This window comes from Hyperolius riggenbachi, chromosome 7 (assembly GCF_040937935.1).
Source record: "Hyperolius riggenbachi isolate aHypRig1 chromosome 7, aHypRig1.pri, whole genome shotgun sequence".
Lineage (NCBI taxonomy): Eukaryota > Metazoa > Chordata > Amphibia > Anura > Hyperoliidae > Hyperolius > Hyperolius riggenbachi.
In genome coordinates, this window is record NC_090652.1 from 218,949,419 (window position 1) to 219,093,597 (window position 144,179).

The 144,179-nt window shown below is 46.5% G+C and overlaps 1 protein-coding gene across 2 annotated transcripts; it reads left to right on the forward strand.

Annotated features, from left to right (window-relative positions):
• Window positions 1–1,723: 1,723 nt before the first annotated feature.
• Window positions 1,724–80,300, forward strand: FTCD (formimidoyltransferase cyclodeaminase). 2 transcript variants are annotated; one of them, XM_068245249.1, is made up of 14 exons: window positions 1,724–1,888; window positions 14,298–14,481; window positions 21,988–22,116; window positions 26,243–26,331; window positions 30,947–31,126; window positions 49,326–49,463; window positions 53,451–53,582; window positions 54,661–54,722; window positions 58,021–58,147; window positions 61,547–61,708; window positions 64,129–64,172; window positions 65,335–65,473; window positions 67,562–67,657; window positions 80,100–80,300. In XM_068245249.1, exons 1-14 carry the CDS (start codon window positions 1,835–1,837, stop codon window positions 80,181–80,183), a joined length of 1,620 nt encoding a protein of 539 aa, XP_068101350.1. In that variant the 5' UTR covers window positions 1,724–1,834; the 3' UTR covers window positions 80,184–80,300. The 2 variants fall into 2 exon arrangements, with proteins under 2 accessions (XP_068101350.1, XP_068101351.1); XM_068245250.1 differs by lacking the exons at window positions 1,724–1,888; window positions 14,298–14,481 and adding an exon at window positions 20,732–20,832.
• Window positions 80,301–144,179: the final 63,879 nt, after the last annotated feature.

Below are 144,179 nucleotides of genomic sequence, written 5' to 3' on the forward strand. Positions count from 1 at the left end.
AAAATCGATCCTGTTATTGATCTGGCGACAATCGGACATGTTGGAAATAATCGGTTTGATCTCATTGGCAGGAAGTTGTATCGTGTGTACCCAGAATTACATTGGGTCCCCCAAGCATCCTATTCATAAAAATTCATATGGTGCAACAAAACCTGCCAAGGACAACCACAGTGTCAGAGGAGTTAGCAGAGGAGAGGAAGAGTTTATCGATTATTACCACTATTCAAACTATTTATAAAAGTGAACATTATCAGCATAGTACCACTGAAGAGCTAATACTGCGGTTGGTAGGGCCTAGTGGGCACCTCTGGTCCAAGGGCCCCAGTATGGTCACAACCTCTGCATCCCCTTTTGCTGTGGCACTGCCCTGAAGTATGATCCCTGCCTCAGGGCTCAAACCCACTAGCAGCATATTCTATATATAGCGATTTTATAGCGATTCGAAAAAGCTCTAGCTAATTTAATGCTATGGGGGATTTTTATGGTATCACATCCATACCATTACATTACATTAGCAAAAGTTTTTTTTTAAATCACAAAGGGCTCTATTCTCAAAGACTTCCCGCATGCGGTAAAGTACATGCGGGAAGTTTGCACCCAAAATACCGTCAAGTTTGCATTCTCTAAATTTTCCGCATGTTTTTCCCGCATGCGGAAAAAGTGTGGTAAAAGTGCGGGATTCATGCGGAGAACTTTCCGCAAAAGTCGGTATTTTCCGCAATAAAAGATCAATTCTCAAAAATGTTCAGGCGCATCATTTCGTCGTTAATTACCGATTTTTTATCACCTACAAGTAGTAGGTGATATATTCCGAATCCCATTGACTTTAATGAAGTGTGGAGGCTTAAGGGCTGTGCTTGCTGGACTTTAACTTTTTTTTTTAAACACTTTTTCATGCGACCTTTTTACCGCATGATTCCCGCATGAATAATGGCTGTTTCAGCATCTTTTTTCCCGCATGCGGCAAACATGCGGAAATTGTTAGTGAATGCTAAAAAAATGTGGAGTTTACCGCTGGCGGGAATTTACCGGTAAAATTTTGCGGTACTTTTGGCTCTTTGGCCTAGTGCACACCGGAGCGTTTCCGCTGCGGTTTGCGATCTGCTTGCGGGTGCGGATCCGCTAGGGTAATGTATTTCAATGGGCTGGTGCACACCAGAGCGGGAGGCGTTTTGCAGAAACGCATACTCCCGGGCTGCTGCAGATTTTGGATTGCGGATGCGTTTCTGCCTCAATGTTAAGTATAGGAAAACCGCAAACCGCTCTGAAAAACGGCACTTCAGAGCGGTTTGCCAGGCGTTTTTTGTTACAGTAGCTGTTCAGTAACAGCTTTACTGTAACAATACATGAAATCTACTATACCAAAACCGCTACACAAAACCGCAAAACGCTAGCTAAAACGCTGCAGAAAAATAAGAAAAAGCGTTTCAAAATCTGCTAGCATTTTGCGGATCTGCTAGCGGTTTTTGGTGTGCACCAGCCCTTTGAGAATAGAGCCCAAAGCACTCAGAAAAGTGCTCCTTGTGGGTTTGAGACCTCAGTGAGCAGAAGCCTGCTTGGTGAATACAGTTTTTTCCCTGTTTGCTTTAGGGAATTTGCACAACAAGCTGTTAAAAATTAAAAGGACACACTCACTACCGATGTTTGTTTTCCCAAAACGCCCCCTGCCCCGCAGACAGTTATTGTTTTGCACACTTATTTCAGGCATCCTTCAGATCATCAGACACCACAGATAATTAGTTAATGTGTAACTCCTGAAATGAGCAGGATTTGTTGAGTTTAAGTAGAGTAGCTGCACAGAGGCAGCCAGCTGGATTGACAGAGGAGAGAAAATATGTCCAAACTGGTGGAGTGTGTGCCCAACTTCTCTGAAGGGAGAGACAAAAAGGTAAAGGAATCTGTCAGGCGTGTTCACATAAGGATTTCCCAAGCTTGATGAAATTGCCATCAAAACATTACCTTGCAATTACTGGTAGTACTGTCTGGTGTCTACTTGAATGATTGCATGCAGTACATCAGAGGCAGCAGAGGGTTCACCCTCACCATTGTGAGAAGCGTCAATTTTTTTTTTTAATTTTTTTTTTTTGCATTTGTTTAGTACATTAAAATGTGTTTTATATTTGCATTTTCCTGCATGTTTTACTGCAGCTAATGAAAGTCAATGGGAATTCACATGCAAATTTATGGTGGAAGATTTTTTTTTTTTTTTTTTTGTTTTTTTTTTCCACCCATGTGTAAACTTGAATGCACTTTTGTGAATTCTAGGAAAAGTGCAATTCTCCGAGGACTTTTATCAGATGTATGTTATTGTGTGACAACCCTGCCCTATGGCCACTTCCACTAGCTGCATTGTGATGCATACGCCAGTGGGTACTTCTGGTCACCATGTGATGCAGCTCAGTACTACTGAAATGGGAATCGGATGCATGCTGTGGAAAACTGCAGTATGCTATCCATAATGTTATTTGCAATGCATTGCAAATGTAAGCTTGTGTTTGATGTGCACTGACCACAGGGGGACACCGGAAGATTCAATAGCTTTTCCTGTGCCCCTATGTGGTCAATGTATGTCAATGGAAACTATTTCATTGAGGGCCTGTTTCCACCTGTGCTGCATGCGTCTGCAAACGCGCGGTGTCACTTCCTAGTGTGCGGAAACACAGACTAATCCCATCAGCGGTGCCATGCACGGCTATCGGATTCGCAGCCTCCCTCACCAAAAATGATGGAAATGTCGACCGAATCGCTAGTGCAAGCGGTTTGGCCGGTGGCGCCATTGTACCCTATGGCAGAGTTTCCCCACGCGATTTGCTTGCGGGAAAACTCTGCTGAAACTGCGCCAGTGGAAACGAGCCCTAAGGCCTGGAACCCACTGAAATCCGCAAACGCAACCGCTAGCGTTTTGTCTGAGCGGTTTACAAGCGGATTCATGCGCGTTTTTGGTCGTGTTTTGCAACATTGTATTTTTTTGCCCAGCGGGTGCGTAGCGTTTTGCGTTTTTATCCTGATTGGTCCTGTGAATTATTTTTCATTTTGTTAGTGTGCTGAACCGCAAAACGCTAGCAAAACCGCTCAGTTTAGGTTTTGCTGAGCGTTTCCGCTAGCGTTTCAATACTTTACATTGAAGCGCTAACACTCCCAAAATGCTGCACGTCCTGCGTTTGCGTTTCTGAGAAACGCAAACGCTCCTGTGGAAGTTGCCCCATCCATTAACATTAGCCCAGCATTTTGGCAAACTGCTAGCGTATCGCAGTGCTGCCAAAACGCTGCCAAAAGCGCTCCTGTGGGTTCCAGCCCTAACACTGGCTTCAGTTTGAATGTGGTGTGCTGTGGTAGTTGCATCGAGGCTAGTGAAAATGGGCTCTTAGGCTTCTTTTATGCTGCAAATCGCAGTACCAGTTGTCTGGCAGTCACCACACACCTGAAACCAGAATGTGGCATCAGATTTTTGTCAGAAACCCCTGATCTGCTGCATGCTTGTTCAGGATCCACTATTGCTAAAAGTATTAGAGGCAGAGGATCAGCAGGACAGCCAGGCAATGTGTAATGTAAGGGCTGGTGCACACTGATCGACTTTTTCAGCATTTCTGCAGCCGCTTGCGGCTGCGGATCTGCTTGGTCAATGTATCTCAATGGGGGGGTTCACACCAGAGCGGGAGGCGTTTTGTAGAACCGCATACTCCCGGGGTGAGGCATTTTTTGGATTGTGGATGCGTTTCTGCCTCAATGTTAAGTATAGGAAAAACGCAAACCACTCTGAAAAACGCCTGTTCAGAGCGGTTTTGCCGGCGTTTGTTACAGAAGCTGTTCAGTAACAGCTTTACTGTAACAATATATGAAATCTACTACACCAAAACCGCTACGCAAAACTCTAGCTGAAACGCTACAGAAAAATAAGAAAAAGCGTTTCAAAATCTGCTAGCATTTTGCGGATCTGCTAGCGGTTTTTGGTGTGCACCAGGCCTAAATTGGCGGTACTGGCTGAGTTGATACATTTTCTCCTGCAGAGACATCGTTAGTATAAAGAAGGCAGCCCCAGCATACCTTTACATGTGCATTTTTCTGCCTCTCCTCCTGAATGTGCGCTGAATCTGTCTATTAGTCTTCCTAATCAATCTATTTAATTGCTGCAGCTTAGAAGAAGTTCCAGAAATGTTACACACACAGGCTTTCTGATGTGAAATTTATCTGAAAACAGGTACCCAAGGGGTTAAAAAAACACAGCCTTGGTATTCCGGAATGCATTGTCTGCTCTCTTCTCACTGCAGCTGCCTGGGAGGTCTGTCCCCATTAGGGGTTAAAAAAACACAGCCTTGGTATTCCGGAATGCATTGTCTGCTCTCTTCTCACTGCAGCTGCCTGGGAGGTCTGTCCCCATTAGCTTGGCTGTTATTGCCGTCCTATTACCTTCTCTAAACAGCCGGGTTTCTCCTCACACATTCCGCCTGCTCTAATCTTTATGAATAAACCTTCAGTGACGTGTTGTGATAATCTCTGCACAAGGCGGTAATTTCCCCGCACTGCACAGGAATGTCAGATTTTCATGCGGAAACAGCCTTTATGAATGCCCACTTTGCTAAATGGTCGGAAAAGTCAGCTGTTTTGAGCGGAAAACTTGCGATAAAATTTTATGAATAGAGCCCTTTCTGTTTTCTTGTTCAGCAAGGGCTAAAAAATATTTAACCTCCTGTGTCGGGCAAGACCTTTTTGCAGAAAGCGGTATTCCCAGGTACAGGAGCCCCAGAGTAAAGGTTTTCTAGGTGTGGGGGCTCCTGTACACTGTAGGCAGCAATAAGGAAGTTAGTATAAGCATGCGCGTTCATCCCCCCCCTCCCCGCCTTGTTTGTTTCTGGCTGTACAACATTTATAGTAAAAATGTTGTACAGACAGGGTTTATGGTGTGAGCCACGGCCATAAAAAAAACCCACAATGGATGTGCATGTAGTCGATCAGTATTTTGGGGATATGACAAAAAGGAGGGGGGGTCCTTCTTAACCCCTCCACACCTTTTTAGTGATACCTGTGTAGGGTGTAACTATCCCCCTATGTCTCCCTAAAAACGCACATTAATCTCCTGAGCATTACGCCGCTTAGGAGTTGTTGTTTTTTGGCTGATTTTAAAATAATTGTGCCTAATTGCTATAAGCCCTTCAGCTAGCACTAGGCTATCTAGAAGAAGTCTCCGGCACCCCCCCCCCCCTCCAATCTCTCCCATTTATAAGTTACCCAGCCTGGATCCAGCTATCGGCGCAGCCTCCCCAGACAGCTCCAGTGTTCACTATGGGGAGAATTGCAGATGACGTCATGACGTCGCCGACATCATGCGCAAACCCGATCCTCCCCATAGAGAGACCAGAGCTGTGGCGGGAGGCTGCGCGATTGCTGGATCCAAGGAGGGTAACGTATAAACGAGGGGAACGGAGGGTGCCAGAGACTCTTACTAGCTAGCCTAGTGCTAGCTAGAGAATTTACAGCCATTTGCCACATTTATTTCATGAAGGACTCCTGGGGCCACAGAGCGGTATGCCCAACACCGTGTCGAGTGACAAAGCCTAGCGGGGAGTCAGATGTCTGGGCAGTATTTGTGCCTGTATGAAACTCTCTGACCTCTAGTGCCAACTCCTCGCATATGAAGGTCTGCTATAGGTCACTAGCCTGGGTAAAAGGCTGCAACTTCTATCTAAGAGGAGCTATATACATATATACAGTGACAATACATCCACAAACTCTACTTGTTTCAGGCTAAAGGCCATCGTCAGGAGTGAAATACACAGGTGCTATTTACAACATGTAGTACAATCACCCCCTCCAATATACATTAATTCCCCAGCATAAAGTTGCCCAAGACAGAACTCCTTGGGCTAAAAAGTATCGCAAAGGGAGGGAAAAAAATTGCATAGTGCGACGCATACAGTTCATGAAAGCTATGCTTCACTGTAATATGCGTATTTTCTGGTACTGCACAGCATGCCTCTCGTTATGCTAATGGATTCTGTCACTCTGCATTGCTACACACCGATGTGAATGTACCATTACGATATAACTGCAATGCGATATTGTCTAATGCAATGCCCCAGTAAGTATGAATGTAGCCTTACTTTTTTGCAGCTGAATGAAGCATATTTTATATCAAGACTGTTATGGCTGCTGAATTTTTCTTGGAAGTCTTAAAAAAATGAAGCCTTTAAACCAGGGGTGCTAAACTCAAAGTGGGCCAAAATTTAACACTGGTACCAAGTTGCGGGCCAACATCAATGTCTAGTGGCCACCTCCCTACCTTATAAGATTCCCTGGTGTGTAATGTCGCCCCCCCCAACCATACAATTCCTGCCATCTAGTGCTACCTCGCACCCCTAAATAGTTCCCTGGTGTCTAGGGCTTTCCTCCTCCCTCCACCATATGGCCACTCTCTGGTGATCAAGGGCTTCACCTCCAACATAGCTGGTGGTCTGATGTGGGGCAAACCTACTGTTAGACTAGCGGTAGCTCTTCCCCGAGAGGACCAGTCATCGCCGTGGGGAAGTCTAGTAGGGAATCATTTTGTGCACATATTTACAGGGCTGTGAAGTCGGAGTCGTGGAGTCGGGCAATTTTGGGTGCCTGGAGTCGGGAAAAAATGCACCGACTCCGACTCATAATGAATTTGTAACTGTAATTAAAATAGAAAATATGATAAAATGTTCTATTTCTCAGATAATAGTCATTAAAAATAATGTGTGTATATATACAGTAATAGCTGTGCTTAGTCCACACAAATTAAATAAACCAATCAAAATTAGTTACTTGTGCTGCTTCAATAAAGCAGTCCCCGTATTTTTAAGGTCAGATATACACATCTGATTGTGACTGTATATATGATGTGTACACAGGAAACTCTTATATATACTAAATAACATCTATGCTGTAAGAATAAAGCCTGATGTGTAGCTGTGTCACTAATAGAGATGGTCAATGAGATGGAAATAATTCTGCATTGATGCTGATTTATGCAAATGTATGCACTCCCTTTGCTGATGAAATGAAATAATTTGATATGTTGTTAAAATTTGGTTTAGTGACTGCAAATTAAAGGGTACCTGAGACAGATGAAAAGTAAAGTTTTATACATACCTGGGGCTTCCTCCAGCCCCCTTCAGGCTAATCAGTCCCTCGCTGTCCTCCACCACCCGGATCTTCTGCTATGAGTCCTGGTAATTCAGCCAGTCAGCGCTGTTCGGCCGCATGCCGCTCCCACAGCCAGGAACATTCTGCACCTGCGCAATAGTGCTGCACAGGTGTAGTATGCTCCTGGCGGTGGAGTGTGTGCATGCGTACTACGCCCGACTGGCTCAAGTACCTGGACTCATAGCAGAAGATCCAGGTGGTGGAGGAGGACAACGAGGGACGGATTATCCTGAAGGCGGCTGGAGGAAGCCCCAGGTATGTATAAAACTTTAATTTCATCAGTCTCAGGTTTACTTTGTTACACAGTAGTACTATACATATGCTCTCCCCACAGAGCTGCAGGGAATCCACTGAGAATGCTGTGCACATTGAACTCAGAGGTGTTGTCTGTTTACAATCTCCTTATTCCCCTGCAGAGTACCTGCACATCATTCTTACATGTACCCACACTTACATTGCCTAGGGTCTGATAGATGTTCTTTGTTCCGGTTTGTACCTTTTACAAGTACTCTTACTAAGGGCTAGTTTTAGTCTAAAGGGAATAAATATAGTAGTCTACATATCCTTCTCACTTCAGTTGTCTTGTAAAATTCCTAAGCGTTGGCAGTTAAGAGACGAATTTCACGTTACATACTTTTAATCAACAAAATTGTAATATGCAAATTAGAGGAGTCGGAGTCAAGTCGTCGGAGTCGGTGGAATCCTAAACTGAGGAGTCTGAGTTGGAGGATTTTTGGACCGACTCCACAGCCCTGCATATTTATACTGAAGCTAACGTCCTCCTTTGCTGTACCTGTTTTTGAATGCAAGTTGTGCATTTTAGTCCACTTTGTGGAGCTCTGCACATCTTTTGCAGGTAGTCAATTAGGGTGCAGCCTCTGTTTGGAAGTGCTGCCAATGTCTCCTGCTGTACAAACCTAATGCTAAGTGGGAAAACAACTTGCCGGCCAGTGCTGCTCATCAGGAACTTTTTTCAGTTATCCGACCGGATTCCAGATACCTGGGCCCAAATCTGGATAGCTATCTGCGGATATTTGGGCGCATAATGCAGATATCCGGATCTGTATACTGTAACTAAGGAGATTACATCATTGAGCCAATCAGAGGGCTCCCAGCAGAAGCCCTAGCAACCAATCACAGAAGGGACCTTGGCCATCCCCACCTGACCTCATTGAGCCAATCAGCGGCCTCCCAGCCTAAGCCCTGGCACCCAATCACAGAAAGGAACCCTGGCCAGCCCCCCTGTGGGTGCCATGATGAGAAATCTCATCCTGTGTGACTGCTCAGTCACTGAGAGACATGCTGCAGTGCTGCTGGCGGCATAGCAGTGCTGTATACAGTGATAAACCCAAAGCTGTTCATTGATTAACCCCTTCACTATCACTACACTATTGTTATATTGTTAATTAGCTTGATTTCATTGTGACAGTGTGCGCTGTGCTGCTGCAGCTATGTGTCTGTGTGCGTGTGTGCGCGTGTGCTGTGCAGACCAGGCCAGCTGCTGCCTGCTGGCCAGCTATTAGCCTTAGCTAGCTACAGTTTAGGTTAGGGATTATGGAATACGATTAATGTGTAATTTTGTGTAGCTAGTACTGTAGTAGTGCAGTCAGTTCTAGTAGTTGTTAGAGTCAGTGGCGGAGCTAAGGAGCTGTGGGCCCTGATGCAAGTTTTACAATGGGGCCCCCCCAAGCACTCCATACATAACAATTTATATGGCGCACCAAAATCTGCCAATGGCAACTACAGTGTCAGAGGTGCAAGAAGGGGATGGGGAACAGTTTGTTAATGATTACCACTATTCAAAGTATCTATAGAAGTGATTATTATAAGCACAGGACCAATACAGAGCTAATACTGTAGTTGAGGAAGGGCCCTTTGGGGCCCCTCTGGCCCAAGGGCCCCGATGCGGTCGCTACCTCTGCACCCCCTATTGCTACGCCCCTGGTTAGAGTAGTGGTACTACTGTGTTAGCTTTCTACAGAACTTCTGTGCTGTGAGCAGCGCCAGTGTGACAGTTAGTGTGCACTAGTGCAGAGGTCCCCAACCTGGGGGCCGCGGCCCCCTGGGGGTCCGTGGGCAGATTTTTGGGGGGCCGCGGCGGATCTGGCCTTTCTCTCCCCCCAGCGGCCGCCGTTCCTGATACCTTATGAGCGGGCGGCCGCTTTCTTCCTTATATTCCCCATAGCCCCTCTCCTCTTTGAAGCATCTCGTATTACAGCAGCGCTTGCTGTGGGACTGCTGTAAGGAGGGAAGGAGGCGGGGCAGCGTTCCCATGGTAACGGCGATCGCCGCTACAGGAAGCCGCTGCCCTATTTCCTACCCTTCCTTACAGCAGCCGCGCGGGAAGCGCTGCTGTAATACGAGGTGATGCAAGAGGAGAGGAGCTATGGGGAATATAAGGAAGCGACTGGCCGCTCGTCAGGTAACAAGAGCGGCCGGTGGGGGGGGGGGGGGGGGGGAGGGGGAGGGGGAGAGGAGAGGCTACATTGGGCTAACTGTACTGGCGACACTGGGGCAGCGATACTGGGCTTACTTGCTATAGTGTGGTAACTGTACTAGCTATACTAGGCTGACTGTACTTGCTATACTGGGCTGACTGTACTTGCTATACTGTGGTAACTGTACTAGCTATACTGGAGTAACTACTGGCTATACTGGGCTAACTATACTTCCTATACTGGGGTAACTACTAGTTATACTGGGCTAACTGTACTTGCTATACTGGGCTAACTGTACTTGCTATACTGGGCTAACTGTACTTGCTATACTGGGCTAACTATACTTGCTATACTGGGCTAACTATACTTGCTATACTGGGCTAACTATACTTGCTATACTGGGCTAACTATACTTGCTATACTGGGCTAACTATACTTGCTATACTGGGCTAACTATACTTGCTATACTGGGCTAACTATACTTGCTATACTGGGCTAACTATACTTGCTATACTGGGCTAACTATACTTGCTATTGTCACAAGAGCCCCACTGGCCGTGAACACGCAAAACCGTCCGATCCGATTCTAGCACACAGATTGAGAGCTATGGACGCAATCTGCGTAGAATTGGCGGAGTTTGAGCGTCACGACGCAGTAGGGAGCCTGTGAGGTTACGAAAATACACTTTTACTCCAACCCAGGGGTAGATTTGCCACCATCTCTGTTTTCTATCAGCCCAGAGATAACTGCTAACTGGCTATAGACCTGTGAAACAAACAACCGGTTAAAACTGTGCAATTCCTATCTATCTATCAAAACAGTAGCGTCCCTTCGGAAGTTTAGGTCTCGTCTGTGTATACTGAATAGAAGGTTTTACTGAGAGGTAAAGACCTTTTAAAAAGCCTTTATTTGTTACAATATAAATAATTAATATATACAGACAATCGTGAACAATTAAACGATGAGAGACAGTGATAACACAGTACATAAAAGAAAAAGGGATAAAAAGAACGAATACTTATGATTCTGTGGAAAGTCCGTTCGGGAAAAGACAAAGTTCCTTTGTTGCAGTTAGTTCGCAATATGGCCGAACCACATGGCCGTTGCTCCGCCTGCAAGATGGCCACTGCTATTTCCCCAAGCAGTGGCAGTCTTTTCGGTATGATGGAAAGTGGGGGAATTGGCTGGGGGTCCTCATGCAATCAGTTTTGAGCACTGACATTTCTGGGCGGAGTCTCAAGCTCAGCCCAGGGGCGTGTCAGGCAGTGAGTTCTCAGGGGAGGAACTTCCAGCCATCCACAAAATATGTCCAATTTCATACCCCGCCGGGGTTTTGTCGCACATGCAAACCGATTTCATATTCAGATTGGGCTGAGAATACACGTTCATAGGACATCAAACTTGCAATATTTGGGGCGCACGGGGACCCCATTATTCATATCTCAGCCCCTGCTCGGGTTACCTGGCTATGTCTAGTATCACCATATTCTACAGAATTAGGGAAACAAAATTATGTAATTTTCATATTCCTCCCATGGATGGTATTTGCAAAATGTGACAAAGTTATCAACACCATGCATTCCATACTCAGTTTAGTCGGTGCCGTCAAGACTGGGAGGAATGTAGGTGTCAATAGACCTCATGCTGTGCTAGCTTCCCCTGTTGAATAGACTCTGTTGGTATTTCAGCTCTGCCCAATTAGCACATTAGTGTCACCAGAGCTTTTCCGGGAGCCTTAACAGGATTTCTTGCTAAACCAGGTTGCTTTAGCCATATGCTAACGCAGGCCCATTCAGCCCTCATGGCAAAAGGGGGGGGGGGGGGGGAAGGCAGGAAGGAAAAACTTCTATTTTAAAAATAAAGAATGTCAGTTTTCCGATCACGGTTGCGATCGGACAATCGGCCGCGAATCCTCGGACGACTGGGCGTCGCCCGGCGTCACAGCTATACTGGGCTAACTATACTTGCTATACTGGGCTAACTATACTTGCTATACTGGGCTAACTATACTTGCTATACTGGGCTAACTATACTTGCTATACTGGGCTAACTATACTTGCTATACTGGGCTAACTGTACTTGCTATACTGGGCTAACTGTACTTGCTATACTGGGCTAACTATACTTGCTATACTGGGCTAACTGTACTTGCTATACTGGGCTAACTATACTTGCTATACTGGGCTAACTGTACTTGCTATACTGGGCTAACTGTACTTGCTATACTGGGCTAACTGTACTTGCTATACTGTGGTAACTGTACTTGCTATACTGTGGTAACTGTACTTGCTATACTGTGGAATCTGGGAAAAAAGGGGGGCTGCTGCCACCGACACTAGCCGCTCTCACTCACCCCCCCCCCCCCCCCCCCCCCCCCAGGGGGGCCCCGGAGAAAATTTTGGTCGGGATAGTGGACCCTGGGCTCAGAAAGGTTGGGGACCCCTGCACTAGTGTTTTCTCCTCTGCTGTCTGACTGGCACTTGGCACGTGTCACTTGGCACTTGCCAAGTGACATGTGCCACGTCCGGCATGCTCCTGGCACACGTTACACCTGCTGCTGCATTGCCCTGCTCCTGCTGCCTGTGCAGCTCCCACCGCCAGGGTGCCACAGGCCACTGATACCACCTATAGTTAATCCAAAACACAATTGCTGCGTAATTTTTTTTTTTTTTTTTTTTTTTTTTTTTTTTGGGAGGTGTCTTGGGCCTCTTGGCTGAAAACTGTCATGTCCCAGTTGTGCGGTTGGACTTTGGAGACAATGTGGGCTGCACGACCGCTGTCTGGAACCTAGGCCTGATGTTCATTGACGGCCTTTTTTTTTTTTTTTTTTTTTTTTTAGGGGGGGATTTTAAGTCCCCACATTATCAATTAGTGTTCCCCTTTAAAAAAATAATGATGCTACATGCCTTGTTTACCCCAACAAATGATTTAGAAGCAATTTAATGTGGACCCAAATTAAACATACAAGATTTCAGAAATAAAATCTATTTTCTAAATTATAATAATCAATAGCAGCCTTTTTTTAAGCTGCATGATGACAAATATAAAATATTTTACATTTATTGGAGAAACCCCTCCCTTCCTTTCAAATTGCTGGGATTTTTCTGGCAAACTGGTGGAGTAGATGGTGTCCGGCAATGGAGGAATTGCTAATGGCTGCCCCAGTATAACCCTAGCTATGAAAAGAGAAGGGTGAAAAGCATGCACTGAAATGATCATAGGTTTGAAGGAGTGTATGTGTCAGAGTGGTGCAACTAAATATTTTTAATTAAAAAAATGTTTGGTTTGGGTCCGCTTTAAAGGCCACTTCCGGTTTTCTATCCGGATATCTGAATCTGCCGGATACTGAGGTCGGATATCAGATTCGGATCGCAACATTTTGAAATCAGATATCTAGGTATCTGAAACTGATCCGGATTTTGAAAAGAGGTATCTGAGCAGCTCTGTTGCCGGCCAAATATGGTGGTTCTGTGAGATAGATTTAGCCCACGGGACAGAGTTTGACATGTATGGTTTAAACTTAAAATAAAAAATGAGACCTGGTACTGTTACCAATACTCTACTTACCATTTGTACTACACATAGAATAAGGCCTCTTTCACAGTGCGATGTTAAAGTCGCACATTAGAAAAAGTTTTAACGTGGACTAGTGCACAGCAATACTAAGTCTGTGCAACTTTCACAGTGCACACGTTGTGTTTGTAACGTGTAGCATTATTTGAAAGTGCTGCATGCTGTGCGTTATACACGTTAACTGCAGTGGACTGTTTGCATATGCTCAGTAATTACCTTTAAGCATACTTCTCATTGCCTGTATAGCTACTGTATGCGACGATAACAGGGCATAGTTGCGTTGTGACATTTTTGGGACGTTGCGTTGTTAGTTTGTGTTGCGACTTTAACGTCTCATCAAAACGCAACGTCCCACTGTGAAAGAAGCCTTAATCTCATTAGTATACTACACATGGGGCCTGATTCACAAAGCGGTGCTAACAGCTAGCACGCTGGTGAAAAGCCCTTTATCACGCCTAAACTCTGTTTAGACATGATACGTTTAGGTGTGATAAGTTTTTAGCGTGATAAGTTTAAGCACCAACTGGGTTAGCACCACAGTGCACAGCTGATCAAAAGTTTTGCGCTAGCAAAGTCTGGTGCACTTTGCATAGAGTTTAATGGCGCTGCTTTGCGTGCGGGACTTTGCGCGCGATCTAAACTTATCTAAACTTATCATGCCTAAACTGAGTTTAGGCATGATAAAAATGGTTATCATGCCTAAAGTCTTTAACTGGGTTATCACCGCTTTGTGAATCGAGCCCATAGAATTAATCTCATATCATCTCAAGTATATTTTCAGTTTAGGTCTGCTTTTAACATCACTGGTAAGCTTTAAATATCTGCCAAAGCAGGGAGGGGGAAAAAGCCCTCTCAATGCGCTCACTCTGGCATAGGCTGTTAATGGCTGGTTCATACCTGGGCTCTTTTGTGGAGCATTCCAGCACTTTTGTAATCACCAGCAATTTATTAGTGTTGTGACAAAGTGCAAAGGCCAAACATTCATGCCACAAAATTTCAATCCCTAGGCGATAGTGATTTGCGATCCAAGTGTGCACCATACCTAAGGATTTGTGAAGGGTAGATTGTTCTGGCTCTTTTTCGGTTGTATAATTCCACCTCCCTGAATATCCCCCACTCAGGTTATTGATGCACTGGCTGCAGCTATTTCACAGACTGAGGAATGTCGGCTGCTAGATGTGGACCCCGGAGCTTCTACTAACCGTACCGTATACACCTTTGTGGGTCCCCCAGAGAAAGTTGTTGAAGCGGCCCTGAATGCAGCCTGTATTTCTTTCAAGATGATAGACATGAGCAAGCACAAAGGTGAGTGAGGATCACCTCTTACCGACACCACTGGGCAGTAGTGAATAGTGACTGGGCAGTACTGCTTGTTGTCAGATTGAATTGGAAATTGGAATGTACTGTACATGCTTATTATTTGGTATAGCAGAGCGCTCAACAACTTTTTTTTTTTGTTTGTTTTTTTTGTTTTTTTTTATGTGCAAGTAACGTATACATAAACCACACTGAGTAAAAAAGGTTTCCACATAAAAAGTCCATACAAAAATGGCTAATAAACTCATAAAAATTCCAACATTCTTCTTCATATACAATTCATGGCAGTAACATTATACGCTCACTAGATCTCCTGGCCAACCACTAAGGATCAGCATTCACGTTTTTGGACCAAGCCAGTTCTCCAACTCGCCAATATCTCCCAGTTGAGACTTCTCAAACGTCAACGTGCATGGTGAAGAATAAGGGTACAGTAATAGTGTGATACCGTCTGGTTATGTATTAATCACTACCACCAGTGCTCCCAGTTCACTCCAGTATCACCCTACGTGCCTCCACCAGCTAAGCACTCAAGCCTCTCACCAGATAAGGTCACCGACCCATCAGACTTTCAACACTTTAAGTTTGTTAATAAATATCTCCCCTTCAACAAAATGGTCCTAGGACTCAAGCAAGGTGCAACATAGCGTAATTCCGTTTATTTATCATCAATATAAAAAGTAGTGCACTTACAAACAATCCATAAAATATGTGCATAAAAAGTTTCTCCTCAAGGTCTCTAAGCGTCTGACCGGCTCCTATAGCACTGGTGCTATAGTCCTATACTATACTATGGTCCTATAGCACATCTGCCAATGAGATGGAGCCACCCACACAGTCAGTCAATGGAATGCAGGTTCCAGCTAAAAATGATTTTACTCTGCTTCCTGAGTGAATCACTTCCTGGCTATTGATGATGCTGAGCGTCTGACATGCCCCTGTTGCTTGGCAACATTGGAGGAGGCCTGTCCATGCAAACTCGCAGGCACTTCAGAGATGCCATCCGCACACCAGCCACGCCATCATCCATGCTGGTAACTGACTCACTGCTGAAATGAGGAAGAGGCGAGATTGTGACAATCTTTTACGCCTTGGCATGATTTGATACATCTGCAAGTATCTCATTGGCTGGTTGCGAGAATATGTTCATGTCTCACTTCTGCTTTCTGTTTTAGCTACATTGGAATCAGGACTGAGAAGTGATTGTCATTAGAGATGTCACAAACATAGAATTTCAGTGAACGCGAACTTCCGCAAATGTTCGAACATGAGAACCGCCATAGACTTCAATGGACAGGCAAATTTTAAAAACTACAAAGTGTTTCTGGCCACAAAAGTGAAGGAAAAGTTGTTTTGAGGGGTCTAACACTTGGACTGGGGCATGCCAGAGGGGGGATCCATGCCAAAAGTCTCACCAAAAATTACGGAGTTGATGCAAAGTTGGGGTTTTAATCCCTAAAGGGCAGAAATCACATTATGCACAGCTCTGGGTGTCAGTGGGCTGTGTGGAGTGCCTCACACAGAGAAATGTTATAGTACTATCCAAATCCAGTGAAATAACAATGCACAGGAGTGGTACTGTGTCTGCAAGTTAATGTAGCAACAGCAGTAGTGTGCACACAGCTCTGGGTGTCTGTGGGCTGTGGAGTGTCGCGTGCACACACAAAAAAAAAAAAACATAGGAGACCGATTGTGCTGTTTAGGGTGCTTTCACAGCAAGTGAGGAACAAGAACACAGGCTTAGCTAATGCTTTCCCTACCGATCTGCAGAAAGTCCGCCCAGAATGCAAACAGCGGAAATTTACTGGGAACTGTCTGCTGGTGAACTGTTCAGGCCATCTCTAATTGTCATTAGGGATGGTCAATGAGCTGCAAATTCAAGTTGATGCCATATGTTATGCTAACTAGAGATGTCGCGAACCTCCGATTTTTGGTTCGCCAACCGGGTTCGCGAACTTACGCGGAAGGTTCGGTTCGCGTAAAAGTTCGCAAACTGCAATAGACTTCAATGGGGAGGCGAACTTTGAAAAAAAGAAAAAATTATGCTGGCCACAAAAGTGATGGAAAAGATGTTTTCAAGGGGTCTAACACCTGGAGGGGGGCATAGCGGAGTGGGATACATGCCCAAAGTCCCGGGGAAAAATCTGGATTTGACGCAAAGCAGCGTTTTAAGGGCAGAAATCACATTGAATGCTAAATTACAGGCCTAAAGTGCTTTCAAACATCTTGCATGGGTATACATCAATTAGGGAGTGTAATTAGAGTTCTGCTTCACACTAACACACCAAACTTACTCAGGGCCGGGCCGAGGCATAGGCTGGAGAGGCTCCAGCCTCAGGGCGCAGTATAGGAGGGGGCGCAGAATTCATTCAGCTGTCATTCCTAATTGTGTTTGAAGCAGAAAGAAATAAGAAAAGGGAATACATGGCAGTGACTGCAAGCCATATAACTAGATATTAACCACCCTGGCGTTCTGATTAAATCGCCAGGGTGGCTGCGGGAGGGTTTTTTTTAAATAAAAAAAAAACTATTTCATGCAGCCAACTGAAAGTTGGCTGCATGAAAGCCCACTAGAGGGCGCTCCGGAGGCGATCTTCCGATCGCCTCCGGCGCCCAGAATAAACAAGGAAGGCCGCAATGAGCGGCCTTCCTTGTTTTGCTTATATCGTCGCCATAGCGACGAGCGGAGTGACGTCATCGACGTCAGCCGACGTCCTGACGTCAGCCGCCTCCGATCCAGCCCTTAGCGCTGGCCGGAACTTTTTGTTCCGGCTACGCTGGGCTCAGGCGGCTGGGGGGACCCTCTTTCGCCGCTGCTCGCGGCGAATCGCCGCAGAGCGGCGGCGATCAGGCAGCACACGCGGCTGGCAAAGTGCTGGCTGCGTGTGCTGCTTTTTATTTCATTCAAATCGGCCCAGCAGGGCCTGAGCGGCAGCCGCTGGCGGTGTTGGACGAGCTGAGCTCGTCCAGACCGCTCAGCTGGTTAAGGTGTTAACACAACAGGTACTGGGGTATATGCAGTACTGGGTAGTACAATGTGCAGCTCCCTCACACACACACACACACACACACACACACACACACACACACACACACACACACACACACACACGCGCACGCGCACACACACACACCTAGCAGTGGCACGCACGCACACACACACACCTAGCAGTGGCACGCACGCACACACACACACCTAGCAGTGGCACACACACACACACACACCTAGCAGTGGCACACACACACACACACACACACCTAGCAGTGGCACACACACACACACACACACACACACACCTAGCAGTGGCACACACACACACACACACACACACACACACCTAGCAGTGGCACACACACACACACACACACCTAGCAGTGGCACACACACACACACACACACCTAGCAGTGGCACACACACACACACACACACACCTAGCAGTGGCACACACACACACACACACACACACCTAGCAGTGGCACACACACACACACACACACACACACACACACACACACACACACACACACACACACACCTAGCAGTGGCACACACACACACACACACACACACACACACACACACACACACACACACACACACACACACACCTAGCAGTGGCACACACACACACACACACACACACACACACACACACACACACACCTAGCAGTGGCACACACACACACACACCTAGCAGTGGCACACACACACACCTAGCAGTGGCACACACACACACACACACACACACACACACACACACACACACACACACACACACACACACACACACACACACACACACACACCTAGCAGTGGCACACACACACACACACACACACACACACACACACACACACACACACACACACACACACACACCTAGCAGTGGCACACACACACACACACACACACACCTAGCAGTGGCACACACACACACACACACACCTAGCAGTGGCACACACACACACACACACACACACCTAGCAGTGGCACACACACACACACACACACACACACACACACACACACACACACACACACACACACACACACACACACACACCTAGCAGTGGCACACACACACACACACACACACACACACACACACCTAGCAGTGGCACACACACACACACACACACACACACACACACACACACACACACACACACACACACACACACACCTAGCAGTGGCACACACACACACACACACACACCTAGCAGTGGCACACACACACACACACACACACACACACACCTAGCAGTGGCACACACACACACACACACACCTAGCAGTGGCACACACACACACCTAGCAGTGGCACACACACACACCTAGCAGTGGCACACACACACACCTAGCAGTGGCACACACAATATCAATTAGCAAGGCTGTGCATGCAACAAAAGTGTCAGTTTGACACACACACACAAAAAAATTATGTACAGGATGAGCTCTGAAAAGAGCTGTTGCTGGGTGCTTTAAAAGCAATAATAATCTGTCAGGACAGGAGCAAGCAAAGCAGCCTAGAACCTAACTAATCTGTCTCTAGGAGAAAATGTCTGCAGCAGCTGTCTCTTTCCTCTCTCTAGCAGGCACACGAGTGAGTGTAATGGCCGCCGGACCCTGCCTTATATAAGGGGGGGTGGGGCTCCAGGGCTTAGTGTAGCCTGAATGGCTACAATGTGCCTGCTGACTGTGATGCAGAGGGTCAAAGTTGACCCTCATAGTGCATTATGGGGCGACTCGAACTTCCGCAAAAGTTCGCCTGGTGCAGGCGAATGCGAACCCCCTAAATTCGCCTGGAACCGTTCGCCGGCGAACCGTTCGCTACATCTCTAATGCTAACCCCTCATCTGCCTCAAATCATCATGCTGTCCATCAATGACAACCGTAAACTACCCCCCGCCCCTTCTTTTTTTTTTTTTTTTAGAAATCCTCTGGGCGGAATCGCATATACGTCTTCCATAGCACATAATAGGCAGAATTGCATATGTATTTTCCACTGTGATCCTACCCGAACACTAACTAATCAAATGCTATGGCATTTGATTGGTCCATTTTCAAGCTATAAACAATTCGCTCATGTTTCTCATTAATCAAGTTTTTCCATGAATTCTTCTTAAGAACTTGTATAGAACAAAAGTATTATCTTGACTTGCCAAAGGATTCACGGTGTAGAATGAACTGTGCACATAAACATGAGGTACTTTTAGGTCACTGCCACAAATGTTGTGTTCCCACCACATTCTGCACAGGTTAACTCTGTGTACTGAGCTGTAATGTTCACTGACCCTGAACTTCTGCAAATGCCGTGTTTTTTTTTTATTTATTTTTTTTAGTAAATCCACTACATGGGTATGTATTGTGGTTAGTAAAAGGGGGAGGGAATATATAAATTAAACAGTGCACCATCATTGAATGTACCCTTCATTTAAATGAAAATCTAGTATAAAGGGATTTATATGCTAAAAAAAAAGTCAACCCTGCCAAAAGATATTTATGTTGCATTTATATTAAGTAAGCATAGGTATGCTACGGTCATAACCGACCATAAACCCTATATACAACATTGTTGGCACATAAATAAGGACTTGCAAAACAGTTTTGCAACTTAACAGCTGCAATGTATTAGCGGACTATTTGTATGAGCTAAAGAAGGAAGAAGAAAAATACTCTTACCAAGCTGTTAATCCATATAAAACCATTTCTTGTAGATGTGTTGAAATGTGTAGCGTATAAGAGGTGCACTACAGTATATCCCTTTTATACTGTGTATTGTGGTTGGCTAAGGCACCAAACTTTATTGGTGGCATCATAGGACAATAAAGTAAATTTTGCTTGCAGAAAATATAAATAAGCTTAAAGAGACACTGAAGCCTCCAAAAAACATTTTTATTTTAAAGGGGTACTACAACGAAAGACTGTAAAATTTTAAAATGGGTGCAAACATATACAAATAAGTAAAAATTTTTCCAGAGTAAAATGAGCCATAAATTTACTTTTCTCCTATGCTGCTGTCACTTACAGGAAGTAGTAGAAATCAGACAGAAGTGACAGGTTTTGGACTAGTCCATCTCTTTATAGGGGATTCTCAGGGATGGATAGATAGATAGATAGATAGATCGATAGATAGATTTTCAAAAGCACTTAGTGAATGGCAGTTGCTCTGTCCAACTGCCAAAAAAACTGTGGCGCGAGCAGGGAAGCTGGCATCATTGTTTAAATCCTTTTTAGGGAATATCTTTATAAAGAATAAAAGCTTTGCTGAGAATCCCCTATGAAGAGATGGACTAGTGCAAAACCTATCACTTCTCTCAGATTTCTACTACTTACTGTGAGTGACAGCAACATAGGAGAAAAGTAGATACTGTACTTATCCATTAGCTGGGCGCATCCGGCAGGTGGCGCTAATTACTAATCCCCTTTCAGGCCGCCATGGATAGTAGGGAAAGATGTAACTCTGGAGTTTTGTCGCCACCTGCCGGATGCGCCCGGCTAACGGATAAGTACCGAAAAGTAATGTATGGCTCATTTTACTCTGGAAGAAATGTACTTTTTATTTGTATATGTTTGCACATATTAATGTTACAGTTTTTTGCTGTAGTGCCCCTTTAATAAATGTTTAACATAATAGCCCTAACTAAAACGCCGCATTCCCACCACTATAAACTATATAAATCTCACCAAACTCTCCCTCCCTCTCATGGATTTTGCTGCCCTAAGCGCTTCCGTGTGAGGCAGAGCTATGAGCTGCAGCTCTGCCTCACACGCGTCTGTCAGCACAGATCGCCACCTCTCCCCCGCCCCTCTCAGTGAAGGAAGACTGAAAGGGGCGGAGGAGAAATCCGGGCTGACAGATGCGCTGAGGCAGAGCTGCGGCTCATAGCTCTGCCTCACACGGAAGCGCTGCCCAGATTGCCCCCCGGGGAGTTTGAGGGGGGGATTTAGTTAGATTAGAGCGGTGGGGATGCGGCGGTTTAGTTAGGGCAAAGATGTTAAACATATTAGTTAAAAGACGTTATTTTTGAGACTTCGGAGTCTCTTTTTAAGAGAGAGGAAACATAACTACTCAGAACCCAAACTCTCCAATCTGAAAGTGTGTACTGTGGTGCTAATTATTTCCTACAGAAACTAGCGTAAGGGTGCACACACATCCAATTATGATTGGCCAAATGTAACACATCCCTGTAGTATGAAGGCCTACCGACTGAATACTATGAAGAGATTGTGTAGGTAAGCTCTCATACTACATGAAAGTGGTAACATTGACCAATCAGAATTGGATATGCATACCCATCCTAAGATATGGAGAACTCTACCCCACAGTTATCTGTCACGCTAAAGCAGTGCTCTTGCTGTTAGCTGTGTGTGCTGGGGGATAGGCTGGCATGGATTTGCATGTTAGTCTGTCCCACAGGAAAATGGGACGGAGTGTTTGCTGGAATTTGTGGACTTTGAGGTACAATATTGTCTGATCTTGTGATTCCAGGGGAGCATCCTCGCATGGGGGCTCTGGACGTGTGTCCTTTTATCCCTGTCAGGAATGTGACCATGGCAGAATGTGTATCCTGTGCAAACCTCTTTGCTGAACGACTGGCCAAAGAACTACATGTTCCAGGTAAGCAAAATAGTATTTGTTACTGAATGCATAGAATGCCCTCCCCCTTCCTAGCTGATGTTGAGCAATGCAGCTTGCACTCGTCAGGCAGTTTGTGTCCCTTCTGCTTTTGACAGCAGCTGACCGTCGACAATAGAACTTGCAAATGGTGCGCTATATTATGCTGCAAGAATAGCTTTTTGTTTTGTTTTTCTCCCCTTCGCATATGTAAACCAGCCCATTAATATGGTTTGGTTCTGCATATGAGCAAACCATGTGCGAGACCTGCCTTTCACCTGGCTTGAGACCTTCTCCTCCGAGTTCTGCAGAAAGTGTTCTAAATATTTATAAAACCTAATGGATTCTGAACGCCTCAGTAAATGAAGCGCTGTATAAGTCTAAAGTATTTTACATGGCCTTCTATGGAAGGTTTCAGGTAAGTGAAAGGGCCCCACCCACAGTGTGTTGTGGTGGAACGTTGCAATGTGATGTTCACAGTGCGACTGATCAAAAAAAAACTGTGTACGGCATCCCAACACACTGCATGCAGTGTGTGACAGTGAAGCATACTTTTCACTGTATGCAGCACTCCGTGTTGTGGGGGTTATTTTATCATATGTAACTGTATTGTACTTGGTTTATATATGAAATAAACAGAAATCCTTGAGGGGACAGTTCCACTAGTGCGGTGTGGATTCCCCTCAGACGAATTCGCATGCAGGAGCGAAATCGCATGCGGTTGTATGCGAATTTTACTGCGAATTCGCATAAGATTTCGCATGGATGATGCTGTGTGCGAATTTAACCATGTCAGTGCCTGTGTGCTTTTTCATTGATTTCATGCGAAATCGTATGCGAATTTACATGAAAATTCGCATACAAAACCACCATGCGAATTCCCTATTAAATGCATTGTATGCGGTATGTGCGGTGTCCGAATTCGGATGGCTCTGCTGTGCAGATTTTTCCTGCACAAGAAAATTCTCTGTTTTCCTGACAAGTGGACACAGGCTTATTTACTTTTATTGGTTATGCGAATTTGCATGCGGGGAACGCGTTAGTGGAAACGCACCCTGAGGGCTGGAACCCACAGGAGCGCTTTTGGCAGCGTTTTTTGGCAGCACTGCGATACGCTAGCAGTTTGCCAAAACGCTGGGCTAATGTTAATGGATGGGGCAACTTCCACAGGAGCGTTTGCGTTTCCCAGAAACGCAAACGCAGGACCTGCAGCATTTTGGGAGCGTTAGCGCTTCAATGTAAAGTATTGAAACGCTAGCAGAAACGCTCAGCAAAACCTAAACTGAGCGGTTTTGCTAGCGTTTTGCGGTTAAGCACACTGTAACAAAATGAAAAATAATTCACAGGACCAATCAGGATAAAAACGCAAAACGCTAGGCACCCGCTGGGGAAAAAAATACAATGTTGCAAAACACGACCAAAAACGCGCATGAATCCGCTTGCAAACCGCTCAGACAAAACGCTAGCGGTTGCGTTTTGCGTTTGCGGTTTTTCAGTGGGTTCCAGGCCTGAGTGTTTGTAGTACAATTAAGTGTGTGTGTGTGTGTGTGTGTGTGTGTGTGTGTGTGTGTGTGTGTGTGTGTGTGTGTAATACAGCTGTAAGTAGCAATGTGCTATTCAGCGGTAATTGTAATGCTAAACAGAAATGGAAAATGTAGTTATATTAAAATGCAAAATGATCAAAAGTTGATTGAGTGAAACGTTTCCATGCCCCCCCCCCCCCCCAACATTAGAGGTAATCTTGAATGTGTGTGCGCAAATTCAATTTCTTCAAAACTTTCGATCAACTGCAAGGTTTGGATTGACTTAAATTAAAATTGAACCAAAATTGTAGTGTGTGTGGCCACCTTAAGAGCCCCGTCACACTACGGCAGCCAACCTTTAGGGCAATGTGGCCTTAGAGACGCGGCACGATGCAACAGAAGTGACATTTTCGCCACATCTCTGACGCCAGGGCAAACCTACTTTACCATGTGGCAGACCAGAAGTCATGCATGTCCATGGTGACACGTTTATCTTTTATTTTTTTATTTTTTTTATTCATACCTGCTGCAAGTTTTACATGTCGTGCATGTACAGAATTAACAATATGCTTCTGCGCACGTGATTGCTTTAGCCACAGAAAGTGAGCCATCACTTCCTGCTTTGCCGGTTGCCAGACAGGGATTACCGCCTACTAATGTGGTAATCCCCAAAGGCCTGTTTTTTGGCCATAGCCAATTTACAACGTGAAACCAGCCTAAGACCTGGAACCCACTACAAAGCGCTATCGCTAATCGGAATTGTTAGCGTTTTTAATTAGTGATTTCATGAGCGTTTTTCTGGTGATTTTGGTAGCCATTTTAAAAAGTCTAAGCTTTTTGCAAGCGATTGTGTAGCAATTTTAATTCACTGGTCCTTTCAATTTTGGCCTATCCATTAACATTAGCTGAACGTTTAGGGAAATGGCAAGCATTTTGAAAAGCTTCTTAAAATGCTCAAAATCACTCTAGTGCGTTCCAGCCCTTAGATTTTGCTCATTATAATAATGTTCAGAGGCACTGAAGCAGGATTGTAAAAGACTCAGATTTGTGCAGACTTCTGGAAAAAGCACTGGCCACATTACATGGACTACTAGGAGATGGATGTTTTATGATCTTTTTGTGACAACTGGAATGTGTTTTTTTTTTTTTTTTTTTTTTTTTAAATATGTAAAGGAAAGACAGAGAGCGCACACTCTATAAGGGCTGGAACCCATGAGCGGTTTTGTGAGCATTTCTGGAGCGATTCAAAACTCTAGCGTTTTGCCAAAACGCTTAGCTAATGTTGATGGATGGGGCAACTTCCACTAGAGCGTTTGTGATTCCTCAGCATTTTGGGAGCGTTAGCGCTTCAATGTAAAGTATACAAACGCTGGCGTAATCGCTCATCAAAACCTGCATGGAGAGATTTTGCTAGCGTTTTAACGTTGCCACACACTGTAACAGAATTAAAATTGAAAGGACCAATCAGACTTTAAAACGCTAATCGCTACACAACCGCTGGCAAATGGACACACTTTGTAAAATCACTGCCTAAAACGCTCATGAAACTGCTGACAAACTGCTCATACAAAATGCTAGCGCTTGCGATTAGCGATAGCGTTTTGCAGTGGGTTCCAGGCCTTACTCCATAATTGATCAAGCTAAAAAGCCACTCATGGACATGTCTTGCCACCTCTGATGGCTGGTGTGCCCATACAGGTGAATCAGCTGATGGGCTTTGTACCACTGTACCAGGCCCGGAAGCCACTGCAGAACCTCTTTGGCCCAGTGCACACCAAAACCGCTAGCAGATCATCAAAACGCTAGCGGTTTTGGGAGCAGAGAGACGATATTTGGCCGGGTGCACACCGTGCGGATTTTGTATGCGATCTGCCGGCCGCATCAGCCAGTGAAAACGCTTGGCTATTGTATTTCAATGTGTGGTGCACACCGGCGGTTTGAGGTTTTTAGCAAACCGCAAACGTGCAGCAGGAGGCACGTTTGCGGTTTGTAAAAACCTCAAACCGCCAGTGTGCACTAGGCCATTGAAATACATTAGCCAAGCGGATTTGCAGGCGGATCGCATCCAAATCCGCTCAGTGTGCCCCAGGCCTGACAGAGTGATTCTAGGCATGTTTAGAGAGGTTTTCTAAACATACCTAGAGGTTTCTGGAGCATTTTTGTGTAGCAAATTTCATATATTGTTACAGTAAAGCTGTTACTGAACAGCTTCTGTAACAAATTCCTGGAAAACCACTCTGATCTAGCGTTTTTCGGCAGAAACGCCTCAAATCTAAAAAATGCTGCAGCCCCCAAGTTTGCATTTGTGGAAAAAATGAACCTCTCTGGTGTGCACCAGCCCCTTGAAATACATTCCCCAAGCAGTTTTCAAACCACTAGTGTTTTTAAAAACGCTCCAGAACTGCTCTGGTGTGCACCAGACCTTTCTTTTAGTTCTTGGTCCTACTTGAGCAGCACTTCACCTGACCTTCCCGCAGCTCACCTACACTTTTTTTTTTTTTTTTTTTATCGCACTCTGACCGCTATTCTTTGGATCTTCCAAGTATGGCACCTACCATTCCTTTTTCAAATTTGGAGCGGTTACTGCACATTTATGTATTTTATAGTTTATCTGTATGGAGAGGCAGCTCGTAAAGAAAGCAGAAGATCGCTTCCAGCTGTGAGGGCCGGAGAGTATGAAGCACTTCCCACCAAGGTAGAGCTATTTAACGTGTGTGTGTGTGTAAAGGCATTTTACTGGAATAAATGTCAAGTTACCAAACCTGGTAGCTGAAAACAGACAGATTAAAGTGTTCAATATGCTGTCTAGCCTGCCTGACAAGTTTCCTTGGCTGTCCTGTCACTGTCTGGGTAACATTTGACAGAGCTGTGGGCCAGTCCAGCCTGAAATAAACTTTCTACAGCGAACAAAACTAGTATGGCAGCACTAGTCTCTCAAACAACCACATTTACACTTTCTGACCCTTTATATTCATCCCTCTTCCATATGGAACATCCATGTTCCTCCACAGGGCAGCAGCTCCCCTCTTCTGTGTGTTGCTTTCCTCCATATACAGCAACCCATTTTGCAGTAGCTGGCCTGGGCCTTTGTGGCCCTTCCAGCAATCCAGTCCTGTTTAAAATATATTTTGTAAGGGGAGTCATGGAAGCTGTCTTTCTCAAACACCTTTGCCAGAACTGGACCTTTTAATTTAGATATGATCTGCTCATCAAGACTAAAGCAAGTCAATAAGATGCACATTGGCTCAGTTGCATGCCACTTGCAAGCATACCCAGATTATGCAGTAATGCAGTATGCGCAGATTTTGTCTGTTCCACCTACATGTAAGCCCAGAATATTTGCATCTATGACAATCCTAGTCTGTCCTTAATCCTCACCCTACATTAAGATTTTTTTTTTTTATTTTTTTTTTTCCCTTGAGGCCCATTTCATACTTGCTCGCTGCATCACCCTGTGTTGCACTTCCCCCACCACAAGGGCCACGCAAGTCAATGAAGACTTGCACACTTAACGTGACGCGGTGTGCCAGAAGTATCCACACCGCCACATTCGCAATGCAAAGTCTGCAGCATGATCTGTGCCTACCACGGGGATTATGCAGCAAAGTAAGTCAATGGGTGGCGCAGTAAGTGTAAACAATGGGAGCCGAGTGTGGCAGACTGCTAGGAATCCTGACGTACTTCCTGCCCAGGATGAAGCTGAGCTGGGACCAGCGCTATGTACATGACCCTGTGGTTTCTGTGGTGCGAGACATGAAGTGTGAAACCGGCCTCAAAGTACTCTTGCTTGGAGAACAAGGGGAAACTTCACTGCTGACAAGGGAAATGCTCTTTATTTTGAGGTTTGTCTGCCATGCTGAGCTGACTGGGATTCTGAAGAGAAAATAAACTTCTGAGATAATGCATTGTATGTGTAGTACAGCTAAGAAAGGAAACATTAATAGCAAAGAAACAAGTGTGTGTATGTGTATGTGTAGGACGTGTATGTGTAGGACGTGTATGTGTAGGACGTGTATGTGTAGGACGTGTATGTGTAGGACGTGTATGTGTAGGACGTGTATGTGTAGGACGTGTATGTGTAGGACGTGTATGTGTAGGACGTGTATGTGTAGGACGTGTATGTGTAGGACGTGTATGTGTAGGACGTGTATGTGTAGGACGTGTATATGTATATGTATATGTATATGTGTATGTATATGTGTATGTATATATATATATATATATATATATATATATATATATATATATATATATATATATATATATATATATATATATATATATATATATATATATATATATATATATATATATATATATTCAGTACAGGAAGAGTTTCAGTTATCGATGTAAAAGAGCTTCTCGTAGCTCCATGACCCAAACTGGGATTTGTGTTCTGGAGCACTATACATCAAAGAAACATTTAGGGCTCTTTCACATCAGAGCTGGCGTTGGAGAACTTTCTACATTGTTCCTCTGTTGCATTCTGGGACTGATTGCCTGCATTGACGTTTTAAAAAACGCGCATAGCGTGCGTTTCACATTGACATTGTGAAACGCACAATACCTTCCATTATTGGCAAATCGCCCAGAAAATGGTAGACAGCACTTTTAGTGGGCGTATCGGAATCGAACCGCTCATATGTGAACACTCTCATAGGGAATCATTGCACAACTGCTTTTTAAGGTGATTGCTGAAATTGCCAGCGTTTAAAGGGAACCAGAGACGAAGCACCCTTGTGTATTTTACCATAGAAATCAGTGGGAACATTAGAGAAAACATTTACCATGCTCTCTGTTCCATCCTCACTGCTAAAAGTGTCTGTTATCTAGCTGAGATAAGAATCCCGGACTGAGCATTGATTCTGGCTTTGCTATAATGACTCAGCTATAATGATTCCTGAGCAAAGCCAGCAGGGGGCAGGCTTGGACTTGAAGACAGCAAAGAACACAGTCTCAGCTATAATTATTCTGTAGCAAAGCCAGACCGACTGCTTAGTCGGGATTCTTATCTTAGAGGTGATAACAGGCAAATTAAACAGAGAACAATGTAACAAAGAGCAGATTAGGTGTTTACTGTCATGTTCCCACTGATTTATAAGGTAAAATACATGAGGTTGCTTCATCTCTGGTTCTCTTTAATTTCCCCAGGTTTTCTGTGCAAAAAGTGATCCAATTTTTCAGAACTTCTTTTTTTTTTTTTTTTTCTGTAATTTGCCAAAATGTGTCAAGCAAGGATCTAGTATACAGTGCAGGAGAGTATTAACCTGTATGCACCTCAATACTGTTCACAGCTTGTTTTGTATTGATCTGTATAGCCAGCCCATCAATACCGTTAGGGAGTTTAAAAAACAAAAAAAAAAAAAACGCCATAGGTGTGAACAAGCCTTCGCAGACCGCTTCAGATGAGGTTTTTACTTCAGAGAAGTTCAAATGGTCTTTAGCTCTGCAAACCACACTATAACACAGAACAAACTGCAAATATGACAAAAAAGCTATAGAACTGAAAATAAAAATAAGATTGCTTACTTTGCTACTAATCTATTCCTTATCCCTACTACACATACAATTAATTCTATTATAAGGTGCGTTCGCTTTTTTTTAATGTTTTTTTTTTTTTTTTTTTTTTTTCCACTTCAGTGTCCCTTTAATACTCTAAATCTTCCATATTTCACATGGAACAATTTCTTCAGAGCAGCTGTTCTTGCCGTCCTGTGACTTTTGTGATCTGCAATGCTATCATTTTGGAAATCTGGAAATACAGAGGATCATGATTACAAGATGACCAGGAGAGATTTTTTTTTCAGATGGTGACTGGCAGGCCCGACCCTAGACTTTTTGCCGTCTGAGGCAATCTTTAAAGAAATCGCCGCCCCCCCCCAAGCCGTGGGTGTGGGGGACCGCCCGAGCTGAAGGGGGTATTGGGCCTAGCGGCGGGGAGGGGGGGTCAGACCCCCCCCCCCCCCCCTCCCTCACCTGGGTCCCCGTCTTCTGCTCCCCTCCAGCTTTAAAAAGTTACGTTGCTTCCTGCAGCTATTGTAAGAGGCAACGGGTGGGGATCACTCACCTCTTCCTCGTTCCAGCCTGCGCTCCACTGACGTCACTTCCTGCTACGCTGCCCAGGAAGTGACATCAGTGGAGCGCACAATGGAACGAGGAAGCGGTGAGTGATCCCCGCCCGTTGCCTCTTACAATAGCTGCAGGCAGCAACGTAACTTTTTAAAGCTGGAGGGGAGAGGAGGACGGGGGACCCGCCGCTAGGCCCAATACCTCCTTCCTGCCCGCTATCCCCTCCAGCTCGGGCGGCCCCCCACGGACGGGCGGGTGCCGCCCCCCAGAAGTGCCGCCTGAGGCAAAAAGTTTCACCCCGCCCATGGTGACTGGCAATGCCTGTTCACTTACGTAGATGGTGGTTGTTTTTTTTTTTTCTCTCCTTGCTTTCAAAGATGTAATGAGGTTTATAAATATTTGACAAGTTTTATTGCCTTCCTCAGGACTCCCCATACATTATTCTGATAAATTAATTTTGAATTGTCACTGCAAATGTTTCCCCAATCTGGTCCACTTTTGCTTTTGACAAAAGGAGGATGATTCATGAGGATGATATTCCCCAAATAGAGCTTCTTTTATTGATCGCTGTATCCAAATCCAATTTCATACCTGACGTGTTTTGAACAACACTAGTCATTAAAGTTCATACTTGTCTGTTAGGCCCAGTGCACACTGGGCGGATCCGCCGGCCGCATCCGCTTGAAAATCCGCGTGGCTAATGTATCTCTATGGGCTGGTGCACACCGGCGGTTTGAGGTTTTTAGCAAGCCGCAAACGTGCCTCTTGCTGCACGTTTGCAGTTTGCTTAAAACCTCAAACCGCTGGTGTGCACCAGCCCATAGAGATACATTAGCCACGCGGATGCGGCCGGCGGATCACATACAAAATCCGCTCGGTGTGCACCCGGAAAATATCGTCTCTCTGCTCCCAAAACCACTAGCGTTTTGGCGATCTGCTAGCGGTTTTGGTGTGCACTGGGCCTTAAGCCCCATACAACTTCTGTTGTGAAACAACTAAAAGTCGTTTGCTATTCAAACAGCTGATAAGTTAATCCAACAGTTGGATTGACTTCTTACCAGTCTTTTCAGCTTTTTGAACAATAGCAAAAAATTTTGTTGTTGTTTCAAAAGCTGTTTGACAATTGTGCTGCATAAATGGGGCTTAACAGACAAGTTTGGCAGATAGTTGGTAGGTGTGTAATGAACCTTTTAGTCAAAGCTTTTGTTATTGAGTTGTTGCATGTTTGTCTAATTTTGTAGTTAGAAAACCCAGAATGGTGCCCGGATTATGGGGATCCCATCTTTGTTCCAAGCTGGGGGGCCACAGTAACTGGTGCCCGTAAGTTTCTCATTGCGTATAACATCAATCTGCTGAGCACCAAAGAACTGGCTCACCGTATTGCTCTGAACATCCGAGAAGGAGGCCGTGGAAAAGGACAGGTGAGAAATGCTAATCTATGACACTTCTGAATACTTTACAACTTTAGTTCTGAGGCCCAGTGCACACCAAAACCGCTAGCAGATCTGCAAAATGCTAGCAGTTTTTGGAGCTGATTTCAGAGCAATTCTAGGCATGTTTAGAGACGTTTTCTAAACATGCCTAGAATTTTTGGGAGCGTTTTTGTGTAGCAGATTAATAATACTGTTACAGTAAAAGCTGTTACTGAACAGCTTCTGTAACCAAAAGCCTGGAAAACTGCTCTGATGTAGCGTTTCCAGAACGGTTTGCGTTTTTCCTATACTTAAAATTGAGGCAGGAACGCTTCTGCAAACCGCAAATGTGCAGCAGGAGGCACGTTTGCGGTTTGCTAAAAAACGCTGGTGTGCACCATCTTATTGAAATTGGCCAAGCGTTTTCACAGATGGATGCGGCTGGCGGATCGCTGCTAAAACTGCTCGTTGTGCACTGGGCCTGATTTTAGTTTTAAAGTAGGGCTATTTGGGGTCAGGAATCGCAGTAGATCTAAAAAATAAAAACCTTTAAAAGTGAACCAGATGTTCAGGAAAACTGCAGAATAAATGGTCACCGCATTTTGAAGCAGATCACTGCAAAACTAGCACATTTTAAACACAATCGCTGCATTTCAGTTTTGAGTTATTCATACCTGGAACCCACAAGAGCGGTTTTAGAGCACTTCTGGAGTGATTCAAAACGCTAGTGTTTTGGCAGAACGCTCAGCTAATGTTAATGGATGGGGCAACTTCCACTGGAGCGATTGCGCTTCCTGAAATCGCAAGTGCAGGACATGCAGCATTTTGGGAGCGTTAGGCGTAATCGCTCATCAAAACCTGCACGGAGCGATTTTGCTAGCATTTTAAAGTTACTGCACACTAACAAAAATTGAATTGAACGGACCAATCAGACTTTAAAACGCTAATCGCTACACAACCGCTGGCAAATTGCTACACTTTTTAAAAACGGTCCCTAAAAGACTCATGCAATCCCTTACAAACTGCTCATACAAAACGCTAGCGATTGCCATTTGCAGTGGGTTCCAGGCCTGGCAGTGTTACAAAAAATAAATAAATAAATAAAATAACCCTGCACTGCTTTTCCGCACAACACATGCATTTCCTCATACAATCACTGGCTACTGTTAGAGCAATAAATGAGTGTGTTTAAGATGCACACGAAAGGCTTGCGGGGAACAATCTGCGGTTCCCACAGATCCCTCTCTGATTGTTGAAAAGGTAAAATTACTTCACAATTAAAAAATGTATTTCAATTTTATCAATGTACTGTATATGCTCCTTGATTAGCTAATGTTTAAAAAGAACCTGATCAGGAGCCCCTTTTCTTCTTGCGTTGATCAGCATGAAGATGTTTAACCAAGTAAGGATGGTACCCACTAGCATGTTTTGGAACTGCTGACAATCGTTGGCAGTGGCGTTCCTACCATTGGGCACAGGGGGGCTTGGCGCCCCGGTTGACTGACAGCCGGGGGGGGTTTTGCCACGACCCCCATAGTTGCAGTCTTGCAGAGCAGGAGGGGAAGAACAGCGCTACAAGGAGGGGTGACAGGGACAGCAGCAGAGAGGGGGTACATATCCTCCCCTCCTCCTGCCTCTTTTTTCTAGTGATGTCGCGAACCTCCGATTTTCGGTTCGCGAACACAGTTTGCGAACTTCCGCAAAAGGTTCGGTTCGCAGAAAAGTTTGCGAACCGCAATAGACTTCAATGAGGAGGCGAACTTTGAAAAATGGAACAAATTATGCTGGCCACAAAAGTGATGGAAAACATGTTTTCAAGGGGTCTAACACCTGAAGGGTGGCATGGCGGAGTGGGATACATGCCCAAAGTTGCAGGGAAAAATCTGGATTTGACGCAAAGCAGTGTTTTTAAAGGGACACTTGAGTCAAACAAAAAAAATGCCTTTTACTCACCTAGGGCTTCCAATAGCGAGTGATTCTTCGTGTTCCTGGCCCCAATAGCGCCATCTATGCTGCTATAGCATATATCATATACCGTATAGCAGGGTGCTAATGTGTCTGGGAACGCAAAGAATCACTCGCGCCACCAGCCTGTCAGCTCCTGTCACGGAAACAGGAAGTGGCTGCCGGCGGGGCCAGGAGGATCGGAGGGAGACGGCAAGGGCACCGGACAGCTGCAGGGGGCTATTGGAAGCCCTAGGTGAGTAAAACTTTTTTTTTTTTTTTTTTTTTTTTTTTTTTTTTTTTTTGACTTGAGTGTCCCTTTTTAAGGGCAGAAATCACATTCAATGCTAAATTGCAGGCCTAAAGTGCTTTCAAACCTCTTGCATGTGTATACATCAATCAGGGAGTGTAATTAGAGTACTGCTTCACACTGACACACCAAACTCACTGTGTAACGCACCGCAAACAGCTGTTTGCGTAGTGACGGCCGTGCTGGACTGGTGCGCACCATGGCGAGAGTGTAGGCCGTGGTGGGTTTTCAAGCCCATATGGTCGCCGGGCTGTGGTAGCTCAATGATAGAACAACAGTGACTGTCCAGCTGATCAAATTTGGGTTGACCACAATGAAGCAACGACCTTATTATCTTTGGTGTGCCACCCCCACCTGAGACACTCAAATAGCTGGTGGTCATTGCTTCATTGTGATACGCAAGCCCCTTCACCGCGGCAAGGTAATGATCATGAAGGGGGATGGGCACATGTACATGCGGGTTTTTTTTTTGTGTGTGTTTTTTTTTTTTTGTTGTTGTTGTTGTTGTAGTTGTTGTTGCAGCCGCCTGCAGTGCAGCCAGAAAAATTAGGCAGGCATGTACACGCACCAGAAAAATTAGTATAGCGGCGGCCTTAAAAATTCAGGAATCCGCCTGGAGTCCTGGACCCTGTTGGTGGTGGCGCCGGCGGAGAAGGCAGTCAAGCGGCCTGCAGGCAGAGATGCTGTGTGTGGGGACTGACTTAGCCTTCGGTCGTGCAGTAGCCCTCCGGGATCCATGACTCCTTCATTTTGATAAAGGTCAGGTACTGAACACAGTCATCATGACTTCTCTTCTCAGTGACAATGCCTCCAGCTGCACTGAAGGTCCTTTCTGACAGGACGCTTGCGGCAGGGCAAGAGAGAAGTTGTATGGCAAATTGGGACAGCTCTGGCCACAGGTCAAGCCTGCGCAGCCAGTAGTCCAAAGGTTCATCGTCGCTGCTCGCAGTGTCTACATCCACACTCAAGGCCAGGTAGTCGGCTGCCGGTCCAGGCGTTGGTGGAGGGTGGATCCGGAAGGACTATGGCGATGCATTGGACTAAAGAATGTCCGCATGTCCGACCTCACCCTGAGATCACTGGAGCGTCCTGTCCGTGCCTGCGTGGACTTGGGAGGAGGAGGATTACTGCCAGTGGTACCTTGATTGCGTTGTGCTGTCACATCACCCTTAAACGCATTGTAAAGCATCATTGACAGCTTGTGCTGCATCCTTTCTGCCTTCTGTTGAGTTGGTAACAGGACCGCCACTTTGTGCCTATACCGAGGGTCTAGTAGTGTGGCCACCCAGTACAGGTCATTCGCCTTGAGTTTTCTGATACGGGGGTCCCTCAACAGGCTGAACAACATGAAAGAGGCCATCTGCACAAAGCTGGATGCAGACGTACTCTCCATCTCCTCTTGCTCTTCCCCAATGACGGCACGCAACTCCTCTTTAGAGTTGGGCCGAACCTCCGATTTTAGGTTCGCGAACCTGGTTCGCGAACTTCCGCGGAAGGTTCGGTTCGCGTTAAAGTTCGCGAACCGCAATAGACTTCAATGGGGATGCGAACTTTGAAAAAAAAAAATAATTATGCTGGCCACAAAAGTGATGGAAAAGAGGTTTCAAGGGGTCTAACACCTGGAGGGGGGCATGGCGGAGTGGGATACATGCCAAAAGTCCCGGGGAAAAATCTGGATTTGACGCAAAGCAGCGTTTTAAGGGCAGAAATCGCATTGAATGCTAAATGACAGGCCTAAAGTGCTTTCAAACATCTTGCATGTGTATACATCAATCAGGTAGTGTAATTAAGGTACTGCTTCACACTGACACACCAAACTCACCGAGTAACGCACCGCAAACAGCTGTTTGTGTAGTGATGGCTGTGCTGGACTGGTGCGCACCATGGCGAGAGTGCAGGTTTTGGTGGCTTTACAGCCCATATGGTCGCCTGGCTGATGTAGCTGAATGACAGAACAGTGACTGTCCAGCTGATCAAATTTGGTCTGACCACAATGAGGCAACGACCTTATTATCTTTTGTGTGCCCCCCGAGACACTCATCTAGGCGCCGGTCATTGCTTCATTGTGATACGCAAGCCCCTTCACCACGGCAAGGTAATGATCACGAAGGGGAATGGGCGCATGTACATGCCTTTTCTTTTGTTGTTGCAGCTGCCCGCAGTGCAGCCAGAAAAATTAGGCAGTCATGTACACGCACCAGAAAAATTATTACAGCGGCCGCTGCTAGCAGCGGCCTAAAAAATTCAGCAATCCGCCTGGAGTCCCGGACCCTGTTGGTGGTGGCGGAGAAGGTAGTCAAGCGGCCTGCAGGCAGACATGCTGTGTGGAGGGACTGGGAGCGACTTAGTCTTCTTGGGGCAGGCCAGGCAGCCAGTCACACGGCGTGCAGGCAGAGATGCTGTGTGTGCGGGGACTGACTTAGTCTTGGGGCGGGCAGCAGCCCTCCGGGATCCATGCCTCATTCATTTTGATAAAGGTGAGGTACTTAACACTTTTGTGACTTAGGCGACTTCTCTTCTCTGTGACAATGCCTCCAGCTGCGCTGAAGGTCCTTTCTGACAGGACGCTTGCGGCAGGGCAGGAGAGAAGTTGGATGGCAAATTGGGACAGCTCTGGCCACAGGTCAAGCCTGCGCACCCAGTAGTTCAAGGGTTCCTCATCGCTGTTCACAGCAGTGTCTACATCCACACTTAAGGCCAGGTAGTCGGCTACCTGCCGTTCCAGGCATTGGTGGAGGGTGGATCCGGAAGGGCTACGGCGAGGCGTTGGACTAAAGAACGTCCGCATGTCCGACATCACCATGAGATCGCTGGAGCGTCCTGTCTTTGACTGCGTGGACACGGGAGGAGGATTAGTGGCAGTGGTACCTTGCTGGCGTTGTGCCGTCACATCACCCTTAAAGGCATTGTAAAGCATAGTTGACAGCTGGTTCTGCATGTGCTGCATCCTATCCACCGTCCGGTGAGTTGGTAACAGGTCCGCCACTTTGTGCCTGTACCGAGGGTCTAGTAGTGTGGCCACCCAGTACAGCTCATTCCCCTTGAGGTTTTTTATACGGGGGTCCCTCAACAGGCAGGACAGCATAAAAGACGACATCTGCACAAAGTGGGATCCAGTACCCTCCATCTCCTCTTGCTCTTCCTCAGTGACGTCAGGTAAGTCAACCTCCTCCCCCCCCCCCCCCCCCCCCCCCCCCAGCCGCGAACAATACCACGGGAAGGTTGAGCAGCACAAGCCGCTTGCGATGCCTGCTGAGGTTGTTCTCCTGCCGCTGTCCCCTCCTCCTCCTCCTCCCCCAAAGAAACACCTTGCTCATCATCCTCTGAGTCTGACTCGTCTTCTGCACACGACTTCTCTTCTTCCTCCTCCTCCCCCCTCTGTGCTGCCGCAGGTGTTGAGGAAACAGCTAGGTCTGATGAAAATTGGTCCCATGCCTGTTCCTGCCGTAACGGTTCCTGGTCACGCTCATTCACAGCTTCATCCGCCACTCTACGCACAGCACGCTCCAAGAAGTAAGCGTAGGGAATTAAGTCGCTGATGGTGCCCTCACTGCGGCTCACCAGGTTGGTCACCTCCTTAAACGGCCGCATGAGCCTGCATGCATTTTCCATCAGTGTCCAGTTGTCGGGCCAGAACATCCCCATCTTCCCAGACTGTTTCATTCTACTGTAGTTGTAGAGGTAGTGGGTCACGGCTTTCTTCTGTTCTAGCAGGCGGAAGAACATGAGCAGGGTCGAGTTCCAGCGAGTCGGGCTATCGCAAATGAGGCGTCTCACCGGCATGTTGTTTTTGCGCTGAATTTCCGCAAAGCGTGCCATGGCTGTGTAAGACCGCCTCAAATGCCCACAGAACTTCCTGGCCTGCTTCAGGACATTCGCTAAGCCAGGGTACTTTGCCACAAATCTTTGAACCACTAGATTCATGACATGTGCCATGCAGGGTATGTGTGTCAGCTTCCCCATATGCAAAGCGGCAAGCAGATTGCTGCCGTTGTCGCACACCACGTTGCCTATCTCCAGGTGGTGCGGGGTCAGCCACTCATCCACCTGTTTCTTAAGAGCAGCCAGGAGAGCTGCTCCAGTGTGACTCTCCGCTTTGAGACAAGACATGTCTAAGATGGCGTGACACCGTCTTACCTGGCATGCAGCATAGGCCCTGCGGAGCTGGGGCTGTGTAGCTGGAGAGAACTGCCACTCAGCCAAGGAGGAGGAAGACAGCGAAGAGCATGTAGCAGGAGGAGAGGAGGTGGCAGGAGGCCTGCCTGCAAGCCATGGAGGTGTCACAATTTGGTCCGCTGCGCCCTGCTTGCCATCGTTCACCACCAGGTTCACCCAATGGGCTGTGTAGGTAATGTAGCGGCCCTGCCCGTGCTTGGCAGACCAGGCATCCGTGGTCAGGTGTACCCTTGACCCAACGCTCTTCGCAAGAGATGACACCACTTGCCTTTCAACTTCACGGTGCAGTTGGGGTATGGCCTTTCTCGAAAAATAAGTGCGGTCTGGCATCTTCCACTGCGGTGTTCCGATGGCCACAAATTTACGGAAGGCCTCAGAGTCCACCAGCCGGTATGGTAACAGCTGTCGAGCTAACAGTTCCGCCACGCCAGCTGTCAGACGCCGGGCAAGGGGGTGACTGGCCGAAATTGGCTTCTTCCGCTCAAACATTTCCTTCACGGACACCTGACTGCTGCTGTGGGCAGAGGAGCAGGAACCGCTCAAGGGCAGAGGCGGAGTGGAGGAGGGTGCCTGTGAAGGTGGAAGGGAGAAAGCGGCAGAAGCAGATAATGCACCTGATGGAGGAGGAAGAGGAGAAGGAGGGTGGCTTTGCTTTTGTGTGCTGCTGCTGCTTTTGCTCAGGTGGCCATCCCATTGCTGTTTATGCCTTTTCTCCAGGTGCCTTCGTAAGGCACTTGTCCCTACGTGAGTGTTGGCCTTTCCACGGCTCAATTTTTGTTGGCAGAGCGAACAGATGGCTTTGGTCCGATCTGAGGCACACACATTAAAAAATTTCCACACCGCTGAGCCACCCTGGGATGTGGGCACTATGGGGACCTCAGCAGCTGATGCTGAAGGGCAAGTTGGCTGGCTGTACATAGGTGGCGATACATGGTGCCGGACTCTGCCACCAGCTGTTTCTGACGAAGAGCTGCCCCAGCTTCTTTCAGCAACTTCTCTCCTCCTACTACTCTGACTCCCCCTCTGAACTGTCCCCCTCTTCATCTCCTCTATTGGGAACATACAGAGGATCCCTATCATCGTCATCATCGTAATCATCCTGCCCAGCTCCGCTTGCCTCAGACAAATCCAAACATGCACCATCAGTAGGTCCTTCATCCTCCTTACACGTTACATCCATAGTGTTGCCAGGTAACTCAAATATATGAGCTGGTGAAAATTCATCTGGCTGTAACAACAATGGCTGTGCATCAGTGATTTCAACACTAAATAATTCTTGCGAAGTGTCAAATGCAGCGGAAGTGGTGCTAGTAGTAGCGCTGGTGGCTGAGCAAGATGAGGTGTTGTGTCGCTAAATACTCAACCACGTCCTGACAATCTTGGGAGGTGATTGGACGTGCCTTCTTCCGAGCACTGTACTGTGGGCCAGGTCCACACGAAATTACATTTACACGACCTCGCGCAGATCTGCCGGGTGGCCTACCTCTGGCTCTGGCACTACCTCTTCCTCTACCTGTTTTGTCCATATCGGGTATGCACGGAGTGGTATATCACACTGCGTGCACTCACGTAGGTAGGTGGGTTCACTTAACTGCACAGGTATGCGCACTGATGCGGTGGGTTCACTGAACAGAACAGGTATACAGTGGCGGGTTCACAGAACAGGTATGCAGTGGCAGGTTCACTGAACACAACAGGTATGCAGTGGCAGGTTCACTGAACACAACAGGTATGCAGTGGCGGGTTCACTGAACAGGTATACAGTGGCGGGTCCACTGAACTGAACAGGTATGCAGTGCACTGGTGCACGGAAGGGGGTATTCCGGGTGTCTGGAACCCCCCCTGCACCGACCGGAAGTGGGGCTGCCGTTTATTCAGCCATCCATTGGGCATCACCTCCTGAGAATGAGCAGTAGCAGCAGCCACGGTTATAGCGCAGCTGGCTGCCGCCTGCTCATGTGTGTGCAGGCCGGCGAGGGACAGACTCTGACTGGCAGTATGAGAGTGGGCTGTGGTGGTGCACAGATACATTACCTCTCGGCGGCGGTGATGGCGTCCCAGGTCTCCATGGCTACCTTCATCCTGGCTCTGACGTGACATCACCACGCCATCCAGCCGCAGCAGTCGCTCTCCTCCCCCTGAAGGCCATTGGACAACACGTCAGAGTATGTGTCCATGTGGAGAGAGAGGAGTACTGCTGCTGGATGAATTCTCTCGAGTCACTGACTGGATAAGGGAAATGCAGCCAGGGCTCACTAGTTAGAGGCAGGGTGGGGGATGTTTGGAAGCCAGCCAGCCATTCCATATGTGAGAGGGAGAGAGGGGGGGTTGTGTTGCCCAGCCCCATCTACACCATACGATTTGTCATGCGATCGATATGCGATCACTGATCAAATTGATAAAATCCAACATGCCTCATCAGGTTTCAATTCGATTTGCATTGATAACGAACGCATATCGAATCAAACCCTGATCTAACATGTTGGATTTTATTGATTTGATCAGCGATCACATATCGATCACATGAAAAATCGTATGTGAGAGGGAGAGAGGGGGGGTTGTGTTGCCCACCGCACAGCAATGTAAAACCCCATCTACACCATACGATTTTTCATGCGATTCATATACGATCGCTAATCAAATTGATAAAATACAACATGGCCGATCCGGATTCCATTCGATTTGCATTGATAACAAAAGCAAATCGAATCGAATCCTGATCTAACATGTTGGACTTTATCGATTCGATCAGCGATCGCATATTGATCACATGAAAAATTATATGGTGTAAACCTTTCAGGAACCCCCCCCCCCCCCCTTAAAAATCATGGATTTGCCCCTGCAGTGGCGGGTTCACTGAACAGGTATACAGTGGCGGGTCCACTGAACAGAACAGGTATACAGTGGCGGGTTCACTAAACAGAACAGGTATACAGTGGCGGGTTCACTAAACAGAACAGGTATACAGTGGCGGGTTCACTAAACAGAACAGGTATACAGTGGCGGGTTCACTAAACAGAACAGGTATGCAGTGGTGGGTTCACAGCACAGGTATGCAGTGGTGGGTTCACAGCACAGGTATGCAGTGGTGGGTTCACAGAACAGGTATGCACTGGTGGGTTCACAGAACAGGTATGCAGTGGTGGGTTCACAGCACAGGTATGCAGTGGTGGGTTCAATGAACAGGTATACAGTGGCGGGTCCACTGAACAGAACAGGTATGCAGTGGCAGGTTCACTGAACAGGTATGCAGTGGTGGGTTCACAGCACAGGTATGCACTGGTGGGTTCACAGAACAGGTATGCAGTGGTGGGTTCACAGCACAGGTATGCAGTGGTGGGTTCAATGAACAGGTATACAGTGGCGGGTCCACTGAACAGAACAGGTATGCAGTGGCAGGTTCACTGAACAGGTATGCAGTGGCGGGTTCACTGAACAGGTATGCAGTGGTGGGTTCACAGCACAGGTATGCAGTGGTGGGTTCACAGCACAGGTATGCAGTGGTGGGTTCACAGCACAGGTATGCAGTGGTGGGTTCACAGCACAGGTATGCAGTGGTGGGTTCACAGCACAGGTATGCAGTGGTGGGTTCACTGAACAGGTATGCAGTGGTGGGTTCACTGAACAGGTATGCAGTGGTGGGTTCACTGAACAGGTATGCAGTGGTGGGTTCACAGCACAGGTATGCAGTGGTGGGTTCACAGCACAGGTATGCAGTGGTGGGTTCACAGAACAGGTATGCAGCCAGACAGGAACAAGTTAAGCCTAACTAATCTTTCCCTGAGACAGTCTGCAGCAGCTCGCCCTACTCTCACTAACGCAGGCAGCACACGAGTGACCGTAATGGCCGCCGCTGCCTGCCTTATATAAGGGGGGGTGGGGCTCCAGGGGCTAGTGTAGCCTAATTGGCTACACTGGGCCTGCTGACTGTGATGTAGAGGGTCAAAGTTGACCCTCCATGTGCATTATGGGGCGAACCGAACTTCCGCAAAGGTTCGCCTGCGGGACGCGAACGCGAACCACTGAAGTTCGCATGGAACCGTTCGCAGGCGAACAGTTCGGCCCAACTCTACTCCTCTTCCACCCCCCCAGCCACGAACAATACCACGGGCACGTGGAGCAGCAGAAGCCCCCTGTGACGGCTGCTGCGGCTGTTCTTCTTCCGCCGCCTCTTCCTCCTCCACAGAAACATCATCCTCCTTCATCCATTATCCTTCATCCTTCATCCATCATCATCCATCATCATCATCCTCATCATCATCCTTCATCATCATTCATCCTTCATCATCCTTCATTATCCGAGTCTGACATTTCTCCTTCCCCACACAACTCCCCTTCTTCCTCCTTCTCCCTATCTGTGCTGCCGCAGGTGTTGAGGAAGCACCTGGTTCGAATGAAAATTGCTCCCACGACTCCTCCTGCCGTAACTGTTCTCGTTCACGCTCCTCAACAGCTGTATCCACCACTCTACGCACGGCACGCTCCAGGAAGTAAGTGTAGGGGATCCAGTCACTGATGGTGCCCTCAGCGCGACTCACCAGTTTGGTCACCTCCTCAAACGGCTGCATGATCCTGCATGCATTTTGCATCAGTGTCCAGTTTTTGGGCCACAACATCCCCATCTTCCCAGATTGTGTCCTTGTACTGTAATTATACAGGTACTGGGTGACGGCTTTCTCCTGGTCTAGCAGGCGAGAGAACCTCAGCAGGGTGGAAATCCAGCAAGTCGGGCTATCGTAAATCAGGCGTCTCACCGGCAAGTTGTTTCTACGTTGAATGTCCGCAAAGCGTGCCATGGCCGTGTAAGACCGCCTGAAATGCCCACACAACTTCCTGGCCTGCTTCAGGACGTCCTCTAAGCCTGGGTACTTTGAGACAAATCTTTGCACGACCAGATTCAGCACATGTGCCATGCAGGGTACATGTGTCAGCTTTCCCAAATTCAAAGCGGAAAGGAGATTGCTGCCGTGGTCACACACCACGTTGCCGATCTCCAGCTTGTGCGGGGTCAGCCATTGCTCCACCTGTTTGTTAAGAGCAGCCACGAGAGCTGCTTCAGTGTGACTCTCCGCTTTGAGGCAAGACATGTCTAAGACGGCGTGACACCATCGTACCTGGCATGCAGCATAGGCCCTGGGGTGCGGGGGCTGTGTAGCCGGAGAGGAGATCGCGGCACCAGCCGAGGAGGATGACGACGGCGAAGAGGATGTAGCAGGCGTAGAGGAGGTGGCAGGAGGCCTGCCTGCAAGCCGTGGAGGTGTCACAAGTTGGTCGGCTGCACAGCCACGTACTCCCTGCTTGCTGCCATCTGTCACCAGGTTGACCCAATGTGCTGTGTACGTAATGTAGCGGCCCTGCCCGTGCTTGGCAGACCAGGCATCCGTAGTCAGGTGGACCCTTGACCCAACGCTCTTCGCAAGAGATGACACCACTTGCCTCTCAACTGCACAGTACAGTTTGGGTATGGCCTTTTGTGAAAAATAATTTAGGCCTGGTATCTTCCACTGCGGTGTCCCAATGGCTACAAATTTAAGGAAAGCCTCTGACTCCACCAGCTTGTATGGTAATAGCTGGCGAGCTAATAGTTCTGCCACGCCAGCTGTCAGACGCCGGGCAAGAGGGTGACTGGCAGACATTTGCTTCTTACGCTCAAATACTTCCTTTACGGACACCTGGCTACTGCTGTGGGCAGAGGAGAAGGAACCGCTCAAGGGCAGAGTCGGTGTGGAGGAGGGTGGCTGTGAAGGTGCAAGGGAGAAAGCGGATGAAGACGATGCACCTGAAGGAGGAAGAGGAGAAGGAGGGTGCCTTGCCTTTTTTAGGTGCTGCTTTTCCTCAGGTGTTTTCGCCATAGCGGTTTGTGCCTTTTTTTCCAGGTGCCTTCGTAAGGCACTTGTCCCTACGTGAGAGTTGGCCTTTCCACGGCTCAATTTTTGCTGGCAGAGACACAGATGGCTTTGCTCCGATCTGAGACACACACGTTAAAAAATTTCTAAACCGCTGAGCCCCCCTGGGGTGATGGCACTACGGTGGCATCAGCAGCTGACGTTGAAGGGCATGTTGGCTGGGTGTCCATAGCTGGCGATGCATGGCGCCGGACACTGCCCCCAGCTGTTTCTGAGGACAAGCTCCCTCTGCTTCTATCATGGACTCTTCTCCTCCTCCTACTCCTCTCCGACTCCCCCTCTGAACTGTCCCCCTGGTCATCTCCTCTATTGGGAACATGCGTCGCATCCGTATAATCGTAATCATAATCCTCCTGCCCAGCTTCGCTTTCCTCAGACACCTCCACAACTGCACCAACTTCAGGTGGTTCATCATCCCCCTCCTCACACGTTACGTCCATACTATCGCCACCTACCTCAGATGTATGAGGTGGTGTACCTGCGCCGCCTTCTTGTTGTTGCAGTAGTGGCTGTGAATCAGTGATTTCATTACCACCAAACAACTCCTGCAAACTGTCAAATGCAGCGGATGTGGTGCTTGTACTAGCGCTGGTGGCACTGGCTGCGGGAGATGAGGGGTTCTGTGTTAAATACTCAACCTTGTCCTCACAATTTTGGGAAGTGATGGCACGTGCCTTCTTCTGAGCACTGTACATTGGGCCAGGTCTGCACGAAATCACAGCAACACTACCTCGCACAGACCTGCCGTTGCCAGGTGGCCTTCCTCTGGGTCTGCCTCTACCTCTTCTTCTACCTGGTTTGTCCATGTTGTCCATCTCGGGGGAATGCTAGGTATATGCAGTGATGAAGTGGCTTAAGTAAACACAACAGGTACTGGGTATATGCAGTACTGGGTAGTACAATGTGCAGCTCCCTGTTACACGCACAGGTAGTCACTAAATGTGCTGGGCTGCTGGCAGTGGCGCACACACACTATGAATTAGCAAGGCTGTGCATGCAACAAAAGTGTCAGTTTGACACACAGAAAATAAAAAAAATACAGGATTAGCTCTGAAAAGAGCTGTTGAGGGGTGCTATAAAAGCAATAATGATCAGCCAGAAGCAGGCTAAGCAGCCAAAAACCTAACTAATCTTTCCCTAGGAGAACAATCTGCAGCAGCTCTCCCTAGTCTATTTGTAGCAGGCACGAGTGAGTGTAATGGCCCCTGGAGGCTGCCTTATATGAGGGGGGGTGGGGCTCCAGGGCTTAGTGTAGCCTGACTGTCTGCAATGTGCCTGCTGACTGTAATGCAGAGGGTCAAAGTTGACCCTCATAGTGCATTATGGGGCGAATCGAACTCCTGCAAAAGTTCGCCTAGTGTAGGCGAACACGAACCACCAAAGTTCGCCTGGAACCGTTCACCGGCGAACCGTTCGCTACATCTCTACTCTCTTCCCCCTCCAAAATGACAGCGGGGGCAGTGGGCAGCAAACAGGCAGGGTGGGCAGGCGCGCAGAGAATATTCAATTCACTTCCGCGTTCCAGCTGCTGACGCTGCGTTGCAGTCACGTGCCTCTTCTGCACCTCCAATGCTGACGGTGCAGAAAAGGCACGTGATGGCGACGCAGCATTCCAGTGGCTGATACGCAGAAGTGAAGTGAGCATTCTCCACCTGCCCGCCCTGCCTGTTTGCTGCCCGCTGCCCCCGATGTCATTTTGAAGGGGAAGAGAGGCAGAAGGAGGGGACCCAGGTGAGGGAGGGGGTGGGGTATGTCCCCCCCCCCCTCCCTGCCGCTGTCCCTGTCACCCCTCCTAACTATACTGGGGGGCCACTATACTACCTACACTGGGGGGATACTGGCTACACTGGGGGCCACTATACTACCTACACTGGGGGCCACTATACTAGCCACAATGGAGGCAGCTCTGCTGGGGGGCCGCTATACTAGCTCTGCTGGGGGGCCGCTATACTACCTATCTTGGGGGTAGATATACTGGGGTCCACTATGCTAGCTACACTGGGGGCAGCAGCTATGCTGCCTATCCTGGGGGCAACTATACTAGCTATACTGGGGGCAGCTATATTGGGGCAACTATACTACCTTCACTGGGGGCAACTAGCTACCTATACTGGGGGCAACTTTATTACATATACTTGGGCAACTATATTACTTATATAGGGGGCACCTATACCTGGCATTACCCGGCATGGCGAGCTTAGCATGCCACACTCGCTCCTTTACTTTTTTTTGGGGGGGGGTGTCTTTTTTTTATAATACCCAGCACCGGGTGTCAAATGCCCTAGGTACACCACTGATCGATAACGATCCCAAAAAACGCTTTGCCAATCAAAGTGAGTGGTGGGGAACCCAGTAGTATGATTGCAATTTGGGGTAATCTCATTCACAGGACATGTAACATTTTGAGCGCATTTGTGCTCAATGCTAGGTATATAAGTATATTTTTACGGAAGTGCTGCACAGCGTTTCTAAGCGTTGGGGCATCACAGTTGCACTAGGAATAACTGCACACAGTGCTACAGCGATTCCTAGTGGGTTCCAGGCCTTCCAGCCTCAACCACACAGCCTGAAGGTAATCTGTTGATTTGTCCTATAGGCCACAAGAACACACTTTTAAAAATCTATTTGAAGCCTGGTTGTACATTTGAGTAACTTGCTTAATGAGCCTTGAAGTGAACTCTAAAGTACACCTTGAAACACTGAAGTCTCCTAAAATACAGCAGCTTTTTTTTTTTTTTCGAAAAGCTGTTCAACATGATTGCCCTAACTAAAACGCTCCATCTCCACGTCTGAAATCTAACTAAATATCCCACAAACTCACCTCGCAAAATCCACGACTTTCTTGGTCGTGGCTTTTGCTGACCCGAGTGCTTCCATGGGAGGCAGTCAGGCAGAGCTTTCAGCTGCAGCTCTGCCTCCATGCGCGTCTATCAGCACGTATCTCCGCCTCTCCCCGGCCCCCTCTCAGTGAAGGAAGACTGAGAGGCGCGGGCGGAGATAAACGCTGACAGACGTGTGTAGAGGCAGAGCTGCAGCTGAAAACTCTGCCTCTCACAGAAGCACTCCCCGCAGTGTGTCCCGGGGAGTTTGGGGGATTTAGTTAGATTTCAGTCGCGGGGAAGCTGCGTTTTAGTTAGGGCAATAATGTTGAACAGCTTTTTGCAATAAAAAGCTGTATTTTAGGAGACTTCAGACTCTTTTTTTTTTTTTTTTTTTTAAGGGACACTTCAGGAGAACCAGAGACAAACTAAAGAAAAGATTTTATACATACCTGGGGCTTCCTCCAGCCCCACACGCACGGATCGCTCCCACGCCGCCGTCCTCCGCTGCCTGCAGCTACGGGAACAGACTCCCCGCTCTTCCATCAGTCAGAAGCCATTCTAGCATAGAAGTGCAGCCGCTGGAGAGATATGTAGAGGGCGCACTTCTCCTGCGTAGCTGGCTCTGACGTCAGTGATGATGGGAGCCGGTTCTCGTAGTTGCAGGCAGCGGTGGATGGCGGTGTGAGAGCGATCCATGCGTGTGGGGCTGGAGGAAGCCCCAGGTATGTATACAATCTTTTCTTTAGTTTGTCTCTGGTTCTCTTTAAGCCAGGAATAAAAAAAAATGTTTTACTTGCCTGGGGCTTTTACCAGCCTCCTCCAGCCGTCCTGTGACCTCAGTCACTCACGGAGCCTCCGGTCCCCCACCACCAGCTAATTACGTTTTCCATCACACAGGGCTGGGCAGAGGTAAGAGAGGCTCCAGCCTCAGGGCGCAGTGTAGGAGGGGGCGCACAACTCACTCAGCTATCATTCCCCTATTGTGTTTGAAGCAGAGAGAATACATAAAATGGATGCATGGCAGTGACGGCAAGCCAGATAACTAGAGATTAAGGTGTTGGGGGCCCTGAGGCGCCTCTTATGCTACGTACACACATGCGACAACGATCGTTCGTTGTCAACGACGAACGAACTTTTAATTGACGAAAGAACGACCTAAGTAAAGTTAGTTGTAAAAGGTGTGTAACGATCACATCGTTAGAACGAACGTTACACAACGTAAAAGCACCTATTGCGCCTGCGCATAAAAATGAAAATTTCCATGGAGAAATAGTGAAATGCGCATGTCAAGCCTAGTACGAACGATCGTTTCCAATGATGTACTACTTTTGCAAACGATCGTCGTTGGGAAAAATCTGCCAAGCTAGATCGTTCGTTTTGAACGATCTAGCTCGTCCGTCGTTCGACTTCATGGTCGTTGGCTGTTTGAAAAAAAAAAAAACGATCGTCGTTTGAAATGATCGGGGAACGATCGTTTCAAACGACTATAGTCGCATGTGTGTACGCACCTTTAGTCTAATCGCAAGCAGTGTGGGAGGGATGGGGGGTGCACTTTGGTGTCTCAGCCTTGGATGCTGGAGGACCTTGTCCCGACTCTGCACTAACGGGCCCAACAGGCCTGGCTACGAGTATTTTTCTTCGTGTTCCCGTCCGCAATAGTATCCTGTGCCTGTGCAGGACGCTATTGAGGACAGGAACATGAAGAGGGATACGCGTGGCCAGGCCTGTACAGAAAGCCCTCCGACTGTCAGCGAAAATGAAACTAGCTGGTGGTAAGGGCCCTTTCACACTAGAGGGCTTTTTCTGCTTTTTAACGCCACGGCCATAGTTGGCGTTTTCCAAGGCAAATTGACAGTCCATCGACTTTCATTTCACCTTTCACACTTAATGCTGTGTTTTGGAGCATTGCGTTTTTTGAAGCTCCCAGGAGCTTTTTTTAGGGCTGACCGCGGCATTTCTCATTACAATTGATAGTAATGTGTTGGAGTTAAAACGCCTTCAAAACGCCTGTAGCCAACGCGCAGCGGTTTAGCCTTTTTTACCGCTGCCTGTAGTGTAAGAGTCCTAAGGGACTGGAGGCTCCGTGAGTGCCTGCAGGGGGCTGCATAGGCAAACGCAGGGGGGGGGGGGGATTATAGCTGCCCAGAATCCCCTCCCTCAGACCATGGCCGGTGCAGTGTCTGGGGACAGGCACAAGTAGATACACCAGAATATCTGCAGGTATCCTGCAACTCACAACACCACCCCCTTTCTTTCCCTGCTACAGATGACTTTGGATGGAGCAGCAGCGTGTATACAGAGTATGGAGCAGCTCTGGGGAACTTAAAAGAGACAGGTGTCCTGTTGGGTGAATGCTTCACTTAGCAATGTTGGCTGTCCTCATTTTTATCTGTATCCAAACTGTTCCTGATCGAATTTGTGGTCGATCAGGAGCAGATCAGACATTTAGGAAATAAGTATCAGATCCTGTCAGTCAGACGGGGAAATTGCATTATGTGTACCCAGCATGATGTCCTACCATATTATACTGTATTGTGCGTGGCTGAGGGAGAGATTTCAGGAATCCCCCACTTGAAAAACCTGGGTTTGCCCCTGGGCTGGTAAAAGCCCCAGGCAAGTAAAACTGATTTCTTCACCTCTGGTGTATGGTTTTCTGTGAGGCTAGGTTCACAGTGATCAGCTGCATAACTCACGCATTGAGTGGGAGCTGCAATGGAGACTGGACATAAACTTTAATACAAAGCCTGCATGCAGTGTGATAGAATAACGTGATCAGTTACAACACAGTACTGTAAACAGCCCCATAGACTTGTATGGGCAGTGAGTTGACATGCAAAATTATTCTGCAATGCAACTGACCACTGTGAGCCTGACTGCTGAGGTGGTTAATGAGGGCCATTTGCATACTTTGTTCATTTGTGATTTCCCCCCCCCCCCCTTTCCGCTGTGACATTTGAGTGTTCTCTTACAGACAGCCGTCCTTAAAATACTGTCTACCATTAGGTTTCTAACTTTGATTTTTTTAATCTATTTTTTCCCCTAACGCACAGCCTGGTCGTCTGAAAAAAGTTCAGGCTATTGGTTGGTATCTACAGGAAGAAAACATGGCACAACTATCTGCAAACTTGATGGATTATGAAGTCACACCACTGCATGTAGTGTATGAGGAAACACGCAAAGATGCCAAGGTACAAATCTTCTTACAGTTCTTGGGTTCAGTCCCCTGTCACCAATGCTAGCTGTTCAGTACTTTTACACCAAAAGTAGGTGAAAAAGTAAAGGGCAGTAGTAGTGGTTTAAGATGGATCCGAGGCGAACTTTTACTCATTGCATAATTGTGTTCCTTTCCTATTGTTTATAGGGCATTTCTCAAGCCAAATATTTATTTTTTTGTTTTGTTTTAACCACTTCACCACTGAGGGGTTTTACCCCTTGAGCACCAGAGCAATTTTCACCTTTCAGCGCTCCTTCCATTCATTCGTCTAACTTTTTATTATTACTTATCACAATGAAATGAACTATATCTTGTTTTTTTTTTTCGCCACCAATTAGGCTTTCTTTAGGTGGGACAATATGTCAAGAATTATTTTATTCTAAATGTGTTTCAATGTGAAAATAGGAAAACATTTGGGAAAAAATCATTATTTTTCAGTTTTCGGCCATTATAGTTTTTAAATAATGCATGCTACTGTAAATAAAATCCATGAAATTTATTTGCCCATTTGTCCCGGTTATTACACCGTTTAAATCATGTCCCTATCACAATGTTTGGAGCCAATATTTTATTTGGAAATTGAGGTGCAATTTTTTTTTCAGTTTTGCATCCATCCCTAATTACAAGCCCATAGTTTATAAGGTAACAGTTATAACTTCTTGACATAAATATTTAAAGCGTTCAGTCCCTAAGGTAACTATTTATGTTTTTTATTGTAATTTTTTTTTTTTTATTTTTTTTTTACAAAAAATAAATAAATTGGGGAGTGTGGGAGGAAATGAGTTCATTTATAATGTATTTGTATATGAAAAATGCTTTTGGGTGTAGTTTTACTATTTGGCCACAAGATGGCCACAGTAACTTTTTGTAAATGCATCCTGCAAGCGTACAGGAAGTACGCTTGCAGGAAGTTCAGGGAGGCTGGGAAACTTTTTTTTTTTTTTTTTCTCACAATGATCGCGCTGCTTCTCATAGAAGCAGCCGATCATTGGGGGGGGGGGGGGGGGGGCAGAGATCAACTAACGGGAACGGTTTTTCCCGTTTATTGATCTCCGGGCGGCAGTGTGCAGGAACGCGGACAGTGGTGGAAGGTGCGGATATCTCCGTCCCTGGTGGTTGAAGGTTGTGCAAAGGGACGGAGATATCCGCACCTGCGGAGGTAAAGTGGTTAATACTCAAATTCCCTATAAACTAAATAAACCACGCCCACATGTTTTCAGAGAGCCTTGGCAGTAGCAAGCTCAATCTGGGCAGGAGGAGGAGGAGGTGTTACTAGCCATTGATTTCAGAGGCAGAGGGGAGGAGGGGGATTAGGTTTTTTTCACAGGCTTAGTGATCAAGATACAGATAAGCCTGCCTCTGTGTAATGTTTACAAACATGGCTGCTGTCATTGTATCACAGCAAGAAATAATCATGTTCTATTAAAGCTGAGATAAGATATATAGACACGTTACTTGTTATAGTTATTCATCTCGGATCGGCTTTAACATGCATTTTTCTAGAGAAGGTGGGAAAATATAACCGAGGAAACTTAGGAGAAAAGGAGATTTGCATACAGACCATGGAGTTTTCATTTAAAACACACTTTTTGTAAAATTTAACTGTACCATTAAGCCCTACTTTAGTTACTGCTCTTCTAACACTACCTGTGCTGGTGTATTGAGGAATGGAAATGCTAGAACACAGGGGCGTTGCTTGGATCCTAAGGCATCCGGGGCACTTTTGGGCACTCCAGGTGAAAAGTGGGTGTGGCCATGGGTGTGACCATCTGTACACAAACTTATTAGCGGTCTAAGTAGGCATGCTCAGCAAAATGTTGCATGAAGCCCCCTCCTCCAATAATACAGAAAAAAATTAAATTCAGCATATCGCATAAATAGGCAGTGTCACCTAACCATATGGGGCATGCTGGGTGCTGTGGTATCTATGTGGCATGCTGGGTGTTTTGGTGACATGCTGTGGAGCCTGGAGCCTCTGTAGGGAGCATGCATCATTGTGTGTGTCTTCACTGGGTTTCCCCCTGACTACCCCCCCCCCCCCCCATTCCCCTTCCCCAGCAGAATAGCACAGAAGGAGGAACTACTCATCTCCTCCATCGGCTCTCCAAGTCTGGAGACATGCACTGTAGCGGGCGGCAGTACTTACCTCCAAGTGGCCGGAGTTGAGTACTGCCCCCTGCTGCCTGGGGACATCTGGGTCACCCCAGAATAGATCCAGGGCACATGCCACTGACCCCAGAATAGATCCAGGGCTTGTGCCACTGATCTTTGGGGCTAGCAACGCCCCTGCTAGAACCTGAGGAGAATCTGGAGGTCAGATCTCAAGCTTTGTCTTATGTGGTGTCACGACGGCCGAAACTTAAGCAATGCAATCGTTGTCCTATGGGGCTACTACTTTGATCGTGGTGTGATGTGACGGGTTCTGTGTGGAACACTTTTTTTTTATTTTTTATTTTTTTTATGGAACTATACGGTCGCAAAGCACTGTTAACCTGTAATGTGACTCTTCTGAACTGTTGCGGTGAGACTGAAGAATAGTAGCATCGTAATGTTCTTTACATGGTGTGAAAGGCGCCTTAGGGCAAAAAATGCAATCTGAGTTGCAATTTAAAGTGCTCTTTTTGTAGCAATTTTTAGCAGAATTTTTCTGATCAGTTTTTGGTAGTTTTACAGTACCTTTTTGAATTTAATGCTAATAAATATATTTTCTCCTTTAGCGGTAACCTCGAGTCAGGCTCGTGGTGGAAATCTGCAGCACAGAGCGGTAACCCCAGCCTGACTCGTAGTAGCCACCAGGTGGTTAATGCAGAGTATAGTGTGCAGCAGGCATTTCAACTCTCCTCCTTCCGGGCCTCAAAATGGCTCTGAATCCCTCTGGTGAGATCGCCATTTGTCTTGACCTGTGGGATACCCTCTATTGACTTTAACCTAAGCTTTTGGAATTGCCAGCAACGGACAATAGGTTGTGTTTTAACAGTTTACCACTGAGGGGATTTTCTCTTTATGGACCAGCGCAATTTTCACCTTTCAGCGCTCCTCCCATGAATTTGCCAGTCAAATTATCACTACCTATCACAACAAAATGATCTCTTGAAATCAATTTCCCCAACGTGTCTGAACTAACTGTATATACTCTACTAGAAGTCTTGAGATTTAGGACTAACTCCCTAAATAAAAATATTAAGGTCGACTTATACCCGAGTCAAAGCCAACCCTGAGTAATGTGTGTACTACAGGTACTAATTGACATTCCCATTTGGAGCAATTTAGCCAGTGGTAAGTGACACTTTCTTGACAAAGGAAATGCCAAGAAAACACAGGTCTGAAAGTCCTGGCCACAACCATTAACAAGAGGCAGGGGAAAAGGGACTGAACTGCAGGAGGGGGGGTGAATAATTGCTGCACTTGGGGGACCTGGAAAAGTTATTGGCTGCATGTTGGGGACAGGAGGGGTTAATAGCTACAATACTTTATGCTGTGCAGTCATTAACCCCTCCTGGTCCCCAAGTGCAGCCATTAACTTTGCCGGGTAGACTTTTTTTTTTTTTTTTTTTTAATACTTGGGTCAATAAAAAAAATTCCAGCTTAAGAGGGTTAAATATTGGAGTCAACTTATACACGAGGTTGATAGAGCTATAGATATTATATATTTTTTGCGTGTCAAATTTGATATAACAGAAATTCTGTCCTGAGCAATTGGTTACTCCAATCGTGCCCCCTGTTATCAATCAATTCAATGGAGCATAGAATCGCATTAAACAGTGCGGGTTTTTGGCATATGTGTGGTCTGTGTTTTATTGACAGCAAGGGGGGGGGGGTGATTGTTTAATTTGCCTATTATGGTAATACATGGGCAACAATTAAAACACAAATGTGTCAATTCCCTTTCAATGAAATAAAATCTCACAATTTGACTTTACCATGTACAGTAGAAATAACAAGTACCTTTGTATGTTTGCAGGAGTTAAACCTTCCCATCCTTGGCTCACAGTTGGTGGGTTTGGTCCCCCTACAAGCTCTATTGATGTCTGCAGAATATTATATTAAGGAGGAAAATCTGTTTTTGCTGGAAGAGGAACATAAAATACGCCTGGTAAATAATTTGATTCGCAAACCCCCCCCCCCCCCCCCCCTTTGTACCAGCAGCACTGTCATAAATGTAACACCTGATTCTCTCGTAATGCAATGGAGGAAACCTTTTACTATTGCAGTGTAATCCTACCTGCTTCTTTAACTTTACAGAAGTAGTTTTGGCAAGGCTGTCATGAAGCCCAATTGAAATAAATGGATTGCCTATGGCAAATGAAGATCCAGCACTCCAATGCCTTGGCATCAGATGTTACTACTTCAACCTTGAAACAACCCCAGTATGCTTTTATATAAACTAGGCAAATGTGGCAAAGGAGTCCTGGTTTGATCATTTGCATTCACACTTAAGCTCCACATCTTCTTCTCCCAGGCGAGGGGTAGGGCCACACTTCCGTCTGCAAAAAAAAAACAAAAAACTGCAGCTTTAACTAAAGATAGTAAAACCTTAACCTACAGCTTAGGTAAAACCAGGCCTTGAATTTCCTCACAGGATCCTAAAGGCATGGATGTCTTGGCACCCAAGACTTCTCCCTCCATGAATCTACAAACCCCTGCCGACCCGCACCGCAAGTGTGATGGCTTGCGTAGCTGTCACTTCTCCCTTACTTCCCTCGCCTCTTAGTACAAGGTACCCTTAGTATTAAATAGCTAAAGTTTCCCCAAGTATTGGGTAGCTAGAGACACCTCTGACTGAAGGGAGATCTTGTCAGTGGAATGCTGAGAGAGAGCAGGGTGAGTAACCTCTCATTTACACTCTGCTTGGGACTTTTCATAGGGAGGGAGGAGCTTGGGTAGGGGAGTTGCCCACCTTTCCATCATCAGGCGCCTGTAGGCACGTGCCTTATGGTAAATTCGGCCCTGGGTAAAACCCTACTTTCAGCTTGGTAATGTTAATGATTGGTTAGATGTCATTTTACAGTTCATCTGGAGAGCAGACTACACTTAATACTCTGTGCTCTAACATTTCAAATAATGGATCTGCACATGGACTTTGCCTAGAGTTTCCAGGTGTGTAACATTGTCTGTAATTTAACAATGGTTAGTTCCATCTCCTCATATCTGACCTTTGTACTCTAATATAGGCAATTAACAGACTTGGATTAGACTCTCTGGCTCCCTTTGAACCCCGGAAAAGAATCATAGAGTGAGTAATACTTTGTATGACTGATTTGTGTTGAACTGAGTAAAGAAAAAAAAATTGTTCCAAAATATATCATGCTGTTCAAACCTGCAGGGGAAGAGTGAGCTATAGGGGAGTAGAGCTGGACAATTGCAATCTCTAGCTTGGAAGCAAATCTAGATGCAGATGGTTAGTGACACACAATTATTGTTTAACCCATTCAGGTTCCGTGGTTTTCACGAGAGAAATGTTCACCTCCCATTCATTAGCCTATAACTTTATCACTACTTATCACAATGAACTGATCTATATCTTGTTTTTTCCGCCACCAATTAGGCTTTTTTTGGGGGGTACATTTTGCTAAGAGCCACTTTACTGTAAACACATTTTAACAGGAAGAATAAGAAAAAAATGGAAAAACTCATTGTTTCTCAGTTTTCAGCCATTATAGTTTTAAAATACATGCCTCCATAATTAAAACTCACGTATTGTATATGCCCATATGTCCCGGTTATTACACCATTAAAATTATGTCCCTATCACAATGTATGGCGACAATATTTTATTTGGAAATAAAGGTGCATTTTTTCCATTTTGCATCTCACTATTAACAAGTTTTAAAATAAAAATATAACATCTTTACATTGATATTTAAAAAGTTTAGACCCTTAGGTAAATATTTACATTTTTTTTTTTTTTTTTTTATTGTAATGGGTTTTTTTTTTAATAGTAAACATTTTATTTGGGTAGTTTTGGGAGGGTGGGGGGTAAACAATAGATTTATAATGTAAATGTGTGCATTTTAATTTATTTTTATTTTCACTTGTAGTATTACTTTTTGGCCACAAGATGGCGGCCATGAGTTTGTTTACATGACGTCACTCTAAGCGTAACACATGCTTAGAGTAGCGCATCGGGGAGGGAACGGCCAGAAAAGGCGCAGCTTCCGAGAGAAGCTGTCGCTTTTTCAGCGGGTTAGAGGAATCAGTGCTCGGGCACCATAGCCCGATGCATTGATTCCCTGGCTACCGAATCCGCGGCCGGGAGTGCGCGTGCACACGCGCGATCGGCTGCGGGGGCGCGCGGTAGCGCACATGGTTCCTGGACGTAGTTTCTACGTCCAGGAACCAAAATAGGTTAAGTGAGAACTGAGAAGTAACCAGACAATCTTAAGATAACGCATTTAGGCAAATCCAGTATTTTGGTTACATGCATTTCACCTGCTTTAAAAGAGGTCGGAACCACCAAAAGTAAAAAAATTGTAACCCCCCTCCCCCATTTGTTTGTTCCGTGTTTTTTTTTTTTTACTTGGTCTGGTTGCCTTTGCTTAACTGCAGGAACTGTGCAGTGCTGATGGGATTGTGGAAAGTTTGTGTGTGTTCTACAGTAACAAGCTTATCTCGGCATGCACATAGCAGAAAGCTTCCTATTTGGGATAAGTACACTATAACCAGAAGGTAATTGTAAACCCTTCAAAAGGGAATGAGTATTCAAAGTGATGTAAGCCTTTTCTCTAGGTGATGTTTGCTGTGGTGGGGCAGAAAGCTGTGGCAGTAGGGATGGAAAATTTTAGCACCAAGCTGGGTTGACAAGAGAAAAAAAATACAGAAGATGTCACTTTTGGGATCCCAGAGAAACAGTACAGATGGAAACCAGCAGAAATATATTCCCCTCTTTATATCCCATTGCTCCTAAATATGACAGCGAACATTAAAAACAGAATGGGTGAGCTAAATAAGAAATCTCTAATTGGATGTGTTTTTGTTTTGTTCCCCCCCCCCCCAGCTACAATGGATTTTCATCACACCATTAAAGTAATCTTAAATTATGGGCCCTGTACAGTGGTCAGTTGTGTTGCAAAATAATTCTACATGACAACTAAAGGTGGCCACACACTAATAGATTTGCAGCAGATTCGACCATCAGATTTCTGTCAGATGCCTGCCAGGTCGAATCTGAAAGGAATCTCTCTATGTGCCACACACTGGGAACAGATTTCTAATAGATTTTAGAATGAATGAAATCTATTGAAAATCGATCTAAAGGCATTACTGCATTATTAGATCCAATGAACTCTATGGGCCATCGATCTGCTGCCAGCAGCAGATCAACCTACATCTTCCATCCTGTCAGATCAAATCGATCAAAATCGGCCGCAGATCGATCAGCAATCAATTTCCAATCAATCGATTTGATTGAATCGATCGAAGGCTGAAATCGACTAGTGTATGGGCCACTTAACTGTCCATACAATTCTTATGGCCTGTTCACAGTACTGCATTGTAACTGATAACATTATTCTACCTCGCTGTCCCCATTGCAGCTCAGTCAGTCATTATAACGTGTGCGTTATGCAACTGACCACTGTGAACCTAGCGTAAATTACTAGAACTGTTTAGACGACAGGTGCTAAACACCCGCTGAGCCCTAGTGAAACCAACTGACAACCACATGTGGCTTGCAAATATTTGATATGGTCCATAGTTTCCATATCTACTAACTAACTTGAAGTGCCTTCATGTCAAGTACCAAACTTAACAGGAAAACTGAAGTCAGAGGTATATGGAGGCTGCCAATTTATTTTCTTTTCCAGCAATAACTGTTGCCTGGCAGCCATGCTGGCCTATTTAGCTGCATTAGTGTCTTAATCGCACCAGACACAGACATGCAGCTAATCTTGTCAGATTTGACAAACATGTCAGACACCCCTATTCTGCTGCATTCTTGTTTAGGGTCTATGGTCAAAAGTATTACAGGCAGTGGATCAGCAGGATAACCAGGCAACTGGTATTGCGGACCTAAACTCAGAACTTGCACTCTGCTCTAAGATGCACAACAGCATAACCTTTATGGCTCATTTCCATGGGCAGTTGAACTGTGTGCTCAGCAAACCGTTGCCAGGCAGCAGCAACCAGTTGTGAGTTTGAGAGGCTTTCCACTGCATCAATTCTTGTCGAAAAAGGGCTTCAAAGAAAAACCTTTTCTTTATTACAGCTGATACAAATCCTGCAATAAATCTGCAGTGTCTACTTCCTGCTTTCATGGAAGCAGACATGGTGTTAACATCCTGTGTTTACAAATTAGCATCTCTGCCATGGCAGCAGAGATTCCTGAGCTGACACAGCTGATGAGATCAAATTGCAATGGTGACAGATGAGGAATTAGACAGGCTAAACTCTTTTAAAACATACAGGGTGCATTTCGCTGTTTTCCTTCTGTCCTGTGTAAGAGGTCAGGTCAGGTCCACTTCAAAAGGAAATAAATATTGCAACCTCCATATACCTCTCACTTCAGTTGTCCTTTAAATTGTTTTTTATTTTAGGTACCTTGTCCAGGATGATTCTTCTGGAGCACTCATCACACAGACACTGAAAGGGTTTGTGCATAGTGTGAGGGCACGGACTGCTACCCCTGGAGGAGGCTCGGTTTCTGCTGCAGTGTCTGCTATGGTAGGTGGTGGTTATTATTATTCCAATATTCAACCCTCTTAAAGGGAACCTTAACAAAGAGGGATATGGATGTTTCCTTTTAAACCATACCAGTTTGTCAGTCCTGCTGATCTCTTTGGCTGCAGTAGTGGCTGAATCCCACACCTGAAACAAGCATGCAGCTAATCCAGTCTGACTTCAGTCAGAGCACCTGATCTGCATGCTTGTTGAGGGGCTGGGGCTAAAATTATTAGACACCGGGTCAGCAGGAGAGTCAGGCAACTGGTAGTAAAGGGAACAATCCAGATCCTTCTGAGTTTGGGTTCCCTTTAAGATGAAATTTTTGATTGACTCAAATATGTCTGCCCAGCAAAGTTAATGGCTGCACTTGGCTCAGGAGGAGTTAATGACTGCACTGCATACAGTATTGCAGCCAATAACTCCTCCAGCCCCCCAAGTGCTGCAATTATTCACTCCCTTTTATGCAGCCCAGTATTTCTTATCTGCTCCTTTCCTTGTTAATTGTTGTGGCCAGGCCTTTCAGACCTGTGGTTTTTTTTTTTGGCAGTTCCTTTCCTCAAAGTATCAATTACCACGGGGAAAATTGAGTAATGTGTGAACTAATGACTTTCCCATTTGCAGCAGTGTGCTCAGTGTTGCTCTTGACTCGTGTACAAGTCGACCCCTATACTTTTATGAAGTGAATCAGACCTAAATTTCTAGACTTGTACTCGAGTTTATCAAGTAGTATCCTTGACCTGGGTCATATTGGACCATAATAGTTATGTAATGGTTAAGAGGATTTGTAATTGTGATACTTAATTTTATTGCAAGTAACAGGTTTAAAACAATCTGGAATAAAATGTCCTTCACTTGATCGCATCTCTATCCTACATACCTAAATTGGGTATTATCACAGGCCCCTTAGTGGCCGGACCGCTCAGTGCCTTCCTATGTATTTCAACTCAGACTGTCCAACCTCTTGGACCCAATCGATGAGCTGTAACCGTTGGAATTTGGCCGCAGACAGGCTAGGAGGGAGCTTGCAAGTTACAGTAACACAAATTGCACACCATTTCAGGATACAAAACTGCCACCACCTCTGTAGCAGGACAGAGGACCTATTCGAACTGATTCTAAGACCTGTGGATAAAAAAAAGGTTAAAATACACTCTATTTTATCTGGCTATATGAACAGTAGTAGCGATTCCTTCGGAAAGCTAGGATATGTTCTGTCTGGTTGAATAGTAGGTGTAGCTGAGAAAATAAATGACTTTTAGAAGTCTTTTCATGATTTTCTGTATATATTAATTATATTGAATTTATTATAAAAGTAACCCAGTGTAAAAATAAAAAGGAAAGAAATAAACAAATACTTAGGCTCCGATGAAATATGTTAGTTTTGGGAATGTTTCAGATCAGAGTTCAAACAAGAGGGCCACTAGCTCAGTCCTCAGGCTAGCAGCATGCTTCATGCGTTAATATGGAGGACTGCCCCTCCCTGTATGCATCTTGGTTTTATTGAAACTAGTTTTGAGGTAGGACAAAGCCTGCCCCCTCCAGTTTACAAACCAATCACAGTTTATCTCCTTGGAGAGAGATTTTTAGGTTTAACTGTGGAACACTGTAGGTCAGAAACGATAAATGCCATATTTGTGGTGCTGATGACAGATTCATAATCCTCAGAATATGACAATCTTATATCAAACCTGACTACCATAGTATGTCCAGCTCCTGAGAAGTTCAATAACTTGGTTGAGGTGTACCCCTTGCCCCTCAATCTGGTATCAAAATGTTCAGCAAGACACCACAAACCAAATACAACTCCCATAACTATCCTAGGTACGGTATTCCGTAAATAAGCAAAAATCATATCCTACATTTATTTTCCATCTGCTCCCAGTGGAGTCAACAAGTCTGATCTCCTACTGGACTTATCCTGTCTATAAAAGAAGCCAGCAACCTCTTTGCCATTTGGGGTTGCTGCTGGTGAAGGCTTTTCACACCTTGGTGTCATTGGTCCCTGGAGGAATTTCTTTTGAACCAGTTAAACAAAGCTTGGGACAGTCAAAGACAAAAGGGACTTCATGAAAAGAAAGCTCTGTTTATCAGCTGAAATGCCAGATTCCCAAAGGAAAACACCAAGGCTGCAGTCTGCTAGGACCTACACATACAATTTGGATTTGTCCCGTTAATGATTATCGGTGCAGAAAAACAATTGCAAGTGCTTTTCACGGCTCTTCCGTGACCGGGATGATCAATTGGATGCAAATTTCTAGTTGATTTTATGTATTTTTTTTTTTACGTAAATAGACCAAAAATGTTGTTGTTTCTTTTAACACTTACATATGTAAGTGTAAGGTAGCAATCTGCTGAACAGAATACTCTTATGGCCCAAATGTGTTTGGAACATAAGACAAGTACACTAATCCTATTTTTATTGGCCAGTTTTTCCATTTTCATGTGGTATACAGGTCATCAGATTTCTAATAGTTTGAACAGATTGTAGAGAAGTTGTATAACTGGCCAAACAGATTAGATGTGCACTTAGTCAGGTGGAACACATTTAGTAACCACTATTAGATGCCAGAATAAATTACAAGATTTCTTACAATATAGTCGAAACTATTTGTCATCATAAGGTAAGACCTTGCAGTGAGCTCAACTTTGGTAACAGGAAATGAGCAAGCGTGCACTTAAGCCTGCATGGTTAGGTGCACTACTATGCAAGATTTTTTATTTTTATTACAAAGGCAATTCTTATCATTTACATCATTGCTTTTTGAATTTGGCTTGTTCAATTGTGGACTTGGCTGGGCTTCAATATAAGCAAAAAATGTCACTGGCAGTTGGCTATGCAAAAATTGTATGTTGCCTGTAGTACAATAGAACAGCATTTGCTTGGATGGTTTAAAGTGAACCTCCAGACTAAAAATCTACTCAGCAGGACTGAAAAGGCTTGGGGTTTCTTTAACAGTTTCACAGCATCAGAACTTTGTTTTTGTTACCCAAGTCTCATTTTTAGCTGCACAAAAAAACTGCCCAGGCATTTTTCCCGATGCTGTGCAAAGCATGATGGGATTTCTGATGTTGTTCTCGTTCTGCTGTTTTAGTGCAATTTTTTTTAATTTATTTTTTTGAATTTAAGATTTGAAGCCTAGCGCACGCAGCTGGGAGGGGTGATCAGGACACAGGACAGTTGGAACTGTGTCTCATGCTGCTTGTCACCTCCTTTTAACCAAAAAGATGGCTGCCCCCATGAAATCACAAACATTTGCCTGTTCTTTTAAAACAGAGTAGGTAAGAGATTATATTACCGATCTATTTTAATTAACATAACTAATGTAACTTAATGACAGTATGTTTGTTTAGGTTGAAGTTCCCCTTTAAGTGTGTGTGTTTTATTCTCCTCCATTACAGGGGGCTGCCCTGGGCTGCATGGTGGGGCAGATGACTTATGGAAAGCGGCAATTTGAAAGCCTGGATTCTATAATGCGAGAACTGATACCTCCTTTCTATCAGGCGGTGGATGATTTGTTGGACCTTGTCGATGCAGATTCTAATGCATTTTCAAGCTATATGGTAACTGATCTTCCTACACCATTTTGGTACCCCAATTCTGTATAGCAAAGGTTTACATTTTTTAAAGGGTACCTGAAGTAAGATATATATATATATGTACTGCCACGCCGGTCGCCGTGATGACGCGAGGCGGCCGGCGTGTGGCGTCAGCCGCGTCATACACGGAAGGAACAGCCCGACACGCAGCAGAGTGTCGCCCGGGCTGCGGCCGGTCAGCCATTCCGGAGCGGGGACTAGGAGAGGAGCCAGGACGCCGTCGTGGGACCTCCCGACCAGCACTGGGCTGGAAAAAGCCCCGGGTGAGTACAACTTTCTTTTTTTACTTGAGCTCGGAGTCCCTTTAAAGCTTGGACACCTGAAATGGGAGGGATCTGGAGGCTGGCATATTTATTTCCTTTTTAAATACAGTTGCCTGGCAGCCCTGCCAATCTTTCCGGTTTGTAGTGTCTGAATCTCACACTTGAAACAAGCATGCAGCTAGCTGCTAAACTTGTCAGATTTTTATTTATTTTTGGTTAAACATCTGATCTGCATGATTGTTCAGGGTGTATGGCTAAAAGTATTAGACGCAGAGGATCAGTATAATGCAACCGGTATTATTTAACACAGAAGAATATGAAGGCTGCCAATATTTATTCACACTACAGCTGTCCTTAAAGTAATTCCTAACTGGGATTTTAAGCAGTTTATTTGGAGCTGTTCTTGAAAGTATGGGAAGGTGTGTTTTTTTTTTTTTTTTTTTTTTCCATCCAGCAATAAAGAGGTACAGACTAACCAGCTACCTCATGGTGAACCAGAACTCGTTGGGGTGTGTAAGGGGCTACAATGGTCCTAAAAGCCTCCTTACTAAAATGCTATGGAAAGCAAAAATTTGATTTCTTAAAACAAAGTATTTGCGATAATTCAGGTTGGAGTTAGGTCTGATATGTCTCCCAGTACATCCCCGCTAAAATATGCAAATTAACCATTGCAAGTTGTCTCTTCATTACCAACATCAAGTCACTCCTCCTGACTTATGCTACATACACACTTGAAAGATTAATGAAAGATCACAGGCCAATATTACCACCTTCCATGTAGTATGCGAATTGCGCAAAAGGTGGATCAGCGCATCACCAGGCTGCCTCCGAATGGCCTACAATCAGAGGTGCGCTGAGCCCCCCCAGAAACTGCAAACGCACCTTGAACCCAAACAGAAGCTCTGCATTTCCTTGTATTTAGTTTGAAACATATTGTATGGCTCTCACGGAATTACATTTTAAAATATGTCGTGCTTTTGGCTCTCTCAGCTAAAAAGGTTCCCTACCCCTGGTGTAGAGTATGGCTCTCATACTACATGGAAGGGGGTAAAATTGGTCTCATATCTTTCATTAATCTTTCAAGTGTGTACACTGCTTTAGTTGGTGATCATACTTCATTGTGCATTATGAACAGCAGCAAAATAATAGTGTTTGTAAATCTTTGTGGCTTGGTCCACGCTGCCTGTTGTATTACATACATGTTATGTGTACTGTAATGGAAACTGTGCGTTTAAAACGCACACATTTTATTTCAAAGCTTAGTCAATGTCTATGCAGTGTACGCCTATTCACGTTATCCAGAAATGCACTGCATATAGTGAATTTGTATAACAAGATCAGTTACAACGCAGAGATATGGACATGTTTTTACATGGGCATTCGGCAGTCAATTCACATGTAGAATTGCTACACAATACAACACTCATTGCAAGAACTCACCCTAAGGGCCTGGGCACACTGATTCATTGCATTGCTGAGTCATAGCTCCCAACTGTCCCTTTTTCGGGGGGACAGTCCCTCTTTGGGAGCCCTGTCCCTCTGTCCCTCTTTCTATGTAAATGTTTCTCTACTAAAAAGTGTGTTCCCATCCTTTAAATTGATATATTACTAATTTTAAAATGAAGGAAAATGAACCAGGATAGAGAGGACCAGTGTGGATTGAATTATAAAACATATTTTTCTAATGCAATTTTTATCGTATACATGCCTAGGGGTGTGATATGGGCGCGGCTTAAGTGTCGCTCTTTCTTATCTTAAAAATTTGGGTGGTACTACCAACCACAAAATTTACTTTGAAAGTAGAATTCTTAACTATCTATTTAACACATTTTAATAAAAATAAAAGTAGAATTTTATGCACATTCTGAACAAAATCCTGGAATAGTAACACAATTCCAGACCGGCTGATTAGCTGCACTAGACCCCAAATATTTTGGCAACATTTCTTTTACACAGGCTATAGTATAACCATTAATTTATCTTTAATTTGAAAGCCTTTTGTAAATCAATTGTTTTATTGTTTGGAAATGGGTAAAAGTACCTATTGCATGAATGCAACATTCACATTTGCTGTTTAACTATTTTGTGATGTCTCTCCCTCAATGCTTCTTCTGGTCTCAGGCAGCCCTAAAGCTTCCCAAAGAAACCGAGGAAGAACAACAAAAGTAAGTTTCATAACTGGCTTTATGAGTATATTTACATAGGCTGGCGTATGAGCAAAATAGGGACAAAGTGCTTCAGAATAATTTAAAAAAAGCCCCAGAGGAACACTTGCTCCTTAACATTCCTACCCTCAGGGCCGTTTCCACTACAGCGAATCTGCATGCGTTTCCTGCATGCAGATTCGCATAGACAATACAAGTGGGTGGGACTGTTTCCACTTGTCAGGATTTCTGAGCGTTTTTTTCTGTGCAGAAAAAATCTGCACGGCAGAGCCATCAGAATTTGCATACCGCTATAAGTTTCGCATACAATGTGTATTTAATAGGTAATTCACATGCGGTTTTGGTATGCGAATTTTCATGGAAAAGCACACAGGCCCTGCCATGGTTAAATTCGCATACATAGTCATCCATGCGACATCGTATGTGAATTCGCATGAGAATTCGCATACAACCACATGCGAAATTCGCATCCGCATGCAAATTTTTTCCACGGCGATTCCCACCGCACAGGTGGAGACGGGCCCTAAAGGATACCTGAGGTGAGTGGTATTTGGAGGCTGCCATACTTCCTTTTACACAATACTAGTTGCCTGACAGACCTCCTGATCCTGTGTCTCTAATACTTTTAGCCATAGACCCTGAACAAGCATGCAGCAGATCAGGGACTCTGACTCAGGTATTACAGTATTAGCCATATGCTTGTTCCAGGATTTTGACTCGCACTACTTATGCCAGAAGATCAACAGGGCTTCCAGGCAACTGGCTTTGTTTGCAAGGAAATAAATATGGCAGCCTCCATATCCCTCACTTCTGGTTCCCTTTAAATAAATGTTGGCTGCTGCACAGCTCCATCTTTCACTGTTGCTTGTGAAGCAGACAACCTCTAGCATTCAATTAATGTATAGAACTATATAGAATCTGCTGGTATATGTATTGTGTTGGCAGCAGTACTAGTTGTGCTCTTACAGGGAACCTAGTGAGATGGATATGTAGGCTGCCATATTTCAGTTAATGCGCAGGTACAGCAACTACTTTTGAAATATGTAAGCTGTTTTACAAATTAGGTCTCAGTCAGAGAGGATAGTGGTAGGTGATTGCACTTTTCAGATGTTTCCTAATTGGTATCTTTATTTAATACCTTGCTCTTGTCTTTTTTATAAAGGCGGAGTGCCGCTATGCAGGATGGACTGAAGGAAGCAGTGGGAGTTCCATTAAGCCTTGCTGAGAAAATCAACACTTTGTGGAAGCCCCTGCTGGAGCTCTCTAAACATGGCAATATGGCATGCAAGTCTGACCTGCAGGTACCTACATGGCGTTCTCATTTTTTCAATTTTTTTTATTTTTATTTATTTTTTTTTTCCTACAGACCTGCACATAAATTGTTGCTGTTTACATAGTATTACAATTGTTTCATAGCAACAAAAGTACACTAAGAAAGCTTTTATAGTACAACAAAGTTGAATTATAACACGGACATACTGTATAATCTATCTCCTAGGTTCTCAACGTGTGGTAGCGTACCCCAAGGGGTACTTCTGATGGTTCCAGGGGGTACTCTGCCTTGATATACTTAAAGGGAACCAGAGGCCCCAGAAAGATTTTATACATACCTGGGGCTTCCTCCAGCCCCATACGCACGGATCGCTCCCACGCCGCCCTCCTCCGCTTCCTGTATCCGGCAGTACCGGGTCCCGTAGTTTCGGCCAGTCGGCGGCAGCACGCGGACAATTGTCCGCATCACAGGGGCTCCCAGCATACCCGTACGCGTGCAGCTGCATACTGCGCATCCGCACGCGTAAGGGTATGGAGGTCCGCCGGTAGTGACGGGACCCAGTACCGGCGATCCAGGAAGCGGAGGATGGCGGCGTGGGAGCGATGCTGGCTTATGGGGCTGGAAGAAGCCCCGGTATGTATAAAATCATTTTTTTTTTCTTTTTACGATTCCGGCGTGTCTGGTTCCCTTTAATCAAGAATAACTAATTTTAGAGTTTTTAGAAAATTATAAATCCTATTTAAACACCAAATTAGTATTTTAGCTAATTTAAAAGCAATAGTAGATGCTTGAAATTTGTTTAGAACCAATTATCATGTACTACGATTTAAATATATATTTATCAAGGGGTACTTGTGATAATGTTTACTATGCTAGGGGGTATTTGGCGAGTGCAGGGCTTTAAAAGGGGTACATACCAATAAAAGTTGAGAAACACTGTATACATACGCATGCATGCTGGCATGCAATGGTAGGGGAAATTAATAATTATATTATGTGCATGCCCTAGTTCACCCCCCTCTCTAATAAAAATCAATTCAACATCCAGAGGTAGTGCCACACACAGGTGTCGTGCACAATCTGCATTAAAGCCCACTCTGAAATAAGTCTATATGTCAGCAGGTATAAGCTGCTCTACATTTAAGTCCTCCAGGCTTCAAATGGATTTTCCTTTTTCTTCAGATAGCAAAGCCTCCACCACACCCCTAAAACGGGACCGCCCTCCACGGAGACCCACTGGCGGGTCAGCTGCATCTTGGGAGTGTTATTGGGTTGTCCCCCACCTCCCAGGCAGCTTCCTGAGGTCTTCACCACAAATTTCCTCATTCAACACAAATCCCCATATCCTCAGTAAAGATACAGTACTCAATATAGTGTAAAAAGGTTTCACATTTATTCCTTATAAAATCATATTGCACTCACATTTTCAAGATTCAATCAGATCACATAGTTTTTCTTGGAACGGGCTCTCCCCATCTCGCTTGCCATGGGCAGGCTTAGCCTTGTTGTTCCATGTCGTCCACCGACATTGCGCGTACCTCCACCTGCTACTGCTCACGTGGGACACCAGCCTCTCCTGGACCTTTGTGTGCTCAGTCTTGCTTCCATGCTTAGGCTCCACCCGACATGTTTCGTCACTGTGACTTGTCCCTGATCCCCTCATCCCATGTCCCTGATGAGTCGCATAGTATAGTCAAGTAACATCTGCAAAACTGTCCCCCTGTTGCCTAACTCAGCCAGGTAACCAAAATAATAATTAAACAAAACTGCATTTCAGATTGATATATTCCGCACAATATGCAATAGACAACCTGAACCAGGGCTTTAACATAAAAGTATTAATGGTGTTCTTATTGTGGTGCTGGATTAGCTATGAGTGCAGCTGCCTGGGAATGGTAAATATGGGGTACATTGCTCCAGGTTAGCAGTGTAAAGTGAGCAGTGCTGTGTGAATACAATGAGCCAGGCTTGTATCCAATACTGTATCTGAGTGGCAAAAAATGGATGTCTTAAATGTATGGTAATTTTGGTTTTTACAGGTGGCTCTCAAATAGGTGTTTAACATTCATTAAACCTAGGCTGTAACACAAGCAGTAACTTGGCTATTATTTTATAGGTGGCAGCTAAAGCTTTGGAAACGGGTGTGTTTGGGGCCTATTTTAATGTTCTCATCAACCTCAAAGAGATAAAGGATGAAGAATTTAAAAGCCAGGTAAGACTAGATCTTGCCAAATTTTCTTTTAATCATTTTGAGTGCCATTTGAAAGTGCTACCCCCCCCCTTCTTCCGAGTTCTTAAAGTCCTTCCTCTAATTTGACCAGGTTTACTTAGTGATATGAAACTCAGCATTTCTTCTTTGGTCTAGAGATTAGTTACAACATAAAATCTACCACCATAAAAAATTGTGGTACAACAGGTCCTTCTACTCTGCCACTATTGAATATACCTTCTGCTTATCCAACATGGTCTGGTATGCTGGCACCTCCTTGAGCCACAGACACAGACTTTAGAGGGTGATCAAATAAGCAGAGTGGGAAACCCCTCCCCCCCCCCCCCCCCCCCCACGGACCTCCTTCACAATTGGTCTGTGCTCTAAAGCAATGAAGAATGCCAATGACCCCTCGATCCCAGGCTACCGTTTCTTCAGCTGGATACCATCAGACCGGGAGGTTTCGAGCCATTTCCTCCAGCACCTTAAGGCATAGAAACTCTTTCCCCACCACTGTCAGTCACTTGAACTCTAAACCCTCCCCTTGCATTTATTATCTCTTTTTTTCCCCTCCTTAGGCTATGCTCGCAGTTATTGCATCCTTGTTGTTGCTGCTGATATACCGTATAAACCGTCCCGACTATAAGCCGACCCCCAAAAATGTTGCCTTTTAATACCGGGGAAAAATGATTAACCCGTGTATAAGCCGAGGATATGAAATGCGGCACCTCTGGTCGCTTATTATAGCTCTAGTCTCTCATAACATCCCTGTTACTTTGGTCTGGGGGTGGCAAGTCCGCTATTCCTGATCTTTTTACTCATCCCCAAGGTAACCTCATACAGACATGAGACATGTCCTACAAATAACATAAGTAGGCAATATGAATCAGTGTGAACATAACTGAAAGCAAATACTACCTCAAACCAAATCAGTAGCAGAAAAAGTGGGTACTTGTGTATTATCCCGTCTAGCAGAACGGAGTCGGCAGTTAGACAGGCTGGAAAAGTGTGCACTGTGCTTCTTGAGCAGCTGATTCACCACAGATCAGCTTCCCCGTTCCACACAGCTTTCCTCACTGCGCTGTGTTGGCTTTTCCGTTAGCAATCAGACCGCAGAACAATAGAGGGCAATAATGAAAGAGGCATGAAGCCTTCCCAGCCTGGAGGAGGGGAATTACAAGTGATTCTAGTGGCATACCAACTCTGCCTAATCACATTACAGGGAAGAGGACTTGCTGAGCACCAGCACAAGGTGATCCACCTCACACCCCCTGCTATGTACAGCGCTGTGCCCTGCAGCAATCTGCCCGCTATCATACAGCTTGTCTATAAAAGGGTCTTGCCCCTAATCACAGCCCACCAGGGGAGAGCTTACCTAAGCGGGGATCAGCGGCTGCTGTCTGTGGAGCGGAGGTCAACTGCATTCAGTGTGCTGTACAGCCCCTCTACTCACATCTTACACAGACAAGTGCTGTGACTTCGGGATGGGATACAACACTGCGCAGTGAGGAAAGCTGAATGGAACGGAGCAGCTGATCTGTGGTGAATCGACTGCTCAAGAAGCACAGTGCACACTTTTCCAGCCTGTCTAACTGCCAAGCCTGTTCTGCTAGACGGGATAATACAAAAGTATCAAAAAGTGCATATAATATTCCCAGCCCCCACCCAGTATCAGTAGCAGTGTAATAAGCCCCCTCCCTCACTCAGAATTATTAATGACTTAATAACCGATGGCATAGTGCATCCTCTACCACCCAGAATTGGTGTCAGCGCATCTAGAATTGTGGAAGGGAAGAGGAGGAGGGGGGGGGGGGGGTCTCTCCACATGTGCCCCCTTGCCAGTGTGATATTTGTAGATGTCGCCCCATGTTCCTGCTCCTTCCCCTCTCTGCTGGAGCAGTATTTGTAGATGCCATCCCATCTCCCTGCATGTGTCCCCTGCAGGAGAAGCATGTTGCGCCCATGCGTGTCCTCCAGCATATGCAGAGCCTTGAAACGGTGTTTGTAGGTCCCGCCCCGTCTCCCCGCAGGTGTCCCCCGCTGGCGCGGTATTTGTACATACTATCCCATCTCCCATGATGGGTCTCGTGCTGGAGCGGTATGTCTGTGTCCCCCGGCATTTTCATAGTTGAGCGTTCACTCACGTGCGCACGAAAGCATTCATCTTGAGCTTGTCTTTAGTCTAGTCTCATCTCTGACTTTCTGCAGTGTCGCTTGTAATTAAGGCGCCACTAGAGGGCGTCATAGAAATGAGACTGAAAGACAAGCAAAAGGAGATAAATGCTGTCGCGCGGACGGGTGAGTGAACGCTCCACTATGCACATGCTGGGGGACACAGACATACCACTGCAGCAGGAGACCCATCACGGAAGACAGGACAGCGTGTACAAATACCGTGCCAGCGGGGGAAACATGCGGGGAGATGAAACAGCAAGTACGAATACTGTGCCAGCGAGGGACACATACTGGGGGACAGGACCCCAGACACCCTTTAAAAATAAAGCGCCAGCGGGGAACACATGCGGGGCGACAGCACAGGACTAACACACCATTTACAAGTACCGCGCGGGGGGGTGGGCGCACATAGCTGTGACTCAAGTATAAGCCGAGACCCCCCACTTTTGGGCCACTTTTTGGGACCCAAAAACTCTGCTTTTACTCGAGTATATACGGTACTATTCATGGACACTCAGGCCCATATGCTTTTGCTCCTGAGTTTTCTCCTAGGAGCTGTTTTGTATTTAAAATACATTCTCAAACTAATTTTCAGCACTTTTGCAGTTAAAGAAGGACCAAAAAGTTGTTTAAAAAGTACTATCAACATTGTTTCTGATTTATTTTCTTGCTAGTTGGTGGTTGTGAAAATATCACCTAGGAGAAAGCTCAGTGGAAAAAGTGAATTGCATATGGGTCCCTGTATGCTCTCTTAAAGATAACCTTAAGTCAAAAAAAAAAGAGATGAACTCACCTGGGGCTTCCCTCAGCCCCCTGCAGCCGATCGGTCCCTTGCAGCTCCGCTCTGATGCCTCTGGACCCGCCAGCGACGACATCCGGTTTCGCCGTCACCGGCCGACAGGCATGGGAACGCGAGTGATTGTTCGCGTTCCCAGCCTGTATATCGCTCCCTATGCTGCTATTGCGCCAGAAACTAACCTGGTTTGGGACATATTTGCGTGAGACACAATGGTCAAGTTCTGTGAGGCTGCCATGACAACCTGTGTTTTATTAGCTGTGTGAAAGGTATTCTGATGTATCCATGGAGTATGTGTAAATTCCCCAGATCTGTGCAGTAGTGATAGGCTGAACCTCCGATTTTAGGTTCGCGAACTTCCGCGGAAGGTTCGGTTCACGAACCGCAATAGACTTCAATGGGGAGGCGAACTTTGAAAAATAGAAAAAATCATGCTGGCCACAAAAGTGATGGAAAAGATGTTTCAAGGGGTCTAACACCTGGAGGGGGGCATGGCGGAGTGGGATACACGCCAAAAGTCCCGGGGAAAAATCTGGATGTGACGCAAAACAGCGTTTTTAAGGGCAGAAATCACATTGAATGCTAAATTGCAGGCCTAACGTGCTTTAAAACATCTTGCATGTGTATACATCAATCAGGTAGTGTAATTAGAGTACTGCTTCACACTGACGCACCAAACTAATTGTGTAACGCACCGCAAGTTACCAGCTGTTTGTGTAGTGACTGCCATGCTGGACTACTGCGCAACATGGCGAGATTGCTCTTCCTCACTCAGTGGTGTCAGCCAGGTAATGTGTGACTGCCTTCTCAACTTTCCATGGCATTGTTAAAAAGCTTACGTTTTTGTTTTTAAATTACATTTTCTACTTGCTGTGTACTTGTTCAGTACCGCTACAATGAGAATCCTATGGAGGCGGGCAGGAGGAGGACTTTCGAGGCCCTGCTGTGTATATGAAATGAATGTCTTTTAAATCCTTTAACGAGAACCAGTTATGGCGGGCAAAGATGACACCACATTCCTTTAACGAGAATCATATGGAGGCGGGCAAGTCTGCCATTTGTGACCCCAGGTAATGGCCGGGGAATGAGGGATGGAATCCGGTGTGGAGCCTGAGCAACAGCTACCACTACACATCCAAGGAGGGCAGCAGGCAGGCATGCACGCCCGCCCCGCGGTAGTGACCAAAAATAACAATACAGGACTTTTGAGGCCCTAATTGTAATGAATCAACTTTAAATCCTTTAATGGGAATCCGTTATGGAGGGCAAGTCTGCCATCCATTGAAGTGCAAGTTCTGCACTGACTGCCAGGTATAATACAATGTGCAGTCACAGATGCAGTGAAAGGTATGCAGTGACTGCAAACAGCCGTTTGTGTAGTGACGGCCGTGCTGGACTGGTGCGCACCTGGTCCTTCAGGAAGGAATTTTTCCCTTTTGGGGCTAATTGGACCATGCCTTGTGGGGGTTTTTTCGCCTTCCTCTGGATCAACAGGGGTATGTGGGGGACGGGCTGGAGTTGTACTTTGTACTGGTTGAACTCGATGGACGTATGTCTTTTTTTCAACCAAAATAACTATGTAACTATGTAATCATGACAGGTGATGGTGGCTTTTCAGCCCATATGGTCGCCCGGCTGATGTAGCTGAATGACAGAACAGTGACTGTCCAGCTGATCAAATTTGGTCTGACCACAATGAAACTACCTTATTATCTTTGGTGTGCCACCCCCACCCGAGACACTCATATAGCTGGCGGTCATTGCTTCATTGTGATATGCAAGCCCCTTCACCGCGGCAAGGTAATGATCACGAAGGGGGATGGACACATGTACATGCCTTTTTGTTTTTTTGTTGCAGCCGCCTGCAGTTCAGCCAGAAAAATTAGGCAGGCATGTGCACGCCCCAGAAAAATTAGTATAGCGGCCGCTGCTAGCAGCGGCCTTAAAAATTCTGGAATCCGCCTAGAGTCCTGGACCCTGGTGGTGGTGGCGGAGAAGGCAGTCAAGCGGCCTGCAGGCAGAGATGCTGTGTGTGGGGACTGACTTAGTCTTCGGTCGTGCAATAGCCCTCAGGGATCCATGCCTCATTAATTTTGATAAAGGTCAGGTACTGAACACTGTCATGACTTAGGCGACTTCTCTTCTCAGTGACCATGCCTCCAACTGCACTGAATGTCCTTTCTGACAGGACGCTTGCGGCAGGGCAAGAGAGAAGTTGTATGGCAAATTGGGACAGCTCTGGCCACAGGTCAAGCATGCGCAATCAGTAGAGCAAGGGTTCATCCTCGCTGCTCGCAGTCGCAGTGTGTACATCCACACTTAAGGCCAGGTAGTCTGCTACCTGCCGGTCCAGGCGTGGGTGGAGGGTGGATCCCGAAGGGCTACTGCGAGGCGTTGGACTAAAGAATGTCCGCATGTCCGACATCACCCCAAGATCGCTGGAGCGTCCTGTCCTTCCCTGCGTGGACTGGTGAGGAGGAGGAGGATTACTGCCAGTGGTACCTTTATTACGTTGTACTGTCACATCACCCTTAAATGCATTGTAAAGCATAATTGACAGCTTGTTCTGCAAGTGCTGCATCCTTTCCGCCTTGTGTTGAGTTGGTAACAGGTCTGCCACTTTGTGCCTGTACAGGTCATTCCCCTTGAGTTTTTTGATACGGGGGTCCATCAACAGGCTGGACAACATGAAAGAGGCCATCTGCACAAAGTCGGATCCAGACGTACTCTCCATCTCCTCTTGCTCTTCCACAGTGACGTCACGCAACTCCTCTTCCTTCCCCCAGCCACGAACAATACCCCTGGAACGTGGAGCAGCAGAAGCCCCCTGTGATGGCTGCTGCAGTTGTTCTTTCGCCGCCGCCTCTTCCTCCTCCACAGAAACACCTTTCTCCTAATCGTCATCCGAGTCTGACTCCTCTCCTTCCCCACACGACTCCTCTTCTTCCTCCTCCTCCCCCCTCTGTGGTGCCGCAGGTGTCGAGGAAACATGTGGTCGGATGTAATTCGCTCCCACGAATCCTCCTGCTGTAGCTGTTCCTGTTCCCGCTCCTCCACAGCTTCATCCACCACTCTACGCACGGCACGCTCCAGGAAGTAAGCGTAGGGGATCAAGTCGCTGATGGTGCCTTCAGCGCGACTCACCAGGTTGGTCACCTCCTCAAACGGCCGCATGGTCCTGCATGCATTTCGCATCAGTGTCCAGCTGTTGGGCCACAACATCCCCATCTTTCCAGATTGTGTCCTTCTACTGTAGTTGTACAGGTACTGGGTGACTGCTTTCTCCTGGTCTAGCAGGCGAGAGAACATGAGCAGGGTGGAATTCCAGCGAATTGGGCTATCGCAAATCAAGCATCTCACCGGCAAGTTGTTTTTTCGCTGAATGTCCGCAAAGCGTGCCATGGCCATATAAGACCGCCTGAAATGCCCACACAACTTCCTGGTCTGCTTCAGGACGTCCTCTAAGCCTGGGTACTTTGAGACAAATCTTTGCACGACCAGATTCAGCATATGTGCCATGCAGGGTACATGTGTCAGCTTTCCCAAATTCAAAGCGGAAAGGAGATTGCTGCCATTGTCACACACCACGCTGCCGATCTCCAGCTGGTGCGGGGTCAGCCATTGCTCCACCTGTTTGTTAAGAGCAGCCAGGAGAGCTGCTCCAGTGTGACTCTCCGCTTTGAGGCAAGACCTGTCTAAAATTGCGTGACACCGTCGTACCTGGCATGCAGCGTAGGCTCTGGGGAGATGGGGCTGTGTAGCTGGAGAGGAAGAGGAGATGGCAGCACCGCTAGAGTTCAACTGCCACTCAGCCAAAGAGGAGGAAGAGGAGGTTGACAGTGAAGAGTATGCAGCTGGAGGAGAAAGAGAGGAGGTGGCAGGAGGCCTGCCTGCAAGCCGTGGAGGTGTGACAAGTCTGTCCGCTGCGCAGCCACGTACTCCCTGCTTGCTGCCATCAGTCACCAGGTTGACCCAATGGGCTATGGACGTAATGTAGCGGCCCTGCCCGTGCTTGGCATACCAGGCATCCGTGGTCAGGTGGACCCTTGACCCAACGCTCTTCGCAATAGATGACACCACTTGCCTCTGAACTGCACGGTACAGTTTGGGTATGGCCTTTCGTGAAAAATAAGTGCGGCCTGGTATCTTCCACTGCGGTGTCCCAATGGCCACAAATTTACGGAAAGCCTCTGACTCCACCAGCTTGTATGGTAATAGCTGGCGAGCTAATAGTTCCGTCACACCAGCTGTCAGACGCCGGGCAAGAGGGTGACTGGTCGAAATTGGCTTCTTCCGCTCAAAGACTTCCTTTACGGACACCTGGCTACTGCTGTGGGCAGAGGAGCAGAAACCGCTCAAGGGCAGAGGCGGTGTGAAGGAGGGTGGCTGTGAAGGTTCAAGGGAGAAAGCGGATGAAGACGATGCACCTGAAGGAGGAAGAGGAGAAGGAGGGTGGCTTGTTGTTGAGGGGTGCTGCTTTTTCCTCAGGTGTTCTTCCCATAGCTGTTTGTGCCTTTTCTCCAGGTGCCTTCGTAAGGCACTTGTCCCTATGTGAGTGTTGGCCTTTCCACGGCTCAATTTTTGGAGGCAGAGAGAACAGATGGCTTTGCTCCTATCTGAGGCACACACGTTAAAATATTTCCAAACCGCTGAGCCCACCTGGTGTGATGGCACTACCGTGGCATCAACAGCTGACCTTGAAGGGCATGTTGGCTGGCTGGCCATAGCTGGCGATACATGGCGCCGGACACTGCCCCCAACTTTTTCTGAGGATGAGCTCCCTCTGCTTCTATCATGGAGTCGTCTCCTCCTACTCCTCTCTGGCTCTTCCTCTGAACTGTCCCCCTGGTCATCTCCTCTATTGGGAACATACGTGGCATCCGTATAATCGTCATCATAATCCTCCTGCCCAGCTTCGCTTTCCTCAGACAACTCCACAACTGCACCAACTTCAGGAGGTTCATCCATACTATCGCCACCTAACTCAGACGTATGAGGTGGTGTACCTTCTTGTTGTTGCAGTAGTGGCTGTGAATCAGTGATTTCAACACCACCACCAAATAACTCCTGCGAAGTGTCAAATGCAGCGCATGTGGTGCTTGTTGTAGCGCTGGTGGCTGCGGGAGATGAGGTGTTCTGTGTTAAATACTCAAGCACGTCCTCACAATTTTGGGAAGTGATGGCACGTGCCTTCTTCTGAGCACTGTACTCTGGGCCAGGTCCGCAAGAAATCACAGCAACACCACCTCGCACAGACCTGCCAGTGCCAGGTGGCCTTCCTCTTGGTCTGCCTCTACCTCTTCCTCTACCTGGTTTGTCCATTTTGTCCGTCTCTGGGGGAAGCTAGGTATATGCAGTGAGGTAAGTTCTCTCAACAGAAAAGGTAGCTATGTGCAGTGAGGTGAGTTCACTCATCCCAAAGGTAGTTATATATGCAGTGAGGTGAGTTCACTGAACACAACAGGTAGTTAGATGCAGTCAGCTGAGTCCACTCAACACAAAGGTAGTTATATGCAGTGAGGTGAGTTCACTGTACAGAAAAGGTAGATATGCAGTGAGGTGAGTTCACTCAACACAAAAGGTAGTTATGTGCAGCGAGGTGGGTTCACTAAACACAAACGTAGGTGTATGCAGTGATGAGGTGGGTTAACTAAACACAACAGGTCCTAGTAGTAGGTAAATGCAGTACTGGGTGGGTAGTACAATGTGCAGCTCCCTGTCACACACACAGGTAGTCACTGAATGTGCTGCTGAATGCTGGTGGGCTGCTGGCAGTGGGACACACGTTATGAATTAGCAATGCTGTCTAAGCAACACAAGTGTCTCACACACACAGGTAGTCACTGAATGTGCTGCTGCTGCTGGCAGTGGGACACACAGTATGAATTAGCAATGCTGTCTAAACACAAGTGTCAGTTTCAAACACAGAAAAAAAAATTAATCACATGAGCAGGATGAGCTCTGAAAAGAGTTGTTCTGGGGCGCTATTATAGCAATAAGATTCAGCTAGGAGCAAGCTAAGAAGGCAAGAGCCTGACTAATCTGTCCCTAGGAGAACAAGTCTGCAGCAGCTGTCCCTAGTCTGTCTCTAGCAGGCACACGAGTGAGGCTAATGGCCGCCGGAGCCTGCCTTATATAAGGGGGGGTGGGACTCCAGGGCTTAGTATAGCCGGATTGGCTACAATGCGCCTGCTGACTGTGATGCAGAGGGTCAAAGTTGACCCTCATAGAGCATTATGGGGCGAATTGAACTTCCGGGAAAGTTCGCCGGCGAAGGCGAACGACCCGAGGTTCGCCTGGAACCGTTCGCCGGTGAACCGTTCGGCCCATCTCTACTGTGCAGGCTTCTTCTTTTTTTCTCTTGTGTAAATTCCAGGAATGTGCATGATGAGTAAGGGCATTATCACATGAAAGTTTACTAGATACTGATTAATGGAAAAGTGTGGTGTACATGAGCCATTTTGCTAATTTGAGTATTTTACTGCTGACTTTGCTGTGCTGCTGAATCATGATTGTGGATGATGTCTGGTAATGCACTTATTTTATTTATTACAATGGATTATCATTGTTGGAGTTTTTTTTGTAGCCTTGTCCCCTATTTACCTTCCCTATTTTCATGTTTGATGCAGCTGTTCCAGAGAAATTCCCTTTGGAAAAGTCAATCATGTGAGATTAATGCACAAAGTATAGAACAGATTGTATTAACTCAAAATCAGTATCTCATTCACAGATTTAGGACTGGGGCCCATTAGGAGTGCTTTGTGATTTGAAAAGCTCTTGCTAATGTAATGCTATGGGTGTGATTCCACTTGAGTGATGTGATTTTATAGAAATCCCCCATAGCATAGCATTGCATTAAGGCTCATACACACATCAGACTATAGTCTGTGGAGAATAAAAGATCACAGACCAATCTTACCACCCTTCATGTAGTATGAGAGTCATACCTTCAAGGGACTCCGAGCTCACGAAAAAAAGAAAAGTTGTACTCACCAGGGGCTTTCTCCAGCCCAGTGCTGGTCGGGAGGTCCCACGCCGGTGTCCTGGCTCCTCTCCTTCTCCCCGCTCCGGTATAGCTGACAGGCCGCAGCCCGGGCGACACTCGGTGGAGTGTCGGGCTGCAGCTTCCGCGTATGACGCGGATTACGTCACACGCCGGCCGCCTCGCGTCATCACGGCGGCCGGCGTGAAAGTACTGCGCATGCGCGCTTTAATCGCGCATGCACAGTACTTTCACGCCGGCCGCCGTGATGACGCGAGGCGGCCGGCGTGTGACGTAATCCGCGTCATACGCGGAAGCTGCAGCCCGACACTCCACCGAGTGTCGCCCGGGCTGCGGCCTGTCAGCTATACCGGAGCGGGGAGAAGGAGAGGAGCCAGGACGCCGGCGTGGGACCTCCCGACCAGCACTGGGCTGGAGAAAGCCCCTGGCGAGTACAACTTTTCTTTTTTTCCTGAGCTCGGAGTCCCTTTCAGTCTTTTCTATGGAGCTGAACTCGCAATAAGAAAAAAAATCTTTGCAAGATGCTGCACACACAGATGCTGTACAGACACAAAAGATCAGTATCTGCAAAAGATCTGTTCCTGCAAATTGCATTCATAGTCTATGAGATCTACAGATCCTCATACACACCTTGTTTAACTGACATTCATCTGCAGATCAGACAATCGTCTGCAGATCTGAAAATCCATCCTGGTGGATCTGATCTGCAGATGAATGTCTGTTAAACAAGGTGTGCATGATGATCTGCAGATATCATAGACTATGAATGCATTTTGCAGGAACGGATCTTTTGCAGCAACGGATCTTTTGCAGATACTGATCTTTTGAATGTCCACAGCATCTTTGTGTGCAGCATCTTGCAAAGATTTCTGTCTCATGGGGAGTTCAGCTGCATAGAATAGACTGTGTAGGTATGGCTCTCATACTACATGGAAGGGGGAAAAATTGGTCTGTGATCTTTCATTTTCCTAAGACTATGGTCTGATGTGTGTGTATGAGCCTTTAGCAAGAACCTTTTTGAAATCACTAGCGCTTAAAAAAGGGCTGCCAGTGGTTTTGATCCCTTAAGGGTACCATATACTAGGCAACCAACTAATCGACCATCCAATTTGATTATTCTAATCGAATTGGCTGAAAATTGGTGCTGCCAAGTGCATGCCCGACCGACGAAGTGACCAATTTCGGGACAGAAATTGGCCGCACAGTCGCTCGTGCATGTTGGAAAATTTCGGGCCGAGGTTGGTTCGTCGGGTGCGCGGCAGTACGCCGGCCAATTTGCAAACTAGCGACAAGACGACGAAACCCCCGCCGCAATGTATAAATGTATGCAGTGTGTAGTGCATTTATACATTATGCGTCCGGCGTCAGCCTCCACGCAGTTTCCGTCCATCTCTGGGTTCCACATACACGCTAGCGTGTATGCGGCTGTTACCTGGTGAGATGGATGGACACTGTGCGGAAGCTGCTACAGGACATGTAATTTATATGCACTAGGTGGCTGGATAGTGTACTGGTTAAGGGCTCTGCCTTTGACATGGGAGACCAGGGTTCGCATCCTGGCTAGGTCAAGTACCTATTCAGTAAGGAGTTCAAGGCGAGACTTCCTAACACTGCAGGGTGGCCTCTTGAGCGCGTTCCAGTGGCTGCAGCTCTTGAGCGCTTTGAGTCCGACAGGAGAAAAGTGCTATACAAATGTTCAGATTATTATTATTATTATTATTACATTACATACATTTTGCAGGCGGGGCGGACAGCGGCAGCTCAGCCGATTCCCTGATGATTTCATGCTGGAATCGGACGGGAATCGGCCTGTAGTGTATGGGCAGATTCGATTAGAGACAAATTTTATCTCTAATCAGATTCGATTACAGATAAATTTGACTCTTGGTCGAATCTGCTCATACTCGTTCTAATGTATGGGCACCTTTTATGCAGCTTGGAATTGGACCAACTTAAAATTATTAGTATCTCACTGACCTTCTCTAATCTACAGTTCAGAGTAGGAGCTGCTCTCTCTGCAAACACCACATCTAACTCCTCCTTCTACTCTTGTGGATGTGGGTATGACCAGCTGTGTGGTCACAGGAAAAGCTAGCTGGCTGGTACCTCAGACTACGTCCTCTGGGTGGTGATAATAAAGGAGGAGGAGTTTGGACTACTGTTCAGTCCAGGCAAGCTGTATTTGATATGGAAAAGTAAGTCAGAATTGCAATCCTAGACAGCTGGGGAAATGAATAGTGCAAACAGGGATCATGTGCAATGCACCAAAGTTTCTGCATTAATTCTCAGCTATTCTACACAAAATAAAGATTTCTCTAGAAGGTTTCTAATGCATAGAGTCCTGGTCCATGCGCTTGTTTTTGTAAAGTGCCTTAAAAGCAAAATGGATGCCATTGAACACCGTCCTTACTGTTTTTTTTTTTGTTTTGTTTTGTTTTGTTTTGTTTATTGTTTTTGTTTTTTTTACCCAGACTCAAAAGAAGGTGACTCAGCTTTTGGATGAAGCGAAGAAGAATGCACAATCTGTTTTACAATCCTGTGAGGGCCGCAACTGAGATATATTCTAACTGCAAATGTATGAGCTACTGCATCCACAAAGCTGTCTTCATTAAAAACAAAAAACAAATTCTAAATAAAATGTCTTCCACTCTCTGCTGGTTGAGGGACTACTATGCAAATAGTTTTTGTGAGTTGTTTCAGTACAGGGCTGCCTTACATTTGCTGCACACAATGGTGTATTATGTGCCACCTTATGGGCTCTTCTCACGTTAGTCCAATTTCATTGCCATGATGTGCAAGCCCCACAGGAATATTGTTGCATCACAAGTGTGGTGTGGCGGGTTACTGGGCAACTTGTGCGTTTACAGTGGCAGTGATGCATATACTATACATATATTGTACTGTATGCTTCACTGTATAGTACTTGAGATGACTGATGCTCACAATGGAGGGAGGGGTCAGCATGCACCATCTTTCATAAATAGTAGTATGTGCTGTAACCATGTTGAGAATCCCTAAATGGAGACTGATCCTATTAATGCACTCTATAGCCTCATCTACACCATACATTTTTTTTTTTATTATTATTTATTTATTTATTTTTTTGTCTGATTTGATCCAATCCGACATGTCCGATCAGGATTCGATTCAATTTGCCATTGCAAAAAATGGCAAATTGAATCGAATCCCGAATGGATATGTCAGAAATATTTGCATCAATTTTTCTCTGATTCGATTAAATCTGAGTTGATGCAGGATTATGCAAATTTATGCCACTTGATAATTGACCAATTGAATCCCACCTTGGCTTAATTCGATTGGTCCACTTTTTTTAAATCAGACGTTAGAGCCAGATACTATAAGGCACACCTGGGCCGGTTGGGGCAGTTAAGCTGGGTACACAGGTGAGATAAAGCTTGGAATTGTATGTATTGCATTGACCATCCCTAAGGGCCCGTTTCCACTAGATGCATTGCAATGCGGAAACTGCTCCACATCGCAAGAAAACTACTCCAATGATGTTAATTGGTTGCAGTTTCCATCGACACAAATTTACATACGCGATGCGGCGCGGGGAAAATTATGGATAGCGTGCTGCAGTTTTCCGCAGCATGCATCTGATCCCCACAGGGAAGCCGCATGACGCTGCATCCGGTTGTCTGGAAGACCACTGGAAGTACCTGCGGAGGGATACGGTGATCGCCTCGCATCCTAATCGCCAGTGGAAAATGGGCCCAAACAGTTGTACCCTCTAACTCTCTAGGTGTGCTTTTATAGTTGCTGTCTCTGATTTGTGTTTTTCAGGGGCCATTCACACTAGAAGCGGTTTTATAAGAGTTTTGTGATTATTTTATTTATTTTTAAATCGCTCCCATTCACTTTCATAAAAATTGCACAAAAATTGCCGTGATTTTTGCGTACACTATTGTGAAATCGTGGCAATTTATACCGCAATTTTAATGAGTGGGAGCAATTTTAAAAGATGCAAAATGCTCAGAAAAGCGCTTCTAGTGTAAATGGGCCCTCAAGGTTGATGCAGCAAATACCCCCTCTATGAAAGCAGGGGTTTGCTTACCTATCCTCTTTATTCCCAATTTTTTTTTTTTTTTTTTTACGCTCATTAAACCCAAAAATTCATTTGTAAGTTTGCCTTGGACAGGTTCAGGTACTCAGAGCCCAACTCGGGGTTACTACTAGGCATACCTCCTAACATTTTAAAATTAGAAATCGGGACACAGGCCACCCCCCGAACCACACCCCTAAGTCACGCCTACCATAACGTTTTTAGAAGATTTTTTTTTTTCTTAATATTGATGCCCTTATATTTTTTTTTTTTTATAAATCTATCCCTCATATACCCTGCCCGTCGGTGGGGCTAACTGTAATGTAGTTATACCAGCTAATGTAAACTGCCACTTTTTCTGACCCCACTCCCAACTCAGATTACCAAATGGAGAAAGGGGGGGGGGGGGGGGGAAACTACTACCTTACTACTTAATTTATCTCTTTGTGTTTTTCATAAGATCTGTACATGAAAAGCCATTGACGGGCAGGACCGTTTAAAGAGACCCCGAGGTGGGCGGGTGGGACACAGCCATGTTCTCGGCCTCATGACATGCCTCTGTGTCACATCCACCTGAAGGATCGGCACTATACTCAGCCCCAGGGGCAAACGCAGGATTTTTAAGGGGGGGGGTTCCTGAAAGGTCCAGAAGCACGTATGTCCCGAGTGCTTCCGAATACAGGTGGCTCCATACTACCCATGCACAAAAGTGCGCTGGCATATTACGGAGCTGCCTATCTTTGGAAGTACTCAAGGACACAAGTGTTTCAGAGGGCTTCTGGTAGCAGCAAATGTGAACGGGGTACAGCGCTGGAACAACTCCCCAAGAGAGGAACAGGAGATAGACTTAGTTTGGACAATTCAGTGGAATATGCTACATAGTTTCACATAGCGCAAGCGATACCCATATGATGCAGGGATATATGCATCTGCGGAAGATGTCGGCGCTACATAAATACTAAATAATAATATTTTGCCTCACCAGGATTGCACTTTTATTTAGCTTTCCTGTATGACAAGAACACACAGCCAGCTCTAGGGGAAGAGGGAAACAAAGGTGAATGAGGGAGGGCTGGTGCACACCAAGAGGGCTTCTGAGCGTTTTTCAAATCAACAGTGATTTGAAAAGTGCTTGGCTAATGTTACCCTATGTGGGTGTTCCCACAGCAGCGTTGTGATTTTTTCAAAATCGCAGGTATACTGCATGTAGCATGTTTTTGAGCAATTCATTCAAAAATCGCTCTGAAAATCACTTCACAAAATCACACTCACAAATTGCTAGCGATTGCTATTGTCATTTTGGCGTTGCACTAGCCCAGAGAGAGGAGTGGAGAAATTGAGAATAGCCTGAGATGGAGCAGAGAACTTATCTGTATTGAAGTCCCACATCACACAGGCTACTTGCCTGTAATCAGACTCCTGTCCCTGTCAGTCTCCCACACAAGTCAGAAAGAAGCCCTCCTGGAGTCTAGGGACTGTCAAAAACTTTTCAGCTTGTTATCCACACCTTATCCACACATGCAGTCATTATAACAATGGGGAGAGACCAGACAGATGTTTGCCCACAGACCCTGAGTCCAGGCAAGCTCTGCATCATGCTGTGCATATTTACCAGCTTGCCTGCACTCTAATTTCATCATGTCTGACACTTCTGTGCTGTGGAGAGTCCAGGACTCCATAATCAACATTCTCTCACTGTAGGCTGCATCTTCTTGTGAGGGTTGTGAGGGAAGCTCGGCTGCCTCTCTCATTCTATTAGCTGGAGGGAGGCACCAGAAGTAAGAAGGGAGGGAGAATGAGGCTGTTTATATTATGCGGGCTTCCCTGGCTGAATACACAGCTCAGTGCAGGGGGGAGGTTCCAGACACCCGGAATAGCCCCCTGAGTTCGCCAGTGAGCCCCCCCGAATACAAATTAAAAAAAATCTATCTTTTTTATTTTTTTATTTTTATTTCTTATTTGATTATTAATTTAAAAAAAAAAAAAAGCTTGAAAAATGGCTCTGTTCTAGTGTTTTTAAGAGCGATTTTCCACTTTCCTATACTTAACATTGAGGCTGAATCGCTTCAGAAATGCTGCAGGACCTGCGTTTGGTAAAAAAAAATCACATCGCTTTGGTGTGATCCATTCAAATACCTTAGCAAAGCGCTTTTAAAACGCTAGTAGTTAGAAAATAGGGGCTGGTGCACACTTAGGCCTAGTGCACACCAGAGCGGTTCGGCTGCAGTTTGCGATCCGCTTGCGGGTGCGGATCCGCTAGGGTAATGTATCTCAATGGGCAGGTGCACACCAGAGCGGGAGGCGTTTTGCAGAAACGCATACTCCCGGGCTGCTGCAGATTTTGGATTGCGGATGCGTTTCTGCCTCAATGTTAAGTATAGGAAAAACGCAAACCGCTCTGAAAAACGGCACTTCAGAGCGGTTTGCCAGGCATTTTTTGTTACAGTAGCTGTTCAGTAACAGCTTTACTGTAACAATACATGAAATCTACTACACCAAAACCGCTACACAAAACCGCAAAACGCTAGCTGAAACGCTGCAGAAAAAGAAGAAAAGGCTTTTCAAAATCTGCTAGCGTTTTGCGGATCTGCTTGCGGTTTTTGGTGTGCACCAGCCCTTAGAGTGCTTCTGAGCATTTTTTAATGTCCTGAGGTCCACGGGTTCATTAAAAAAAACAAATACAGGTTGCTCTCTGCACAGCTGTTCTATTGACTCTACAATTGTTCAGTAGAGATGGCCTGAACCTCCGATTTTCGGTTCGTGAACCGCTATAGACTTCAATGGGGAGGCGAACTTTGAAAACTAGAAACCTTTATGCTGGCCACAAAAGTGATGGAAAAGATGTTTCAAGGGATCTAACATCTGGAGGGGGCATGGCGGAGTGGGATACACGCCAAAAGTCCCGGGGAAAAATCCGGATTTGACGCAAAGCAGCATTTTAAGGGCAGAAATCACATTGAATACTAAATTGCAGGCCTAAAGTGCTTTAAAACCTCTTGCATGTGTATACATCAATCAGGGAGTGTAATTAGAGTACTACTTTACACTGACACACCCAGGGCCGGCCCTAGACTTTTTGCCGCCTGAGGCAAAAAAATTATTGCTGCCTTCCCCCCCGCGGGCCGCAGGAAGTGTCGTCAGTGCAGCGCACGCTTAACAAGGAAGAGGTGAGTGACCCCGCCCGTTGCCTCTTAGAATTCAGCCAGCGACATAACTCCTTAAAGCAGGAGGGGAGTGGAGGATGGGGGACCCAGGCGAGGGAGGGGGGGGGTCCGACCCCCCTCCCCGCCGCTAGGCCCAATACCCCCGTCCTGCCCGCTATCCCCTCCAGCTCGGGCGGCTCCCCCACACCCACGGGGCGGGTGCCGCCTCCCCAGAAGTGCCGCCTGAGGCAAATGTTTCACCCCGCCTCATGGGCGGGCCGGCCCTGGACACACCAAACTCACCGTGTAACGCACTGCAAACAGCTATTTGCGTAGTGACGGCCGTGCTGGACTGGTGAGCACCGTGGCGAGATTGAGCTTCCTCACAGTGATGTCAGGTAATGTCTGACTGCCTTATCAACTTTCAATGGTTCTGTCTCTACCATTGTTAAAGTTTACATCTATTTTTTTTAAATACTTGTTCTGCTTGCTGTTCAGTACATGCAACGAGAATCTTTTATGGAGGGCAAGTCTGCCATTGTGAGTGACCACGGGTAATGGCTGGGGAATCCTGGTTCAATTTCAGTCTGGAGTAGGAGCCTAAAACTGCTACCACCACCACACATCCAAGAAAGGCAGCAGGCGCGCTGTGGGCAAAGGAGCAGGAACGGCTACCACACATCCAAGGAAGGCAGCAGGCATGGCATGCACGTCCCGGGGTAGTGACCAAAAGGAGAACTTTCGAGGCCCTGCTGTAGATGACACTGATAGACAGAATCTGTTACCCACTATCCCAAAACTTTTGTGGTAGTGTTCTGTGGACTGATTAAACAAAATTAGAACTGTTTGGGCCCATGGATCAACGCTATGTTTGGAGGAGGAAGAACACGGCCTATGAAGAAAATAACCTTACCTACTGTGAAGCAGGGCGGGGGGGTTAATTATGCTTTGGGGCTGTTTTGCTTCTGCAGGTACAGGGAAGCTTTAGCGTGTGCAAGGTACCATGAATTCTCTTCAGTACCAGGACAAATTGGATGAAAATGTAATGCAGTCCATCACAAACCTGAGGTTTGGGAGACGTTGGACCTTTCAACAGGACACTGATCCCAAGCATACCTCCAAATCCACTAGAGCATGGTTGCAGATTAAAGGCTGGAACATTTTGGAGTGGACATCGCAGTCACCAGACCTAAATCCGATTGAGAACCTCTGGTGGGACTTAAAGAAAGCAATTGCAGTGCGCAAGCCTAAGAATGTGACTGAAATGGAGGCTTTTGCCCATGAAGAATGGGCTAAGATAGCCGTAGATCGCTGCAAGACACTTGTGTCAAGCTATGCTTCACATTTAAATGCTGTTATAACTGGAAAAGCATGTTGTACTAAGTACTAAGAATGAATGTCACTTGGGGGTTGAATAAAACTGATAATGATGTAAGCACAGAAAAGAGATTTGTGGTTATTTTATTATAAATGTTGCTATATTTGTCTAACTTACAAGTGCCTCTTTGACATTGATCAAGATGACTGAAATGATCAAAATCAAACTGGCCAAAACACTCAATTTCAGTGGGGGTTGAATAATTTTGAACACAACTGTAGGTGGGTGCACTGTGAACAACAGGTAGGTACTGTATATGCAGTAATGGGTATTAAAATGAGCACCTGACACACACAGACAGGTAGCGGAAAGGTACAGCGACACTGCGTGCGCTTAACTCGCGTAGGTAGGTGGATGCACTGTGAACAGGTAGGTAGGTGTCAATGGAACAGCCGTGAGAAACGAGAATGGAAACTCAATCTGTTTATTGCACCGATTGCAGATGCTCCTACACAATCAATCCAGATATAGCAGGTCACTGGCAGTCTTTTCTCAGCAGAGAGATGGCATCAGCTTAACTGCAGGATGGCTCTTTTGATATGCTAATGAGCAGAAACAAACCCTTGTGTTCAGGAGGCTAGTGTTTACTTTTCATTACCTCAGATAGATGTCAATGGGCTCACCAAATGGTGACTCTAGTCAAAGCACTGCTTTCCCCCCAGACTGGCCGGAGCCATATAGACAGAATAAGAAAGCATGGAGTTTAGGATTTTGAGCATGTTTAAGCAATACCGTTCAGGTGAGAAATGTGAAAGTTATATCATTCTGCTGGTCCGGATCTTTTGAGTATTTTGATATTAAATTGGGGCCACTGGCATAACCAGAACTCGGGGGGATTCCTCCGGTTTTTAACCGGGCATGCAAACATGCCCAAGTTTGGTATCATATGAACTGGCCTAGTCTGAGAAATATGAATATGTGATGGTCATGTGTGTGCGGAAAGAGGAAGCCGAGATATGGCAAATGTCATATTTGTTGGGCATAGAGCACCCATCCAGGGAGCTCACCGCCCCTGTCCAACCCCTGGGCTATACTTGAGGCTCCACCCAAAGATGTGCATTGTTCAAAAGTGTTTGCGAGGGACCACTCCCTCAGTCCTCCACATTCCATCTATATGAGAACGGTCTGCTGCCAGTGCCAGCCAGAGGACACATGGTTGGTGGCCATCTTGCTGAACTTTGAACTTTGATCTGAAACAAAGGATTTTACCAAGGACTTTATGATTCTTCCCACAAAAAGGACATCTTTCCATGAAACTAAGTATTTTTCTCCCTTGCTTTTATTTTTCATACTGGCTATTACTGTTTTAATAATTGTTGATTTTAATAATTGTCTGTATATATTAATTATTTATATTGCCCGTGTGTGATGAAACGCGGAAAAGCCGCTGTCTCTCAAGGCGAGGCGGCTGTTTCCGCGTCCAGCATGGCGTCACAACGCAGAAAAAACGCTGCATGCCGCTTAGGCAGAGCGGCGGAATCCGCATCGGAGGCGGCTTCCGCACTCAGTTCACTGGATACATTGCAAGACAGTACTGGTGTGGCTGGGACTGATAGTCCACCAAGATTCAGACTTACACGCGCGCGAGCACAGAGGCAGAGTTTAAATAGCAGTTAGAAGGGTGTCGGCTGACCAGCTGGGTCAGCTGACAAATTCCACTGCTCTCATTGGACCAGCAATTAGGGAGGTCCTGGAAAGGTCCTAGAGTATATATACTGCTGGTTGTTCACTTGCTCTTTGTCTGGCGTGTGATCACATATGTGGAAGCACCCAGATCCGTAGTCAGATCCGCAAGTGTGCCGGGACCAGCTGGAGCTGTAATCCTACACTTAGCTAGATTTTGTTGATAGCTTAAAGTACTAGTTTGATTGTGATTATTTGTTATGACTTTTGCCTGCCTTGACTACCCTTCTGAACTCTGATCTTGTACCTTGATATTTCTGATACCCTGTTGCCGAACCCCGGCTCGTTTCTAGACTCTGTCTCAGCCTCCTGATTCTGTACCTCGATATTTCTGATACCCCGTTACTGAACCCTGCCTGTACTTAGACTCCGCCTTTGCCTCCTGATCTTGTACTTTATCTGTCCGTGTGTGTACGACCTGGCTTGTCCGACCTCGAGAACCGACCTTACCGTTAGAGGCGGTTCCTCGCTCTGTTAGCGACCTTTCCTCCTGAGGGTCACTTCCAGACATCCTTCCTACTGTCAGTCTGACTCCTCCCATCTTGGAGAGCTCAGGTCTGCAGAAGGAATCTGTGCAGTACTCCTTGCTGCACTGAGGCCTAGTCCTCAAAGTGTTACTGTTACACCAAACACTACACTCTACTCAGGTGAACAGAGGTTAGCTAGTATATCGGATTATCGGTGAGACTGCAGATCACTTATAATCTGGTATATATCTGTATTCCCAGTGATACTGCAGATCACCGGTAATCAGATCCTCTCTGTGCTTCACCGATCGTTACAGAACGCCAGACCAAATACAAAATGGACGCAAACACTGATTGTCTGGGTGTACTTGCCACTTCGGTGGACAACATCAATCAAGTACTGGGCGCCCACATAACTCTTATTGATGCCCTATCAGGGTCTGTACAAACCCTCCAGACATCAGTGGATCATGTGCGATCCTCTCCTAGCTCTGACATACGTATGCCTGTACCTGAAAGCTTTTCCGGCCACAGATCTGACTTCCGGAATTTTAGGAGTAGAGTATTGTCCTATTTTGAGTTGAGACCCCAATCTTCGGGTACTGAGACCCAGAGGGTCACGTTTATAAAGACTTTGTTGTCTGGCGACTCCCAGTCTTGGGCATATAGCCTGCCCGCCGGAGACAAAGCTCTTACCTCTGTAGAGGAATTCTTTAAAGCTATGGCAGTAATTTACGACGATTCGGACCTTGCTTCGACTTCTGAGCGGAAGCTCAAGCTTTTGCGTCAAGGCGAAGGTCCGGTCGAAGATTACGCGGCCGAGTTTAGGAGGTGGTCAGTTACGGCCAGGTGGGACACTTATGCCCTATTAGATCGTTTCTTGTCAGGGCTGTCCGATGAGGTCTCTGATTTGATGTTAAGCCAGCCCGAGCCCAGAACAGTCGATGAGGCCATCTCAGCGGCCATCCGAATCGACCGCAGGCTGCGCTACCAAAAACAGACCAGGGGTAGTTCCCGTGTCAGAGGGGTATCTTACACTACGGTCCCAGTAACTCCACCTCCTACTATTTCACCTTCTCCCGTCTTGCCTCCATCCGAGCCGATACAGATTGCTCGGTCAAAGTTGACCCAGGTAGAGCGAAGACGGAGAATGACCGAACAGCTGTGTCTGTACTGTGCTGAAGGGGGGCATATAGTACAGAACTGCCCTAACAAGCCGGGAAGATGCTACCGTCTAGGAGTGGTAGGGGGTAGCGCCCTAGGTGCCCGGCTCATACCCTTAAACGAAAAACGTTTGCTCCTTCCATGTATGATTACATGGGGGGACAAATCTGAAGCCACAGAAGCCTTTGTTGATTCTGGCTCCGCGGCTAACTTTATGAGTTCAGAGTTCGCAGAAAAGTTGGGCATTCCGCTCACCCCAGTAAAACCACCTATCCAGGTTACTGCTGTGGACGACTCCCCGCTGCAAAGGGACCGTCCGCTGTCTCAGACACCAGAGGTGGAAGTCACTATTGGGGTTCTGCATAACGAAAGTCTAAGTTTCTTTGTATTACACATGACCACCTCCACAATTGTTTTAGGAATGCCCTGGCTGCAGCTCCATTCGCCACAGATTAATTGGGCTACAGGACAATTAACTAGTTGGTCAGACTTCTGTTCCCAACAGTGTCTAGGGAAGGTGACTTTAGGTCAGACCAAGTTGCATGTGGAGGGGGTTCCCGAGCAATACTCCGAGTTCTCGGATGTATTCTGTCCCAAGGCTGCTGACAAATTACCTCCTCATCGCCCTTTCGATTGCCCCATCGATCTCCGTGCCGGTTGTATGCCCCCTAGGGGTCACCTGTATAATTTGTCTGGACCAGAGAAAATAGCGATGCAGGAGTACATTCGTGACAATTTAGCTAAAGGGTTCATTCGCCCCTCCCGGTCGCCTGCAGGGGCCGGATTCTTTTTTGTTAAGAAAAAAGACGGAGGGCTGCGACCATGCATCGACTACCGTGGCCTGAATAAAATCACGGTGAAGAATCGTTATCCGTTACCATTGATAGACGATTTATTTACGCAAGTCACCAACGCTAAGATCTTTTCAAAATTAGATCTGAGGGGTGCATACAACCTGGTCCGCATTAGAAAGGGTGATGAATGGAAGACGGCCTTCAACACTCCCGACGGGCATTACGAGTACTTAGTGATGCCCTTCGGGTTGTGCAATGCGCCAGCCGTCTTTCAAGAATTAATTAACGAGGTATTCAGGGAGGTGTTGGGTAGGTTTGTACTAGTATACCTTGACGATATACTAATCTATTCCAACAACCTCCCCGAGCACAGGGTCCACGTTAAATTCGTGTTGGACAAATTGAGGCAAAATATGCTGTATGCCAAGGTGGAGAAATGTATTTTCGAGGTGACCACTGTCACATTTTTAGGGTATGTGATCTCCACCTCAGGCCTGTCAATGGATCCTGCCAAGGTCACAACTGTCCTGGAATGGCCACAGCCAGTGGGGTTGAAGCCCCTGCAAAGATTTTTAGGTTTTGCGAATTACTATAGGAGGTTCATAAAGGGGTACTCCACGATGATTGCCCCTCTTACCAGTCTCACAAAAAAGGGGGCAGATACCAACCACTGGTCTCCTGAGGCTGTGGCAGCTTTTTCTCACTTGAAAAAATTGTTTTGCTCTGCACCCATATTGAGACACGTAGACACCTCTTACCCATTCATTGTGGAGGTTGATGCCTCAGAAGTTGGAGTAGGGGCTGTGCTGTCTCAACGCTCTGGGCTGCAGGGAAGGTTGCACCCGTGTGCCTATTTTTCTCGGAGGTTTTCACCGGCAGAGAAAAACTACGACATAGGCAACCGGGAACTTCTGGCCATTAAATTGGCATTTGAAGAATGGCGCCACTGGTTAGAAGGGGCAGAACACACAATCACGGTGTATACTGATCACAAGAATCTGGAATACATCGAGGGGGCTAAGAGACTAAGTCCCCGACAGGCCCGTTGGTCGTTATTTTTTACGAGGTTCAGATTTATTATCACATACACTCCAGGCAGCAAAAACATCAAGGCAGATGCCCTGTCCAGATGTTTCGAATTAGAGACAGCACAGCCCCCCGCTCCTGAGTCCATCATCCCGCAGAGGCTGGTGTTAGCAGCCACAGAGACCTGGGAGGATTGGACAAAGGTTTTGGGTCCCTTTCAGCAGGATGTCCCTGAGGGAAAACCGGAGGGGGTCATGTTTATCCCACTGTTTTTTCGTCTACAGGTCTTACAAATGTTTCACGCCCATAAGAGTGCTGGTCACCCTGGTGCTGCCAGAACGCAGGATCTGATTGCCAGGTGTGCTTGGTGGCCTTCTATGGCATCAGACTGCAAGGAATATGTCAGGGAATGTGCGGTATGTGCCAAAAGTAAACCCTCCCGGCAGGCACCTGTCGGTACCTTACAGCCTTTACCCGCCCCGAGTGAACCATGGACCCACTTGTCCATGGATTTTGTGGGTGAGCTCCCCAGGTCTGAAGGCATGTCGGTCATTTGGGTGGTAGTCGACCGCTTCAGCAAAATGGCCCATTTCGTGCCTTTGAAAGGACTCCCCTCGGCCCAAGAATTGGCTGACCTATTCATCGTCCACATTTTCCGGCTGCACGGCATTCCGGAGAACATTGTGTCCGATCGGGGAGTCCAATTTATCTCTAAATTCTGGAGGGCATTTTGCCACCAAATGGGCATGAAGCTGTCTTTCTCGTCAGGCTACCACCCACAGACGAATGGGCAGACTGAACGAATTAATCAGTCTTTAGAACAGTTTTTAAGATGTTACGTTGCGGAGGCACAGAATGACTGGGTGAAGTTTCTGGCTTTTGCAGAATTTGCGCAGAATAATTTAAAGAGTTCTTCTTCTGGTTTTTCCCCGTTCCAGATTGTGACAGGGAGGTCGCCCAAGTTCTCCCCTTTGCCAGTTGCCTCTTCTCCGTTCCCAGCACTGGAGGATTGGCAGAGGTCACTCAGGGACAATTGGGGAATTGTTAGAGATAATTTGCAGAAAGCGTTCCAAAGTCAAAAGGGTCAAGCGGACAAGAGACGTTCCATGGAATGGAAGTTTCAGCCAGGGGATTTAGTCTGGGTGTCCACACGTCACTTGACACTGAAGCAGCCTTCTGCCAAACTGGGCCCCAGGTTTGTGGGTCCGTTTTCTGTGACCAAAAAGATCAACAACGTCACTTATACCGTTGATCTCCCCGCCAGCATGCGTGGGGTGAGATCATTTCACGTATCCCTGCTCAAACCTGCAGTCCATGTGGGCCCTACTCCTCCTCCTCCTGTCCTGGTGGATAGTCATCCTGAGTTCGAAATAGAGAAAATTTTGGACTCTCGCATTGTCCAGAACTCGGTACAGTATCTGGTACACTGGAAGGGATATGGCATTGAGGAGAGACAGTGGGTACCGGGGACTCGCATGCATGCGGATGAGTTGAGGAAAGAGTTTCATGCCTTACACCCCGAGAAGCCTGGTAGGAGTTGTCCGGAGTCCACTCCTCGAGGGGGGGGTACTGTGATGAAACGCGGAAAAGCCGCTGTCTCTCAAGGCGAGGCGGCTGTTTCCGCGTCCAGCATGGCGTCACAACGCAGAAAAAACGCTGCATGCCGCTTAGGCAGAGCGGCGGAATCCGCATCGGAGGCGGCTTCCGCACTCAGTTCACTGGATACATTGCAAGACAGTACTGGTGTGGCTGGGACTGATAGTCCACCAAGATTCAGACTTACACGCGCGCGAGCACAGAGGCAGAGTTTAAATAGCAGTTAGAAGGGTGTCGGCTGACCAGCTGGGTCAGCTGACAAATTCCACTGCTCTCATTGGACCAGCAATTAGGGAGGTCCTGGAAAGGTCCTAGAGTATATATACTGCTGGTTGTTCACTTGCTCTTTGTCTGGCGTGCGATCACATATGTGGAAGCACCCAGATCCGTAGTCAGATCCGCAAGTGTGCCGGGACCAGCTGGAGCTGTAATCCTACACTTAGCTAGATTTTGTTGATAGCTTAAAGTAATAGTTTGATTGTGATTATTTGTTATGACTTTTGCCTGCCTTGACTACCCTTCTGAACTCTGATCTTGTACCTTGATATTTCTGATACCCTGTTGCCGAACCCCGGCTCGTTTCTAGACTCTGTCTCAGCCTCCTGATTCTGTACCTCGATATTTCTGATACCCCGTTACTGAACCCTGCCTGTACTTAGACTCCGCCTTTGCCTCCTGATCTTGTACTTTATCTGTCCGTGTGTGTACGACCTGGCTTGTCCGACCTCGAGAACCGACCTTACCGTTAGAGGCGGTTCCTCGCTCTGTTAGCGACCTTTCCTCCTGAGGGTCACTTCCAGACATCCTTCCTACTGTCAGTCTGACTCCTCCCATCTTGGAGAGCTCAGGTCTGCAGAAGGAATCTGTGCAGTACTCCTTGCTGCACTGAGGCCTAGTCCTCAAAGTGTTACTGTTACACCAAACACTACACTCTACTCAGGTGAACAGAGGTTAGCTAGTATATCGGATTATCGGTGAGACTGCAGATCACTTATAATCTGGTATATATCTGTATTCCCAGTGATACTGCAGATCACCGGTAATCAGATCCTCTCTGTGCTTCACCGATCGTTACACCGTGAATAAAAGACTTTACCAAAGTCATTCACTGTTCTACTACCCTATTACTCAGCATACACAGGAACTGAACTCAGACTTCTGAAGAGACGCTACTATTGTTGATATCTAGACAGAATAGAGTGTGTTTAACCGTTTTTATTCCCAGGACCAGTCAGTCAGCTGGGTCCACTGGCCCATACCAGTGGTGGTGGCAGATACCCTGAAATAGTGTGTAAAGTTGTAATTACCATACCTCACGGGCTCCCTTCTGGTCGGGCTGCTGCCCAAATTTCTGTCTGTTTCTGCGCAAAGATCGCGACCAAAGCTTGCATGGTCTGTGTGCTGAAACCGATTGGAAGGCAATTTGCGGTCTGACCACTAGGGCTCCTGTGACAGTAGGTATATGCAGTAATGTGTACCTGCCAGTCACACAGACAGGTAGCGGACAGGCACAGTGACACAACGCATTTTCGCAGGCCTATACCCGCTTAATTAGGCAGTAGGGGTAGGAGTACACAACAGCAAAATGTCAGGAACACACAGGCAAAGGCGCCAGGTGTGTTCCTGAAATTTTGCTGTTGTGTACTCTTACCCCTACTGCCTGATGAAGCGGGTATAGGCCTGCGAAATGCGTTGACTAACCCTTGGAGTGTACCAATAAATATATCTTTGTTGAATATACAGCTTGTTGTGTCTGCTTGAAGAAGGTAAGTCCACCACTGCCTCATAAGCATTTTTAAATATTAATCTTATTCTTTTGGTGCCTCTGTTCAATATAGAAAAAGAGTAAAGATGCTATACAGCTGATAAGATAGTAAGGAGCAGCTATGTGGAAGCTAGTAACAGTCCAGAGGAGCCAGGCAGGGTGTGCTTTTTTTCTTTTTTTTTTTTTCTTTTTTTTTTTTCTTTTAAGTTTCTGATGCTTCACAAGTGCTCCCCATTGCTATCTGTACATCAGCGACTTCTTTTGTGACAGGACAGGACATGAAAGTGGCTATTGCCAGACATTGTAGTGACCCAGGTTGTCTCTCACTGTCAGGCACGTGCAGAGGGGGGTGCGCTGGGTGCCCAGGCACCCCCTCTTTTTAAAAACCTTTAAAAAAGGCCCCTCTCTAGAGTTGGGCCAAACGGTTCGCCTGCGAACGGTTCCATGCGAACTTCAGTGGTTCGCGTTCGCGTCCCGCAGGCGAACCTTTGCGGAAGTTCGGTTTGCCCCATAATGCACATGGAGGGTCAACTTTGACCCTCTACATCACAGTCAGCAGGCCCAGTGTAGCCAATGAGGCTACACTAGCCCCTGGAGCCCCACCCCCCCTTATATAAGGCAGGCAGCGGCGGCCATTACGGTCACTCGTGTGCTGCCAGCGTTAGTGAGAGTAGGGCGAGCTGCTGCAGACTGTCTCTCAGGGAAAGATTAGTTAGGCTTAACTTGTTCCTGTCTGGCTGCATACCTGTGCTGTGAACCCACCACTGCATACCTGTGCTGTGAACCCACCACTGCATACCTGTGCTGTGAACCCACCACTGCATACCTGTGCTGTGAACCCACCACTGCATACCTGTGCTGTGAACCCACCACTGCATACCTGTGCTGTGAACCCACCAGTGCATACCTGTTCAGTGAACCCGCCACTGCATACCTGTTCAGTGAACCCGCCACTGCATACCTGTTCAGTGAACCCGCCACTGCATACCTGTGCTGTGAACCCGCCACTGCATACCTGTGCTGTGAACCCGCCACTGCATACCTGTTCAGTGAACCTGCCACTGCATACCTGTTCTGTGAACCCACCACTGCATACCTGTTCTGTGAACCCACCACTGCATACCTGTTCTGTGAACCCGCCACTGCATACCTGTTGTGTTCAGTGAACCCGCCACTGCATACCTGTTCTGTTCAGTGGACCCGCCACTGTATACCTGTACTGTTTAGTGAACCCGCCACTGCATACCTGTTCTGTTCAGTGAACCCGCCACTGCATACCTGTTCTGTTCAGTGGACCCGCCACTGTATACCTGTTTAGTGAACCCGCCACTGCATACCTGTTGTGTTCAGTGAACCCGCCACTGTATACCTGTACTGTTCAGTGAACCCGCCACTGCATACCTGTTGTGTTCAGTGAACCCGCCACTGTATACCTGTACTGTTCAGTGAACCCGCCACTGCATACCTGTTGTGTTCAGTGAACCCGCCACTGCATACCTGTTCTGTGAACCCACCACTGCATACCTGTCCAGTGAACCCACCACTGCATACCTGTTCTGTTCAGTGAACTTGCCACTGTATACCTGTTCAGTGAACCCGCCACTGCATACCTGTTCAGTGAACCTGCCACTGCATACCTGTTCTGTGAACCCACCACTGCATACCTGTTCTGTGAACCCACCACTGCATACCTGTTCTGTGAACCCGCCACTGCATACCTGTTGTGTTCAGTGAACCCGCCACTGCATACCTGTTCAGTGAACCTGCCACTGCATACCTGTTCTGTGAACCCACCACTGCATACCTGTTCTGTGAACCCACCACTGCATACCTGTTCTGTGAACCCGCCACTGCATACCTGTTGTGTTCAGTGAACCCGCAAATGCATACCTGTTCTGTTCAGTGGACTCGCCACTGTATACCTGTTTAGTGACCCCGCCACTGCATACCTGTTGTGTTCAGTGAACCTGCCACTGCATACCTGTTCTGTGAACCTGCCACTGTATACCTGTTCTGTTCAGTGAACCCGCCACTGCATACCTGTTCTGTTCAGTGAACCCGCCACTGCATACCTGTTCTGTTCAGTGGACCCGCCACTGTATACCTGTTCAGTGAACCCACCACTGCATACCTGTGCTGTGAACCCACCACTGCATACCTGTTCTGTGAACCCACTACTGCATACCTGTTCAGTGAACCCACCACTGCATACCTGTTGTGTTCAGTGAACCCGCCACTGCATACCTGTTGTGTTCAGTGGACCCGCCACTGTATACCTGTTTAGTGACCCCGCCACTGCATACCTGTTGTGTTCAGTGAACCCGCCACTGTATACCTGTACTGTTCAGTGAACCCGCCACTGCATACCTGTTCTGTGAACCCACCACTGCATACCTGTTCAGTGAACCCACCACTGCATACCTGTTCTGTTCAGTGAACCCGCCACTGTATACCTGTTCAGTGAACCCGCCACTGCATACCTGTTGTGTTCAGTGAACCCGCCACTGTATACCTGTACTGTTTAGTGAACCCGCCACTGCATACCTGTTCTGTTCAGTGAACCCGCCACTGCATACCTGTTCTGTTCAGTGGACCCGCCACTGTATACCTGTTTAGTGAACCCGCCACTGCATACCTGTTGTGTTCAGTGAACCCGCCACTGTATACCTGTACTGTTCAGTGAACCCGCCACTGCATACCTGTTGTGTTCAGTGAACCCGCCACTGTATACCTGTACTGTTCAGTGAACCCGCCACTGCATACCTGTTCTGTGAACCCACCACTGCATACCTGTCCAGTGAACCCACCACTGCATACCTGTTCTGTTCAGTGAACTCGCCACTGTATACCTGTTCAGTGAACCCACCACTGCATACCTGTTGTGTTCAGTGAACCCGCCACTGTATACCTGTACTGTTTAGTGAACCCGCCACTGCATACCTGTTGTGTTCAGTGTACCTGCCACTGCATACCTGTTCTGTGAACCCGCCACTGCATACCTGTTCTGTTCAGTGGACCCGCCACTGTATACCTGTTTAGTGAACCCGCCACTGCATACCTGTTGTGTTCAGTGAACCTGCCACTGCATACCTGTTCTGTGAACCCGCCACTGTATACCTGTTCTGTTCAGTGAACCCGCCACTGCATACCTGTTCTGTTCTGTGGACCCGCCACTGTATACCTGTTTAGTGACCCCGCCACTGCATACCTGTTGTGTTCAGTGAACCTGCCACTGTATACCTGTTCTGTTCAGTGAACTCGCCACTGTATACCTGTTCAGTGAACTCGCCACTGCATACCTGTTGTGTTCAGTGAACCTGCCACTGTATACCTGTACTGTTCAGTGAACCCGCAACTGCATACCTGTTCTGTGAACCCACCACTGCATACCTGTTCAGTCAACCCACCACTGCATACCTGTTCTGTTCAGTGAACCCGCCACTGTATACCTGTTCAGTGAACCCGCCACTGCATACCTGTTGTGTTCAGTGAACCCGCCACTGTATACCTGTACTGTTTAGTGAACTCGCCACTGCATACCTGTTCTGTTCAGTGAACCCGCCACTGCATACCTGTTCTGTTCAGTGAACCCGCCACTGTATACCTGTTTAGTGAACCCGCCACTGCATACCTGTTGTGTTCAGTGAACCCGCCACTGTATACCTGTACTGTTCAGTGAACCCGCCACTGCATACCTGTTCAGTGAACCCACCACTGCATACCTGTTCTGTTCAGTGAACCCGCCACTGTATACCTGTTGTGTTCAGTGAACCCGCCACTGTATACCTGTACTGTTTAGTGAACCCGCCACTGCATACCTTTTGTGTTCAGTGTACCTGCCACTGCATACCTGTTCTGTGAACCCGCCACTGCATACCTGTTGTGTTCAGTGAACCCGCCACTGCATACCTGTTCTGTTCAGTGGACCCGCCACTGTATACCTGTTTAGTGACCCAGCCACTGCATACCTGTTGTGTTCAGTGAACCTGCCACTGCATACCTGTTCTGTGAACCTGCCACTGCATACCTGTTCTGTGAACCCGCCACTGTATACCTGTTCTGTTCAGTGAACCCGCCACTGCATACCTGTTCTGTTCAGTGGACCCGCCACTGTATACCTGTTTAGTGACCCCGCCACTGCATACCTGTTGTGTTCAGTGAACCTGCCACTGTATACCTGTACTGTTCAGTGAACCCGCCACTGCATACCTGTTCTGTGAACCCACCACTGCATACCTGTGCAGTGAACCTACCACTGCATACCTGTTCTGTTCAGTGAACCCGCCACTGCATACCTGTTGTGTTCAGTGAACCCGCCACTGTATACCTGTACTGTTTAGTGAACCCGCCACTGCATACCTGTTCTGTTCAGTGAACCCGCCACTGCATACCGGTTCTGTTCAGTGGACCCGCCACTGTATACCTGTTTAGTGAACCCGCCACTGCATACCTGTTGTGTTCAGTGAACCCGCCACTGTATACCTGTACTGTTCAGTGAACCCACCGCATCAGTGCGCATACCTGTGCAGTTAAGTGAACCCACCTACCTACGTGAGTGCACGCAGTGTGATATACCACTCCGTGCATACCCGATATGGACAAAACAGGTAGAGGAAGAGGTAGTGCCAGAGCCAGAGGAAGGCCACCCGGCAGGTCTGCGCGAGGTCGTGTAAATGTAATTTCGTGTGGACCTGGCCCACAGTACAGTGCTCGGAAGAAGGCACGTCCCATCACGTCCCAAGATTGTCAGGACGTGGTTGAGTATTTAGCGACACAGAACACCTCATCTTGCTCAGCCACCAGTGCTACTACTAGCACCACTTCCGCTGCATTTGACACTTCGCAAGAATTATTTAGTGGTGAAATCACTGATGCACAGCCATTGTTGTTACAGCCAGATGAATTTTCACCAGCTCATATGTCTGCGTTACGCGGCAACACTATGGATGTAACGTGTAAGGAGGATGAAGGACCTACTGATGGTGCATGTTTGGATTTTTCTGAGTCAAGCGAAGCTGGGCAGGATGACTACGATGATGACGATGATAGGGATCCTCTGTATGTTCCCAATAGAGGAGATGAAGAGGGGGACAGTTCAGAGGGGGAGTCAGAGAGTAGTAGGAGGAGAGAAGTTGCTGAAAGAAGCTGGGGCAGCTCTTCGTCAGAAACAGCTGGTGGCAGAGTCCGGCACCATGTATCGCCACCTATGTACAGCCAGCCAACTTGCCCTTCAGCATCAGCTGCTGAGGTCCCCATAGTGCCCACATCCCAGGGTGGCTCAGCGGTGTGGAAATTTTTTAATGTGTGTGCCTCAGATCGGACCAAAGCCATCTGTTCGCTCTGCCAACAAAAATTGAGCCGTGGAAAGGCCAACACTCATGTAGGGACAAGTGCCTTACAAAGGCACCTGGAGAAAAGGCACAAACAGCAATGGGATGGCCACCTAAGCAAAAGCAGCAGCAGCACACAAAAGCAAAGCCACCCTCCTTCTCCTCTTCCTCCTCCATCAGGTGCATTATCTGCTTCTGCCGCTTTCTCCCTTCCACCTTCACAGGCACCCTCCTCCACTCCGCCTCTGCCCTTGAGCGGTTCCTGCTCCTCTGCCCACAGCAGCAGTCAGGTGTCCGTGAAGGAAATGTTTGAGCGGAAGAAGCCAATTTCGGCCAGTCACCCCCTTGCCCGGCGTCTGACAGCTGGCGTGGCGGAACTGTTAGCTCGGCAGCTGTTACCATACCGGTTGGTGGACTCTGAGGCCTTCCGTAAATTTGTGGCCATCGGAACACCGCAGTGGAAGATGCCAGGCCGCACTTATTTTTCGAGAAAGGCCATACCCCAACTGCACCGTGAAGTTGAGAGGCAAGTGGTGTCATCTCTTGCGAAGAGCGTTGGGTCAAGGGTACACCTGACCACGGATGCCTGGTCTGCCAAGCACGGGCAGGGCCGCTACATTACGTACACAGCCCATTGGGTGAACCTGGTGGTGAACGATGGCAAGCAGGGCGCAGCGGACCAAATTGTGACACCTCCACGGCTTGCAGGCAGGCCTCCTGCCACCTCCTCTCCTCCTGCTACATGCTCTTCGCTGTCCTCCTCCTCCTTGGCTGAGTGGCAGTTCTCCTCTCCAGCTACACAGCCCCAGCTCCGCAGGGCCTATGCTGCATGCCAGGTAAGACGGTGTCACGCCATCTTAGACATGTCTTGTCTCAAAGCGGAGAGTCACACTGGAGCAGCTCTCCTGGCTGCTCTTAAGAAACAGGTGGATGAGTGGCTGACCCCGCACCACCTGGAGATAGGCAACGTGGTGTGCGACAACGGCAGCTATCTGCTTGCCGCTTTGCATATGGGGAAGCTGACACACATACCCTGCATGGCACATGTCATGAATCTAGTGGTTCAAAGATTTGTGGCAAAGTACCCTGGCTTAGCGAATGTCCTGAAGCAGGCCAGGAAGTTCTGTGGGCATTTGAGGCGGTCTTACACAGCCATGGCACGCTTTGCGGAAATTCAGCGCAAAAACAACATGCCGGTGAGACGCCTCATTTGCGATAGCCCGACTCGCTGGAACTCGACCCTGCTCATGTTCTCCCGCCTGCTAGAACAGAAGAAAGCCGTGACCCACTACCTCTACAACTACAGTAGAATGAAACAGTCTGGGAAGATGGGGATGTTCTGGCCCGACAACTGGACACTGATGAAAAATGCATGCAGGCTCATGCGGCCGTTTGAGGAGGTGACCAACCTGGTGAGCCGCAGTGAGGGCACCATCAGCGACTTAATTCCCTACGCTTACTTCTTGGAGCGTGCTGTGCGTAGAGTGGCGGATGAAGCTGTGAATGAGCGTGACCAGGAACCGTTACGGCAGGTACAGGCATGGGACCAATTTTCATCAGACCCAGCTGTTTCCTCAACACCTGCGGCAGCACAGAGGGGGAGGAGGAGGAAGAAGAGAAGTCGTGTGCAGAAGACGAGTCAGACTCAGAGGATGATGAGCAAGGTGTTTCTTTGGGGGAGGAGGAGGAGGAGGAGGAGGAGGGGACAGCGGCAGGAGAACAACCGCAGCAGGCGTCGCAAGGGGCTTGTGCTGCTCAACCTTCCCGTGGTATTGTTCGCGGCTGGGGGGAGGAGGTTGACTTACCTGACGTCACTGAGGAAGAGCAAGAGGAGATGGAGGGTACTGGATCCGACTTTGTGCAGATGTCGTCTTTTATGCTGTCCTGCCTGTTGAGGGACCCCTGTATAAAAAACCTCAAGGGGAATGAGCTGTACTGGGTGGCCACACTACTAGACCCTCGGTACAGGCACAAAGTGGCGGACCTGTTACCAACTCACCGGAAGGTGGAAAGGATGCAGCACATGCAGAACCAGCTGTCAACTATGCTTTACAATGCCTTTAAGGGTGATGTGACAGCACAACGCCAGCAAGGTACCACTGCCACTAATCCTCCTCCCGTGTCCACGCAGTCAAAGACAGGACGCTCCAGCGATCTCATGGTGATGTCGGACATGCGGACGTTCTTTAGTCCAACGCCTCGCCGTAGCCCTTCCGGATCCACCCTCCACCAACGCCTGGAACGGCAGGTAGCCGACTACCTGGCCTTAAGTGTGGATGTAGACACTGCTGTGAACAGCGATGAGGAACCCTTGAACTACTGGGTGCGCAGGCTTGACCTGTGGCCAGAGCTGTCCGAATTTGCCATCCAACTTCTCTCCTGCCCTGCCGCAAGCGTCCTGTCAGAAAGGACCTTCAGCGCAGCTGGAGGCATTGTCACAGAGAAGAGAAGTCGCCTAAGTCACAAAAGTGTTAAGTACCTCACCTTTATCAAAATGAATGAGGCATGGATCCCGGAGGGCTGCTGCCCGCCCCAAGACTAAGTCAGTCCCCGCACACACAGCATCTCTGCCTGCACGCCGTGTGACTGGCTGCCTGGCCTGCCCCAAGAAGACTAAGTCGCTCCCAGTCCCTCCACACAGCATGTCTGCCTGCAGGCCGCTTGACTACCTTCTCCGCCACCACCAACAGGGTCCGGGACTCCAGGCGGATTGCTGAATTTGCGGCCGCTGTAATATTTTTTCTGGTGCGTGTACATGACTGCCTAATTTTTCTGGCTGCACTGCAGGCAGCTGCAACAACAAAAGAAAAGGCATGTACATGCGCCCATTCCCCTTCGTGATCATTACCTTGCCGTGGTGAAGGGGCTTGCGTATCACAATGAAGCAATGACCGGCGCCTAGATGAGTGTCTCGGGGGGCACACAAAAGATAATAAGGTCGTTGCTTCATTGTGGTCAGATCAAATTTGATCAGCTGGACAGTCACTGTTCTGTCATTCAGCTACATCAGCCAGGCGACCATATGGGCTGTAAAGCCACCAAAACCTGCACTCTCGCCATGGTGCGCACCAGTCCAGCATGGCCGTCACTACACAAACAGCTGTTTGCGGTGCGTTACACGGTGAGTTTGGTGTGTCAGTGTGAAGCAGTACCTTAATTACACTACCTAATTGATGTATACACATGCAAGATGTTTTAAAGCACTTTAGGCCTGTCATTTAGCATTCAATGTGATTTCTGCCGTTAAAACGCTGCTTTGCGTCAAATCCAGATTTTTCCCGGGGACTTTTGGCATGTATCCCACTCCGCCATGCCCCCCTCCAGGTGTTAGACCCCTTGAAACATCTTTTCCATCACTTTTGTGGCCAGCATAATTATTTTTTTTTTTTCAAAGTTCGCATCCCCATTGAAGTCTATTGCGGTTTGCGAACTTTAACGCGAACCGAACCTTCCGCGGAAGTTCGCGAACCTAAAATCGGAGGTTCGGCCCAACTCTACCCCTCTCGTGGGGCAAAATAAGCCCCGCCCCTGATCTGATAAGCCCCGCCCACCCACGGGAAGCTCCGCCCCCGCCTGGGACACTTTGAAGTGAAGAGCCCCAGACAGGAATCCTAGTGTGGCATACTGACCTCTCCCTCCACCTAGGACCCATACTAACTTCTACCTCCCCCAGCACCCATAGTGACCTCTCCCTCCACCTAGTACCCACAGTGACCACTCCCTCCCCTAGCACCCACAGTGACCTCTCCATCCACCTAGCACCCACGGTGACTTCTCCCTCCACCTAGGACCCATACTGACCTCTCCCTCCCTAGTACCCACAGTGATATCTCCCATCACCTAGCACCCACAGTGACCTCTCCCTCCACCTAGCACCCACAGTGACCTCTCCCTTACTCAGCACCCACAGTGACCTTTCCCTCCATCTAGCACCCACAGTGACCTCTCCCTCCACCTAGCACCCACAGTAACCTCTCCCTACCCCAGCACCTACAGTGATCTCTCCCATTTCAAGCACCCACAGGGGCCTCTCCCAACACCCAGCATCCACTCCCTCCTCCATTAACTACACTGACTATCCAGGCATCCACAGTCACCTCCCCTTCCTCCAGCACCCTTACTGATCTCTTCCTTCCACAGCACCCGCAGTGAATTACCCTTCCCCCAGCACCCACACTGACCTCTACCTCCCTTAGCAGCAACTAGCAAGCAACTATGCCATTCACAGCAGCACCCATAGTGACCTCCCCCTCTACCTCCCCCAAGACCCACAGTGACCTCCCCCAAAGGACCCACAGTGACCTCCCTTTCCTCCAGCACTCATACTGACCTCTACCTTCCTCAGCACCCACAGTTACTCCCCCCAGCACCCACAGTGACCTACCCTTCCCCCAGTACCCACACTGAGCTCTACCTCCCCCAGCAACCACACTAACCTCTACCTCCCCTAGCAGCAACTATGCCATTTATAGCAGTACCCACAGTGATCTCCCACCCCCTGCACCCACAACAATTCCACCAATGTTCAGCACCCACATTACACTCAACCAGCAACCCTCACTATAGCAAGCACCCAGTACTTGCACCCTGCACCAAATACTCACATCTGGCCTCAATATGACACTTTGTACTTTCATCAAACAGCCACATGACACCCAGTACCTGCACCCCTTCACCCTATAGCTGGCACCCAGTATTCACACCCACATGACACAGTACTTGAACCCAGCCCCAACATGGCACTCACTACTCACACCTGCACACCGCCTTCACATGGCACCCACTATCTGCACTCACATAACTAGTACTAGCACCCAAAGTACCTGCACTCAGAACCCACATAGCACACAATGCCCACCCATAGCTAGCACCCAGTGCAGGCATGGCACCAAGTATTCGCACCTATGATACCCAGTACCTGCACCCAACACCCACATGCTTCATCTGCAGTAGTTCCAGTTGCACTAAGCCTCCACTTAGTGCCCAGTACAAACACCAAGCACTCGCATATGACATCCAGTACTTGCACCCAGAACTCACAAGGGACTGAGTACCTGCAATCAACACCTACATGATAGTTGATACACACCCATACAGCCAGAATCCACATGACACCCTGTGTCAGCACCCAGTACCCACATGGCACCCGGCATTTGCCTTTAGCACCCACATGACAACAAATACCCCACTATCCAGCATCCATCACCCATATGTCACTATGTACTCACTCCCAGTACCCACTTGGCACTCAGTATTGGCACCTAAGACCCACATACCCCCATAATCAACACCCACATGGCACAGTACTCACACGTCACCAAGTTCCAAAGCCATTATATGCACCCAGTACCCATCTATGGCCAGCACCCAAATAGCACCCAGTACCCATCCTTGGTCCGAACCCATATGAGACTCAGTACTCTCCCATGGCACACATCCAGACCACACATGGCACTCCCTACTAACATGTCCAACACTCACATGTCTGCCTGTACCAATTACACTCACATGGCACCCACTATTGTTTATCACCATCTGCTACTCATTCAGCACCCAATACTGCATAGCACCCACTGCAAATAAACACCTAATACAAACTGGACCTTGGTGCCCACAGCAGCTTGACACAGACTGTACTTTGGCATCTCGACACCCACTGCAACTTAGCACAAAGTGAACCTTTGCATCTTACCACCCACTGTATCCGGGCACCCGCTGCACCTTGGCACTTACTGCAGTTTTGCATCTACTAATGCTTACCAACCACTGCGTATTGGTAACCCCTTCTTCTTTGCCTGAAAAGAGGCTTGGGTGCTGATCAAGAGGGACAGAGGTCCCAGTAATGAAAGGTGAGTCTGTGCCTCCACTGTGGGCTCCACTGTGCCCACTCTAACCTACTAACAGTGGACACCTACCACTGGTGATTTGAGGGTGGTGGCGCCAAAAGAGTTGGTTGAAAGGAGACACAAAGTCTGCCTGATACTGCTATAAAGGTGTGTGTGTGTGTGTGTACCTAAAGTACCTGCATTCAAAACCCATGTGATAACCAAAGCCCACCCATAGCCAGTACCCAGTACAGGCATGGCACCAAGTATTCGCACCCATGTCACATTCAGTACCTGTACCCAGCACCCACATGACTTCCAATACATGCACCCAGATCTTACATGGCACTAAGTACTTGCAATCAACACCCGCATCACACTCGATCTGTAGCCAGAACCCACATGACACTCTGTACTCACACTCAGAACCCACATCGCACCCAGTATCTGCATTCAGCACCCACATGACAACCAATACCCCCATAGCCACAAACAAGGAGGGGGGCATGCAGGGGAAGACGTTGCCAGGCCGCTTTTTTAAATTTGAGCACCCCCCACTTAAGGACCCTCTGCACGGCCCTGCTGGTGGATCTGATCTGCAGATGATCTGCAGATGAATGTCTGTTAAACAAGGTGTGTATGAGGATCTGCAGATAGACTATGAATGCATTTTGCAGGAACGGATCTTTTGCAGGAACAGATCTTTTGCAGATACTGATCTTTTTGAATGTGTACAGCATCTTTCTGTGCAGCATCTTGCAAAGATTTTTATCTGATGGCGAGTTCAGCTCAATAGAGTAGACTGTGTAGGTATGGCTCTCATACTACATGGAAGGGGGTAAAATTGGTCTGTGATCTTGCCTTTTCCAAAGACTTATCTCAAGTGTGTATGTAGCCTTGCGCCGCAGAGTGGCTCTCCCAGGCCGCCGAACGCCGATTGGTGTCAAGTCCTGGAGGGCGGAGATTTGCAGGAAATGCACGCGCGCATGCGCACGTGTTCCCTGCTCTTAAACAGAGCGGGGATCCGTGATCAGCCAGCCAGCCACGAATGGAGCGTGTAGTGATTGGATCTACATTATCTTACTCATGGATCTACGTTATCTTACTCAAATTATATTGTGGTTGGATCTCGGGGGGGGGGGCATATATGGCGGACGAGAGAAATTTTTTTTTAAAATGTATATCGCAGCAGCAATCAGATACCACCAACTGCAAGCTCTGTTGGTGGGAAGAGAAGGAGGCAATATTAATTTGGCTGCTAAGTTGTATGGCCGAGTAATAAACTGTTAAAGCTGCAGAGTGCTGAATTGTAAAAAAATAAAATCACCTGGTCACTAGGGGGATGTAAACCTGTGGTCCTCAAGTGGTTAATTTTCACCAGCAGAGGCAAAAGAGCACTCATATGGGGTACTGTGGGAGAACCCCATATGCAAATTTCAATCTAACCACTTTAACCCCCACATTTGCAGATATCTCTGCTCCTTTTTCCATCCTTTCACAACCAGGGACGGAGATATCCACCCCCTCCCGCAGCTACCGCCTCTGTCCGCACTCCAGCTCGCTCGTGCACACACTCCCGCACACCGCTGCCCGCACACCTGCAGATCAACGAACGGGAAAAAAAGGTCCCGTTTGTTGATCTTAGTCCCCCTGCAATGATCAGCTGCTTCTATGAGAAGCATCGCAATCATTGTGAGAAAAAAAAAAAGTTTCCCAGCCTCATTGACCTTCCTGTAAGCGTCCTTGTTCACAGGACCATTCACAAAAAATTACTGTGGCCATCTCGTGGCCAAATAGTAAAACTACACCCAAAAGCATTTTTCATATATAACTACAGTGATGTGAAAAACTATTTGCCCCCTTCCTGATTTCTTATTCTTTTGCAAAGAATAACATAATTGAACACAAAATGCAGTTTTAAATGATGGTTTTTATTATTTAGTGAGAAAAAAAACTCCAAATCTACATGGCCCTGTGTGAAAAAGTGATTGCCCCCCTTGTTTAAAAATAACTTAACTGTGGTTTATCACACCTGAGTTCACTTTCTGTAGTCACCCCTAGGCCTGATTACTGCCACACCTGTTTCAATCAAGAAATCACTTAAATAGGGGCTTATCTGACACAGAGAAGTAGACCAAAAGCACCTCAAAAGCTAGACATCATGCCAAGATCCAAAGAAATTCAGGAACAAATGAGAACAAAAGTAATTGAGATCTATCAGTCTGGTAAAGTTTATAAAGCCATTCCTAAAGCTTTGGGACTCCAGCGAACCACAGTGAGAGCCATTATCCACGAATGGCAAAAACATGGAACAGTGATGAACCTTCCCAGGAGTGGCCGGCCGACCAAAATTACCCCAAGAGCGCAGAGAAAACTCATCCGAAAGGCCACAAAAGACCCCAGGACAACATCTACCGACGAGACAAAAGTTGAACTTTTTGGAAGGTGCTAGTCCCGTTACATGTGGCGTAGAAGTAACACAGCATTTCAGCAAAAGAACATCATACCAACAGAAAAATATGGTGGTGGTAGTGTGATGGTCTGGGGTTGTTTTGCTGCTTCAGGACCTGGAAGGCTTGCTGTGATAGATGGAACCATGAATTTACTGTCTACCAAAAAATCCTGAAGGAGAATGTCCGGCCATCTGTTTGTCAACTCAAGCTGAAGCGATCTTGGGTGCTGCAGCAGGACAATGACCCAAAACACACCAGCAAATCCACCTCTGAATGGCTGAAGAAAAACAAAATGAAGACTTTGGAGTGGCCTAGTCAAAGTCCTGACCTGAATCCTATTGAGCTGTTGTGGCATGACCTTAAAAAGGCGGTTCATGCTAGAAAACCCTCAAATAAAACTGAATTACAACAATTCTGCAAAGATGAGTGGGCCAAAATTTTTCCAGAGCGCTGCAAAAGACTTGTTGCAAGTTATCGCAAACGCTTGATTGCAGTTATTGCTGCTAAGGGTGGCCCAACCAGTTATTAGGTTCAGGGGCAATTTCTTTTTCACACAGGGCCATGTAGGTTTGGAGTTTTTTTTCTCACTAAATAAGAAAAACCATCATTTAAAACTGCATTTTGTGTTTAATTATGTTATCTTTGACTAATAGTTAACGGTTTTTGATGAGCAGAAACATTTAAGTGTGACAAACATGCAAAAGAATAAGAAATCAGGAAGGGGGCTGTGAGGAAACGTGGAAAAGCCGCCGCGTGTGCCAAGAGCTAGTCGGCTGACTCCGCGTCCTACGCGGCGGTTTGCACGCGTCTGGTTGTGTGGTGGAACGCGGAAAAGCCGCCGCATGTCCTGACAGCAAAGCGGCTGTTTGCATGCAGCAGCATGTGCTTGGTGTGGCTGGGTCTGTTAGTGCACCTAGGCACAGGGTCGGACTGGGACACTAAGGGCCCACCGAGGAAGTTTCAGCCTGGGGCCCACCCCCCCACCCCCCATTTTGGGCTCACATACACATGTACTCTAGAAATTTTGCATGATTTTATGGTAGGGAATAGATTGTGAGCACTTCTGAGGACAGTCTCCAATAGGGATATGTCCGCAAAAATAAGTGATTGTCACCATGCACTGGAACATCGGCGTGGTCAAGATGAGTCATGGGCAGACTTTAAAAAAATAAAATAAGTAGAGGTGTTATTCACAGAGATTAGGTCTGACCAGATACATTTTAGATATAATAATCAAGTAGTTACATGTCTCATGATAATTCATCAAGTAGTCAAATGGCAGCAGATTTTCCGACAAAATGCAATCAAATTGGCGGCAGATATCTCCACAAAATGCAATTAGATTGGCGGCAGATATCTCCACAAAATGCAATCAAATTGGTGGCAGATTTCTCAACAAAATACAATCAAATTGGTGGCAGATATCCCCACAAAATGCAATTAGATTGGCGGCAGATATCCCCACAAAATGCAAATAGATTGGCGGCAGATATCTCCACAAAATGCAATTAGATTGGCGGCAGATATCTCCACAAAATGCAATCAAATTGGCGGCAGATTTCTCAACAAAATACAATCAGATTGGTGGCAGATATCCCCACAAAATGCAAATAGATTGGCGGCAGATAGCCCCACAAAATGCAATCAAATCATGTGAAGAGTGTCAGGAGCTAATAGACAGGTGTGCATCCAAGCTCCCTCATGTGATGTAAAGCATGCTGGGTACACACGTTGTGATTTCCCGCTCGATTCGATTATTTCCAACATGTTCGATCGGGTTTCAATGGATACAGCCGTCGATTTTGCACACTTAATATGCAAAATCGACAGCTGCATCCGATCGAACATGTTGGAAATAATCGAATAGATACAATCGATCCTGCAAATCGAGCGGGAAATCGCAACATGTGTACCCAGCATTACATCCACTAAACCGTGACAAAATGACACCATGCTGGTCTGAGAAGGTACATTAGCAGCTGGTGCATGTCATGTACACTAGCCAATCACACAGAAGCACCTAGGCAATCCACACCTTTTCAGAGCCACAAGCAATGTCAGCAGCACATCACATGGTCACTGCCTCTCACCTGAGATATATGGGAATCCTTGGAGCAGGGTAAAAGCTAAAGTGATAACGTGCTGTAGCCACATGATGCTTGCCAAAGGGTAATCAAAGCGAGGAGTTCATAAAAGTCTGCATTCAGGTAGACACCTTTCAATTTCTTGGAGAGTAATCCACCTTCCTTCCAGGTGTGGAACTGATGAGGACTGTGAGGAGCAGACTGCAGTGCACTGTCAGCCAGACATCGCCATGCAGAAGCTCTGTGTCTCTGCTGTTAGAAAGTTCCTTCTCGCTGCAGGTGCTGATAAGATCTGCAGTAAATAAATCACAGAGTACAACTACTTTGAACTTGTCTCCCTTACGCTCTGCCCGGCTATTTTCCAAACCCCTGGACAGAGCTATGCTTTCCATACACTCAAAAGCCAGCCAGGCAGTAGTGATGGGTCGTTCGCGAACGAGCCGGCTCTAAGAGCCGGCTCTTTGCTGCGAACGACAAGAGCCGGCTCTCAGTTTTAAAAGAGCCGATGCCTCAGCCGCCACACAGAGCTCTGATTTGCTCTGTAATAAAGGGCGCTGAGGCATGCTGGGAGATGTAGTCCTCCTCTACCAGCTTGTAGGAGTGTATGGGGCGGAGCAGAGCAGTAGCATGAGGGATTGCCCCATTCCGAGAAGCAGTCTGGAGTTGTCATGGAGGCGGGGGCGGGGCTTTTACTCCAATTCTGAGTGGAGTCTAGTGATATGTAATGAAGAGCCGATTCAGAGCCGTAAGAGCCGGCTCTTTGATGGGAGCCGATTCAGAAGAGCCGATTCTCCGAGAAGAGCCGGAATTCCCATCACTACCAGGCAGGCAGGCAGCTGCAGCCGTGTCATTATCCAGAGCCGTGTCATTATCCAGAGACTGGTCAGCCAGGCGTAGTGACTCCTCTCTTGTCTTGTGCTGGGATGTTTGCTACAAGCTGAGCTTCTTTACACAGAGGAACTCCAGAGGAAGGAGATATGTCAGACGGCCAAGGAGCCTCTCGTGTCACCATGCCTCCAGCCAGGGCCAGAGCTGAAAGTACTTTTTTTTTATTAATCCCCCGTGTGAGGCTGTCTCCCGTGCTGGTGGCCACTAAAATGTTAATATTTGCAGGCAGCCCCCCTCCTTCTCCCCCATGCTTCAGCTGCTAAACACACACCTCAGGCTCAGATCACGGCGAGCAGGAGCCAGTCCGGCACATAGCCGCGCGGTGAATTCAAATGCAGGAAGTGACGTCATCGGTCACGTCCAGCATTAAAAGTCCACCGCGCGGTTGCTATGCACTGGACTGGCTTCTGCTCGCCGTGATCTGAGGTGTGTGTTTAGCAGCTGAAGCATGGGGGAGAAGGAGCAGGGGCGGGGCTGCAAATATGAACATTTTAGTGGCCACCAGCACGGGAGACAGCCTCACACGGGGGATTAATAAAAAAAAAGTACTTTCAGCTCTGGCCCAGCACGGGAGACAGCCTCACCGCTGCCATACACACGGCACACGCGCTTGCGCACAGAAGGGGCCTGCGCCAGTGGAGAGGGGGCCCTCTTGGTCATGTGACTGTGACGTCACAACTCTTAAAGGAGGCCCACCGAATTTTACGTCGGCAGTTCGGTGGGTCAGTCCGAGGCTGCCTAGGCAGATGGAGAGCTATGCTCGCGCGGGCCTGAATTCAGGACCTTTATACCTGCAGAGGAAGTGTCAGCTGATCAGGAAGGTCAGCTGATTCCTGCAGGACTCATGATTGGCTGAATGGTTCGGGCGGGGCAGCAGAGTCCAGCAACTATATGTTCTGCTGCTTATTCAGTTGCTGGTTGTCTGGTGTGCGATCACATACGTGGGAGCACCCAGATCCGTAGTCAGATCCGCAAGTGTGCCGGGACCAGCTGGAGCTGTAATCCTACACTTAGCTAGTTTCTGTTGATAGCTTAAAGTACTAGTTTGATTGTGATTATCTGTTATGACCTTTTGCCTGCCTGACTATCCTCCTGAACTCTGATCTTGTACCTCGATATTTCTGATACTCTGTTGCCGAACCCCGGCTCATCCTTAGACTCTGCTTCTGCCTACTGATCTTGTACCTCGATATTTCTGATACCCTGTTGCCAAACCCTGCCTGTACCTGACTCCGCCTTTGCCTCTTGATATTGTACTTTATCTGTCCGTGTGTGTACGACCTGGCTTGTCCAACATCGAGAACCGACCTCACTGTTGGAGGCGGTTCCCCGTTCTATCAGTGACACTTCCTCCAGAGTGTTACTTTTAGACAATCCTTCCTACTCTCAGCCTGACTCCTCCCGTCTTGGAGAGTCCAGGTCTTCGGAAGGAATCCGTGCAGTATACCTTACTGCGCTGAGGCTTAGTCCTCAAAGTGTTACTGTTACACCAAACACTACACTCTACTCAGGTGAACAGAGGTTAGCTGGTATATCGGATTATCGGTGATACTGCAGATCACTTATAATCTGGTATAGATCTGTATTCCCAGTGATACTGCAGATCACCGGTAATCAGATCCTCTCTGTGCTTCACCGATCGTTACAGGGGCAAATAGTTTTTCACATCACTGTATATAGTTTTACATTATAAATTAACTCATTACCTCCCACACTCCACATTTTTTTTTTGGGGGGGGGGGGGGGTAATAAAAAAAAAATTGAATAAAAAAAACGCACAAATAGTTACCTTAGGGGCTGCACTCTTTAAATATTTATGTCAAGAGGGTATAACACTGTTACTTTATAAATGATGGGCTTGTAATTAGGGATGGCCTCAAAACTGAAAAAAATGCACCTTTATTTCCAAATAAAATATTGGCGCCAAACATTGTGATAGGGACATAATTTGAATGGTGTAATAAAGGGGACAAATGGGCAAGTACATTTCATGGATTTTAATTACAGTAGCATGCATTATTTAAAAACTATAATGGCCGAAAACTGAAAAATAGTGATTTTTTCCCCACATTTTTTCCTATTTTCCCATTAAAACACATTTAGAATAAAATAATTCTTGGCATAATGTCCCACCTAAAGAAAGCCTAATTGGTGGCGAAAAAAACAAGATATAGTTCATTTCATTGCAATAAATAATGACAAAGTTATAGACGAATGAATGGAAGGAGCGATGAAAGGTGAAAATTGCTCTGGTGCTACAGGGGTAAAACCCCTCAGTTGTGAAGTGGTTAAAGTGTGAGGACCTGCTGGGGCTCAGTAAAGGGCCATTCACCTTGTAGTGTAAAATAGTCTGTGCTATGCTGTGTCAAAAAACGACAGTGACCTAAAAACACTGGTGTCCTTGGCTCAGAGAGTTTTTTTTTTTTTTTTTTTTTTTTTGCCACCTGCCCATGTCCTGGGTGGTACTTGAACCGCTAACCTTGTGATTAGCAGGCAGGGACATTTACCCACTGGACCAGATCCTCCACCTGACATCATCAGCAGCTAAACTGCCTTATGGCAGTTGAAAGCGACAGTTTCAATTTTCCAACTGCTGTCACTCTCATAGCTTTGAATTTCTACTCAGTGGGATAATTAAAAAAAATGCTGCCATTCATGAAAGTATTAATGTCAGAGTCCAAATACTTTGTATAGTTAATCACAATGTCACAGGGGAAGGGGAGGGGTGTGTGTAAAATGTTGAAACTGTGTGTTAGACCAACAAGACTCAATCAAATTTCACCTATTGTTTTCAATGGAGACATTCAAACTGCTCCCATTTTTACATTACTGATGCCAAGAACCCCAAAGTTAACACAGTTGGTTATTGGGTGACTTTGTTTTAGGGTACGTTTCCACTTGTGCGTTGCGTTTTTGACGCGAAAATCGCGTCAACGAATCTGCATGCGGGTGCGGATTCGTTTGCGTTTCCATGCGGATTTTCACGCGGAATCGCTCGCGGTTTGCGCTATGCGATTTTAACCATGTCAATGCCGGTAAGCATTGACATGGGTTTTTATGCGACTACGCAGGCGAAAACGCATGGAAACCCGCAAGACAAAAAACGATTGCGGTTTTCCTATTAAATTACATTACCGGCGATTCGCGTGCGGGTGTGCTGCATGCGAATTCTGACGAGTCTGCCGTACAGATTTTTTCTGCACAGCAAACCGCCCAGAATTCCTGACAAGTGCAAACAGGCCCATCAACTTATACTGGTTATGCGAATTTGCATGCAGACAACGCATGCGAATTCGCGTTAGTGGAAACATGCCCTCAGGGTTAGCAAGTGGGTGGAGCCACCAATCAAATTTCACTCATTGCTTTTCAGTTGAGAAAGGAAAACTGCAGCCATTTTTAAACTTTGAACTCCTGGCTTCCCAAACTTTAAAGTGTTGGTCACTGGGTGACTGGGGCTAATAGATTGGGGTAAAAAAAGGTGGGCCAATAAAACAGCCAATCAGATTTTAGTCATTGACTTCAATGAGAAAACATATACTGCTGCCGATATCACGTTTGAAATGCCAAGCTTTCTAAACTTTGCACAATTACTCACTGGATGACTGTGGTTAAAATTTAGCTATACACAGTAGGTTTTCATTAACTCCTGTGTGACTGCCTAATGGTGTGTACACACTTGAAAGATAAATGAAAGCTATCAGACCAATTTTACCCCCTTCCATGTAGTATGAGAGCCATACACTACACAGTCTATTCTATTGAGCTGAACTCCCCATCAGATAAAAATCTTTGCAAGGTGCTGCACACAAAGATGCTGTACACATTCAAAAGATCAGTATCTGCAAAAGATCCGTCCCTGCAAAATGCATTCATAGTCTATGATATCTGCAGATCCTCATACACACCTTGTTTAACAGACTTCATCTGCAGATCTGAAAATCCATCCTGGTGGACAGGCACGTCCAGAGGGGGGTGCTCTGGGTGCCCAGGCACCCACTCTTTTTAAAAAACTTCAAAAAAGGCCCCTCTCGCGGGGCAAAATAAGCTCCGCCCCTGATCGTGGTAAGCCCCGCCCACCCACGGGAAGCTCCTCCCCCGCCTGGGACACTTTGAAGTGAAGAGGCCCAGACAGGAATCCTAGTGTGGCATACTGACCTCTCCCTCCACCTAGGACCCATACTGACTTCTACCTCCCCCAGCACCCATAGTGACCTCTCCCTCCACCTAGTACCCACAGTGACCACTCCCTCCCCTAGCACCCACAGTGACCTCTCCATCCACCTAGCACCCACAGTGACTTCTCCCTCCACCTAGGACCCATACTGACCTCTCCCTCCCCAGTACCCACAGTGATATCTCCCATCACCTAGCACCCACAGTGACCTCTCCCTCCACCTAGCACCCACAGTGACCTCTCCCTTACTCAGCACCCACAGTGACCTTTCCCTCCATCTAGCACCCACAGTGACCTCTCCCTCCACCTAGCACCCACAGTAACCTCTCCCTACCCCAGCACCTACAGTGACCTCTCCCTCCCCAGCTCTAGCAGTGATCCTGCCTACCCCAGCACCCACACTGACCTATCCCTCCTCTAGCACCCACAGTGATCTTTCCCTCCCCCAGTGGCTACCCTCCTTTCCCCTGCAGCACCCACAGGGACCTCCCATCCCAAAAGCAGCACCTACAGTGATCTCTTCCATTTCAAGCGCCCACAGGGGCCTCTCCCAACACCCAGCATCCACTCCCTCCTCCATTAACTACACTGACTATCCAGGCACCCACAGTCACCTCCCCTTCCTCCAGCACCCATACTGATCTCTTCCTTCCACAGCACCCGCAGTGAATGACCCTTCCCCCAGCACCCACACTGACCTCTACCTCCCTTAGCAGCAAGCAACTATGCCATTCACAGCAGCACCCATAGTGACCTCCACCTCTACCTCCCCCAAGACCCACAGTGACCTCCCCCAAAGGACCCACAGTGACCTCCCTTTCCTCCAGCACTCATACTGACCTCTACCTTCCTCAGCACCCACAGTTACTCCCCCCAGCACCCACAGTGACCTACCCTTCCCCCAGTACCCACACTGAGCTCTACCTCCCCCAGCAACCACACTAACCTCTACCTCCCCTAGCAGCAACTATGCCATTCATAGCAGTACCCACAGTGATCTCCCACCCCCTGCACCCACAACAATTCCACCAATGTTCAGCACCCACATTACACTCAACCAGTAACCCCCACTATAGCAAGCACCCAGTACTTGCACCCTGCACCAAATACTCACATCTGGCCTCAATATGACACTTTGTACTTGCATCAAACAGCCACATGACACCCAGTACCTGCACCCCTTCACCCTATAGCTGGCACCCAGTACTCACACCCACATGACACAGTACTTGCACCCAGCCCCAACATGGCACTCACTACTCACACCTGCACACCGCCTTCACATGGCACCCACTATCTGCACTCACATAACTAGTACTAGCACCCAAAGTACCTGCACTCAGAACCCACATAACACACAATGCCCACCCATAGCTAGCACCCAGTGCAGGCATGGCACCAAGTATTCGCACCTATGATACCCAGTACCTGCACCCAACACCCACATGCTTCATCTGCAGTAGTTCCAGTTGCACTAAGCCTCCACTTAGTGCCCAGTACAAACACCAAGCACTCACATATGACATCTAGTACTTGCACCCAGAACTCACAAGGGACTGAGTACCTGCAATCAACACCTACATGATAGTTGATACACACCCATACAGCCAGAATCCACATGACACCCTGTGTCAGCACCCAGTACCCACATGGCACCCGGCATCTGCCTTTAGCACCCACATGACAACAAATACCCCACTATCCAGCATCCATCACCCATATGTCACCATGTACTCACTCCCAGTACCCACTTGGCACTCAGTATTGGCACCTAAGACCCACATACCCCCATAATCAACACCCACATGGCACAGTACTCACACGTCACCAAGTTCCAAAGCCATTATATGCACCCAGTACCCATCTATGGCCCGCACCCAAATAGCACCCAGTACCCATCCTTGGTCCGAACCCATATGAGACTCAGTACTCTCCCATGGCACACATCCAGACCACACATGGCACTCCCTACTAACATGTCCAACACTCACATGTCTGCCTGTACCAATTAACACTCACATGGCACCCACTATTGTTTATCACCATCTGCTACTCATTCAGCACCCAATACTGCATAGCACCCACTGCAAATAAACACCCAATACAAACTGGACCTTGGTGCCCACAGCAGCTTGACACAGACTGTACTTTGGCATCTCGACACCCACTGCAACTTAGCACAAAGTGAACCTTTGCATCTTACCACCCACTGTATCCGGGCACCCGCTGCACCTTGGCACTTACTGCAGTTTTGCATCTACTAATGCTTAGCAACCACTGCGTATTGGTAACCCCTTCTTCTTTGCCTGAAAAGAGGCTTGGGTGCTGATCAAGAGGGACAGAGGTCCCAGTAATGAAAGGTGAGTCTGTGCCTCCACTGTGGGCTCCACTGTGCCCACTCTAACCTACTAACAGTGGGCACCTACCACTGGTGATTTGAGGGTGGTGGCGCCAAAAGAGTTGGTGGAAAGGAGACACAAAGTCTGCCTGATACTGCTATAAAGGTGTGTGTGTGTGTGTGTGTGTGTGTGTGTGTGTGTGTGTGTGTGTGTGTGTGTGTGTGTGTGTGTGTGTGTGTGTTAAAACTGCCTTCTGCTTTTTAGAGAGGGGATATTACATACATAATTTAGCATGATTTATCAATTTCAAATTTGAGCACCACCCCTGTGAGGATCCTCTGCATGGCCCTGCCCCTTCCTACAGCACCCACACTGACCTCTACTTTTCCCAGCACCCACCCCTTCCCCTCATAGCTGGCACCCAGTACTCACACTCACATGACGCCAAGTATCTGCACCCTGGCCTAAAATTGCACCCAGTACTCACACCTGCACACAGCTTTCACATGGCCCTTACTATCTGCACCAAGCACCCACTTAACCCGTACCCGCACCTAAAGTACCTGCATTCAAAACCCATGTGATAACCAAAGCCCACCCATAGCCAGTACCCAGTACAGGCATGGTGCCAAGTATTCGCACCCATGTCACAATCAGTACCTGTACCCAGCACCCACATGACTTCCAGTACATGCACCCAGATCTTACATGGCACTAAGTACTTGCAATCAACACCCGCATCACACTCGATACCCAACTGTAGCCAGAACCCACATGACACTCTGTACTCACACTCAGAACCCACATCGCACCCAGTATCTGCATTCAGCACCCACATGACAACCAATACCCCCGTAGCCAGAAACGAGGAGTGGGGCATGCAGGGGAAGACGTTGCCAGGCCGCTTTTTTAAATTTGAGCACCCCCCACTTAAGGACTCTCTGCACGGCCCTGCTCACTGTCAAAATTTAAGTTTTCTATCCACAATATTTCTAAGTGTGAAATAACCTTTTTCAAAGCCACAGGTCAAACTCTAACTTCTTCAGTAGCGGGGTTTAAACAACAATAATTAAATCACGAAACATTACAAGATATCTTGAATCTTAGGCTATTTAGCGAGAGTACAAACTTCCCTAAAATAAACTTCTTTTACTTGGTGTTATTTCACAGTGGTTGGAGAGCTCTGCTCATGCATCCAGGAAATCTGGTGTATATATAGATGATCTCAAAGGTCGGGGTGTTGCTATGATCCTAAAAGATTCAGGGCACTTTTAAGCACTCCAGATGAAAAATGGGTGCGGTCAGGCACCAGAATGTGGGTGTTGACATGGGTGGAGTCAAATTTACATGAATTTATTAGAGGTCTCAGTAGGACTGCCCAGAAAAAAGCTGGCTGAAGCCCCCTCTTAATATAACCCCCCCCCCCCCCCCATGCATCATATCACATAAATAGACTGTCACCTAAACATAACTAGGTAAAGTTACCTGGCTTCTGCGCCGGCTGGTATGGCTCTCTGCTGGGCCTGCTGGCCTGCTGAAAGGTTGTCTGGCAATCCCCGCCCCCATAGCATTCCCTGACCTTCTAGTGGACCCTCTCCCATGCTCTCATGGGTCTCCCATTGAGGCACCACAATTCCCAGCATGCCCCCATTGATGCACCACAGCTCCCAGCATGCCCCCATTGAGGCATCACAGCTCTTTGGTAATAGGCTGGGAGCTGCGGTGCCTCTATGGCTTCTACTAGGAGCTGTGGTGCATCAATGGAGGGCATGCCTGGGTGCTGCGGTGCCTCTATGTGGGCCTGCTGGGTGCTGTGGTTCCTGTATGGGGGCCTGATGGGTGCTGTTGTGCCTCTATGGGGCATGCTGAGTGCTGTAGTGCCATGTTGGGTGCTATGGGGCATGTTGGGTGCTGTGGTGCCTCTATGGGGCATGGTGGGTACTGGGGTGACTGGAGCCTCCATAGGGAACATGCATCGTTGTGTGTGTGTGTGTGTCCTCACTATTCCTCCCCATGACCACCCCCAACAGAGTAGTAGTAGTAGTGGGAGGAACTACTCATGTCCTCCATCTGCTCTACAAGTCTGGAGACATCCTCTGTAGCTGGCGATTTTCCCCTTAGCATCAGAGAATCAGGCGCTATGAGCTCTAGCATCTGATTCATTCTCAGACACTAGGGGGAAGAACACAGCGGGAGACATGGCAGCGCTTTCAAACAATACTTATGCCTGAATGATTTATCTGCATTGACGTGCAGAGCTCCAATACCTGGACTATATTACACACCTAGCACTCACTACAGGCAAAGGGGTGTTCGCTTCAGTGATAATGTGTGCACAGACTATTACCTAATAGACTTCCCCACGGCGGTGACGGACCCCCTCAGGGAAGACCTAATCTAGCATAAAAAACATAAAATTCCTCGTGCTACTAGTCTTGAATAGTATACATATTTTGTCAAGCAAACAGACAGACCAGTGGCAGCGCTCAAGATTGCACCTGGAATGTAGACCAACAGAGGCAATGCAGAGTCCCCCGGGACTAAATACATGCCTTGAATGCAAAACAGATGTAGGGTGACGATTTAGGTGTCGCCAGAAAGAGGAGAAAAGGAGCTTTAAAATGATATCCATCTTTCCATAGTTACTTGTATTACACAGGACGACACTTTCTCCAGTGTCAGCAGCTCCATTCAGCAGAAAAAGTCGGCCTGTGTAATACAATGTAACTACGGAAAGATGGATATCATTTTAAAGCTCTCTTTCTCCTCTTTCTGGCGACACCTAAATCGTCACCCTACGCCTTTTAGTTTTCTTTATTTTCGCGATTGAAATCGCGGCCGCTGTAATTTCAATCGCGTAAATAGCGAAAACTAAAAGGCGTAGGGCAGCGGTTTATATATCATTGGAAAGAGAAGAAAGAGAGCTTTAAAATGATATGCATCTTTCCATAGTTTCTGCACTGCTCGGAGTCCCTTTAAAGCTCATTTAAATCACAAATTCGAGTGCTTAACCACTTCAGGACCACAGTCTTTTCGCCCCTTAAGGACCAGAGCCTTTTTCTCCATTCAGACCACTGCAGCTTTCACGGTTTATTGCTCGGTCATACAACCTACCACCTAAATGAATTTTACCTCCTTTTCTTGTCACTAATACAGCTTTCTTTTGCTGCTATTTGATTGCTGCTGCGAGTTTTAGTTTTTATTATATTCATCAAAAAAGACATGAATTTTGGCAAAAAAATGACTTTTTTAACTTGCTGTGCTGACATTTTTCAAATAAAGTAAAATTTCCTATACATTTGAGCGCGAAAGTTATTCTGCTACATGTCTTTGATAAAAAAAACCATTCAGTGTATATTTATTGGATTGGGTAAAAGTTATAGCGTTTACAAACTATGGTGCCAAAAGTGAATTTTCCCATTTTCAAGCATCTCTGACTTTTCTGCGCACCTGTCAGGTTTCATGAGGGGCTAAAATTCCAGGATAGTACAAATACCCCCCAAATGACCCCATTTTGGAAAGAAGACATCCCAAAGTATTCAGTGAGAGGCATGGTGAGTTCATAGAAGATTTTATTTTTTGTCACAAGTTAGCGGAAAATGACACTTTCTGACAAAAAAAAGAAAAAAAAAAAGTTTCCATTTCTTCTAACTTGCGACAAAAAAAAATGAAATCTGCCACAGACTCACTATGCTCCTCTCTGAATACCTTGAAGTGTCTACTTTCCAAAATGGGGTCATTTGTGGGGTGTGTTCACTGTCCTGGCATTTTGGGGGGTGCCTAATTGTAAGCACCCCTGTAAAGCCTAAAGATGCTCATTGGACTTTTGGCCCCTTAGCGCAGTTAGGCTGCAAAAAAGTGCCACACATGTGGTATTGCCGTACTCAGGAGAAGTAGTATAATGTGTTTTGGGGTGTATTTTTACACATACCCATGCTGGGTGGGAGAAATATCTCCGTAAATGACAATTGTTTAATTTTTTTTACACACAATTGTCTATTTATAGAGATATTTCTCCCACTCAGCATGGGTATGTGTAAAAATACACCCCAAAACACATTATACTACTTCTCCTGAGTACGGCGATACCACATGTGTGGCACTTTTTTGCACCCTAACTGCGCTAAGGGGCCCATAGTTCAATGAGTACCTTTAGGATTTCACAGGTCATTTTGAGAAATTTCGTTTCAAGACTACTCCTCACGGTTTAGGGCCCCTAAAATGCCAGGACAGTATAGGAACCCCACAAATTACCCCATTTTAGAAAGAAAACACCCCAAGGTATTCTGTTAGGAGGATGGTGAGTTCATAGAAGATTTTTTTTTTTTGTCACAAGTTAGCGGAAATTGATTTTAATTGTTTTTTTTCACAAAGTGTCATTTTCCGCTAACTTGTGACAAAAAATAAAATCTTCTATGAACTCACCATACTCCTAACGGAATACCTTGGGGTGTCTTCTTTCTAAAATGGGGTCATTTGTGGGGTTCCTATACTGCCCTGGCATTTTAGGGGCCCTAAACCGTGAGGAGTAGTCTTGAAACCAAATGTCGCAAAATGACCTGTGAAATCCTAAAGGTACTCATTGGACTTTGGGCCTCTTAGCGCACTTAGGGTGCAAAAAAGTGCCACACATGTGGTACCGCCGTACTCAGGAGAAGTAGTATAATGTGTTTTGGGGTGTATTTTTACACATACCCATGCTGGGTGGGAGAAATATCTCTGTAAATGACAATTGTTTGATTTTTTTTACACACAATTGTCCATTTACAGAGAGATTTCTCCCACCCAGCATGGGTATGTGTAAAAATACACCCCAAAACACAATATACTACTTCTTCTGAGTACGGCGATACCACATGTGTGACACTTTTTTGCAACCTAGGTGCGCTAAGGGGCCTAACGTCCTATTCACAGGTCATTTTGAGGCATTTGGATTCTAGACTACTGCTCACGGTTTAGGGCCCCTAAAATGCCAGGGCAGTATAGGAACCCCACAAGTGACCCCATTTTAGAAAGAAGACACCCCAAGGTATTCTGTTAGGAGTATGGTGAGTTCATAGAAGATTTTTTTTTTTGTCACAAGTTAGCGGAAAATGACACTTTGTGAAAAAAAAAAACAATACATATCAATTTCCGCTAACTTGTGACAAAAAATAAAATCTTCTATGAACTCATCATACACCTAACAGAATACCTTGGGTGTCTTCTTTCTAAAATGGGGTCACTTGTGGGGTTCCTATACTGCCCTGGCATTTTAGGGGCCCTAAACCGTGAGGAGTAGTCTTGAACCCAAATGTCTCAAAATGACCTGTGAAATCCTAAAGGTACTCATTGGACTTTGGGCCCCTTAGCACAGTTAGGCTGCAAAAAAGTGTCACACATGTGGTATCGCCGTACTCAGAAGAAGTAGTATAATGTGTTTTGTGGTGTATTTTTACATATAACCATGCTGGGTGGGAGAAATATCTCTGTAAATGACACATTTTTGATTTTTTTTACACACAATTGTCCATTTACAGAGAGATTTCTCCCACCCAGCATGGGTATGTGTAAAAATACACCACAAAACACATTATAATACTTCTCCTGAGTATGGCGATACCACATGTGTGACACTTTTTTGCAGCCTAGGTGCGCTAAGGGGCCCAACGTCCTATTCACAGGTCATTTTGAGGCATTTGTTTTCTAGACTACTCCTCACGGTTTAGGGCCCCTAAAATGCCAGGGCAGTATAGGAACCCCACAAGTGACCCCATTTTAGAAAGAAGACACCCCAAGGTATTCCGTTAGGGGTATGGTGAGTTCATAGAAGATTTTATTTTTTGTCACAAGTTAGTGAAAAATGACACTTTGTGAAAAAAACAATAAAAATCCAATTTCCGCTAACTTTTGACAAAAAATAAAATCTTCTATGAACTCATCATACACCTAACAGAATACCTTGGGGTGTCTTCTTTCTAAAATGGGGTCACTTGTGGGGTTCCTATACTGCCCTGGCATTTTACGGGCCCAAAACTGTGAGTAGTCTGGAAACCAAATTTCTCAAAATGACTGTTCAGGGGTATAAGCATCTGCAAATTTTGATGACAGGTGGTCTATGAGGGGGCAAATTTTGTGGAACCGGTCATAAGCAGGGTGGCCTCTTAGATGACAGGATGTTTTGGGCCTGATCTGATGGATAGGAGTGCTAGGGGGGTGACAGGAGGTGATTGATGGGTGTCTCAGGGGGCGGTTAGAGGGGAAAATAGATGCAATCAATGCACTGGGGAGGTGATCGGAAGGGGGTCTGAGGGGGATCTGAGGGTTTGGCCGAGTGATCAGGAGCCCACACAGGGCAAATTAGGGCCTGATCTGATGCGTAGGTGTGCTAGGGGGTGACAGGGGGTGATTGATGGGTGTTTCAAGGTGTGATTAGAGGGGGGAAATAGATGCAAGCAATGCACTAGCGAGGTGATCAGGGCTGGGGTCTGAGGACGTTCTAAGGTGTGGGCGGGTGATTGGGTGCCCGCAAGGGGCAGATTAGGGTCTAATCTGATGGGTAACCGTGACAGGTGGTGATAGGGGGTGATTGATGGGTAATTAGTGGGTGTTTAGAGGAGAGAAGAGATGTAAACACTGCACTTGGGAGGTGATCTGACGTCGGATCTGCGGGCGATCTATTGGTGTGGGTGGGTGATCAGATTGCCCGCAAGGGGCAGGTTAGGGGCTGATTGATGGGTGGCAGTGACAGGGGGTGATTGATGGGTGGCAGTGACAGGGGGTGATTGATGGGTGGCAGTGACAGGGGGTGATTGATAGGTGATTGACAGGTGATAAGTGGGTTATTACAGGGAATAACAGATGTAAATATTGCACTGGCGAATTGATAAGGGGGGTCTGAGGGCAATCTGAGCGTGTGGGCGGGTGATTGGGTGCCCGCAAGGGGCAGATTAGGGTCTAATCTGATGGGTAACAGTGACAGGTGGTGATAGGGGGTGATTGATGGGTAATTAGTGGGTGTTTAGAGGAGAGAAGAGAGGTAAACACTGCACTTGGGAGGTGATCTGATGTCGGATCTGCGGGCGATCTATTGGTGTGGGTGGGTGATCAGATTGCCCGCAAGGGGCAGGTTAGGGGCTGATTGATGGGTGGCAGTGACAGGGGGTGATTGATGGGTGGCAGTGACAGGGGGTGATTGATAGGTGATTGACAGGTGATCAGTGGGTTGTTACAGGGAATAACAGATGTAAATATTGCACTGGCGAATTGATAAGGGGGGGTCTGAGGGCAATCTGAGCGTGTGGGCGGGTGATTGGGTGCCCGCAAGGGGTAGATTAGGGTCTAATCTGATGGGTAACAGTGACAGGTGGTGATAGGGGGTGATTGATGGGTGATTGATGGGTAATTAGTGGGTGTTTAGAGGAGAGAATAGATGTAAACAATGGATTTGGGAGGTGATCTGATGTCGGATCTGCGGGCGATCTATTGGTGTGGGGGGGTGATCAGATTGCCCGCAAGGGGCAGGTTAGGGGCTGATTGATGGGTGGCAGTGACAGGGGGTGATTGACGGGTGATTGACGGGTGATTGACAGGTGATTGACAGGTGATTAACAGGTGATCAGGGGGGATAGATGCATATAGTACACGGGGGGGGGGGGTCTGGGGAGAATCTGAGGGGTGGGGGGTGATCAGGAGGGGGCAGTGGGCAGGGGGGGGGGATAAAAAAAAATAGCGTTGACAGATAGTGACAGGGAGTGATTGATGGGTGATTAGGGGGGTGACTGGGTGCAAACAGTGGTCTGGGGGGTGGGCAGGGGGGGGTCTGAGGGGTGCTGTGGGCGATCAGGGGGCAGGGGGGGGAAATCAGTGTGCTTGGGTGCAGACTAGGGTGGCTGCAGCCTGCCCTGGTGGTCCCTCGGACACTGGGACCACCAGGGCAGGAGGCAGCCAGTATAATAGGCTTTGTATACATTACAAAGTCTATTATACATTGTTTCAGTGGCGATCCGGGTGCTAGTAACCCGCCGGCGCTTCCGAACGGCCGGCGGGTTACTACGAGCGGTGGGCGGAGCCAGTCCCCAGCGGCTGATCGCGTCACGAATGACGCGATCGCCGCATAGCCACTCCCGCAGCCGCCCCCGCCGATGGGCGTATTGCGGTCGTTTGGGCCCGGTCTTTGCCGCCGCCCATCGGCTGGGGGCGGTCGTTAAGTGGTTAAACACTCGTCATTACTCATGAGCCCATCACTACTGACAATGTCTTCATGCTATGTTCTTTTTTTCGTTACATTTCTTTCCTATTATTCCATTGTAACAATGTGTATACCTACATCTTAACATGTTGATATATTTGAATGCTTTCCACAATAGAAAGATATTAAAAACAAAACAAAATATCTGCACGCTTTCAGACTATAAAACCAGGAAAAGATCATGCTGCTAGAAAGATCTGTAGCAGCCAGAATTTACCTCCCTGGGATCCAGCGATGTAATTCTCCTTCCATACTCTGGGTGACGCTGTAACCAAGTAGTGAGATTGCCGTCTGTAGTCATGATGCAAAATGGTGATCTCACCACAACCTCCGAGGACAGGCTCGGTGTCCTGAGGGAGGTGAGTTGAAATGCCTGCTGCATGCTACACTCTGCACAGAGCTCCCCGTGGCTACCACGAGTCAGGCTTGGGGTTACTGCTCTGAGCTGCAGTTTTCATCCCCGAGCCTGACTCAAGGTTACCGCCAGGGAAGTTAACGTAAACCCGAACTGAAAATTAAAAGACAAAATAAACATACATACATACGTCATACTTACCTCCCCATTTAGTCTACTCATCAATTTCTTTCTCCTCTATCACATCCTGTTTGTCCACTGTGATCAATGGAATTCTCCATCCTCCATTTGAAAATGACCGCTACCCTATAATAACTTACTAATCAGCACAAGGCGCAATTCACATTAGCGTTAAACGGACCATAAGGGGAATGGAATGGACACTGTACCAACGGTACGGATGCGAACAGATCCAATGTTAACCTATGGAACAGGTGTCCGTTCGCACTGATCCATTGTGTACATTCTGCTGAACAGAATGCAACTTTGCTGCAGCACCTATTTTTCCTGACCTCTAAGCCCAGCGGACCAGAAACGGAAGATGAAGCGCTGCATTAGGGGCAATGGGAGAACGGAACATTTCGTCACCCTAGTGAAGAAATGGACCATTAGGGAGCAGAATCCACTGGGTGGGGGGGTCTAGGGGGATGTAGGGACACTAAAAGGGCTGTACCTGAGCGGGCGTGCGGGGGAGGGTGCAGCAGCCAGGTGGGCACTCGGGAGAGGGAGGGTTAAAACTTACCCAGGCTTCCGTCTTCAATTGCTGCCGAATGGTGTCTTCCAGGCTACAGTCTTCTTCTGCCTCAATTGCATCCCACCTTACATCATGTTTAACCCTCCCTCACCCGCCCGGCTGCTGCACCCCCCCCCCCCCCCCTCTTTCACCTGCCCAGCTGCTGCAATAAGAGGCAATGGAATGAAAACGGATCCAATCGACCGATGATCAGATCCATTTTCATGGTGAAGCGGAAACCAGATCCGTTTTTAACGGATCTGTTTGGCTTAATTGCCCAATGTGAACCGGGCCTTAAACTGTAATATCAAAAAAGGGCGCCTGGAAAAAGGGCGTGGGATATAGCCAAAATTATAAGTTGCAATGTAAAACAATATTTTTCTTTATAGCTTATAAACGAAAATCTAGTGCTAAATAGGTTGCATAAACAGAAATTAAACGAAAAATACCGTCTATAACAATAAACGAATTCTGAAATGAAACGTCAAATAGCGTCTATAACAAAAAACAATATTTACACTTGTATTAAGCATAGTAAAACAATGGTAGATTTTATAGGTATTTTACTGCAATTATACCTAACTACACTTACACAGATCTCTCCCTATCCCTAACCCCTAGACACCACCCCCCCCCCCCCTTTGTGTAAATATACATAATTTAATAATTTGTATATATTACAAATATTGTACTGTAACTATACCCAACCCTACTCTCACACAGAACCCTCCCTGTATCTATCACTAACCCTAAGACCTCCCTGGTGGTGCCTAACCCTAACCACCCCCCTGGTGGCGTCTAACCCTAAGACCTCCCTGGTGGTGCCTAACCCTAACCACCCCCCTGGTGGTGCCTAACCCTAAGACCTCACTGGTGGTGCCTAACCCTAACCACCCCCCCAGTGTTGCCTAACCCTAAGACCTCCCTGGTGGTGCCTAACCCTAACCACCCCCCTGGTGGTGCCTAACCCTAAGACCTCACTGGTGGTGCCTAACCCTAACCACCCCCCCAGTGTTGCCTAACCCTAAGACCCCCCTGGTGGTGCCTAACCCTAACCACCCCCCTGGTGGTGCCTAACCCTAAGACCCCCCTGGTGGTGCCTAACCCTAACCACTTCCCTGGTGGTACCTAACCCTAAGACTCCCCCTGGTGGTGCCTAACCCTAAGACCTCACTGGTGGTTCCTAAATCTCCCCTGGTGATGCCTAACCCTAACCGCCCCCTGGTGGTGCCTAACCCTAAAACCCCCCTGTTGGTGCCTAACCCTAAGACCCCTCCTGGTGGTGCCTAACCCTAACCATCCCCACTGCACAAACACCATTACACACATATAAACAATAATATATTTAATCCTTAAAATACTTCACTATAAATAACATGAATAGAATAATTTATATATTTGTAATAGAATAAATAGCGTAAAAATCACGTACACATTAATAATAGTATAAATAGAAAAAGGTATGTGTGTGTATACTACGCACGCACGCACGCACGCACGCACGCACGCACGCACACACACACACACACACACACACACACACACACACACCACACACCACACACAATAACGGTAATATTGAAAGCGATATATTAGTAAGTTAATAAAAAACTATAATTGACGCATTATAAGTGTAAAAAACAAAGTTAATACCAAAAGTGATGTATTTCTAATAGAATACGGTTGAAAACGATGTTTATGCATTATACGTATGGAAACAAATTTTAAAATGATAATCTAAGTGGAAACGAAAATTTACTTGTTACAGTCCTGAAAGCGAAATTTTAAAATGAAAAATATAAGTAAAATCTCCTATAAGCGAAACCTAAAAACGAAAAAATAAGTAAAACCTCCTATAAGCGAAATTTAAAAACGGAAATATCAGTAAAACACTGTAAACGAATTTGTAAACGATATTTGTAATAAACCTTATTCTGTAAACAAAAACTTTTGTTAACACGATCCCTGCAAACGCTATTTCTGATGTTTCTAATAGCCAATATTTTGCATTGCAGTCTATGGTGGTGCCCTTTTTGTCCATTACCTATATGCGCCCTTTTTTTTACTGCTTCCGTAATATCGCTCACTTGAGCCATAGGGAAAAATGGACATTACCTTACTCATCAGTTGTCCTTTCAGTTATAACTGACAACAACTTATATATTTCAGTTCTGACAGTGAGGTAAGTATATAATATTCATTTTCAGGTACATCATGTATTTTATTTTAAATAATTTTACTTGGTTTAGGTTCACTTTAAGTGTTATTCTATAATGTATTGTTTATTTCTAATGAATGTGGAAATATCCATAGTGACAGGGAGTGTCTTGTCCCGCCTTCACTGATTAACTATTCAGCATGTGATGTAATTGGAAATTCTCATCTCCTCCTCACCCTGTCTGCGGATCACTACGTTCAAAACAAAAGAAGCAGGGTTTCTTGGAGAAACAAGCAGAACTTCTTGACTCAAGTTAGAGGTATGTATCTATTTCCCATCTGTACTATAACAGATTAACTAAACACATCAGATCTGGCATCAGACCTTGCAGCTTCTGAAGCTACTGCTTTTCTATGAACATACGATTAGTTTCCTGTGTGGTAATATGAAGACCCATGTGGTATGCAAGGAGTAGTACTGTATCTCTACTTTGCTATCCCACCCATAGTGTAGAAGGGTGTACTATATTTGTTTATACTAATGCAGCTTTGATATTTATCCTTGTTACAGAATCCTCATACACAGTCAATTACTAAAACCATACAGTTGTGACAGCTTTTAAATTCCATGTTACCTCTCTATATGCATTTCTGCAGCAACACAACAAATACATACACATAGCACTGACTTAAAGGACAACTAAAGCGAGAGGGGTATGGAGGCTGCCATATTTATTACCTTTTAAGCAATACAAGTTGAAAGGCAATCCTGCTGATCCTCTGCCTATAATACTTTTAGCCATAGCCCCTGAACAAGCATGCAGCAGATCAGATGTTTCTGACATTGTCAGATCTGACAAGATTAGCTGCATGCTTGTTTCTGGTGTTATTCAGACACTACTGCAGCCAAACAGATCAGCAGGGCTGCCAGGCAACTGGTATTGTCTAAAAGAAAATAAATATGGCAGCCTCCATATTCTTCTCACTACAGTTGTCCTTTACACTTGCCTGTGTTATAGGCATGCAATGCAAAGTGTAATAGATCATCATACCAACCTGTTAGATCTTAATGAAATATAAACGGATCACTATAAACTGAGTTGTAATTGCTTGGCATGTGTTTTGACACTTTCCTCTGTACAGCTGAACTATTCGGGCGTGATATTTTTTCCACGATTACCCAACGTGTTTGAGGGTGACTAAGCTGCGTCCAAATGCCTACTGGCCAAGTGAATAGTGTGAGAAAAAAAAGAATGATTGCATTCAGAACGTCTATAAAATGCATGCAATCCCATTTTTAACTAGGCGCAATATTCATTTTGGAACAATAACTCCAATATGTATATAGACTAGTTCTCCCTCTAAATAGCGACAGTAGCGCAGGGACCTGACAATCAGCATTCTATGAGACAGAGCCCATCCCTGAGGTGGAATGTGCAGTGAAGTCCACCATTCCAGCTATAGAATAATACCAGAGTTGGTGGGGGTTGAGTACCTCTCTCATGCACCTTGCTGGTTGGTTATGGGCTAATGTACTTTTACAATGCATTTCAAGGGAGTGGTGCTCTCAGGAAAAAAGAAAAACAGGTTTGGCAAGAGTTCTACGGAAGTGAAAGGACAAAAGGTTTTAAAGGCGACAACACAAATGTACACATGACAAAAGCAACATTTTGCCATCTTTTCACTTAAAGCTCAACTGAAGTGAGAGGAATATGTCGGATCCTGTATTTTCCTTTTAAGCAATACCGGTTGCCTGGCTATCCTGCTGATCCTCTGCCTCTAATACTTTTAGCCATAGACCCTGAACAAGCATATGCAGATCAGGTGTTTCTGACATTATTGTCAGATCTGACTAGTTAATCTGCATGCTTGTTTCTAGAATGATTCAGACACTACTGTAGCCAAAGAGATCAGCAGGACTGCCAGGCAACTAGTATTGTTTAAAAGAAAATAAATATGTCAGCCTCCATATCCCTATCGTCAAACTTGTCCTTTAAAAGATACATGAGACCTAAGAAAAAACTTCAGCTTTACATACCTGGGGCTTCTTCTAGCCCCTTCAAGTCTTTTTTTCCATTAAAGAGGAACTCCACACTCCAGTGAAAATAATATAATAAAAAAGTGCTTCATTTTTACAATAATTATGTATAAATAATTTAGTCAGTGTTTGCCCATTTCCTCTCCCTGATTTACATTCTGACATTTATCACGTGGTGACAGTTTTACTGCTGGCAGGTGATGTCAGTGGAAGGAGATGCTGCTTGCTTTTTTAGTAGTTGGAAACAGCTGTAAACAGCTATTTCCTACAATGCAATAAGGTTCACAGACAGGAAACTGTCAGGACCATGGTCATCACACTGTGGGAGGGGTTTCACCATAATATCAGCCATACAGACCCCCCTGATGCTCTGTTTGAGAAAAGGAAAATATTTATCATGGGAAAGGGGGTATCAGCTGCTGATTGTGATGAAGTTCAATTCTTGGTTACGATTTCTCTTTAAAGGATACCCAACGTGACATTTGCCATGATGAGATAGACATGTGTATGTACAGTGACTAGCACACAAATAACTATGCTGTGTTCCTTTTTTTCTTTCTCTGTCTGAAAGAGTTAAATATTAGGTATGTAAGTGGCTGAGTCAGTCCTGACTCAGACAGGAAGTGACTATAGTGTGACCCTCACTGATAAGAAATTCCTCTTTTTATCTCTTTCTTAATCTCAGAAACCATTTTCTGCTAGGAAAGTGTTACATAGTTGTAATTTCTTATTAGTGAGGGTCACACTGTAGTCACTTCCTGTCTGAGTCAGGACTGAGTCAACCACTTACATACCTGATATTTAACTCTATCAGGCAGAGAAAGAAAAAAAGGAACACGGCATAGTTATTTGTGTGCTAGTCACTGTACATACACATGTCTATCTCATCATGTCACATGTCACTTCGGGTATCCTTTAACACAACTCCAGAGTTGCTCAGTCTTCTGCTGTCCCCTCTGTGGCGGCAACAGGGAGGAAAGCAGAAGACTGACATCAGAGTTGTAGAGAGACTTCTGGAGGCTGGAAGAAGCCCCAGGTAAGTAAAGGTGACATTTTTCTTAGGTATCATGTATCCTTTAACCTCCTGAGCGGTATGGACGAGCTCAGCTCGTCCATCACCGCCGGAGGCTGCCGCTCAGGCCCTGCTGGGCCGATTTTTATCAAATAAAGTGCAGCACACGCAGCCGGCACTTTGCCAGCCGCGTGTGCTGCCTGATCGCCGCCGCTCTGCGGCGATTCGCCGCGAGCAGCGGCGAAAGAGGGCCCCCCTAGCCGCCTGAGCCCTGCGCAGCCGGAACAAAAAGTTCCGGCCAGCGCTAAGGGCTGGATCGGAGGCGGCTGACGTCAGGACGTCGGCTGACGTCCATGACGTCACTCCGCTCGTCGCCATGGCGACGATCTAAGCAAAACAAGGAAGGCCGCTCATTGCGGCCTTCCTTGTTTATTATGGGCGCCGGAGGCGATCGGAAGAACGCCTCCGGAGCGCCCTCTAGTGGGCTTTCATGCAGCCAACTTTCAGTTGGCTGCATGAAATAGTTTTTTTTTAATTAAAAAAAACCCCTCCCGCAGCCTCCCTGGCGATCTCAATAGAACGCCGGGGAGGTTAAGCACCAAGTCTTGTTATCCTTCATCTCATCTTTGTCTGTCATGAATATCATCACTCAGTTACTGGATGTAGTACAAAACAGACGGGGCTCTAGCAATTACTGTTAGAACACACCATGCAAGTGGAGTGCAGACCAGCATAATATGGGTTTGCAATCCTGTTCCCCACAAATATTTCATTTGTAAATACAGTATGTTGTTTTTACAAAAACAGAATATGTTTAAGTTTAAATGGCTTAGGCATCAGTGTATTTTTTAATATATATATATATATATGTATATATATATATATATATATATATTTATATATATATATTGGTTTGCAAAAGTATTCGGCCCCCTTGAAGTTTTCCACATTTTGTCATATTACTGACACAAACGTGAATCAATTTGATTGGAATTCCATGTGAAAGACCAATACAAAGTGGTGTACACGTGAGAAGTGGAACGAAAATCATACATGATTCCAAACATTTTTTACAGATAAATAACTAAAAAGTGGGGTGTGCGTAATTATTCAGCCCCCTTTGGTCTGAGTGCAGTCAGTTGCCCATAGACATTGCCTGATGAGTGCTAATGACTAAATAGAGTGCACCTGTGTGTAATCTATTGTCAGTACAAATACAGCTGCTCTGTGACGGCCTCAGAGGTTGTCCAAGACAATCTGGGGAGCAACAGCATCATGAAGTCCAAAGAACACACCAGACAGGTCAGGGATAAAGTTATTGAGAAATTTAAAGCAGGCTTAAGCTACAAAAAGATTTCCAAAGCATTGAACATCCCACGGAGCACTGTTCAAGCGATCATTCAGAAATGGAAGGAGTATGGCACAACTGTAAACCTACTAAGACAAGGCCATCCACCTAAACTCACAGGCCGAACAAGGAGAGCGCTGATCAGAAATGCAGTCAAGAGGCCCATGGTGACTCTGGATGAGCTGCAGAGATCTACAGCTCAGGTGGGGGAATCTGTCCACTCCATAGGACAACTATTAGTCGTGGACTGCACAAAGTTGGCCTTTATGGAAGAATGGCAAGAAGAAAGCCATTGTGAACAGAAAAGCATAAGAAGTCCCGTTTTCAGTTTGCCACAAGCCATGTGAGGGACATAGCAAACATGTGGAAGAAGGTGCTCTGGTCAGATGAGACCAAAATGGAACTTTTTGGCCAAAATGCAAAACACTATGTGTGGCGGAAAACTAACACTGCACATCACTCAGAATGCACCATATCCACTGTCAAATATGGTGGTGGCAGCATCATGCTCGGGGGGTGCATCTCTTCAGCAGGGACAGGGAAGCTGGTCAGAGTTGATGGGAAGATGGATGGAGCCAATTACAGGGCAATCTTGGAAGAAAACCTCTTGGAGTCTGCAAAAGACTTGAGACTGGGGCGGAGGTTCACCTTCCAGCAGGACAACGACCCTAAACATAAAGCCAGGGCAACAATGGAATAGTTTAAAACAAAACCTATTCATGTGTTAGAATGGCCCAGTCAAAGTCCAGATCTAAATCCAATTGAGAATCTGTGGCAAGATCTGAAAACTGCTGTTCACAAACTCTGTCCATCTAATCTGGAGCTGTTTTGCAAAGAAGAATGGGCAAGGATTTCAGTCTCTAGATGTGCAAAGCTGGTAGACCCATTCCCTAAAAAACTGGCAGCTGTAATTGCAGCAAAAGGTGGTTCTACAAAGTGTTGACTCAGGGGGCTGAATAATTATGCACACCCCACTTTGCAGTTATTGATTTGTACAAAATGTTTGGAACCATGTATGATTTTCGTTCCACTTCTCACATGTACACCACTTTGTATTGGCCTTTCACATGGGATTCCAATAAAATTGATTCATGTTTGTGGCAGTAATGTGACAAAATGTGGAAAACTTCAAGGTGGCCGAATACTTTTCCAAGCTACTGTATATATGTATATGCACGCACGCACGCACACACACACATTAAAGGAGAGCTCCCCCATGTTGGTAGGTAACTATTTTAAAGTGATGGTCCTGGATATTGGATTAGTCCCGTAACCTCTGCTGTACCTCAAGGTTGCAGCATCCAATTAGCATCAAAATCTAATTAGTTTAACAACACAGTTTTATAGGATTCTGTAGTCCATTGACTAGATGGCCCAGCATGGTGTCCAGTTAAACATGGTGCAGGGTGAAGAATGCCGATAAACGTATCATGAAACGCTATTTACTGTTTTAATGTAAATACATTTAAACAGTAAATAGCGTTTTATGATACATGTATCGGCGGAACAGTGTGCCATTAAAAAATGCAAGGGGGGCTAGTTTTAGACAGCAGGGGTCCGGGGTGGGGGGGGGGGGGGAGAGGCAGTGGGACACTGGAGGGAGCAGGATTAGGCGGAGGGAGAATGTGTGCGTATGCATAAATTACTTTGTGCCGGCCGCCGATCGCTCCTTCACTCCGCTCCTTCACTCCGCTCCTTCACTTCTTCAGTTAGTTAGCTGTAGTCGTGCAGTCAGCCAATCACCATGCGGGGACTGAAACTACATGGTGATTCGCTGGCTGTAGGACTACAGCAACCTAACTGAGGAAGTGACGGAGTGATTGCCAGCCGGAAACACTGTAACTTATGCATATGCACACATCCTCCCCCCCCCCACCTAATCCTACTCCCTCCAATGTCCCGCTGCCTCTCTTCCCCACCTCCCCCCGACCCCACTGTTTAACACTAGCCCCCTGCATTTTTTAAGACGTATAATGCTATTTAGCGTTATAAGTGTAAGGGACAGTGCATGGCGTTATATAATTGAAGTCTATGAGGCGCCATTTTTATCCATCCCGCCAGCAGGGGGTTGCACCTCAGAAAGACACCCGGTTGCTGAGTCTTTTAATAGACTTGATGCTTAAAGGACCATTATAGCGAAAAAAGTAAGCAGTTAAAAAAACAACAGAACAACAGGTTTTGGATTAGTCCATCTCCCCATGGGGAAGTTTCTCTCTCTTTTTTCTTTGTTTTCTAAAGCATTTTCTGAACAGCAGTTGCTAAGTCTAAGGAAATCCTTTAGAAAATAAAGAAAACCATGAGAATCACTCAGGAGAAGGAAGTCCAAAACCTGTTGGCTCTGTACACAAAATTTCCCAAAGCCAGACGTTCCATCAGGGGCGTAGCAATAGGGGTTGCAGAGGTAGCGACCGCATCGGGGCCCTTGGGCCAGAGGGGCCCTGAAGGGCCCTCCCTCAACTACAGTATTAGCTCTCTATTGGTCCTGTGCTCATAAAAATAACTTCAATAGATACTTTTAATAGTGTTAATCCTTAACAAACTGTTTCCCATCCTTTTCTTGCACCTCTGACACTGTAGTTGCCCTTGGCAGGTTTTGGTGCGCCGTATCAATTGTTACGTATAGAGTGCTTGGGGGGGCCCCATTGTAAAACTTGCATCGGGGCCCACCGCTCCTTAGCTACGCCACTGCGTTCCATGCTGTAGGTGAGATGTGGCAGTACAGCACTGAGCTGAATAAGGCTGAGATTACATTGCAGTTTGTGTTATCACAAAACCTTGGACGCTGGTAGAGTTCTAGAGCACCTAAAGCTGTGTGCTATAATGGCCTGTATTAAATAGTGTATTTGTAAATTAAAAACATGTCTCAATGGGAAGATTTCCTTACCACACCTGTATATAGGTCACACAATGTGAACTGATCCCATGTGCAAAGTTCTTAGTTTAACTAAGACCTGTTTTAATAAAAATGTCAAATGTGAGGTAAATGATGGTACCTCATGCGGTAAAATATATATACCGTGTACTCTACTACTAGTCTTGATCCTCTAGTTGCCCGGCTGTAATGCTGTTCCTCTGGCAATAATAATTTCCATGTCTGTCACCTGTATGTAGGAATTTCAGAAGCCATGACCTGAACATGTCTCCTATACTGTAAGTGAATGTACAGATGGCCAGTGAGATGCAAATAATTGCCACTTACATGCAAAGTTCATGCAACTTGGACTTTGGACAATGCAAATTGGCAGGAAGAACATTTGATGGGCCCAACTCCAGAAGCATACTTCCAGAACCACCTGCATCTCACTGATCAACTCTAGTGACTCGTATTATTATAGCACAAGGATCAGCATTGGCGTCAGTGAAATAACTGTTATTTAGTTGTCTGTAATTTCATGTATTGTACAGCGCTGCATAATATGTTGTCGCTAGATAAATCCAATAATTAATAATAATAATATAATATTTAGGTTCAATTCTTCAGTGATGTACTTTATATAAATAAGGGCAGTTTTAACCCCTCAGCCTGGCAGTCAACATCTTCCTTTAGTAGATTCTGTGTGGTTATGTCTGTCCTGTATGGCTAAGTGCGATCTGTGATAGTGAACATATTTCCAATATATACTAAAATGGATGCATTTTCTTTTCTATTTCAACAGATCCATCAATATGTGGAATCCTAACCAAGGTAAGACTCGAGGGCTCACAGTCGGTTAAAACACAATTACTTGCAACCATGGGCGTAACAATAGACCCTGCAAGGGATGCCTCCGCAGACTGACAATTAAGGGCATGGAGAGAAAACGTATTCTGCTCTCGTACCATTGTTATATTGACTGCATGTGTCCACCACACAGATAAGGAATTATACACACTTTGGAATTTGTACACTGTCCCTGCTCCCTAGGGTTCGTAAAAAAACATCTGTCTCATACTGCAGCAAAGTTCTGATGACTTCATTTACAATGTTACAAACAAAGGAGTCACAGGTTGAAAAAAAGTTGTAGACTGGCCCTAGCAATCCCTCAGAAGAGATTCCTAGATTCTTATCAAACACAGGCTAGTGACCTTAGGGTTTCTGATTATGGACACAGTGGAGTGGGTAAGATTGATGTCTGACTGTCCCTGCCTCATTGAAAGCTTGTTGTCTCATACTGAGTCCAATATCCTGTAATAGTATCAATCAGTGACATTCTGAATGTTTTGCCAAAGTTACAGTGAATACTATATCTTATGTTTAGCATGTCATTGTTGTTCCTCCATAGAGCATGTGCTCTCATGTAGTAAAATAATACGGCTGTGTGTGTATGTATGTACTGGGAGCAGAGCTGCAATGAGGGACTTGTCAGCTGCAGGGGGCTGGAGGAAGCCCCGTGTAAGTAGATCTGGGGGTAGCATAGATTGCCTGACATTTTGTTTAAGTCTAATTGTTTTTATCTGCATAGGGAAAACACATTGGTCCTAAGTTTTCCTGTGCAGAAAGCGAGGGAGGTGGGGGGGCCCATCCAAAGTTTCACAGAGGCGTCCAGTGATGTCTAGTTACGCCCTTGCTTGCAATACCTCATTAATAGCCTGGTGCAAAAGTTGAACCCAATGTATGCTTGGATTGTTTGAGGTAAAGGGATTGGTTTATCTGAAATCTGAGCCATTTCAGGGACTAGCCTGTCTTGTCAAGGATCCAGAGCACCATCTAGTGGTGAGGGAGTCCTACTGCAACTATCTGTGTTTATTCATCTTGGTACCATTTGTATTATATTACTTAAAGAAAATGCCTCATAGAGGCATTGCATATGCACAGTATGTCCGACAGGAGAAAAGCTCTAAATGTTATTATTATTATTTTAATGAAGATGATGGTTCTTTTAGTTTTTAAGCTACAACATGGAAAATGGCCACTTTAACTCTCCGTGAGCTTGATTTATACCGCCAGGCTGTCTTTATGACTTTATGACTTTATTTAGTGAGACCATGACATAGGTTTTGGATTTACATTGCACCAATCTGAAGAAAAGAGGTGCACAAGGTCCCTGTAGTGGATTACTCCGGAGTGCTCAAAGCCCAACAATGCAGTTCCACCAAGCCAGTAATCATATAGATAAAAGCGGCTGGGCACATCCAGTAAAAAAACCTTTATTGTATCCAATTAAAAGTTGTACAACCACAGGCAACAGTGCAGCAGGAGAGAGAGGGGTCAGCGTGTGAAGTGGTCGACAGCTGTTTCGCACCCTGCAAACGGGCGCTTCGTCAGGACCATTTGGATTTACATTGCTGCTTCCAAGAAAGCAGGAAGTAAACACACTGCAGATTTATTGCTGGATTTGTAACAGCTGTAACAAAAAAAATGTTTCCCTTAAAGGTTATTGCGCTGTTGCTTATCTTTTAGAACATAGAGGAAGTTCTGAGTTCAGGTCCACTTTAAAGTACATATGAATTGAGAGGAATATGGTGGCTGCCATAATGATTTCTGTTTAAACAATACCAATTGCCTGGTGTCTATGCTGATCCTTTTGGCTGCAGACACACCTGAAACAAGCATGTGGCGAATTCAGTCAGACGTCAGTCAGACACATGCTTGTCCAAGGTCTATGGGGGTCTGTGGCTAAATGTATTAGATGCAGATGATCAGCAAGACAGTCAGGCTATTTAAAAGGAAATACATATGTCAGCCTCCATATCCCTCCCAGTTCAGGTGTGCTTTAAAGAGCCTGCAACTATGACTCATTATAATACTGAAACTAGTGTTGTGACAGTAACAACTGGCATTTTTGTATATTTTACTATCTTAGGACAGCCTGGATATCCACCACAAGGCTATCCTCCCCAACAAGGGCCTTATCCAGGTCCATGCCCTCCGGCCCCAGGTCAGCAGCCCTTTTACCCGGGACCTCCTCCACCTGGTGGATATCCAGGAGGATGTGTTCCTCCAGGCCAACCAGGGCACCATGGACCACATGGACAGCATGGACAACATGGATATCCTCCTGGATATGGAGCCCCCGGGTGTCCTCCTACAGGATATCCACCTGGTTGTGATCCCCATAAAAAGCATGGAAAGCACAAAAAGCATAAGCACCATGAGCATGGACACGGTCATGGACATGGACCTCATGGACATAAAAAGGCAAGTTTTATCATCTGTCTATTAAAATGGACAAACTATTTTTTTCTATGTAAGAGCCAAGAAAGGTGCAAATACATGCATCAATTTTCCTGTTTGTTTCCCTGCTGATTCAATCTGTAGGGAATTGATAACCCCCCAACATTATTATTATTATTTATTGTATTTATAAAGCGCCAACATACTGTATTACACAGCGCTGCACAATGGATAGATGGGTTAACATACAAGGTAGGCCATACAAGAAACTCACAACGAAAACAAGATCATGCAAGCAAATGATTTGAGAATAGTACAGTGACTTAGGTCAAAATAGAGACTGTTCTAGTCCACAAGAGGGGCGATTGAGAGTAAGATTGCATAATGAAGCTGGAAACACTAGGGAGGAGGGCCTGTAAGAGGATTACAATCTAAAGGGTAGGGGTGGAGACAATAGGTGCATCTGTTGAGAGGGTGTCCAACAGAACGTATTATGGTGCTGGTGTAGGAGGGGTACATTGATCGAAAGTATTGACAGGAGAGAAGATCTAGGTTAATTGGGGATGAGGCAGGATTGGCGGTACATCGATAGCCAACAGCATTGCACTGCATGGAATAGTGCAACATTTGCAGTTCATTGATTTTCAATAGATTCCTTCCTAGAATCCATTGAAAATAGATGTGCAGTATGTGGTAGGAATCGGTTCCTTTCAGAGAGGACTCAATCGTTTTGCCACAACTGGTGGCAGTTTATAAGTGTATGTCCAGCTTAAAGTCAAAACTGGTTGTGTTTTATGAAAGAAGAACAAAAACTGGCACTAAATGCGGCAGGGATGGATACCAGGTCACACTGGGCTTACCTGCAGTGTGCTCCCAAGCAGTGCAAAGTCCAAGTCAATCAAGGAAGAGAGAAGGGCACTGCTGCATAAAAATACCCTTTATTGTGACCGGGTCGACACACAGGTTACAGCAGTGGGGGGAGGAAAGTTGTCTGACAGCTGTTTCGCAAGGATTAACCTTGCTTCATCAGAGACTCTGATGAAGCAAGGTTCATCCTTGCGAAACAGCTGTCAGACAACTTTCCTCCCCCCACTGCTGCAACCTGTGTGTCGACCCGGTCACAATAAAGGGTATTTTTATGCAGCAGTGCCCTTCTCTCTTCCTTGATTGACTTGGTTGTGTTTTATATATGATCTACAGCTCAACTTCCCACTGATTTAATCTAATCTACATATGCTAGTAAACGCTTAAAGGTCCGTACACATGCCTGATCAAAGGCAACGACGGATACGTTGTCACCTCCTGCTGGGCGAAAACGCAAACAGCCTTATCAGTCCACCGACAGACTGTACACACGCTGTACTGTCTGTTGAAAACACGCCCAGCAGGAGGTGACGACGGACCCGTCGTTCCCTTTGATCAGGCATGTGTACGGACCTTTACTAAGGGGTTGCTAAAATTTCACTTGAACTAGCCCATCTTATCTGTTGTTTACTATATATAAAATCTTTTTAATACACAACATATTAAAAAGTATGAGAAAATGTTACAGCGTGCTCAACTCAAATAAGGATGCAATCGGATACTAAGAATTCTGAGGTGACACAAATTTGTACATTTATGTAGCTTGAAAATGTGCCAGTCGAATGCAAATGTTGCTGCATTTGCATCAACTCAGGGTATTTTGCTTCAACATAGATTGTTTTGCATCTCTAAGGGCCCGTTTCCACTGTACGCGGTGCGATGTAGCTACATAGAGGCATCGCACTGCTACCAAACTAAAACCAATGCACGGTAATGGAACAGTTTCCATTGCGTGCTGGTTATGCGGAGCAATCTGAGAATCTGCAGCATGCTGCAGATCCTCGCACAGCCGCATCCGCGTCCCGTCTCCTCCTATTCACTTCCGCATCGGGAGATGTGCGGCTAGGAGCGGAAGTGATGCGGAGCTGCATCGGCTCCCAAATAAAAACGGGCATTAAGACTGTCCTAAATTGAAAGAGTACCGTAATTTAGCAATCAAAGAATACAAAGTTGTGAGAAGTCTAGAGACAATTTTTATCTTTCCAACGCAATAAACGGCAACATAGAAGCCATGGTATCGCATGCGTTGCAGTCTGAATGTACGACCATTCAGGAGGGGACCATAGATGGGGGCCCTGACAGGCAGTGCACAAATAGTCACTAGATTTTATGGTGAAATCTATAGAAAATCTGTGTCCAGTGTGTGGAACGATTGGATCTATCTGATGGCCGAATCTTATGGCCATCTATTAGTGTATGGCCACCTTTACTGTGAGAGTGAGATTTATCCTGTCTGCAGTAGCTGAGATAATGAGCAGTGTACTACACAGAGTACCTCTGCTCTTGAAATTCTTGTTGAGTATCACATTATTTAGCAATAACGTAGCTACATATCGAGCATGGATTTTAGAAGTACATGAAAAGTGTGACAAGGAGATAAAGCGTTAATCCATGATTATCCCCCTTATTATTACGCCTTACACATCTTGCCTCACACGACTTTGAGGGTACAGAAATCTGTATAGCAATTAGGATAGCCGATGATTGATACTTTATCCTCTATGTGGTTTTGGATACATTAGCTCAGGTTTAATCTGTAACTACAGCTCCAGAAAGCAGACAAGCCTGTTTTGCTAATTACATAACTGCCTGCCTTTTCATATTATTAGAATACCTTACTGGAACTTACATAACTAGTACACAGATATTTAAGTGGACTATCTGGTCAATGCAGACTGACTACTTCATATAGGTCTGGGTGACAGGTGAGCACTAAAGGTGACAGGAATGCTGGAATGTGCTACAGAGGACACTGAAGCATTGGGATACACAACAGGGAGCACTGGAACCTACTTTGGAGGGGGACAGTGGAGGGCTGAGTCATTGGTTCAATTCCCAGCCATGGCACTATCTGCATGAAGCTTGTACGCTGTCTGCGTGGGTTTCCTCCGGGCACTCCAGTTTCCTCTCATTTTTCAAAAACATACAGATAAGTTAATTGGCTTCCCCCTAAAATTGGCCCTAGACTACAATACATACACTACATGATACATACATAGACATATGACTATGGTAGGGGGTAGGAGTGTGAGCCCCTCTGAGGGACAGTAAAAGTGACAAGACAATATATTCCGTACTGCGCTGCTGAAGATGTTGGTGCTATATAAATACTAAATAATGGTAATAATAATTCTGGCACACCCTATATGACATGGGCACTGAAATACTGAGGACAAACTGTAAGGCACCAGAAACCCCCTTTTGGACAGCTGCAGGGATACATGAATAATGGCTTAGTGCTGTGCAGTGCAGATTGCCTGCAGGGTTTTCCACAAAATGAAATATAATTAATACAGAGGGTGCTTCAGGCTTTGCCTGACTGATCTGTGCTCAGAACCAGCCCAAAGGCAAAGAATTGGTGGTCAGGATGTTAGCGAAATGTCTTAACAAAAAGATTGGACAACTATTTTATACCTTGATAATTCCCCACAAAATTCAGTCGCTGAGGAATGGTGGGGGGATCAGGTAACAGGCAGCCCAAGGGGGGTAATGCACTTAATATACTGTGGCCCTGACATTCAGAAGCATTAAAGAGGAACTGCAGTGAAAATACAATATTGAATAAAATTGCTTGGCAGTTAGAAAAAGCTGTTATTCCTCACAATGCAATGAGCTTCACAGACAGAAAACTGTCAGGACCATGGTCATGACCTCACACTGTGGGAGGGGTTTCACCCCCCCCCCCCCCCCAGATGATTTATTCAAGAAAAGGTAAAGATTTATTGTGGGAAAGGGGCTATCAGCTACTGATTGGGATGAAGTTCAATCCTTGGTTAAAGTTCCTCTTTAACATACTGTGGTTTTATGATTTTCTATGTACGAGTCAACATGACCTCCTTAAACAAAGCCAACAATCCTAATGCAGCCACTGTTATGATTTAGTTGTAATAAGCAATTTGTTTCTCTTACAGCATGGAGGTAAATCTAGCAGCAGCAGCAGCTCAGACTCGGACTGAATGCGGCAAGATATTACCATAACCGCTGAAGATGGATCTCATATTGGTCTTTTGAACATCACCAGAATTATACTCAATGTTAAGAAATAAAGTCTCCCGTTGCATGTGCTTATAATACATGTGCATGTTTCTAAGGGAATGTAATTGTTGTGTAGTTAGTGAAACTGAAATGTATAAAAACAATGATGTCATTGTGGGGTTATTCATGTTATTGGTTGCACTGTACATCATTTTCTATGTTAATCACTGCCATTTTACCTAATTTTCCACTTCTACTGAAGTTCAGTCATTTAAACATTATGACAACAGCAATGCTCTAGTTTGCTTTGGTTTCTTTTCCCTTAGTTTGGGTGCAAACTTATTGTATGTGAT

Coding starts and splice junctions, on each gene's coding strand:
- FTCD (XM_068245249.1), top strand. CDS start 1,835: ATGTCCAAACTGGTGGAGTGTGTGCCCAACTTCTCTGAAGGGAGAGAC. Junction 31,127..49,325: donor GAGGCCGTGGAAAAGGACAG/GTGAGAAATGCT, acceptor CCTAACGCACAG/CCTGGTCGTCTGAAAAAAGT. Junction 53,583..54,660: donor AGGAACATAAAATACGCCTG/GTAAATAATTTG, acceptor ACTCTAATATAG/GCAATTAACAGACTTGGATT.